Source organism: Callospermophilus lateralis, unplaced genomic scaffold, assembly GCF_048772815.1.
Source record: "Callospermophilus lateralis isolate mCalLat2 unplaced genomic scaffold, mCalLat2.hap1 Scaffold_84, whole genome shotgun sequence".
Lineage (NCBI taxonomy): Eukaryota > Metazoa > Chordata > Mammalia > Rodentia > Sciuridae > Callospermophilus > Callospermophilus lateralis.
The window spans coordinates 6,467,288-6,589,183 of record NW_027516477.1 but is presented as its reverse complement, the minus strand read 5'-3'; the positions used below and the strand labels follow the sequence as shown (position 1 = coordinate 6,589,183).

Below are 121,896 nucleotides of genomic sequence, written 5' to 3'. Positions count from 1 at the left end.
TATTTTATTTCACATTTTCCCCATCTACAGGGTTCTTTTGTATCATTTGCAGCCCTCTATAGACCCTCTCCAGAATTAGCTTGTGAGGGTTGATGTGGGAATTATAGCCCAAAAGTACCACATCTGGATTCATTAAAGGGTGGGCTTCCTCTCGTTAGCTTGTTCTGAAGAAAATTTCCATTTTGCAAGGGCAGTGTAAATTTTGCATATCATTTTAATAGCAAGGCAGGTCAATCAAATTATAATTGGCTCCAATTAGCACTCCCATGAGCTTTAAGATTCTTTCTTTCTCCTGGACTCTACTTAAAAAGAAAATGTTATTTACTGTCACTGAAGTTATAAAAAGTCATCCATTGTTCACTATAAGTACAGAAGAAAGTATAGGTGCCAGCCATACAGCGCTCTAGTGAATATGTGAGATGTGCATACCAACATGCATGTCAGATGGCGCATGCCAGGTGCACCATGTGCCACCGCAGAATGCTTCATTTGAGTGTTCAGGCAGCTATTGGCAACAAAACTTCTAGTCTCCTGCATTGTGTTGGTTTGGAGCTCCTCTCAGATTGATTTAACCCATTTTTCACTGAATCTGAATTCTTTGGAAAAGGTGCATTTTCATAACAAAGGTGAGGAAGCATAGGAAAAAATACAAAGTATATTCTATGTTAAATGCCTCTATTATCATTTGGGATTCTCTTCTGAAGTCCCCTCCCTCTACACCAAGTCCATCTATGTATAGCCTGGGGATTGCGGTAATTGTTGGGTCTGTGACCTGAGGGAATTGCCAGGTCTTTATAAAGCATCACAGTAACTCTGTGTTGATCTGGTCAGCTCTCATTTTTCCCTATGAACAATTAAAGTCTCTTCTTTGGCAATTGCTATATTTCTTTGGCAGCTTCTGGAAGGAACTAAATGCCTTGCAGTGGTTTTGCTTGTCTTCCTCATTTATTCCAAGCCGTTGTTGAACATCATGCTTTGAGAGTCACTGAGTATGGCCCAAACTTCCAACACCTCATCTTGAGATCTCCTTGGAGAAAGAGGGAAGGGCAGGCTCAATCCTACCCTGGTGATTAGAAAAGGAAAGTTAATTTAAAATAAATAAATCCTTTATGAGAAAAAGAATTCATATATGCACACAAATACATAAAATGGTTTTAGATGTGCTCTCTGTGATTCCACACTAACAAATATGGAGGAAAGAGCTTCACTTGATCATCCCAAAGATGCTGCTAGATCCTTATGGGACCAGGAAAGCGATGGGTCACTTGTTAAGAGAAAAGCCTCCTGCAGGAAGCATTTAAAAGAAAGACAAGGGATGGCAGTACCTTGGAGAGTCAGAGGAGGATGGATGAGGCTGGCATCCACAGAAAACACTACAATCCTAAAAGACAAGGGTGGGACTAAAAATGGTGGTGACAGAGTGTGTCAGAATACTGCGTCCTCTACTGGATGGGTCTGTGACCTTGTAAAATGGCCCACGTGTGCTCAGTAAGGCTGTCACTAAAAAAAGAGACAGAGACTGGAGTTGTGGAGTACTCCCATGTCAGGGGACCTGCAGGAGCTCCCTGAGGGAGTCAGGACAACATGATCACCAACAAAAAGAGCTGGTATGGTAACAGAGGACAGCAAGGACATTGCCAGGCTCTAACTTGGTCTTTAGATAACACTGACCTGGAGTGGGGTCAGAAAACGTTCTTGAAAGGTCAGATAAATATTGAAAGCTTTACCCACCATGTCGTCTGTGCCGCAGCTGCTCAATTCTGCAGTCACAGCATGCAAGGAGCCACAGGCAGACCAGAGTGATTGAACGCATGTGAGTTTGCTTCAAAATGCTTTGTTTACAAAGGAGCAAGAGTCTAGTCTTGACCCCTGGCCATACCAGTGCACACCTGCCATGAGGAAGAAGGAAGAAAGGAAATCCGGTTCCTTTCATGGTTCTCTTTATTGGACACATGTCCGACTTAGAGGCAGTCCAGTTCAGAATGGATTTGGTAGATGTTTATAGTCTGAACTAGCAACCCATTCTCTATGGTCATCTTGCCCCCAAAGTAACCATTTATGAAACAGGTTTTGAAAGGACCCCCTGGCATGTTAGCAGGCCAGCTACATTTCACCCTTCAGTATAGACGTCTTCCTGACCACTGGCCATTTGTCCTTCAAACCTTCAGTCATCTCCCATTTTCCATCATGGTGTTTTAGCTTGTTGAATATGTACTGCAACAGACCTTCTGCCCAGGAAGTGTCATCTGTAAGCACTGGAGCAGAATTCTCTTCCCAGACAAGAATCTTGACTGACATCAGGCAGACTTGCACACACTTTTAAATGTGTCTTGTTTTAAAGTAGGTCAGACTTCCCAGTTGGCACCACAGAAGATGGCCCAAGTGACTTTTACAATTTTGCCAAACTGCAATTTTGTTTGACAGAATTTCTTCTAGAAAATGCCTGGGCAAAAGATTAAATCTCCCTCATAATGGAATTTTATAATGGAACTAGAAATAAACCCTTAAGTGCCAGCAGCATGTGTATTAATATTTCTGCAGGTAAACACTAGAGTGACATATTTCATGTTAAACTGACTGGTTTTATATTTGAGTGACCTGGGTAGGAGTGTGGCCAGAGAACTGAAATCATTCATCACATATTACTTTTACAAAATAGATTGTCAGTACTTCATTTTCCTAATTTATGACTTTGATCGGTAAATCCTCTTAGCTAATAAAAAATATTTCAGATTACTAATATTCACATAGTATTGTTAATAGAGAGCCCACTGGCCATGTTGTTTTGGCATAATGTGTTTACGATTTACTCAAGAGGTTGTGAAAGGTTCTGTAAAGTCTAGCTCATTTGAGTATATAAAATTACCATTTTTATTACAGCTTTTTATTTATCATAGTACATAAAATGATTCTGAAAAACCTCCAAAGAATGCTGAAGTGATATATATTTTCCATTGCAGTATACAATTAACATTTATTGCAAATGCAGATTTTTATGATAAGTAAACTCTGATAGTATTATAACAGATACTTTTTACTTTATTCAGAATGCAATATATCACACAGTTCTCAACTGCTTTTAGAGTGAGGCCCTATATATTTTAACATTGTCATGCAGGCAATAAATGAAAAGTTATTGCAGATCTAAGACATAAAAGTTATGTTTCATTCCATCTCAAAGAGAAAGTCTATAAACAAAGGTAGGTGCTACAAATTTCTGCAGACCTCTCATGACACAAAACCATATTAAATGCAGATTTGATTCTCTTCCATGAGTCTTTAAGGGTCTGAAGTTCTGTAAAAAAATAATCACTAATTCATTTGGTTTGAGCTGCTGTAGTTTGACATCTATCTGCCTCTGCCTCTTTTTGAATACTCTGATACTCCCTCCCTGGATTACATTGATCTTGCCTGCTTCTGCGTTGGCTTTCCCAATACAGGCTTCCTCCAGTTTTTTGTCTCTGCTCATTTGTTTTCCTTTGTAACTTTTATCTAGAGCATTTAGCGTGGTATGTTGCACATTATAAATTTCCAATTGTTATTAGCTGGTCTTATTTATGTTAGTTTCCTGTCATTACTGTAACCAATTACTGTAAACTTAGTCACTTATAAAAACTCACATTTATTGTGTTACAGTTTTGGAGAACAGAGGTCCAACAGGGGTGAGTGGCCACTGACATCGAGGTGTCTCTCCTTTTGAAGATTCAGATCCTGGTCTTTTCTGGCTTCCATAGGCCACTTTCAGTTTTTCACTGGTGGCTTTTCCCATTGTCTTCAATCCCAGGTCACAACGTTTGAGATGCCTCTCTGACTCCCTTGCCTACTTCTTTCTGTACATCCTTTCTTCTTTGGCCTTAAACACCCTGCCTTTCTCTTTAAGGACCCTTAGTATCACATTTCACCTTCCCATGAAGTCCAAGACAATCTTCCCATCTCAACCTCTTTATTTTAATTTGATTTGCAATGTCCCTCTTGCCGTGCCAGGTTACAGGTTCCCCGGTTTCAGGGATAGGATGTGGACTTCTGGGGCAGTTACTGTGTTTGCCACACCAGCATTAGGCCCAAACTCTCTCTCAAACGTTTACCTCATTGTTCCCAGCACTCCAAGGACATTTACTTCTGCTTTCCTGCCTCCATCTCAGATTCGAATTTCAGCATGACTGCTTCTAGCCCCAGTGCTCCTCTCCTCTTCCTGTTTCTACTGTTTCTTCTCCTGATCTTTCCTGAAAATCACGTTAGTTTTTCATCATCCCAGCTGAGGATCTTTACTGCCTTGGTTTTCTGAGGCTGTTGCAGCGGAAGACCATTTTATTATTCAGCATCTCTTTCAAGATATGTCATAGGTTTGGGGCCTCACCATAGAGGTGAGGGCCCCATAAATGGAGAATTGTTTTCTTCTTCCTGTGGTGGAGCATCCGGACAGGGTCAGTGGATGCTACTGTGGACTGGGATGCCCATGACCCTCCCTTGTCGGGAGGGCAGGGTCTATCTGTCAGTCAGCTCAGGCTGTGCATATTTGGAGAGCCTAGGGTGTGCACAGGGGATCAATTTGGTGAAAGTGAAGAGAGGAGGTGATCCCTAGGAAAGAAAGTCATTGTAGATGGACGTTTTCTGCAGATTCAAAGGGAGGGACATTCCAAATACAGAAGAGTCTGTGACTCAATTTCAGCAACCTTTATATCCTCAGTTCCCTAAAATCAGAAGTCATAATGCAGTTAAAGGATCAGACTTGAAGAAAAAAAAATAAGATACTGGAGAAGTACCTGTGAAGGGTGAGGGGGACAGCACAGAAACAGGCTGAGTTCACAGATACTGGGTTCCCATATCTGTGTACAAAAAAAGAGGAGGAAAACCTTACAGGAAGAAAGAGTGCTGCCCAGCTCTGATAACACCATGGCCATGGTGATGGGGGTGCTCAAGCCACAGCTGCCAGTTGGAGAAAGCTCTGCGCTACCCTGGGGGGCGTAGCCAACCCACAAAGGACTGCAGGCAAAGGCTGGGGTCAACTGTGTTCTATGTGGTGGGTTCTACTAAAATGACACCTGAGTGGAACATCTCTGTCTGCCAGAGTCATCTCCTGGATTTTTTCCATATTTATGTATTCATGCACACTTAGGAAACAACTCAAAATGATTTTAATGTGATTTCTTCATTTTATTTTTCCTAACAACCATTCCTATGTCATATAGACAAAAATCATCATAATCTCTAGAATAATAGAACACTTTAACAACATTTAAATGTTACCAATATTAATTTTAGAATTAAAAGAAAGCTTATAAATATAGTCTTACATATATTGTTTTATGTTGAATATTTTCAGCTAAAATTACATTTGGGTTATTTGTTGCACAAAGCTATTGTCCCTGTATTCTCGTTGCTCTCTGATGTTCTCTTGTATGCATTTACCAGACTGTAGGTTTTTTGCTGCAGATTGTGAGTTCTCTCCATCATCTGTTCTCATTTTAACATAAATTAGTTTAATAAGTTGACTTCTTAATTCAAATGCCCAGTAAAAGTGTTGCATGTTGGGGAGCTGTAGAAGTTTCTGGCTGCCTCAGGAAAGAGAGAGGGCAGCCATATTGATTTCACATATAGAACACTTTGGAAAGAAGAGCAAAGTCCCTTGCCTCCCTTCAAGCATGGTAAGTCTGTGGGCATTGGGGATGTTACATAGGTCTGGATACTGAGAGCAGCAGAAAGACCCCAGAGGGCTATAGATAACAATAGCTGCTAGTTTTAACAGTTACAGAATAAATTCAGCCTACTCTATCAGCATTATTTGTCTTTATAGTTCATTCAGTACTGTTGTAATGGTGGTTAAATAGGAATCAGTTTAGGCATGAGAGTAACTGCTGAGACTCGCAACACATTTTATTTTCATACAACTCAGTAGACAGCTTCATATTTCACAACCTAGCGCCTGACTCATTAGACCTTCATGAAACATGCTCTACTAACATGACTGAAAAATCAGTTCAACCTTAAAACTAGATTTCTGAGCGTTCCTTTCGCGGTTCATTGGCTGATCTTGGGAGACACTGAGCATTTGTGTTTGCCTTGGGAGTGGAAGTCAGTCATCAGGCTTCATTTCCAAGTTCTTGGCAAGCTTTCTCCATTTTGGCCTTTCACATGCCCTAGGCTGTACCTGAAGTGCTTTTATTCCTTTTTTTTGCTGAGAGTTCTCTTGTCCTTCCATGTTTGTTCTTTAGTCATGCAAGACTGTCACCTGTCACTCTGCTTCGACCTATTCTAGTTCTCCTCCAATCACACACATTGGCCCAGTCTGATCTGTATGATGGTTTCCTGTCCCTAACCCTACCACATTCAAAGATCTTTAACCATCAAAATAATACATTAAATGCCTTTGAACTTGTCACCTAGTAGTTATTTTTATTTGTACCTATTTTCCAAAAGTTCTTTCAGGAAAACATTACATTATTTAACCAGTACGGTAAGGTCAATACAACTGTAAAAAAAAAAAAAAATGAGCAGAGAAGTAGGAGTCCAGGAGCCACCCACAGCCACTGTGCTTCAATACCCACTGGCATCTGAACCATCTCAGCCAACTAGAACCAAGCAGCATGGTATTATTTAGCCCCTGTTATTGCAGAGAACAAGAGCTCTTCTGCATAAAGTTGTTTTCCATAGGCCCTGAAGTTCATGGACACACTCATAGCAGACTTTACTTACATAGTCAGTAGCATGAATTCATTCTTAATTAACAAGTGTTGATCAAGGACTTATTAAATGGCTTTGGATGCTTCAAGAACTTGGAAATGAAGCCTGATGACTGACTTCCACTCCTAATTTGAGGAGAAAGAGGAACAGTTGGAGTAAAATTAGCATTACTTGTTTATCACATGATAGGAAGACAGATAAGTAAATAGATCATGACTTCTCCGGTGATAAATGCATTCCCTGAAAGATGCCTTGGGTTGCCCTATGTAGGGGCCCAACCGAGATAAAGACCTTTAAGGAAATCTTCCTTGAGGAGTTGATTCCTGATGTTGGAGAGAAATTTTTGCAGACTCTGTGGAAGTCAGCAGAATGTGGTTTGGTGTTTGTTAATCAGGTGTCTGTCACTGTGATCAAAATATCTGACAAGAACAACTTAGAGGAGGGAAAGTTAATTTTGACTCAAAGTTCTAGAGGCTGCTCTGATCCTGAGATTGGCAGAACTTGGTGGAGAGGTACTGCTCTTTTCATGGTAGCCAGGAAGCTGAGAGAAGGCAGGGGGAAGCTACTGCAAGAAGATATACTCTTCTACAACATACCCCCAGGGACTCACCTCCTCTAGCCCTCCCCTACCTGCCTAGTGACCACCCAGTCAGTCCATCAAAAGTAAGATGGATGGTTAAGGTTGCAGCTCGGACAATCTAGTCATTTTACCTCTGAATATTTCTGCATTAAGTTAGGAGCTTTGGGAGGGCACTGCACATCCAAACAATAACAATGTTGAAAGTGAAGGAAACAAAAAGAGAGGCTTTGAGAGACTTTGAGCAGGGACTTGGCCCTGAAGGGACTCCTACTGAGTTTAAGCAATTATGCATTATTCCTAAGAAGATAGAAAGTTGTGCAAAGATTGATGTCAGAATTGCCTTGATTCTGTTGGTAATTTTGAAATAGCATAGAATGCACAGTACAAAAGTACAGGCTAAAAGGGAGGAAGACCCAGGCCAGAGGCTGTTAGGAGGCCTGTGGAGTATAGGTGGTGCTGAGAGCAATATCATGGCTCCCAGAGGGTGCTGATCAACTGTTTCCATCATAGCAGAGAAGGAATGCAGAATCATTTCATCTCTTTCTCTTCTAGAACCACAGCAAAACCACCCAGCATGCCTTTGAAGCGAAGGTAATTTTGTATATTTCAGGTCTCCTGTGAGAAACTGACTTTAATCATGGAATTTATTTCTCTCTCCCCAACTTTTGTTAGAACTATCCTATGCTTGGATCTTCAATGAATATCCATCATTTGTTGAAGAAGATAGTCAGAGATTTGTCTCTCAAGAGACAGGGCACCTCTACATTGCCAAGGTGGAGCCATCTGATGTGGGGAATTACACCTGCATAGTGACAAATATGGTGACACATGCCAGAGTGCTGGGCTCCCCCACTCCCCTGATGCTGCACTCTGATGGTAGGAAATGTTTCGGTGTCCTCTGACTGCAAATAGGGTCCTGACTACAGGCAGAAGCGAGCTAGGAAAAGTGAGAAATATATCTGGAAAAATTATCACTCAGAGGGGCAAAGATTATTGATGAGTAGGTGACAGAATTAATTACATAAACCCTAGGTCCTTTACATAATCCTTACTCAGGACCTCCTCCATAGCTTTCATAGACCACTGTCAAATGGAACAGGGGTTCCTCATTTAAAGATCATGAAGAATTTCAAGATGGCAGCAGGGGAGCACTGAAGCAGGCCTGAGGACCCAGAGCTGGGACCCAGGTTTTGTTCCCATCAAGCCCAGGAAGTCACCTGCTCTGACTTGCCCGCTGGAGATTCCTAAAGTGCTGAGTATTTTGTTAGAGATTAAAAGGCATCACTGAAAAACAAAATTAAAAATCTGCTTCATCAACACCTCCATGGCTGCTGTTTTAAGAGTCTGTGAAGCAGCAGTGGGAACAGATTTGCTGCCCCTTAGCTAGGGACCCATTTTAACTAAGTCACATCTAATAGGGCACAATGCCAGAACACACAGTATGGAAACACCTTCCAGGCCCTTAAAATTGAGTTTGACCTCTCCTGTTTATTAAGTCACCATTTCTTGACTCCAGGGAGCCATTTAATAAGTTTAAGGTTGGTGTCTATGCTACTGGGGTATCATGAAGTAAATTTTCCACTATAATTTTGGTTCCTAAGGAAGTTTCAGTAAGTCTCAATGCATTCATTGTTTATTTCAGTTTGACTACAAATGTCCACATTGAATACAGAGTGACAGAAGCCTCCCATTTTCTACAGTATAAAATGTACGGTGTTCCCTGTAGTGGGACAACTTGTAAATACTTATGAATCTGAGAATTCCAAGTTCTTAAGTGCTTATTAATGTTGCATGTTTGAGCCAGGTTAGCACCAGTGAGTAACTTAAATCACTGCAAAAAGTTAGTTCCCCATGGAGCAAAATAAAGTTTTATTTAAGAAAACAAGGCAATTTCAAAGGCAGGACTATCAACTTAATATTCTGCATTCACAGGTGTGATGGGTGAATAGGAGCTCAAAATTGAAGTTCAGTTTCCGGAAACTCTCCCGGCAGCTAAAGGTTCAACTGTGAAATTGGAATGTTTTGCCCTTGGAAAGTAAATTTTGTTATGTTCATTCTGTGTGCTCTTCCACTGGGTTGCTGTAAGAGATTGGGGTGGATTGTGACAGGCTACCCTTTACTTCTAAAATTTACTTACATTTAGAAGGAAGGAAATAATGCAGGAGAAAAATATGCATATATAGTATACATATATAATGTAATTTGAAATTTTCAAGATGATTTGGAGAAAATTACTATGCCTGTCTAATTTCATGAACTAAAATGGTGTTCTTTCTCATGTCCGTTTGTTGTATTATATATTTTAGGCTTTATTTTTTTGTTTTTCCTGTAAATCATGAATTTAGTCAAGAAAACTGCAGTTTATTTTTGTTAAAATATCAACTTCAAGGGTTAAATCTTTTGGCCTCATGTGTGTAAGTGAAAACTGGAATGTTATACATTTGAAACCCACCACTTTGGATCTATCTTAACCAAAGCTTTCTTTTTTCAAGTCCAAAAGGCTTCCAGACAATAGCAAACCAATTGATGGTTTTCTTCTTAGCCCTGTACCCCAGATTAAGTGAAGAAGAAGTGATGGGATGCCTTTCCCCAGCAAAATCAAATTGAGGAAGTTCAATGGTGTGCTTGAAATCCCTACCTTCCAGCAGGAAGATGCAGGCTCCTATGAATGCATTGCTGAGAATTCACGAGGAAAGAATGTGGCCAGAGGGCGTCTCACCTACTATGGTGAGCATCCCTGGCTTGGGCAAATTGGATTTGCAAATTGTGGGGAGATTGCAGCAGAATCTCCTTTTTTAACTTGTTCTGCATTTTATTCTTTCTTATTCTGCTCAGTGAGGATGGACATCTGTCATAGCAGGAAGGAATTAAAAAGAAATAAAAATATGCAATAGGTTGGATATTTATTTCCTTTGCATTTTAAAATAAATCATATGGTAATGAAGTATTTTATACTTTTTTAAGAATGACCTTTTATACCCTTAATACATTAGAGAGAGATCTCCTTTCTGTCTGCTCTCTTCTCTATGAAAGGCGGTTTTATATCTTTCTTTCTTGTCTTTTTCTAAGCAGAAAAAATTGCCTACTGGGAAGAATTACAATTACTGTATCAAAGAATCCAAATAAACTCAGAATCTTGTTGAGTTTATCAGTATTATTTGGTCCTGTACAATAAAGTATTTGTACTCTATTTGCTGCCTTTAATTTGTAATCACATTTATTTGATGTACTGCTCAATTTGGATAAGGAAAGAATAATAATGTTACCCTTATTTAGAGTCTCTTTGGAGGAAAATTAGATTGTCTTTTTCTTTTCAAAATTCATTTCCAATTTCCTTTTGTTTTAAAAAAATTCAAGCCCCTTGGTTTTGATGAAAATATGATTTAGAAAGTATAAATACATGGTTTTACAAATTGCATCTGTAAAATACATATAAATGTAAGCTCATTGAATACAAATTTGCAATTTAATCATTAGAGACATTGTAAAAACTAGTGTGCATTCACCAATTTTGTGAAAGGCAAATTGGATAATGGTCTATTTGTTTTGGAAACTGAGAACTGAAGCAGTGTGCAGTGCCCACCTGGTTAGCACACGGGGATGTTACAGGGACAAGCGGGGTACACAGACAGTTACTGAAATGGTAGGACTTCTCAGGTCCCCATCAAAAATCTGAAGTCTGTGAAAGCAAAAGCTCTGACAAGATCCATACTTGTTATGTTACCTTGAGCTTTTATGATCTGTCAGAGATGAAACACAGACCTGAACTAGTAGCGCAAGTCCTTCTGTCTTCTGATTGTCTCTTCTTTGACATAAGGAGTTGGGTATGGAGGGAAGCATCTTGGGTGTCCAGGTCTCAGTTGGTGGGACAATGTGGAAATGGTGGAAGTGGTGAGAAGATGAGCACTTAACTTACATGGCTGTACAGCTCAAAGCCCCCACAAAGGAAGTCACCTTTGTTCCTACGTAGGCTAGTGTCTTTTTTTGCTCCCTCCCAGGAAAACAAGTGACCGTGGAGAGAGTGCACAGCAAAGTCCAGCTGTCTTCATGTTTCAGCAGTGTCTTTACCTCTCTGTAGCAGAATCCCTGCCTCAATCATAAAGCACTATATGTCTCAGATGATGGGAAACAGGAATTTGTTATCAGACTGTGGCTCAGTCTCTTATTTTTACTTTTCTTTCCTCATTTGTCCTTTTCCTTTTTCCACAAGTTGGCATCTGCTATAATCCAAAATGGCCACAAACAGTGAGGAGCAGACCAGGGGCAGGAGGGATGAGGTGTCTAGCCACCTGCTCCTCAGATCTCTTTGGCTGCATGTTTACCCATAAAACAACCACTGTAACGGAAACTGAATTAGACAATGTAAGATCCTCCTTCTGGAACACAGTGAAAGGTGAAGTTTCCTTGGGGTTTATGGGAAAGGTGAGCAGAGAGAGAATGAAAACACGAGGTTATTTTAGAAATAAGAAAAAGAAGAAAACAATTCACAATAGAAAACCAATATCATCTGCTGTACTTCATAAAGAAGGTAGACTCTTGCTTTAGTCTGTTTTATAGATAATATGATATGTACCTAAGAAATAAATCAGAAATTAAATACATAGAGTTTCACGGAAGTTTCCATTTTAGAAGACTAAGATTGTGCATTCAATAAATGCCATGTAGTTCTCTGTCTGTTCTAATATTTCATGTAAAACGTGGTCTGATAAAATATTTGGATCTCATGTGATGGATAAAGGAGGAAACTGTGATTAATGTGACAGTTATAATCCCAGGGTTGGCTTGGTCCAGCAAATGATCCTCCCATTTGGAGAAGAAGAATACTAATATGTACATTGCTTGGAAATTTTTGCTGGCAACTCAAATCTCCGTCAAAATCTTACCCATGAGTTTATTTGAGATCTCATTCCATTTCAGCATGGTAATTCCTGAAAAAGGAAAACGTGTTGTAATATAAAGTGGAGAGCAGTGATTTTGGACTGAACTATACTTCATATTGGGCAAGTAGTTTTATATAAAACAGATAAAAAACAAAAACAAAACAACAAAAAATAAACAAGAAAAAACTTAGGGTGGTACATTTTTGGTAAAAGCTAAATAGCCTGAGTTTCATTTCAATTTCATTTACAAAAAAGCAATTTTATGAGATAGAAATGGAGAGACAAATCTTCCCATGGTCGCAATTAAATAGAAATAGATAAACTGTTCCTCCATATGGGGAATGCAAATACGACTCCACAGTTCACATCGCATGCATAATGCAACGTGAAACCAGTAAGACATCTCACCTCCCAGTTTGGGATCTAGATTGCAAGCTGAGACTTGGCGGAATACACTGTGTATATTGAGTGGCTTCCATGGCAAGTGGCACATTGCTTTTATCTGTAAAAAGAATTTCCAAATACCTTGTAAAACATAAATGGAAATGATTAATCTACTCGATCCAACTGATTTGCATACATAATTTAAAGTTGCATCAGTTTCTTCTCTTTCCGGTAAAAATATCATATGATTCAAGTGAAACCAATTTATCCATCTTTTGCTGTTTCATTTTAATTCACTCAGAGGTTCCTGAGACGTTCACTGGTTTGTATTTAATTATGAGTTATTTGTAACTTGATGGAAATTGTTTTACTCAGTTATAGAAATTTCTTTCCTATGAAAATTAATATTTAGTTCCTAATGAAGACCAGCATTTTACCGTCAATCACTTATTAAGTTGTCATCACTTGTGATCTCATGATTCAGAAATACACTTGAAAAAAATCAACTTTGTGTACCTGCATTACTCTCTATTAATAGACACCTGAAGAATATCATACAGATCGCAGAGTTTGGAAAACTGAATTAGAAGCTTAATGAATTTGGCTTAGGGAATGAGAGATTGCAGCATCCATCTTCAAATTTTATACGTCCACTCAGTAGATACTTAGTGGATTAAATATGATTCTGTCTTCCTGGTCACTTTAATCTGTTACCTGGAGCCTAATATTCATTTGTATTTACCTGGATAAGGCTTTTACTTTTTATTTGCTGTTTGCTTTACAGCAAAGCCTCATTTGGTTCAGCTCATAAAAGATGTGGAAATGGTTGTGGAGGAGAGTCTTTACTGGGAATGTCGGGCAAGTGGAAAGCCCAAGCCCTCCTACCAGTGGTTGAAGAATGGAGATGCCCTGGTGCTTGAGGTAAGACAGCCTGCCTGTCATTCTGCCCTCAGCCTGCTCTGTGTTACCTGAATGCTTTCTCTAGTTCCCACTACCAAAAGTGACTCGTGGTTTTCACTCTTTTCCTTTATATCTCAGGAGTGGAATGAATGGAGAATAATAACCCAGTCAAGTACCCAGTCTGCCAATGAGAAGATATTTGCAACTTTTCATATTTTCATTGGCTAAGGGTGATTTGTGGTTTTGTGAACTTAGTCTATAAAATAATACACTATGCTTTTGGTATTGAAACCAGAGAAGGTATTCTTTTATCAAATATAGAAAGTTTTTCTGTTTTTCAACTTGTATGGCCTCTGGAGAATAATTGTATCTATTACTCGGTTGCCCTGTTACCTGAGCACTGATTTTCTGATTCACCTTCACTCTTTAGCTATGTAATCTTGGCTCTTTTTTTTTTACTAAGCCAATTATGTTCCTTTGCATTTCTAGACATAATTATCCATACTTCTTTAAAAAACCCTGGTAAATATGTGTGTTTTCAAGAACACTTTTTATACAATAAATTTATAATTTTCCAACTCACACGGTTTTTAAAAACTGTAGTGAAAGTCTTTTCAGTTGATACAATGGAACATCCTTTAAAGTATGAAACTTTAACATGGGTTAAAAATAAAAGGACTTCCATATTTTACTTCTGGATTTATTATTTATTTTACTAATGTACTTTGGGGCTGTATGATGCTTATTCATATTTCCAGTGTGTCTCTCATCTTTCAAAGAAGGAAAAGGTTCAATTTCAGGTGAGCCCGCTTAATACACTGAGGAAAAGGTAGACATGTTGTGTCTGATTGAAATGGTAGTGAGTAGTGCTCATTTTTTCTTCTAAAATTTTGCTCATGCGCAAGACATTTTTGTTATTGTCTAGGAGAGAATACAGATAGAAAACAGTGCCCTTACAATATCAAACTTATATGTGACTGATTCTGGCATGTTCCAGTGTATCGCAGAAAACAAACATGGACTCGTCTATTCCAGTGCTGAACTCAAGGTTGTCGGTAAGACCAATTTTCTCTGCTCTTCATTGTTCTTGAATCCTTCCTTCTTGCCAGAAACTGAAGTATGTGCTTTACATATTGGATTCCTGCATCTAGTAACACTTAGAGTGTCAAACATGATTATTCAGGGTTTCTAACCAAAGCATGCATTTGAATGATTTCTAAGGAAAAGTAGTGATGAGGGACAAAATTAGAAACCAAAAGTTGAAGTAAATCCACAGAAGGAAGAAAGTGTTGGCCTGACCCATCTCTGTCCAGCTCCAGGTTTGTGGTGAAGGAATGCTTCTTAACGCAAAAGTGATCTTGGCCTTTCCTGCTGATGGGCCATCAAAGCAAATACCAAAATTGAAATCAATACCATTTGATTGCAAAGGGGTTGCTTTTGTCTTTATTCTCGTCCAACACTGGACATACTGAAGCCTTAATTAGCCAAGGTTTCACTAACTGAATTATGAATTCTTTTCTTCTTGTTGCACCAGATGTAAGAGGAGAAATTATATGTTTTATCATGTTTAGGGCAATTTTCCCAAAGGATACTTACATTACAAATGATGGAAAAATCAACATTTTATCCTGTTTTGGCATAGCATAAAATAGGCAAAGAAAGAAGAAAGGGAGGTAGAGGGAGGGAATGAAAGGGGGAGGAAGGAAGGAGTTCATCAGTCTATGCAATTTAAATGGAGACTGCAGATTTCAGCCTAACTTGATCTAGGGTGCAAATACCATCATGGGTATTAGGTTCCATGTGAAGTTTCCCAAGAAATTGAGTTTATTATCATAGTCAATCCATGGGGAAAAAATGATGGCTTTCTTAATAGCTTAAGCTCAAGCCATAGCCCTGCGATCAGTGGCCTCAGGTAGCCTGATTTGAGTCATTATGCATCTATCTGCTTATCACTGACCAATCCTTATGGCCAGAGGGCAATAAGACCCTGATGGGGTAGCTCATCGGCTTTCAACAGAACACAGTCTTGCTTCAAAGTGTATTTGGAAATGCCTGCAGATAGTATTGGTGGTTGTAAGTAGGGGGAGGGATGGGGCCCTTGTGTGATATTAGCATTTGGTGGATGGAGGACAGAGAGGCTGCCAGCACTTGTACAGGGCACAAGACTGCCTCTGCACAAATGGTTATCCAAGTGCTGTGCTCTGGTAGTCAGCAGAGGTAAGTCCTAACCTGTCTTCATGGGATGAGCTTTTAAAAGTTTTCTGTACTAAGTGATCTCCTTTAGTTCAGTGAGCTATTTTAAAGCATTTACAGTCAACATTAAAAATTCCTACATAAAGTAATTGTTTCAAGATTTAGGGCCTGCCCCAAACACCATAGCACACATTTCTTTTTTAACAGTGAAACCCCATGAGTGGTGCACCATAAATCAAATAAATCTGGTGCCAACATCATGCCTGTCACCTTAAATCTAAACACGGCTGTACTGTCAACCTTTCAGATTTACAGGAAGTTAAAAACATGATCCAGTGCTCATTAAATCGATGATCTCTCATTCTCTCTCCTTTCATTCTTTTCAGCCTCTGCTCCGGATTTTTCAAAGAATCCCATGAAGAGGTTGATTCAGGCCCAGGTGTGCAGTCTGGTGAGCCTGGATTGTAAACCCAGGGCCTCCCCCAGGGCGCTGTCTTTCTGGAAGAAGGGGGACACAGTGGTGCAAGAGCGAGAAAGGTATTCTCTTGTCCACACAAGTGGCCGCCGACTTCCTTTTCATATTCCGTAAGGTCACAGCAGGTCTTCCACATGAGCCTCAGTACCGTAGCATCTCAGTGGGCCAGGAGGTGTTCAAGAATCAGCACAGTACTAGTTTTGTTCTCTGATACTCTCATGGTGACAGTCGCATGTTGGTGGAGTCTGAAAACAGACAACCCCTCATCGAATCTCTACCCATATAGAAGCCTGTCTTGTAGCAAGGGGTTTCTTCCCCAGTCCTCTGGGGAGAACCAACCAGAATGGTAAAGGAGTGCCAGCCCCAGAAGCAAGGCAGCATCATGCAGAACAAAGAGCAGATGAAAACACAACAGCCCATGCAGAGATCTATACACACACACGCACACACACGCTGCTGGCCCCTGTGCTGAATCATACACAACACGGATGTTTCCTTTCAGCCAAGGCTTACTGGTTTGTATAATAGCATTGAAATGAAGAGGTAGAATGACCTGAGTTAAAAGCACAATTCAAGAGCCCCTGGGCCTGGCCTCGCATTTTCCTTCTGCCTTTTACTAGCTCAGTGAAGTGACCCCATCTTTCTGGGCCTCATTTGTTAGTGGAAATGATGACAGTTTATGCCTCATGTTGAGAAGATTATATGGACAAACTGCATAAATATTCATAAAGCACTGAGATCAATCCCTGGCAGAGAATAAGCATATGTCCTAGCCGTTATTACTATTTATTAAGTACTTACTATCTGCCAGATACTGTGCTCCCAGCTTGCAATATCACAGTAACAACCCCGAAGGGCCCGTATCCATAGGTTGAAACCACGTGGCTATGTTACAGCAAGTGGTAAAAGGTAAGCTTTCAGATAGAAAGATTAACTTGAGTTAGTTGTATGGGTCCAAACTCACCTGAGTCCTTAAAGGAGGAAGAGGAGGACAGAAGGATGGCCAAGGAGATTTGATGTTCAAAGATGTGATGATCCCAGACAGATGGGAGGTACAAGAAGGATCATCGTGCGTGTGGCTGGATTGTAGGTTGTAGTAGGCACCACTGGCACAGGAACAGGGCCTTGGCTTCATGACCTCCAGGGAGTGAATTCTACTAACAGTCCCAAGGAGCACAGAAGGTTCTAGAGCCTTGGGAAGGAGCTAGGCTCTGCTAACGCCTTGATATTGGCCCACTGAAAACTAGACTGGACTTCTGACCTCCAGAACATTTGAGAATACATTTGCCTGAGTGTAGGCCCCAGAGTTTTGGGTAAATCATTACACCAGCAACAGGAAGCTGAGCACACAAATTATCTCCTTGAAACATCTCTGGAGCTAAGGAGAAAACCAGAACTTAGAGGGATTGTGTGATTTGCTAAAGTGATTCTTTAGTCTTCTCTGATTGACATCTGGGCCTTTTTGACTCTAGGGTGAAACCACTGAGCCTTTTCAGCCTCACTGTTTGTACAGGATTCCAGAATCTTATAGGTGATCTGAAGTGCTGAAGCAACTCCCAGTGATTACTTTTGAAAATGAGAAGAAAAAAAAAACATGCAGTAAAACCTCAGGACAACATACTCAGACCCCTTTTCTAAAATTGCAAAGTCCTTTTGCAGGCAACCCAGTTGAACTGCTTGTAGATTATGGGCCCAGAGAGATTTTCCTGAGTCAGTACCCCACAGCATGTGCAATGCCACCATTCCTTGACAGCAAACAGCGTCCTAAAAGGCAAGCACAGGGGGACCAGGCAAAACTGGGACCCAAGTGGGTAGACCCAGTCCAGCCCAGTGTGTGCCACACAGAAGAGATTGCTGGAACAGGAAGCTAATTAGTGATTTGGAGTTTGATTTTGTAAACTGGTTTTAATAGGACAGTATAAACCAGTTCCTTTGGACTGTGCTAGAAGCTAAGTCTTCTGAACAATTGCTAACTATGTTGTGGGAACATTTTAGTAGTTTGATTGCATACATGAATTAGAGAGCGATTATTTCCCCGGGACTCTGTGGGTTACACAACAATAAAGCCACTTGTCCTCACAGTAGTATACAGAGTAGGCAGAGGTTCTAATCTTAATTTTAAAAGGGGATTTTAAAAAGATTAAGAGATTTAGCTAAAGGCATAAAGGAGAGATTCACTCCCACAATGTACAGGGACGTTGTAAGTTCTGGAGTCTAAACTGGAATTTCTGACTTGGACATGTACAATCCTTAGTTTTTTTCATCTGTTAAATATAGACAATAATTCTGAGCCTCACCTAGTTGTATAATATAAACCTTTAGCATAATGACATTGGTAGAAACATTGATCATTAAGGATGAGGTTATGCTACAAATAAAGTGTTGAAAGTAACACTGGCTGAAAAAGGAGTTTCTTGAGTGTTGTTTAGGAGTTCAGTGGTTCCTTGGTCTCTCTGAAGGTAGACATCAGGTCTGCCTCGACTCAGGTACACACACATGCACCAGCCCTCATGCTCTGCCACCATCCTCACCTCATGAACCAAGAAGACTGCCTGAGCTCCAACCTCGCACTGACATCCCAGGCAAACACAAGGAGGATGGTAGAAATAGGTATACTTTCTCCATTATAAGAGACTTCTCTGAAATCCCATATAGCATTTTCCCTTGTACCTTATTGATCATCAATTAGTAAATTAGTTCCCTGCTATACTGAATAGCAAGAGAAGCTGGGAAGTTTGGGCTTTTTTTCCCCCTTGGAAGGAAATGGCCCAATGAAGAACTAGGAGTACATTTTCCAGGAGATGTGCTTGCCACTGCAGCAGAGTCCCTGCTAAAGACAGATAGTTCTCTGCCCCTTCAGGCCGACTGTCCCTCCACTTAGCATTCTGTATGTCTAGCATCTCTGCTGCACATAATAAGGAGATTTTTCAGACAGGAAGGTAAAGTGAGGAGTAAGAAATGTGTTTAAGGAGACGGTCCAAAGAGCTGCAGTCCTTCCCAGAACTATGGTTTGAATTCATTTCTGTCTCTTAGACAGCAAAAGTATTGACGAGCCAGGGCCTCGATGCTCAGGGAGAAGACTGCTAGAAGCAATTATAGAACAACGTGCAGATCTGACTCTTCTCCAAGTTCAGGGGCAAGCAGAGTGGGCTGCAGCCTTCCCTTGACTTGGAAGCCCCCTGTCTTTCCCTCTTGACTTGGACTGAGGCTCCAGCCAAATCAGGGGAGCTCATCAAATGCTAGATTTGCTGTGGTGGTTCAGTGTTGGGCTGCTCCAACTTATAAAGGCTGTTTCTATTCTCTTTCAGGGGACAAGTGAATTCATTGGGGGACATGTGAATTCGTGGATGCATTTGAGAATAGAAAGGAAGATAAAATTTTTGGTAAAATGTTTGAGTTATTTATAATAAGATTTGAAATTCATTTGATTTTTTTTCTCATTAGTTAATTATTTTGATAGGCAAACTTGGATTCTTCAATGAATAAGAGATATATAATCAGTGGGAAGCCATATAACTGAGTGGCTATTGAGAGAAAAATGCATTTTGAATAAGTAAACATTCTACTATCTATAGTATCATTCAAAGCCTAAGTCAGATTAAAAAAAACAAAGTTTGAATATGTCCTTTTTTTGGTGGGGGAAGTTCCTTGAAAATAGATGAGAGATAGTGGAACAGAGGTAAGGATTGAAGGAAAGGAAGGAAGGACAGGGAGGGGGGGAGAACTGCAGAAGGAATCTGATCAAACCTGGGTACACAGTGAACATACCACAGTGAGTGCTGCCTTTGTTTCTAACCATAAGGCACGAATTAAAAAAAAAAAAAAAACTCCAAGTAAATAGAAGAATGACCAGGATTGTAAAGGAAGGGGAACGGGGTGGGGAGGGAGGAGAGGGTAGGGAAAGGGAAGCATTGGGGTCCAATCAGAGCCACTTAATCCCATGCTTTATGATTGTGTCAGAATGAACCCCAATATTACGTAAAACTGTAATGAACTAATAAGAAAAAACCTTTAAAATTATGTCTTTTTTTAAAAAAATTTAAGCTATTTTATTTATAATCAATAAACTCTGCTTAAACATCTTTATATGCATAAACCCACCTCACAATTGTTCCATGTCATGAGATTGACAAGAAAGGACTTTTGCAATACTCTATAAAGTGACATGAATTACTTTTTTATGAGAAATGTCCACATATCACCTTAAAAGCTAAAAAAAATAGCCACATGCATTTAAAAAGTAGAATTAGAAAAATAATTTTCAATTTTAGTATAAAAATAGATTTGAGGAAAGGAATAAAATCCCATCTATGTAGCACCATTATCTAAAAATGAAAAAAATATATGATGTAAATTCATCTTTATACCTATTTGCTAAAAATAAGGAAGAGACAACATAGTTCTTTTTGTATGTGGGAAAAGCAATACAAGAAGTTCGAATTTTTTGCCTAAAAGGTAGTGATCAGCAGAGATGAGATCAAAATTCTACATGAGCTCAAAACACTAAACACTATTCTCTTAGAAGCATTCTCTATAATATTTAATCAACATAAACGAGGAAGACTACTTTCAATTTCTTTGAATGTTATAATCATTGACCAGAATCCTGGCTTTAATATCCATACTACTTATCAGTAATACATCACACCTTTATTTTAATTACTTATTTAACATGTCTTCCCTGCCAGATGACAGGTCCTGGAAGACAGGAAAAGTGTCTGTAGAAACTGATTTTTATTTATATATATATATATATATATATATATATATATATATATATATATATATATATATATATATATTCATTTAATACATAATATATAGTATATATTGACATATTTTTATGAATTATGTAATTATATATGTACTATATATAATTAATTGTTATATAAGTCACATAATACTCCTGAGTGACTATAATCCACCTGTTTTTAAAGTTTTTATATCAGCACAACAACAGCTTTGAAATTACAAATCAGCCATAGAAATTGGATCTAAGTCAGTGAGTCACTTACTTAGCAATTCCTGAATTGCTTTGGAGAAACAAGGGTTATTGCTCTCAAGTATGGACAGGATGTGAGTTCTGTTGCAACAAGTGTTCCTGTCCATCAGGTCCTGGAAATGCTGTTCTGAGTAGACACCAGGGCATATAGTGCAAACAGGGAGTCCTGAGCTCTTATAATTATGTTTCTGTGCATTCATTTGGAAATTCTTTGAGTACCTACTTCATGGACCAGGCACTAGGTATTTACTTTCTGTCAGAGAAAGCCACACCATCGTTTGCAGCTTTTCAATGTACAGCCAGGTAGCACAGGACGGTTACAGTAAAATTCAGTTTGCAAGGTTCTGGATATGCAAGGCGGAGATCTGCACAAGCATTCTGGAGAAGACTGGAAAGATCCTGGGGTTCTTGGAAGAAGAATTATCCAGGCCAAAGAAATAGCATGTGCAAAGCACAAAGGCCAGGCACAGGATAAAGTCAACAGAATAAAATAAAGGTAGCAGCAGGATTATCAAATCAAATTTATGTTGGAGAACGGGGACCAGGGCAGCAGTGGGTATATTGGAGTAGGTGGAACCCCAGTTAGCAGCCCTCCACCAGCCTGCACACGAGAGCAGAACAGACAGAGCTAACCAATGGAGGTGGGATTGGAAAGAAGTTTTTAGAAGTCTGAGAAGAGCTTAATGCTATAGGACCTACTCACTGATTAGACTTGAGAGACAGCTAGGCATGGGGGTGAATCCTGGATTTCTGACTTGGGCATCATACATTGTGGTGGACCCATTCATTGTGACAGGGAACCTCCCCAGAGATGAGGGAGTAGGGCTAAATATGCTGAGCTCCATTTGGGATTGGTTGATTTTTAAATTGCATGTTGAAAAGTGAACTGTGTGCGTCTCCATCCATCCATACACACACCTACCATATCATCACCTTTGTGCAGGGTGGGGGCTTAGTGAATGTGGAACTTGGGAGTTAGGGCTGCAGGCATCACAAACATGGAGATGGCAGTCAGTGCATGGTTGTGTTGGAAGGTAGATGTCACTAAGTGGCTTAAAGTATGCATTGTACCCCTGAAGCACTGCACACTCAGGTTTTAACTAGAGAGACCTGTTTTTTTGCAAGCTCAGTTAGTAATTGATTATTAAATAATCTGAAATTTCTAGCATTCAGGATTGAGCAAAGATCATTTTTGGATTTTTTTTTCCTTTGTGTTTGCATCTTCCATTATTGAGTTACATTGCTGCATTTTTTTCTTCCCTGCAGGAAGCATCTTTCTGAATAAACAAAAACTTCTGGCCTCCTGAACATCTGATAATATTTCACCAGGTGTTGCTGTTTTAATGCAACTCCATTCACTTATTCACTTGAATTCATGTGTTTCAAATAAAAAAAAGAGTCAAATTAAAATTGGATATTTTGTCTCCTTTAAGGAAACGAAAATTGAAAATGACTCTTGGGAATATGAATAGGCCTGGCTTGGGAGAAGAAATAGCCAGTTGGCATATTTTAGAGAATGATTAGCTTGTCTCTGTCATTCACTGGTACTTAAAACACATTAGCCAATTATTTTTAAAAATGAGGGCTTTCATTTCAATGTTATTGCTTATAATAGTAAATATTTTATTGCAATAGCCTCAGTTCAAATGAAAGTCAAAGAATGGCCCATTACATCTAATTAAACACATTAAAATTGTTTTAGATATTCTATGCAGCATTTAATACTATAGAAATTTATGTGCTTTTTAAAGAAGTAGGAAATATTTTTTCCCAAAAATTTGAGTAGCCATAATCTAGGTAGCATTTTCAAAACGCATTAATCAATTCTTGATGCATGAGTCTAGTTGGGAACTGGCTTTAAAATGCAGTTAGTATTTTATGCTGTTGATTCCATTTATATGAAGGTCCCAGAGAAAGCTCAGATTTCGTGACAGAGAAGAGTAATTACTGCTTGGTGGAGGCTGGGTGTGGGTGAGGAGGGAGAGTCGGGGGCAGGGGAAGCTTCCAGGGAGAGAAAGCTGTTCTAACCCTTGATTGTGATGGTATTTATGTTCGGGACTGCTTGTATTTGTAAGAACTCACAGAACTGTCCCTAAAGAGTGACTTGAACATTGTATATAAATTATGCTTAACATGCATGAAATTTTACATTCATTTCATCCTGCTTCCATGAGTAAGTCCATCTAGCAGTTTAGAAGATCAAGAGATGCTCTCCCAGATGGCCACTTGTTCATCCGAGATACCTTGAATGATTCACCAATGGAGAATCTAAACATTTTCCAGGAACCAGGATAATTGTGACAGAGCTGGGACCACTTGGCATCTCTGTCATGACCTTAAAGCTTTGGTGACGATGTGCCTGGGAGATCTGTGACTCTCCAGCAGGTAGTCAGCTGGTACCACCCCTCGACCACCATCTTGGCCAGATAGTTTCTGTATCCATCCTTCCTCTTCTTTCTGGCTCCCTGGCTCCTCTAATCACAATGGAGTCCCTTTTCCTTCCTGCTCTTCAATTTGCTGGTGCCTTCCCAGGAGACTTCCAGGGCCTCTTCATCCAAGAGCCTGACTCTGTCCCCTTCCCCTTCACCCATGTGTACCCATCAAGAGGGCAGCTCTCCAGCCCATGTGGGTGCTCAGTGAGCTTCAGTTTTTTCACTTGGCTACACCTGAGGTCCCTGTTAAGCCTGTACTCCTGAATGCTTGCCTCCAAGTTCATTTCTAACTCTTGAACTTTGAAGCACAGGGGAGGATTTTCTTTCATATGAACCATGCTGCTGCTTTAAGATACTGTACATTAGCTGATTAGTCATTGACGTTCCTGTCCTCTACTTGGAGGGAGAGTCCTCCATCTGTCCACTAGTTTGTGATATTATTATGCAGTGCTGGGGACTGTGGACCGACCCCACTGGTAATGTATAGATGAATGAGAAATACCAGGATCCCTCAAGGAGCCTACAGTGGGTGTGGAATGTGGAAAACTAAGCCAATGACCAGAATGGATAGATTTTATGATTAAGGTGACCATATAATTTGTTCTACAAATTGGGACATTTTCAAAGGGAAGATGGTACTGTTAGTACTGCCTTCAGGACAGCATGAATGAACTAGGACAGGTAGAGGACACTGGACACTGCTGTCTTGTCCATGAAGCAGCTGCTTATCCACCAGTAAGAAGCACAGAGAAGAGATTCTGTCTCAGCCCTGGGTCCTGGGAAAGCATTTCTCCAGGAGGGACCCCTCACAGGAAGTGACATGAAAGGTAGCACAGCAAAAGAGAAGGGGAAGTAGCATCTACACAGAAAGCATTGCTTAGTTAAGAAGCGAGGCCTCTTATCTATGCCCGTATTCCAGTTGTGTCAGTGGCCAAGATCATCTCTCCTGATCACAAAATCTGTAGAGCCTGACTTGAGATCTTTCCCCATAGACACCCATCCCTCTCCTTCCAAGGAGGTGAATGCTGGAGGAAGTTTAAAGGGACAATGGAGATTCCAGGGTAAATGTGTGCAAGAGTCTCAGAGTGGGGAGAAGAACCTCCTTCCCGATCTGGTTTCCCAACCTGCACCTCCACGTCACCAATGCTTTTTGTGGGGCTGCACATTAGCCTCATAACTCCCATTCCCCATGAGAAGACTAGGAGCATGTGCAAGTGAAGTCATTGCTATCCAAGGGTTTGGAAGTGGGCTGGGACTCACAGAAGGCATTCTGTGAAATCACGTTCTCTCCACTGTGCCCATCCACCACCCCAGCATGTTCCTACACAGCTTCTGCATTAACTGCAGGGTAGCTAAAGTTTCAGTGCATTTGAATCATTATTTACATGAATCAGTCATACCTAACTGGTATGCATTATACTTTGTGTTAATCATCTGTGTGACATGAAGTTAAATATTAAGTTTCAATGGTTTCTTTATTTAACTTTAACAGGTACAAGGAGCAATATATCAAATGGGTCATATCTTGGGTCTGTTGCCTATCAACCTGTGTGTTTTAGACAAGTTACATAGGCCCTGAGTTTTGGTTTCCTTATGTAAAAATCCTTGACTTACAGGGATAGTAAGCCTGTTGTACCAGTTGCTTAGTATATGCTCTTGGCAATAGGTGGGCAAATGAAATTGGTTGTATCCGACAAGCGGAGAAACACATGGGTTCCTTTGGACAAATTATTTAGTACTACCCCTGCCCCATTTCTTCCACTCAGTGGAAAGATAATAATAGTGTTTTTAAAGTCCCTAGCTTCTACATAGGTACTCAAAAATAAGTACCTGATGCCTTTGATACTATTTTTAACCTGACTTGATTTTTTTTTCGTAGTGTCAGACACCTTCAGAGTACCTGAATGGAAAGGAAAGCTTGTACCTTTCTTTATGGTGCAATAATCTCTTTTATATTATTCAAACTTTCTTCAGTAAATGAATTCCACATAAATATCATGGTAAAGACATCAGCGACAAATGGTCTCTGAAAGTGTATCAACTAAACTTTGCAGATGACCAAGTGTTTCTTAAATTGAGCTTCCAGATTTGTTTTTGATGGATTATGAAAGTTGGGAACTTTGTCAATGTTATAATTTCGGTGAGGGAAAGCTGATTAATGAATCTGAATGAGCCTGTCAGAATACACTTCAATCCAGTTTGTTGCAAGAACTGGGTAAATTAATTGATATCCATGCCCAACTCAAATGTTTTATTTGCCTGTCAGAATACACTTGAATCCAGTTTGTTGCAAGAACTGGGTAAATTAACTGGTATCCATGCCCAACTCAAATGTTTTATTTATTTGGAGGATCTTCCCATGCACATTCCTTTAGTCATACTGCATGTCTCACCCAAACCCTAAAGCCAGTGTACACTTGTCCACAGCCCAATCCATTTTCCTTATTTCTGCTCTCACTCAAAATTACATATATAATTATATGTGTGTGTATACAATTAATTAAAACAAACAAATATATTATGTTTTAATTAATTGTATAAAACCAAAATATCATTGCATACCACTTTTGCATATTTTTCTGCTAAAAAGTTTGCAATAGGAAGAAACAGGAGCTTTCCCTTAAACTAAGCATACTGACTCTTTGGTACCATCAGTATAGAAGTGGTAGAGCATACACCATTGCCTTTTCAATAACTCTTAAAGAACAAAGGAGGAGATTTCCCTTTACATTCTTCACGTATGCTCTTACAATTTCCTCTAGCTTGAGTTTATTTTCTTCTCAACCTAGGAAACTCCAACTCATGTCTCAAGGTCTGGCTTGGTCTTACCTGCCAATAGCACTCTTCCTGAAGCACAGTGGGCAGCCATAACTGCTCTTTCTGTTTTGCTATTGTGACTCCCTCATGTCTGTCATATCAGTTATCCCACCAGGGAATTGGCAGTTCCTGCAGAATGCAGCGCACTTGAATTCTGGCACAACCCTTGCCTTATCCATCCTGTGTTCCCAGCTTCTCCGACATACATCTTTGTTCATGTCAACCTTCATTCACTCCTCAAATATTCATTTAGCATCTACTGTTCCCACTAATGATTGCTGCATAACAAATAACCCCGAGGCTTAATGGTGTAATAGAACAGCCATTTTATCATCTCTCAGAGTTTCTATGGGTCACGAGTCCAGGAACACTGCAATTGGCTGGATGGTGCATGCTCAGGCTATCTCAGTCGGGGCTAGAGCAAGAGAAACCAGAATATGCTTCTCAGAGAGACCTTTCTCTCTCCTCCTGCTGTCCCAAGACCTCTCATTGTGGTCTCTATACACAGCTATTAGGGGTTTCCTCCCAAAGGGATGCCCTTTCAGGAGTCAGAATGATTCCTTGAGCATCCACAGGCATGAAAAGTGAGGATTCACAGTAGCAAGATGGAAGCCCAATCATCTAGGCCCCTGAGTTGATTTCCTGTTCTATAGCAAATGCCTGAGAGATCAACTTATAAAGAGAAAAGGTTCATTGTGTCCCACAATTTTAGAAGTTTCTGTCAATCATCACCCATTGTTTAGGGCCTTTGGTGAGGCAGAACTTTATAATGGCAGCATGTTTGAAGCAAAACCACTCTCCTTAGAGTTAGGAAGGCAAAGAGGGGAGGAAAGCTGGGTCCTCCTATCCCCTTTGAAGACCATCCTCATCTACCAAAAGACCTCCCCCAAGGCTCCCCATCCTACTGCTTCTACCAGCTCCCAATACCTGGGGACCAAGCTGATTCCACATGCCCTTTTGATAAACAATTACAATCCAAACTCCCAAGACCCAGTGCCATTTCTCTGCATTCCATTGGTTCCAAAGATCAAAGGAAGAGGAGCTGGACTCCCTTTTTTTATTCCTTCCCTGGACTTTCTTGAGTTATGCTTGACAAGTAAAGGTTGTGTATATTTAAAGAATACAAGATAATGTTTTGACACACAGTGGGAAATGACTGCTGCCATCAAGCTAATTAATATATCCATCACCCCACATAAGTACCATTTTAATGCATATGAAAGCAGTTAAGATCAACTCTCTTTCCAGATTTCAAGTGTACAGCAGAAAGTTATTAGCTGTAATCACCATGTTGCACATTAGACTTTCAGAATTTATTCATACTACATAACTGAGCCTTTATATTCTTCAACCAACATCTCCCCAGTTTTCTTACTCTCCAACCCCTGGCAAACACTGTCCTGCTCTCTGCTATTATGAGTCTGACTTTTTAAAATTCTACATGTAAGCAATGTCATGCGATATTTGTCTTTCTGTGTCAGGACTATTTCTTTCAGCAGGTCCTGCAGATTCATCCATGTTGTTGCAAATGAATGGATTTTCTTCTTTTGTAAGGCTAATGTGTTTATCTGCTGATGGACTTTCTTATGTACTAGAGATTTAACCCAGGGTCTCATGCATGCTAGGCAAGCATACCTCACTGAGTTATATCACCAGTAACCCATTTTTAAAAAATTCTGTTTTGAGACTGGGTCCCATTTATTTGCCGAGGCTGATCTAGAAATTGTGATTCTCCAGGTTTAGCCTCCCAAGTATCTGTGATTATAAGTGTGGGCTGCGGCACACAGCTACTAGTGGACTTCTTAGAGGAGCAAAAGCAAGATGGCTTGGATATGAGGTAACCCCCAAGGAATCATGGTGAAGGCTTTATCCCCAGTGCAGTGATGTTCAGAGTTGAGTGATTAGACCACAAGGATTCTGATTTTATCCATGGTTTAATCCATTAATAGCTACATGCACTATTGGAAAATGGTGGAAAGTGTAGTTAGGTGGGGCACGGTTGGAAGAAGTAGGTCACTGGGAATATGCCCATGGGAACTGTATCTTGTCCCGGGTCCCTTTTCTCTCACCTCTTTCTCTGTGCTTCCTGGCTTCAGTGTGCTAAGCAACTTTCCTCCAACATGACCAACTGCCATGATGATCTGTCCTATGAGGCCTGCCTACCATACGCAAAAATCTTTGGAAAATCATGAGCCAAAATAAACGTTTCCCCCCTTTTCCCCCCTTTTAAGTTGTTCTCAGGTATTTGTCAAATGATGAAAAGCTGACTAACACACCAGAAAATTCCATGGGTTGGAGATCATGGTATCCATGTTTGGGAAGTGCAGTCGGAAACACGGACCATGTGCTTTGCATTGTTCTGGGCTCTGAGGATAGAGGAGGAATTAGAAAGACATGCCCTCTTCTTCATGGGTTTTGCATAAGGAAGAGACCAAATATAAGTAAGCTAAAAGAGATCATTTCTTTAGACATAAAAGAAATGAAAAGAATGATTATATAGTGCATTTGAAAAAGGCCTTATTAATGAAGTAATTTTTTAATAGAAAACTAATCAGGAGGAAGGGCAGTGACACTGAAGTGTCATGGGATTGGGGGGAGTAAAAAACATTAAATCCCACAGATGAACGTCGTTGAAGGCTTGGCAAAAATGTTAGATTTTATTTTAAATGGAATGTGAAATCATTTAAGCTGTGAAAGCAAGAGTAACATAATCTGATTAAAAATAACTCTGTCTGCAGTGTGGAGAGTTGTTTGAATAGAAAAAGGAGAAAAGCAATGAATCTGATTAGGAGACAACTCAGGGTAACTGGAGAATATTTAGAGTTAGATAGTAGAAATGAAGAAGAGGATATATTAGGGAGGTAGAACTGGATGATTATGTTCCTCAGATGTAAATTTTTATATGTAATAATTACACTTAATTATGCATGAATTACATGGATCCCCTTGGTCATTAGAATAGAAGTCTCTAAAGAATAGGATCTATTTCTTACTCATAGTTTTCAAAAATTTGTAGTGCTTTATAAGTACTCAACAATACTTGTTGAAGGTTTTCATCCTCTCTTGAGCAATGTGCCATGTATTAAACATATCTATAATTTTTTAAATTTAATTTGTTCAACTGTTCCTGCAAAATATGTAAAATTGATTTTAAAATAGATTTCTATCCTTGAGATCTCCTATTTAAAATATGGACAGTTCAGTTATAGTATTTTCTCCCCTTATGGAAGCCTTTCACAGAAGAAGTGAATGGATATGTAGATGGATGATAGATGGATGGATGATGGGTGAATAAATGGTGAATGAATAGATGAGTGGATAGATGGGTGGGTGGATGAAAGTTTGGGTGTGTGGATGGATGGGTGGATAGATGGTGGACAGATGGATGGTAGATGAATGGATGAGTGGATGGGTGGGTAGGTGGATGGATGGATAGATGGATGCTCAGATGGTTGTATAAGATACAATTGCCATAGCATTTTTATACAAGGAAGTTATCAGGTAGAGTGGACATGATGATTGCTGCCTTCCATATTCTGATGCTTCCATATTCTGATTTTTCATCTGTTATGAAATTTCTATCAAGTTAGTATACTTAGGTCAACTTTTCACTGCCTACAAAACTTTAAAAAAAATCATTTTGCTCTGTGACCTGTTTTTTACTTTGTGATCTTATTTGTGGATTTTCTAATTCTGTCCTAATGCAGATTTCATTGCTAGAGCAGTTTCTGTGGGAAGATGAGAGTATATGACTCTTTTAAAATCTAAAATCCTGGGGAAAAGTCTATATATTAAGGTAGAATATATAAAAAATTCTGTTTCTAAAAAATGAAGAGCTGATTTTCTGACCTTTTACATTTAAGTGCCAGACAAATAAATACCTTTAATTTTAGTGTGAAGATATGGTTAGGCACTGAATTTTTCACAGTATTTATTAATTGACTTAGTTGGAAAAATCATAGTACTTTCAAGTTTGACTTAAATTTATGTTTTTCTAATTTAGATAATTGGAAATTCTTATACCTCAGTATATTTATTATTTCTTTATTACTTCCCCCTGGTTTTAATCACTCTGTGTCTTCTTATTTATGTGATTACTTGTATCATGTCTCTTTCCAAAGCATTTGAGACCGTTTGTGAAAGTACACACAGACCAAACATTGAGAGGAAAATTTGGAGAGAAATATATTCCAGATTTCTAATTGACTTAAATGTGAGTTACATTAGGGTAGCAAAAATCCTTACCAGGGAATATTTATTGCTTATAGCAGAGCATGTTTCATACCACAGGTTTAGAAATGTGCTACAGAATGAACGTGTGAGGTTCATTTATAGAATATGTGCCACCATTTGTACTCCTTAGTGGAGGTCCACAATTTGGACCCAGAACTTTGTGCCAACAAATGAATGGAGAAAAATACTGCTTATTAATAAACAGTATCCATAGAATGCAATAAAACCATTTGATGAGGAGATATACAACTCTCAATAGACCAAGAAATGCATACATGTGAATCCAAATCTAATGGATACTCATGAGAACCAAGAAAGGCAAAACATCCTTAAAACAAAATTTAACCAATTAATTTTCTTCTCCCAGTCCAGAGAGAACTATCAGTTTTAAAAAAACATTCTAGGGACTGGGGACATATCTTTGTGGCAGAGCATTTGCCTAGCTTATGCAAGCTACTGGGTTCAATCACTAATGCTGCAAGAGAAAAGGCAGCTGGGGGGGAAGACTCAAGCCTCTGGAAGAGTATATGAGTCATGTTTCTTTTAGCTACTTTTGTGTGATTTTTTTTAATGTGCATATTTTTAATAAGTTCAAGTGTATGTTCAGCATCAAGAATTTGGAGATCATAGGAAGTTCTGCTGTGAAGATATAAAGTCAAATGCTTAAAAGTCAATTAGGTTAGTATTGAAGTTTCTATCCTCTTACTAAGATTGTGGTGACTCCCCAGGACCTGTGACTGAATAGGCTGTTAGTGCTTCTCTGCATGGAAGAGGATCCAGAAAGTTCAGATTGTAATTTTTGAGATTTCTCTGGGAAAACAGATTGGAACCAACTCCATAGAGTGGACAGATGTATGATTCTAGACCTGTGTATTTGAGTTATGCAACATTAGCACTCTATTTTTGGGCAAGATGATTTATAAGGAACAAATTCTCAAATGTGCAACAGTCATCATAGGAAAAAAGTCTCTCTGTAAGGCACTTCTAGAAAGGCTAACACTGGAGGATCTAAGACAAAAATTCCAAACATACTTCTGAATCATTGGGTGAGTTGAATTGCCAGCAAAAGGTCCCAACCTGATGCCTGGAGAATTGTAGAAGATCTTCTCCATCGTCACTTGTATCAGAACTCTTGTCATGTGTGCATTTGTTCTACAGAGAGTGACCTCAAGAATCTTCAAGTGCTAAAACAAGTTTTATACCCTAGAATGGTTAGTAATGCTGAATGAATTTTCAAATGATGACTTGAATATTGATGAATATCTATAAAGGAGGATAACCTTGGAATTGGAGCATTGGGGCACAACTGTTCTGTCTTGCAAGAACTGAACAATAAGATAGGTGCTTGTTGGTTGTCCTTAATTTATAATTAAGCCTTGTCCTTCCTACATAGAAGATTGTTTCAGTACCATTTATTTTTGTTGAGAAAATAAATGTTTATGGAAAAAACAGTGTGTGCAAAATACCAATTCTTGGTAGCATGCTTCCTTTAGAAATTTATGAACTCTTTCAAAGAATTGACTGAAGGATTTTAAACAGAATGATTAGACAAGTTACAGAGCCTGACTTTGACACATAGTTTGAAGATGGATAGTCCAATGACCATAGTGCAGAATACTGCTTCTCAGAGTGTGGTCCCTACTTCAACTCCACCAGATACACTGGGGAATTATTAGAAAAGCAAATCCTTGGGTCATCTCCAGCCTAATCTGACAGTAGACCCAACAACTGCTAATTTAACAAATTGTCCAGGTAACTGGTGCGTAGTAAAGTAACTCACCAGACTTCCCTCAGCTAGGATAAGACAGGCTTCCATGATTTATAGCCCTACTAAGACTTCCCAAAGGAAGATCAGTGTTGCTTCCCCCCCAAAAAAATCAATTTGGGTCCACAAAAATAATTCAGCATCCTCTATAACCTTTGAGTTGATGAAATTCCTCCTATGCACATACCATAAGTTTTTTGCACTTCAGTGTTATTGTTGGAATTGACTTCCTTTCTAGGGTTTCTACTCTCTAAGGAGGAGGATACTCATTAGAGTATCATCTGGGTCTTTCTCAAACTTCTTCGTAGGGAATTGTCTGGCTCCTGAATTTCTGTGGAAGATCCTAGCATAATGGGTTTCCTCCCTATTCTCTATTTGGTATCTGCCAGTTGGGTGGGGGTGCATGTCCTGCTGTTCTGTTTATTACACAGTTGGGCCTACCTGTAAGGGTAGCACCACTGGTTTTTCACAAGTGCCAATGAAGTCCAGTCTACCACATTCTGAGATGAGGTATCAGGAGCCCATGGTTGCTCACTGAAGCAGTTTGCATCACTTTATCTGTAATATAAGCAATAAAGTGGATGGTTTTGGTTTTCATTGATTTGAATCAGGGATCAGAGAAGAAGAGAGCCCAGGGTGGGGACCTCTGAGTCTTAATTATTATACTCTTTGAAGTTTTCTTTCAATATATAAGCCATCAAACCATCATTTATCTTATTTGTCTGGGATTTTAATTTGTTTGTATTATCATTTAATATTTGAGTATTTGTGATATTTGTGGATATTCTTTTGTTTACAGATGCAAATATTTCAAATGAATTATTGCCTGGGCCTCATGAATGAATTAAGTGCACAGTTGAATATAATCATTTAGACTGGAAATCCTCTTTAAAGGTCCTTTTTTCCCTACAGATTTGAGTCCTCTAGAGAGAAAATTTTTGTCACTTTCATATAAATTCATTTAGCTCCAGATATATTTGACCTGATAATATACATTTAGAAAGACTGAATTGAAGTGAAGCAAATGACCTTTTATTGTTAGTTCCATCCTTATCAATATGAAGGCATGTCTGTTGGTCTCAATTCAGTGTTTCCCCAGCTGCAGAGTGAAGCCAATCTCCATCTACTCTAGGACTTCAGGTGCCTGCTCCATGGAACATGTGTGTCCGGCAAAACCACAGAGCCACTTCTGATTTCACTGCTACCTTCCTCAAAGATATGATCATTAATAGTTGACTCTTTCCCCTTCCGCTTCTCTTTTCCTAGTAGATTGTCTGACTAATGATCACTAAACAAACACTGTTGGGTTTATAAGATGAAAGACCAGAAAGAATGAAAGTCTAGTATTATTTTTCTAAACACTGTCTGCAGGTGATCTTTGAACTACAGGGGGGACAGTGCTTCTGCCAAACTTGTAGGTGTGAGAGTAGCTGTAGGTGAGAAGATACCCTGTCTTTTTCTCTGGTGTTTATTTTGTCTCCGTTTCATCAATACATAGTTCCTTTCCTTGACTGTCATTATCTAGCATATGCATGGTGAGTGCTTTTCTCTTGGAACTAATTGTATGCAAACAGCCCTTAGAATACATGCTCAGAAGGCACTACCCAAAATAGCATTGTCAATTTTCTGTACAGCAGTAATCAGTTCGACTTTATGCGGTCTCATCTCTGCAGAGGTGCACTTCCTGAGTAAAGGAGGAGTGGCAGTGTGTTTGTTAAATCCAAGTTGAATAAGTTGCCATCATATTCAGAACACAGGCAAAGGGAAAGCAGTATCTTCAACACCCTGCTTTATATATGGAGCACCCCACACTTTCCATGTTCTGGAAAACACTGTTATTACGGATGCTTAAATGCCATCCTAAAGCACAGGTCAGCGTTGCCTAGACAACATTATACTTTCTGAGCAAACAGTGTTTTTTAAAAGTCATAAATTCAATGCCATCACTGAATTATAGCATGGATCATTAGAGCAGCTCAGAGTAATTACGTTGACTTATCCCAAACCATCCGCAGACTGCATAAAGTTAAGGGAAATAATTAACCTCTTGCTACAACAGGAAAGGCCAATAAAAATTACACATAAAGGTATATTATGAAACTGATCAAGAAGTTAAAATGCCACAGTGATTTAAATTGCCCATTACTCAAAGCAAACTGGAATACCATGTTTCTGAATGTTAATCTCAGAAATCTTTATTTAACCTTCTGTGCCAAGACTAGAGTCTCTCATTGTTATCTATATTTTCAGCTCTGTTTGCAGAAAAACCTGTTCCCAGAAAGCTTAGAAAGCAATTTCATTTATAGTGAAGTGGTATAAAATTTTCACTTCAAATCTCTGTAGGGAAGCTTGGCTTATTGAAGGTTTTCTGTTGAGAAACAATTACTTCATCCATTTACTGAATATTGTTTATTTTTATGTTGTGCAAAATGCCATGTGGGCCTTTTAGAACTTACTGGAAGAACCAATTTAGGAAGAAAATAACCAATTAGCTCAATTTTATGATACACACAGAGTTTACATTCTTTGAGAGTCATTATGTTTGTTTTCAAGTCCTCCAGTGATTCCTAAGATGTTAGTCCTGGCCTGTGAAGTTGTGCCTCATGTCAACATGGCCATGAAGACAGATTTACCCAATTTTAACTTGAGTTAATACGATGAAGGACTTCTTGTTCTCCCAATATTCCAAATAATTTCTTATTTTTAGTGGAAATTTACTAATTCATAACATGAAGAGATAACTGGAATTACCTATCTTACTTTTGTGATATCAAGATCAGAAGCTATTAATGAAAGCTCAACATCTGATCAGTCAACAGGAGGCATTTTTTTTGTCTTTGTTTGAAAGCTTACTAATTCATCGAGTTTCCAGTTCTGTCCCCTTCCTGTCATTCAAACCAGATGAGTTTGCCTCTGCCATTTAAATGTCTTCCTAACCTTCTGATATCATTGGCCAGCTTCCTTTCTTTACATAGTTAAAGTCTCCAGCAAATCTTCATTTTCTTTTCATGGGTGACATTTGGAGAGCAGTGTTTTGGATCAAGTGATATTCTCTTTGTGTGTCATGGCCCCCAGATTTTACTGATGGGATCAGCAACTAGAATGTGCTGCAAGCAGTGTCCTTGATTACAGTTTCTCTTTCTTCCAAGGAGTTTCTCGATCGGATATCCCATCACTCTCTTTTCCTCAATTAGTTTCTCAATTTATCCTTTACCTCTCCCTCTATGTTGGCCTTTTCTTTAATAGTAATAGTAATTAGGAATTTTATCTTTGCTTTAGGTAAGTGATTTCTAGGTTTTCAGATTGAGGATATAGTCTTCTTCCTACAGTCAATGAGGTACTAGAGAGGAAAGTCTCAGCAAGGATTGGGCAGGTGGAGGGAGAGAGGCATGATTTATACTTAAGTTTACTCCCCACGGTTATCAAAATTCCTGATCTATACTTTCATTTCTTAAATTTTCATACATCTTTCTACTCTGCAAGGAATTCAGTTATTATTGCATACTAATTAAAAAAAGTCTTTGCTCTCTGGGAGACTAAGATATAAAGATATTTTTTGTAAAGTTCTTTGATTACCTTTTTGAGACAAAAATGGGCTTTTATTTTATACTAAACAAATAGTCACAGTTCATGAAGGAAATCAAATACAATGTGCTTTTCTATTGATTCCTAGAAAAATTCTTGGAATTTTTAATTTTTTTAATGAAATTTCCCCAATTTGAAATACAATATTCTTGTTCCTTGATTTTCTTAGTAGGCCAAATATCCCAAACTCTTGTTTTTAACCTACCTTGATATAGTTAAGAAAAATAACACATGACTAGCAAACATTCATGGATAGCTCTCCTCAGGATCCAGGATCATGAACAGCTCCTGTGTACTGGTGCTAATTTTCCCTGGACCTCTTTACTTGAGAAAAGGTAGGAGGATGCAAATGAAAGTAAATCACCAGGCTATTAAAAAACCATACAAAATCAATGCTGCCTATATTATTTGATACATAAACTCTACTCACAGTGACTTTTTTTGTGACTCTGTAGTTATAAAGATGTTACACATCTAAAAATCTTGCAACAAATAAGATAATATTTAAAGCCTGAGTTGATATCCTCCATTCTATTCTAATATCCTTGTCATCTTACCTAGCTCTTCTATGGGTGGCCCAAAAAGTGGAAACATGTATTAACCATTCTGACACTGGGGCTCCAAAGCTTTTAAGAAGTTTGCCATCCATTTGCATAAATGCAACACTCATGCATTAAGAATATGAATCACAAAAGATAAAAGCCCTTCTCAGTTGTCAGTAGATAGTATAGATATAATGATTTTAGGAATTCAAAGAGAGAGAATATGATCATGAGTAGACAACTTGGGCAACAAAGGTACAAGGATCAGACGGATGAGAGATGATAATCCTATCTTGTTCTTTCTTGGTGCAAGTGACTCCCCTTCTAAGAGGACTTCTGAAACCCCCTACCTTGGAAGTTCACATAAAGTAATTCTCCTTCACCCTCTCTCTCTCCTTCAGAATACTTCTCAAATCTCTGAACTTTTCACGTTTACTTAGTGGCTTAATGTCTGCGATTCTAGTAGACTGTTATTTCCACAAAGATGGAGACTTTTTATCTATAGGCAAAAAACCCCAGGGACTTTCCGAGTGCCTGTTGCATATAAGACACTTATAATATTTTCTTGATCAATTAGTAAGATGGTAAAGCTTTAAGTATTTCAAATGGATGCTCAAAAACTTAAAAGTAATATTAATCAAAGTTTTCAGAATCTTTACAATAGCTCATAGGTGACCACACAATTTTTATTTTTTACAAAACTTGAATTTTTATTAAGTCAACTGTGACTTTCCTAGTTCATAATGAAAGACAAGCAGGTTTCTTGGTTTCCATATATTTTTTTCAAATTTAAGGGAAATGATGACATGTCTGCTTTTTATTTTCTGAAAACTTACAAGGTTACCCCATGAGTAATCTACAACAATATATATTTTTGGAAAACATTTCACACTTATTTGATAAAGGCATTTACAAATTAGGTGCAATGTTAAGTAATGCTGTTTAGTAGTGCTGCATAAAAACATCATGCAAAGTTCAATTTGGTAGAGCATCTTTTCTTATTCAACTCTGTGTATCTATGCATGTTTTCTTTTCATTTTCTTTATTCCTAAAAGGCCATGGCTTAGTTTATCAGACCTTAGCAGTATTAGCATAAGATAATAAATTCTGAAAAAAAATTGCTATTTATTTTTTGAAAAAAAAAGTTACTATTACACATTTATTGATCAAATGTACTTTTCCTTTAGATTTTCTTTTTTAAAAGATGGAGGACTCAAAATAGACAATGTGACAAAGGCTGACTCAGGAACCTATACCTGCACAGCAGACAACCAGTTTGGGAAAGCCAATGGGACAACACACTTGGTAGTCACAGGTGCGTGTGTTTCGTTAAGATGGGTTTATCAGAGATGCGTTTCATGACCTATATTATTATTATGGTTAAAGAAACTGGGCATGTGTTTTCCACAAAATGTGGTACATTGTGAAGGTAAAAAATGTGTTTGCACTTGTGTTTCTAACAAGTGATGGTCAAGAACATGACACTGTATACTTCTATAGCACAGCACAGTGGACATGGTGGGGTACTTGGCTACTACTGTGCTGGGATGATGGGAAAATGGCATATGCTGATAATCTTTTATTTTATGTTCTCCTATTGGGTCAGATCTTCTAAGTGTGTTCTCTTTTTCATTAAAATTGGTCTTTTCTGGAGATTTTCAAGCTCATCAAATAACTGTTGATATCGATAAGATTTAAGTTTTGGGTTAATTTTGTTCATTTATCCATTCAGGGGAAAAAAAAAAACGAGCACCTATTATGTACCCATTGTTTGAGCTGGATCAGTGAAAACATTGAAACAGAATCTGTAGTCATTCTTCTTACATTCTGCCCAAGATAGAGAAATGAAAATTAGGAAGAAGAAATAAGGAGATCATTAGAAGGAAGTATATTGCAAACAATTGAGAAAGTAAAGAGACTATATGAAGAAATATGAGTTAGAGTATGAATCAAGATAAGTGAGATGGAAATTTTGGTACAAAGACTCCAGGGAGATAAAGGAGTTTACCAGGAGATCTCTAGGGTGCAGTTATGTGGACCAATTGTAGATCTTGCTAAGACTTCAGTTTTCACTTGAATTGAAAAGTGGAACTACTGCAAGGTTTTCAGCAGAGAAATAAGATGATGTGAAAGGGTGACTCTAGCTGTTTTTCAAAGTCTCAGGAGCCCATGACTTAACCAACAGGAAGTGATGATGATCCAAGTGAGATTGGCAGCTGAGGAGCTAATGGGATGGGATAAGATTCTGCATATATTCTGAAGGATAAGGTGTTTACAAATTGTATTTGAGGTCTCAGAAAGGAGTCAGGAGGGACTGCAGGGTGTGTGGTGAACAAATGAAAAAAATGGCAGAACAGCTGAGATTGCTCAGGCTGTGGGTTTCAAAGCTTTGGGGTGAAAGAAAAGCATGAGCATAGTTTGGATGTTTAGAATATCGTTAGGATCTTTCCCTGTAAAGCAGATCAGAGATTTGCCAAAATCTTAGTGGATTAAAATAGCCTGGCTTCACTTTTTATGCATACTGCAAGTCCTCAGTGAGTCAGCTTTGCTTCCTCATTCAGGAACAAAGACCCCCAGTGTCTCCACCATCTGGGACAGTGCACGTCACCACAGAACAGGAAGGAGACACTTCACATTACCTATTAGTTCCTGCAGAATTCTGCCTGTCGCTGCTACATGTAACTCTTACATACATTTCATCAGCCAAAGCATTGTACTCTGCTCTGACTTAATTCAAAAGAGTTAAGAATTTAATCCTACAATGTACTTTATGGGAACTAATGGTGACTAACACCTAAGTGGAGACAGTGAGTAGGTGGTTGGATAGATGACCTTGGACTTGTGTAAATCAAAGATGAAGAGATACCTTTCACAGTTGTTGGCATATAGATGAGGACTTGAAGCCAAGACACCATCTTAGATCACCTTAAAAAGAATTTTAAAAAGGACTGAGCTTGACACATTCATTGTACATTAAGAAATATAGTAGCAGAAGTGAGACCTTAAAGAGAGATACAGAAAAGGAATGACCAGGACAGTAAATAATACTGCAGGAGCATGATGTCCCAAAAACCAGTTGAGGAAAGAGTACGAGGGAGAACCAGTGATCAAGTGTGACAGAGCTTAGAGGCTCAAAGAATGAGACCAAGACTTTATCATTGGGTCTCATAGCAGGGGACCTTGATGACAACAGGTTAGTCAGGGAGACCTATGCCCAACTACTGGGTTAAAGAGGCTATTTAATCAAGAAAGTACAGACCACATATGCAAGTGACTTTTGAAGACATTTTCTGCCACATGGTGTAACATCAAGGGGAATGGCACTGGGAAAATTGGAGCAAGGAAATTTAATTCAGAAAAGATAGAAGGTTCATGGTAAGGGCAGGCAGAATGTGCCACAGACATTTCCACTAGGGAAAAAAACGACATCAGTTAACATTTTAGCAGAGTGCCCTCCCATTGCGCTTATTCTAAGCATCTCTAAGCTTATTCTGAGCTTTTCAAATCCACGTACACATCAAAGGTTTGAGTCTATTTGAATTTTGATGTTAATGTGTTTTTTAGTCATTGAAAGTTGATGAAAACACAGTAGTTTCTGTTTCTCCCACTATATTTCACAAAACCATAAAACTAAGTTGAAATGGATTTTTCAGTCTTATTATAACTCTTGCTTACTGGTGACTTTCATCTTAAACTTTTGTAACCTGTTGACTCAGATATGCTAATTATTTTCACAAAATTTGGTGGATCCCATGAAATGTATTATAGGACTGCATTAAAACATCTATTTTAACCATGGAGGCTTTTCATAGCATAGATGTGTGTGTATACCTAAGCATATAAAAGCTCACACACTATAGGGTGGATGAAGAATTTGCCTGTACAAATTGCTTTCATCACAACAGAAATGCTAAAGTTTTACTTATGAATTATCTCCCTAATAGAACCAACTAGGATAACGCTGGCGCCATCTAACATGGACGTTTCTGTGGGTGAAAGCGTCATTTTGCCCTGCCAGGCACAACACGATCCGCTGTTAGACATTATGTTCACTTGGTATTTCAATGATGCCCTCACGGATTTTAAGAAAGATGGATCTCACTTTGAGAAAGTCGGTGGGGTAAGTCATGATATTTTTGTCATCCTTTTTCCTATTGCTCAAGTCTGTAACACCTGGCCTTTAAAAAAAAAAATCAGGCCCATAGGTGATGCTCTAGAAATGCATATTAAATGAGTGAATCTGGTGTCTCAATTCTGTTTTGATCTAATTTTGTTTGTGTAATTACCAGAAATTGAGCACATTTACTTTAACCTGTAATTTTAATTAAAACTGATGCATGTCGCACTTATACTAAATGCTATTCTTCATGAGAGGTTGTGCTTAGTATCCCAGGACATGGAAATTACTCTCACACAGGTGTTTACTTTGAACAGGTCATATTATGATGAACTGGGGGTAAGTTACATTTGATAAGTATTTTATCTGAATGCCTCACCCCAGTGTTCCTGGTAGCTGTTCTGGACAACAGCATAAGACTCTTCATTGTACAGGTGTACAAATTGAGGACTTGAAAAGTACAAAAACTTTGTTAGAGTCCCTTATCTGGTTACTGGTGAAACTTCAAGCCCAAATCTGTGGGTCTTCTTCAGGGTTCCATTCCATTTTGCCTCCTCACTGGTGAGGGTTCCATGTTAAAAATAAATAAATGAATAAAAGTCACAGATCTCAAGGAAAAATTGACACTTGGATAATGGCTCAGTGTTGGTGAGCCTCCAAGGCTGACCATCGACTGGTTGCATGTGTGTAACTTTAGGATAGCAGGGCCAGCCAACCTGCCATCTTAGTGCCTTGACTCGGAAACTTCCTACTGTATGGAGATGTCAAGCCTGGGTTTGTCCTTATGCATTTACCGTGTAGGCATCCCCTGAAGCAGAAAGCCATATCAGGGTCAATTCAAATACATTCATGTGGCAACACCTTATTAAATATATGTATATGCCTATACAGGTATATTAACGTATCAGGATCTTACACAGTTTTAACGATGATGCTAGGAATTTGAGGGTGTCCTCTCTCATATGTTTTAAACTCCTAATGCCCAATGCCTCATAATATGACCCTTATTTGGAAATAAGAGATTATTGCAAAAATAATTTAGTAAAATCAATCTGAGGTCTTCCTGAGTAACTGGTGTCCTTATAAAAAGAAGGCTCTGTAGACAGAGGCACAGAGAGATGCAGACACACAGGGGAAAGAAGGTCATAAGAACATGGAGGAGTCAGAAGTGTAGTTATTCTGCACAGACCCAGAAGTACCTGGGGCACCAGAAGCCAGAACAGGCAAGGAAGAAATCAGAATTACAGGTTCTGGAGGGAGCAGGGCCATACCAGCACCCACATTTCAGACCTCTGGCTGCCACGACCATGAGACGACATAATCTGTTGCTTTAAGCCATCCACTTTGGGATTTTGCTAAGGCAATTCCTGGATATCAGTATTAAAAAGAGAAAATTTTTAAAAGAAAATGGAAAACTGAGATATTAGACATCTACCTAGAATTATGTACAATTGCAGTACCATTTTTGTTTTCTTTTTCTTTTTTTTTCTTTATTTGGTTTTATAAGTATTAGTTTTCTAATTGTTCTCACTGAATCAAAGCTTTGGAGAACATTCTTAATTGGTATAGTCCCTTAGCCCTTCTTTTACTATAAGTTTAAGTGCCTCCCACTTTTAAAAATTGTGACTGGTTTTTTTTTATCACAACAGGAAAAGGCTTGTGCCAATATTTTCAGCTGACTTGCTGCTCCATAGAGTCTTTTGCAATTTCTCCTTCTTGGATGGAAGGTGTGGGAGGGGTAAAAAGTTCACATGTCACTCCCCTGAGGGTCCTTTACTCAGGGTGGGAAAGACTTCTTCTCTAGCCCAGCTGTTCTCCTAACTTAATCTTAAATCAAGAATTCAGTTTGAGGGGCCAAGGGTGTGGCTCAGTGGTGGAGCCCTTGCCTGGCATATGTGAGGCCCTGGGTTTGATCCTCAGCACTGCATAAAAATAAATAAATAAAATAAAGGTATTGTGTCCATCAATAGCTAATTCTTTTTAAAAAATTCAGTTTGAAATATTAATTAATTTTGCCGTATAATGTAGATGATTATGCTTTAGATTTATCAGCTGGATTCTAAGCTGTTGGTAATATTCCAACCAATATGGCACTCTCTGTCTTATTTAATGCTGAATAAATGTGTATTGCAAGACTGAATATCCCAAGCAGTTTGTCTGTAACATGCACCCCACAGCCACAAAGAGAGGCTCAAAGGCTGAACTCGATAGTTGCTCTCTAGAAGAGGAACTTGTAGTTAAGAACATTGGGGTTGATAATGTAATTTAACTCTCCTGATTTACATGGCACTGATGGGCTTTGCAGAAAGCATAAAATCATCTCTGTGAAGAGTCAAGCATCCGAAACGTGGAATTTCATAAATTAGTGCCATTGCTTGCCAATTCTGTTCCTTCTATAACATGCTAGTTCATGGCCTATGATTTTTTTTTTATAGACTTGTGCCATTAGTAACTTAATATTCTCTCATCAGTATAAAACAGTAAGCCATGCAAGATGACATTGCCCTTAAGCACAAGCAATTAAGTAAATCTGTTTTCTATTGCATGAGAAGGGAATTATATAACAGCTCTCGCCCTCTGATTCTGTATTCATTGCAGCGTGCACATTAATCCCTAGATAGTCTGCTTGCCTTTATTTCCCAGTATGTTCATAGATATATTCCTTGTTTTCCAAAATAGTAAAATGTGATCAAAGAAGCTGTTGAGTGAAGAAGTTACCTAGACAGGTGGATAGTAAGAGCCAAGTTTTTGAAATGGAGGAGTGGTTTAGGTTATAGAAAATCCCCCACTTTGAACCAATTCAGTCAGTTGTCTTTGGGACTATACTAGGTATTCATTACTTATTCATTTTTGGAAGCACATATCTTTTAGGGAAAATAATTCATAAATTCATAAAGCTCCAATAATTTAGACCAGATATATTAGTTAGGCTTGTGCTTTGTGCCAAAGGAGTTTGACAATACTGGTCACAGGTTTCTGCAAGGTCAGAATTACATATTTAGAAAAGCTTATTAAACCAAGTATCTGTAGAAAATTGGCACAAAGGAGAAGTCTATGTCCAAAGAAGTGCTTCAGACTGTGCCCATGGGACATGCTGAAGTCCTTTAAATAAATCAGCAGCCAAAGGCTTCCACTTAAGGGGGACTGTGTGCTAAGCGTGTCTTTAAAGGTGTGGTGTGGGTGATTCAAGAAGTGGGATTCGTGTTCAGAGGCACCAGAGTTCTAGAGCACTGTTGCCTACTCAAAGATGCCTGTGGGTGAGCGGATCTCCTGAGTCTATGTTCCTTATTATCTGATCTCTCTTCACATTAGTGTTTGCATTTGCCTTGCTCTCTCCTTTCTGAGATCCGGTACACACTGGTCTCTGGAATGTAACTTTCTCTCCTGTTTGTCAATATCTACATATGTCCCTATAGCATTCTCTATGCAGAGAATGTATATATTAGCACATGTGCAGTTGGTCTGCCATTTGCAAAGTGGAATAAGAGACTCAGGTCAAGCAATACGGATTTGGTGATATCCTATACTTAACCAGCCATTGTATGCACTCAGTCTGCAGGGGGTGGGGGGAGAAAAAGAGATTCTGTTATTTACACCTATGTAACATCTTTCTTTTCCTACTTTAAATACAGCTTATTTTCCACAAGTAGGAAAAGGGAAATAATTGTCCAAAGTTTAAGAGAAATAGAAGAGCATCATTGGCTGGTATCTAAACACCTGGGACCTGGCAATTGAAGTCTGAATTCAGGGATATTCAAAGATATTTTTGATGTGCTTAATCAGCTAAATTCTAGGTATAAGATTCTTTTTGTGATAGGAGCTCACTGTGGGATAAAAGCATTCAAACCCAAACACACGAGGAGTTCACTGTGTATGCTCTGAGAATCCTTGGATTGTGTAGGTGCATCAGCAATGAAAAATGTCAGAATCCATGCTGTGTGCTTTTCCCAACACTTGTGGGATTGGTTCTGTGATGAATTAAAATGTGTGTGGAAAGAAGTCACTTGAAGTAGTAAGAATTTTAGCAGTGACAATCCGCCATTCACTTAACTGGCTCACTTCAATTTGATTGATTTCCACAGGCAACACAGTCTCACTCCAGTTATAGCAGCTACCCGCAAGCTTGATGCTTGAAGTATTTCCTAGCTCTCAGTTGTAGAGAAGAATATCTTTGAAGATGATAAATGGTGTGTGATAATACAATGTGGTCACTTTGGCTTGAACTGTTTGTGTGCAAGAACTTAAATTTTAAAACCAGCCATTCTTTACTATACAAAACCAGGTAAAAGATCACTTATAGATATTAAATATGCATCTGTGGCACTTTTGTGTCACTTTGAGTTTTTCAATATATCCCTTAGTCATACTGTAAGTTTTATATCTTGTCCAAGTTAAAGGTGTTAGCTGATCTAGAAAGATCGTTAAGAAAATGTTCCCAGTAATCAGCCCACAAAATTGGATTTACCAGAGATGCTGTTATTATTCATGTTACAGACACTTCCACAAAGCACATTACCTACCATACTGCTTCTCAGGTGAAGATCAGGGTTCCCCAATTCCAGGCAGAAACAGCAAATGTAAAAAAAAAAAACACTTCCCTATCTCAGCATTTTCTCAACCACATATGCAGAGACTCAGTCCCTGCTTTGAGTTGTTTTCCCAGGACTATGTTTCTCATGTATGGTATTTATTAACATGAATGGTCCATATCCACTCCCAGTGGAAACCCTGTAAAACAAATTTGAATTTACAACAAGATAAGCAAGAGACAAACCAAGCACTGTGTAATGTATTATACTAAGACCCATAAAAACAGCAGAGTTACAATAAAAATCAGACTATCAAGAAAAAACTGTAAATGAAGAGATGTGCAAATATTTATCAGGCAAATGCAACAAAAGAGAGAAACGAATGCTAATTTCAAACAAAGAATAAGGCATGGCAAACCTAAAGGGCAGAAAGAGAATAAATGTATTTTGAAAATATTTTTCCATACCATGAAGTTATAATAATCAGAAACCACAATGCCATAAATAATATACCATTAAAGTAGATAAGATCAAAGGGAAGAAATAATGAGAGACAATACTCTTGTGTATATTTTGAGAGCTTTTCTTTCAAACACCAGAAGATCAATTGGCCCAATGTTAAAAAAGGACAATTTGATGCTACCACTAATTGAAGCAACAGATACACATGAACAATTTTTCCTTCCAAAGGACAATGTACATTCATTTTCATTTTTTTACACCTTTGTAAAATTTAAGTAACAGAAATTAAGAAACAAATGCATGGAAAGAAGATGGAATTGATATGATCTCAAAAAGCACAAGATAACATCTTGGAAAATCAAAGAAAAATAGTAAAGTTAGGTGTGAGAAAGAGAATATAACAGACAAGAAAGAAACATTAGATCAGAGGATTTTCTGTTTTAAGTTTCATATGTGACAATCCAATTAGTTGGAGAATTTCTGGGAAAATATAAATTATCAAAATATAAATGTTTATTAAAAATTAAAATTATAATCTCCAAATTGCATTCCAGAGTAGCTGCACCAGTTTGCAATCCCACCAGCAGTGTATAAGTGTACATTTCCCCCCACGTCCTCACTAACACTTACTGTTCTTTGTGTTCTTAACAGCTGCCATTTTGACTGGAGTGAGATGAAACCTTAGAGTAGTTTTGATTTGTATTTCTCTAATTGCTAGAGATGATGAGCATTTTTTTTCATATATTTGTTGATTGATTGTATATCATCTTCTGAGAGTTGTATGTTTGGGTTCTTGGCCCATTCATTGATTGAATGATTTCGGGGTGTTTAGCTTTTTGAGTTCTTTATATACCCTAGAGATTAGTGCTCTGTCTGATGTGCAAGGGGTAAAGATTTGCTCCCAAGATGTAGGCTCTCTATTCACTTCACAAATTGTTTGTTTTGCTGAGAAGAAACTTTTTAGTTTGAATCCATCCCATTTATAAAAACTGGTAATGGAACCACCATTTGACCCAGTTATCCCTCTCCTCAGTCTATACCCAAAGGATTTAGAAACAGCATACTACAGGGACACAGCCACATCAATGTTTATAGCAACATGATTCACAATAGCTAAACTGTGGAACCAACTTATATGCCCTTCAGTAGACGAATGGATTTAAAAAAATGTGGCATATATACACTATGGAATATTACTCAGCAATAAAAGAGAATAAAATCATGGCATTTGCAGATAAATGGATGGACTTAGAGAAGATAATGCTAAGTTAGCTAATCCCCCCAAAATAAATGCTTAATGTTCTCTCTGATATAAAGAGACTGATTCATGGTGGGATAGGTAGGGGTAGCAGAGGAGGAATAGATGAACTCTAGATAGGGCAGAGGGATGAGAGGGGAAGGGAGGAGGCATAGGGTTAAAAATGATGGTGGAATGAGATGGACATCATTATCCAAAGTGCATTTATGAAGATGTGAATTGGTGTGAATATACTTTGTATACAGCCAGAGATATGAACAATTGTGCTCTATATGTGTAATATGAATTGTAATGCATTCCGCTGTCATATGTAAATAAAAAAAATAAAAAAATTAAAAATTAAAATTACATATTCACTAGAGCTAGATAATTTTACTGATTCTTTTTTTAACTTTTAAAGAAACAGACAAATGTTTATATTGTGTACTTTTTGACAACATAAAAAAGTTAAAGTTAATTTTTTTCCATGGACTTTGTAAGGCTAGCATATTCTTGAGAACATATCCTGGGAAGATAGTAAATAAATCAGTAAATGTAAAAAACTCCATGAATATATTATGAAAACCTAAGTGAAATTTTACCGGTTCAGAAAAACATTATATTAAAGGAACAGGGCCTTCATAAGCTACTAGTTGTCCCAGGAAATATACATATGTCTATATTGATATATCTCATAAAATAGTTCATGATTTTCTTATCAGATATTCAGTAAAATTAATAACAATTACTGAGCTTTAAGTTCATGTTAAAATAGGTATAAGGAGATTCTTTTCTCTCTATTTCAAAATTATCTTTAAAGGAAAATAGTAGAAATACTTTTACTTAACTCAGCAATAAAACAGGGATTTTTACAATGTCATGAATAAAGTCATTTAGAGATGTCTACATGAATTTAATAAGGTGTAAATATAAATAAAAGGTAGCCTTTGAAATAAGGAAACAAAATTACAATTATTTGAGGACATAATGATATTAGTATCATACCCAATAGTATCAAATATAACATTTAAAAAACTAATCAAAATTCAGTTATCTACCATGTTCAGTACAAAGTAACTATGCAAAATGTAATCGTTTATTTATTTATGTATCAACAGCAACCCATTAGAAAGCATAATAGGGAGGATAAAAACTTCCCTCAAAAGAGAAATAATATGACTGTTAATCATTTACACAAGAAGTTGATGAGGCCTAAATAAACTACAATACTTTCTTAATACAAGTAAATGATTAACGAGAAACAGGAAAGGAAGCATTAAAATTTCAAGATTCTTAGATTAAACAAAACAGGTATATATTGTCAGATTTCAATTTTTCTCTGATTTCTCTGTGGTTTTAAATCTGATCTCAGGTTAAGTAAATGAACCAATCTTATTTCAATTTAAATTATTCTGAGGATTTTTAGAATAAGAAATGAGGATAAAATAGTTAATAGTATTTGAAAGAAGGCTATTGACCCTTGTAGATAGTTCTGGGGTTCTGGAGGTGTCTACTCAGGGAGAGAATTGCAGGGCCAGATTAGAGTTACATGCGAATAGACTCCTTGTTAAAGACCAAAGTGGAGAGCCAGCTTTTGGAAGCTATTTCATTCTCATATATGCTATTGATCATCAATTCTGTTGGCTCAGATTTCTCATCTGTGAAACTGAGGAGATAATACTGTTTTATTCAGAGGTATATAGAAGGTTCTAAGAACAGTGCAGGTTAGCTCCTATTGTTAGGATGGTAGGACTGCTTTGAATTGTTCTCCAGAAAAGCTTCTGCAATTCCTGCTCCCATGAGTGGTGGCTCCCCAGTGTTCTTTTCTGCACAGGGGTTTTTCCTTGATTTTTCTTTTTAAAGTTTTACTAGACAGATGATTGAAAAACAACACCTTATCGCCAACTTCTCATTTCTCAGAGATCAAAAATCTCCCTAGTTGCTTTTTAGTGATTTGGATACTAGGGGAGTATTTAGCATTATAACCGAGTCCTCCAAATGCTACAGTTAATACTACCTCTAAAGAAATGCAAGATTGCTCTTTCAGACAGAAGAAAGAAAAAAATAGCTTTTTCTCCCCAAAGAGAGAGATTCACATATGTACTCTCATGTACACGCACGCACACGCACACACATACACACACAGAAAATTGCCTGATTGTATAGGTAGCTGATTTTTAAAAATCTAGAAATAGAGAATTACTTTCAAAAGTTACAAAAGCAAAATACCTATTGCATTAAAACAACCTTAGCTACACAGAAATTTATTTTGTTGGGTTTTTTTGGGGGGAGGATAAATTTTTTTGGTATGTTTTTGTTTTTCCTAAAGACCAAGTAATGAATTTTACATTTGCGTAGATCAGATTTCCATCTCATCTGTTTCAGATATCCATTGGACAGCTTTCTTTTCAGAGCACAGCAGAAAATCTTTTATTTACACACCAATTCCAATATGTACTGATCATTTCCTGGCTCACAAAATTGACTGTTCATCCCTCTAACCCCTGGCAACTACATCATGCAGTTGGAATCATGTACTATCTAGTCTTTTCAGATTGGCATCCTTCACTTAATTACAGGCATTTAAGATTCCTCCATGCCTTGTCCTTCATGGCTTGCCAGCTCATTTCTTCTTAGTGCAAAATAATTTCCCATTCTCCAGGTGTACCCCAGTTATTTATCCACTCATCTGCTGAAGAATATCTTCATTGCTTCTGAGTTTTGGCAAATCTGAATAAAGCAGCTATAAACATCTATGTGTGGGGTTTTTTAAAGATTTATTTTTGTTCTTTAATGTTTGGTAGTGATGCAAAACAGTTGGGTTCATTTGCCATATTCATAAATGTATATAACATAGTTTTCTCCATCTCCATCCCCTGTACTCTTCCTTTACCTTGCAAGGACATAAGTTTTTAATTTATTTGGGTAAATACCAAGACGTGCAAATGCTGGATCCTATGATAAGAATAGGTTTATAAGGAATAGGTAAAATGCCTTCCGAATGGCTGTTCCATTTTGCATTCCCATTATCAGTGATTGGGGATTCCTGCTACTGCGTGCCTTCTCCTGTATTTGGTGTTAATTTTCTGAATTGTAGTGATATTTTGCTGATGTTTCAATTCACAATTCCCTAGTGAGGAATGGATATTGCACATATGCTCATATATTTGCTTGCTATTTGCATATATTTAGTGGAATGTCTGTTTAGGTCTTTTGTCCACTTTTTAATTGCATTATTCATTTTCTTATTGTTGAGTTTTCAGGGTTCTTTGTACATTTTGTATAGAGGTCCTTCATTAGAAGTGTCTTTGGTGAGACCTTTTTCCCAGTCTGTGACTTGCCTTCTCATTTTTTGACATCATGCAGAGAGCAGAAGTTTTTTTCATTTTAATGAAGCCTAGCTTGTCGGTTACTTCTTTCATGGATTGGCCTTGTGGTATTGTGTCTATAAAACCTTTACCATACCCAGGGTCATCTAGGTTTCTCCCCTGTATGACAGTCTAGGACTTTTATAATAAGATTTTCATTTTACATTTAAGAGTGCAACTCCTGTTGATTTCATTTTTGTGCAGAGTACAGAGTCTGTGTCTGGATTCACTGTTTTCATGTGAACATCCAGTTTTTCTAGGACCATATTGTGAAGAGGCTGTCATTTGCTCCTTTGTCAAATATCAGTTGACTGAATTTGTGGGTTATTTCTGGGCTCTCTCATCTGTTGCACCAATTTGTCTGTCCTTTTCACCATGACCATCCTTTCTTGATTTCTGTAGCCTTAATATTAGTATTGAATTTAGGTGTTCCCATGTTCCAGCTTTGTTTCTCTTCAGTATTGACTGGGGTGTTCTGGGTTTTTGTCTTGACATAGGAATTTTAGAACCAGGATTTCAACTATCCACAAATGTGTATATTTTTCAAGTCTTCCTATCCATGAACATAGAATCTCTCTCAGCTTATTAGGTTCTTTTGTTTCTTCCATCAGACTTGCAGTTTCCCACCTAGATTTTGCACATATTTTGTTAGATTTTAACATAAGTATTTCAGTATTTTGGGTGCTGGTGTAAATGGTAGTATGTTTTCATTTCAAATCCCATTTGTACATTGCTGGTATTTGGGAAAACAACTGGACTTTGAATATCAACCTTACCTCCTATGTTACTTGTTAGTTCTGATTTCCTTTTGATTCTTTCAGATCTCATACAGAGATGATCACATAAACAAATTTGCATTTTCTACTTCTCTGTCTGTATATTTTTTAATTTCCATTTCTTCTCTTACTTTATTAGTTAGGGCTTTCAATATGATGTTGAAAAAGAGCCAGTCTTGCTTTGTTCCTGGTCTCAGAACTTGGAGTTTTTTGTCATAAAGCATTTTAAGTTGTGGGTTGTTTGTGGACATTCTTTATCAAGGTGTAGAGATTCTCCTGTATCCCTAATTTATTGATGACTATAATCATGAATAGGTGCCAGATTTTTGTCAAACGCTTTTTCTGTTTACATCTGTTGTTTTCCTCTTCATTTCACTACTGGATGGATTACCCATAAATAGATTTTTAAATGTTAAACCAGTCTTGTGTATTTGACACAAAGTCCACTTGGTTATGGTGTACAATCTTTAAATTCATTGTTTAATTCTATTTGCTGATACTAAGGGATTTTGTATCTAAGTTCATAAGGAATATTGGTGTTATGCAGTTTTATTTTAATATGTTTGTCTGGTTGTTATTAGGGTAATTCTGACCTCCTAGAATGTGTTAGGAAGTATGTCTTCTTCCTGGATATTTTGGAAGAGATTGTAGAGAATTGCTACACTTTCTTAATTAAATGTTTGTTAAAATTTGTCAATGAACCTATTTGCACCTGAAATTTTCAGTTTGGTAAGATTGTTAATTATTGATTTGATTTTGTAAATAGATGTAGACCTATTCAGATTGTATGTTTATTCCTGGGTAAATTTTGGCAGGTCACGTTTTTTAAAGAATTGGTCTATTTCATCTAAAGTATCAAATTGATAGACAAGAATTGTTTGTAATATTATTTTATTATCCTTTTATGTCCATGATGTTTTTAGTGATGGCCTCTCTTTCATACACGATAGTAATAATTTGTGTATTTCCTCTTTTCTTTTTTTTTCATAGTTAGGCTGACTAGAGGCTTATTGATTTTATTGATCTTTTCCAAGAACCAACTTTTGGTTTTGTTGATTTTCTCCACTGACTTCCTGTTTTCAATTTCACTGGTTTTTGCTCTTATGTTTGTTTCTTTTACTCTGCTTGCTTTGGATTTAATTTGCTCTTCATTTTCTAGTTTTCTAAGGTGGAAGCTTACATTATTGATCGTAGATCTTTCTTCTTTTCTGACATACGCAGTCAGTGCTATCAATTTCCCTCAAAGCAATGTACTCACTACATCCCACAAATTTTGATAAGTTCTATTTTCTTTTGCATTTAGTTCAGAATATTTTTTAATAATTTCTCTTGAGTTTTTTTTTTTTTTTACATTAACCCATTTGTTGAGTAGAAGTGTGTAATTTTATGTACAAGAATTGGGGGATCTTTCCATTATTGCTTTCTAGTTTAATTACATTATAGTCTGAAAGCAAATGTTTTCTGTTTTCTATGCTCTTAACATTAGTGGGGTATGTTTTAAGACCCAGATATAATCTTTCCTGGTGAATATTACATTTGAACTGGAGTAGAAGGTATTATCTGCTGTTGATGGGTGAGGTAGCATCTAGATGCCATTATATCCATTCAATTGGTACTACTTTGTAGTTCAACCACGACCTTCTGAACTTCTGCCTGCTGGATCCTGTCCATATTTATCTCTTTTGCCCAAATGTTCTCTCAGTTTTTGCTACATATTTTTTGTTAGGCACACATACATTGGGGGTTACTGTATCTGCTTACACTCTGGGCCCTTTATCATTAAGAAGTGGTCCATGTCAGCACTGATAACATTCCCTGGGCTGTCTCTTCTGCTCTGACTGAATTTACTGTAGTGACTATTTTATTCTTTCATCACCATTAACACAACATATATTTCATGATTTCCTTTTAATTTCTATGTATCTTTATATTGAAGGTATATTTCCTAGTAGAGAATATACAGTTGGGTCTAGCTTTTAGCTACTCTGAAAATCTCTGTCTTCTAATGAATGCATTTAGACTATGCTGTTCAAAGTCCTTACTCACATAGCTGAATTAATATCTACCATACTTCTCACTATTTTGTTAGTTGTTGTTCTTCTTCTTTTTTTTTTTTAGTTTTCTAGACATTATAAGAATTTCATGGTCTTAATTGAGCATTCTTTAGGATTCCACTTTCCTTATTTCTTAACATGTTGCTAAAGGGACAAATATTTGTTTTCTCCTCTGAAATTTTTGTGTTGAAACCTCTAACTCCTACAGTGGTGGTCTGGCAGGTGAGGAGGTGGTGAGATTACGGGAATAGAGCCCTCCTGAGTGGGATGAGGTTAATGCCCAAGAGACACCCCTGGTTTCTTCTACCACTGGAGGATATAGAGAGGCACCATCAAAGAATCTGAAAAAAAGCGCTCTCCAGACACCCTGTCCTTGAATTTCATAGTCTTCAGATCTTCAGAATTAAACCCAGGCAGACTAGGACCCATAACAACATATCAATTATGCTGCATCTTTTTTCTAAGTGGTAGATCTAAAGTTTGCAATGTACAGACATAACTAATCCAAGTCCATTTCCAGAGTGCTTTGAGATCATTTTCAAGTTCATTTCATAAGTAGTGCTTATAATAAAGGAACCTCATAATAAAATCTAAAAACACAAGTACCTTATGATTAAAACAAAAACTAGTATTTTCCCTTTCTTTTTCTGTGTCATTGCCATTCATTTTACTTACACAGGAGCACATATAAGCACCACTGTGTGCGTGCATGCGCGCACACACACACACACACACACACACACACACACACACACACACATAGACACACCGAATCTAATACATGGTCTCTGTCAGTTTGTGCAAAGTATTATTTGTTAATAAATTAATAATAAGAAGAAAATAAGGGTTTGTATCGCCTCCACTGACCCCTTCTCTGGCACTCTTCCTGTCTTTTTGTACATTCAGAATTCTGACTGATATACATTTCTCCTTCCCTGTCAATAACTTCTAGCCTTTGTTGCAAGGCCAGTCTCCTGAAGCCCTATTCTCCAATTTCTTTTCAGGGGTAGGGGGTACCAGGGATTGAACTGAGGGACACTCAACCACTGAGCCACATCCCTATTTTGTATTTTATTTAGAGACAGGGTATCACTGAGTCGCTTAGTGCCTCACTGAGTTGCTGAGGTTGGCTTTGAATTCTCAATCCTCCTGCCTCAGCTTCCTGAGCCACTGGGATTGCAGGTGTGCACCACCATGCCCAGGTCTCCTTTTTTTTCTGTCCCAAGAGTCTTTGCTCCTTCATTTCTGAAGAATAATTTCACTAGCTGCAGGAGTCCTTCTGAAGAGCAGTGCTTCTCTCTCAGTGCTTTAGATAACGAGCTCTTCTCCATTTGTGGTTTCTAACATTGGGATGGGATATGCCCAGTCATACTTTGGTGTGCTTGGGTTTTTGCATTTGTCCTGCTTGGGGCTGGCCTTTACAAAGCATCTGCGATTTGGTGTCTGAAATTTATTTGAGGAAATTCTCATATCAAACACATATTTTTTTTCTGTTCCTTCACACATTTTTCTCCTTCTGCTATTTCCATCCCACATACTCTGCACCTGTGGTAATTGTGCCACAGTCTTTGGAAATGGTTCTGTTTCCTTTCAGTCCATTTGTGATTTTAAACTCCTATTGTCATGTCCTCGGACTTAGAGGTTTTTGCTCAGCTTGGTTTCTCCTTTGATGAGCCCATTAAAAGGTTTCTCCACTTCTGTTACAGTGTTTTAGTCTCTGGAGATTCTTTTTTTACATAATATTTATATTAGTGCATTATAGTCGCACATAATATTGGGGACCATTTCCACATAAACATTCATGTATGGAATATAATTGGCTTCATTTCAGTGCCCAGGGCTTACTCTGCCCCTCTATTCCTGCCTCCCCATTTCCCTTGCTACACTCTACAGGTCCTTCTAGTTATTTATTTATGTTTCTTAATTGGTGCTTTATAGCTATACATAGAAGTAGAAATCACTGTGCTGTATTCGTACATGCACACATCATCATTTGGTCAGTTTCATTCCACATTTCCTCCCTTTCCTATCCCTCCTCCTTCTTCCCCCTCAATCTCCTTCCTCTACTCTGCTGATCTTCCCTCTGCTTTTATGAGATCCACCTTCATCTTTTTTTCCCCCTTTATTTTGCTCTTGCTTCCACACCTACAGAAAAGTATTCAAACTTTGACTTTCTGAATCTGGTTTATTTCACTTAGCATGATGTTTCTATTTTCATCCATTTACCAGGAAATGCCATAATTTCATTCTTCTTCAAGGCTAAATACAACTTCATTGTGTGTGTGTGTGTGTGTGTGTGTGTGTGTGTGTGTGTGTATTATATTTTCTTGACCCATTAATCTGGCTGATTCAATAACTCGGCTACTGTGAATTGTGCCACTGTGAACTTTGAAATGGCAGTATCACTGCAGTGTCTGGTTTGAGATCTTTTGGATAAACACCAAGGAGTGGAGCAGCTGGGTCACACAGTGGTTTCATTCCTCAGCAGTTGGGCCACATGGTGGTCCATTTCTAGTCTTTGGAGGAATCTCCATACTACTTTGCAAAGCGATGGCACTAACTTGCCGTCCCGCCAACAATCTGAGTGTGCTTTTCCCCTCATCCTCACCAGCTCTTGTCATTGTCTGTGTTCTCAATGATCTCATCTGGCATCTTATTCTTTCTAATTTTTTCCGGACATCTCCATTGGTTTGCTTGCAACATTCCTGTGTTCACCTGTGGTTACTTTTTCCCCACTGGAGCACTTAGTATTTATCATGTTTTTCAATTCCTAGTCTGATCATACCATCACTCCTACCCTGATTGTTTTGCCTGTTCAAACCTTATTTTGTTGTTTGGTTGGATTTTTGCCTTTTTATGTGCCTGTAACTTTGGGGAAAGGCACATATGATGTACTAGAAAATGGCAATGAGATCAATAGGCCTTGAATAAGAGACCGATGGACGAGGTATATGGGAGGGAGGGCTCCATCTTTTAAGTAAGCCCGCACCCCTAGACTCTAAACTTCTCTTGTTCTTTTCCATTTCCCCCCGCCCTCTTAACATGGGACAGGATGGCTGGAGGAGGTGGAGTTTGATATTTCCTCCCCCTAGTAGGTTAGGCTCTGATCAGACCAAGCTGGCTACTTGCTCCTGAAGGCAGACCTTTTAAGGGAGAGTAAAACAGTCTGGGATGTTCCTTTCCCCTGCTTCTGCCAGAACCATGTGGAATTTTTCTCCAGTATTTTCTACAAGGACTTAGTAGACTTGGAAGTAACGCTGAGGTTGTGGGGACCCCTCTATGACTGGGTCCCCAGAGCTATCCCCTCAGCCCATCCTGCAGGTTGTCAGTAACAGCCAGGGTTCCTACTCCAGCAGAGGTTTCCAGGGAGCCTTCTACATGTGGATCTCTGCATCTGCCCAGTTACATCTCCAGTGTTGAGGGACACAGTCTGCCCTGTGACCATATTTCCTTGCTGTAGCTAAGAAGAATTAATTTTTTAATTGTGTTTAGATTTTTACCTGTTGTTAAGACAGAGTGGCAACTTCTAAATTCCTTATGTGGTGACTGGATACCAGAAGTCAGAGCAACTGGCCAATTTTCTAATCATGCTGGCTTATATTTTATGTTCTAATTTAGAAAATCATTGTACTGTATAAGATGTGATATTTAATTATACCCATTTAATTGATTAGAACATAGACATGCAAGTAAAGAATGAATAGATCAGTTGGGGTGATTTAAAAATTTAGACTCCAACACCAGAAATTTTAAGTGGTTGGTTTTTAACAACAAAAAAATTATTATTATAGAAACACTCTGATTTTTCAATCCCTTTTTCTTATACCAACCTTAAAATTTTAGAACATGTTCTTTATCATAAAAAAAATCTATTGATAGTCACATTTAATATCAAACCTAGTCTTTCCTATTTTATCTTTTTCAATATGACTTGGAGATGAAAAATCTATACTTCTGAAATATCTGGAAAATGGCTGGAATATAATCGACTGCAATTGTAAGGAAAAAACTGTGATCTCTTTGGGAGCAACTCTCCTGGGATAGGGTATAATTTTATACTCTTTGAGCCCTTGGGAGTCCTTTATCTGGTCCATATACAGGCTTCTGACTTAAAAGAAAGGGTGTCTAGTCTAGGGTTTTGCTTTTATTTCTTTGTTGTTTTTTTCTTTTCTTTTTTTAACCTATTCTAGGTTCTTGGCACATTCAGTTCAGGCCAGCCCACAAGGGTGACTCTTGGCAAGTACATAGCCACAAGTTACAACTTTCTCTCCCTCAGATGTCCATGTGAGAGACCCCAAAGCTATAGTGGAAGGTATGGAAACCTGTTTCTGTGGTCCCTGTGGATCATCCGTCCCAAGCACTGGCTGTACGGCAGGTGTGGAAGGAACCTGTGGTGAGGCAGATTGTGTTTTCCAAAGATGGTGGCCACAGCCTGCTTTATACAATGAGTTCTCCTTATAGCATGACTTTGACAAACACCTGTCCACCTGCAATAAAGCCATTCCTCCCCTGTTGAAACCCAGAAGACCTTTGTGACTTCCCTGACTAATAAAGAACCCCAGGAACAGTGACATCGGATTCCTGAGGCTAACTCCCCAAAACACATGCTCTTCTACCTGGTTACATTAGTACAATGGCTCTGAAACTGAGCCACTAGACTATGAGGAAGCCAAAGTAGAGTGTGCAGGGATTCACTTTAAGAGGAACCAGGGTCCCCAGCCATCAGTCCCACTGAAGTCCCAGCCAACGACCAACTCCAAGTTGCCCGTCTTGTGGATGAGCTTGCCAGTCCCCAGGTACATCTCCCCAAGAAGCTATGCAGCACTAAGGAGCTGGCTCCACTCCTCTCTGCTGTTTCCTGAGCACAATAAGTTTTTTTTTTATTTAAGCTACTAAATTTGGGGGTGAACGATTACATAGCAAAATGAATTGGTGCCAGAAGTAAACCCAAGGAACTCAGCAGAATTTGTTTATGTGGCCATGAGAAAATAGCTTTTTATTCCTTTGCATCAGTGGACCCTTTCTTCCACACAGCCATACCATTCTACAAGGGACAGATCTGCTTTTAGTGCACTTTGTTCATTCACTATAGGGAAAAACAAAACAGTGAGGTTTGATCCCTGAGTTAATTTACTCTCCAGGATAAGCTCCTTGACTTGGAATATGCCAGAATCATCACATCCATCAACAGAAATCCTAGAGTGGTACAGGTTGAGTAATAGTAAGTTTCCATGTGCATTTATAGAAATTTATCACTGTTGAGTGACTTGGGTGACTATTTCTAAATTACAATGAGCACAGCAAACAAGGCAACATCAAGGGAGTTGGCCCCAACCTGACACACTCTGCCTGCTTCACGAACGCTAGTTTTCATGCCTCCCTCCCAGGAGGACCCTCTGTATAGGAGTGCTGTTGTCAGCCTGTGTCCAGCAATGTCCAGCCCAGCCTAATAATTATTTCATTAATTTATTTATTATAGCATTTCAGAGTTGGGGGACATCAGAGTGGTTATTGTAAGCCTTCTGTTTCCAAGAGGAATGAAGATTAGGAACGTCAAATTCCAGGAGGTTTAATGAGCTTTGCACCCTAATGGCTTATTAGAGTCACCTAGAGGGTCTCCTGTCTCCAGTTCATTCTGACTTCATTATCCTGGGATGTGGCCTAGGCTTTTCTGGTACTTTTTAAAGATTCCTCAGGTAAATTTATAGCACAACCAGCATTGAGAATGATAGGATTTAGGTCCTAGATATGCAGCTCTAAATAATAGGACATAGAAACCATCCATTTTCAATTTTTTTTCAATCATGAGTTTAAGTTCAGAATAGTGGCTAACTATAGTGTTGAATTTGTTGATAACAGTGTCTAACACTTGCCAATCTCCTTTTTTAATTAGCAGAGCAAAGGTCTCTGGCTCAGGGACTTTAACACCATTCAGCTGCTGTCCATATGCATTATCTTGGACAGTGTCCATTCATATTTTTTTCTACTCACTGTGTTCATTTCTGCCATTAACTTATTTTGGTGAGCAAACTCCCATTTAGGTCAAAAATATACATTTTCCCTATCTGTTTCCATATTAATTAAAGAAAGCTAACCAGTTTAAGAAAACATTAAGTGAATAACAGAACTTCCATTCATAGGATGTGTCATATAAAGCTGTAAATGTAATTGTAGTGACCAAAGTGTAGAAAACACTGAGTTGAAGTCTCTGGTAAAAGCATCTTGACATCACCAACTTCTAGTGAGGCACACTAGGACTAGGACATCCCCTCCCAAAGAAAGTTGAGCAAATTCTTAGCCCAGCTCAGTGGGGCACACCTATAATCCCAGCACTTTGGAGACCCAAGGATTGTGAGTTCAAAGCCAGCCTCAGCAAAATCCCAGGCGTTAAGCAAGTCAGAAAGACCCTGTCTGTAAATAAAATACAAAATAAAGCTGGGGATGTGGCTCAGTGGTCAAGTGCCCTTGAGTTCAATCCCCAGTACCTCCCCCTGCCAAAAAAAAAGAAAGTCAAGCAAATTCTGATATTAACAGATGACATTTACCTGCCTTAAATATCACCTGTTCAGACAACCAAGTGACTGTAACCACTGTTAGTAAGAAAAATTAGCACAATGTCCCAGCTTGGTCCTGTTTCCATCTTCAGTGGCTGCCTACGTTTTCTATTCCTTGCCTGAGCAGAGTATGTGTGTAAGGAAGGTGACCCTGAGGAGGCTGTCCAGGGAGAGTGGGGGCAAGGTTTAATTTGCTTGATCATAAATGCAGAGGCGAGTCATGTCACCATCAGTTCCTTTGGGGACCTTCACAAAGAAAAGCACCAACCAGATTCCAGGAGGAACCTATAGGTCGATTGCTTTCAAGGCACCTGGGTGTGATTTACATGCGGTGTCAGGGTTTGGAAAGCAGGCCTGTGAAGGGACCGATGATTAATTTGGGTGGCTCTGCAGTCACAGACTGCATAAAGTGATAAAAAGGAGGAGGCCCGCCTAGTCAACCTTGCCTTCCAAATAGCCATCAAAATGTATTTTTTTTCCCTTATACTGGGAAATTATGCTTCTTGGCAGTCCAGTGGCAGCATTTATATCGAGAGTGCTTACTAAGGAATTAGTATTTGTGATAATCTGTTTCACTCAAAGTTGAGGCTCTGTTGGCAACATGGAAGACGCTCCCCGATTCCGAAGTTTGCACTGCACCTCGGTTCTTAGCACATGGCAGACACCACAGTGTGCTTCGAGCCCGCCTGTAATTAGTGATGATCGGCTATTCATTTACTTTCTCCTGGCATGGGTTATCACATCACATACTGCTTGCCTTTCAGTGCAGAGTGGCTTTTAAATTGCATCCCAAATTTCATTAGTGTCATCACCTCAGAAAATACAGGGGAAAAGTTAATAAGATCCTCTTCTGTTTAATTCAGCACACGCTACATTTTCCCTTAACATTCATGTCAAAGATGATTTGGCTTATAAATCTGTTTGCTTCTTGTACCTGTAGCATGTTTCAAAAATGTGTATTTTTTTTCCTAAAAGAAATGTGTATGACTAGGTGAACAAATACTTCAATAAGAAAGTGATTCTAGGGCTTGGGCATGTGGCCCAGTGGTAGAGTGTGTGCTTAGTGTGTTTAAGGCTCTGGGTTCAATCCCCAGCATGAAAAAAGGGGTAAATGGTTCTAGCCAAACTTAGAAATTATAAAATTAGCCCAAAAAGGAAAAAAAAACATTACTGTCATTTTGATGTAACTATGCATTTGATGTTGACTATAGTGAACTTTTAATTTTGGGGGACAGATAAAGAGTTTGTAGATTAACTACATTCCTGACATCCCTATTCCTGAAACCCTTTTAGCAACCCCCCTGTTCCCCCTGGTAATGGGGATTGAACCCAGTGGTGCTGAACCACAGAATTTCATCTGCAATGCTCCACTCCACACACAAACACTTGTTAAATTTTGAGACAAAGTTTCACTAAGTTCCTTAGGTTCTCACTGAGTCACTGAGGCTGGCCTCCAATTTATGATCCTCCTGCCTCTGCCTCCTGGGCCGCTGGGATTACAGGTGTGTGCCACTACCCTACCCTTCTTGAGTCAAACTAATTGATTGTGTCCTCAAGTGCTTTGCATGTAGATATGTGCCCGTGTAGACCACTTCACCCTCTTTTTTCAAGACTTCTGATTACATCGCATGCCTGGGCCCGTCGGTTCATTCACTGAAACCCTCGAAAACCATAGACTCTTCTGTGTTCTCTGATCTTAAGTTACACTGTAATTTGACATTGTTTTATGTCATTGTTTGATGACTGCCTCTCTCAGCTGTCAGCTCAGTGAATATAAGGACTGTTTTTTTCTCCCCTCATCATTGTATACCCAGCAACTGAAGTGTAGTAGTTGCTTAATAAATAGTTTTTGAATGAATTATCTTATTTTTTAAAAGGTAGTGCTTTTAAGAAGGAACTCAAATTTGTATCACTTAGGGATTTTTCTCCTGCTGTAAAAGTTTCTGTATGAATTATTGGAATGGACCTTGTCCACGGCCCATATCTCCTATTTTGAGTAAACCTGTGGCCTGCAGCTTAGAAAAATGGCTTGCTTTCTAGAAAACTTAGAATTGCATGGCTTGGGGGAGGTTTTTAGAGGGAGGTTTTAATGAAAATCAGGATGAAAGAAAAAGTAAAAACTTGACCCCTTGCCCCCCATCTTGCCAATGTGGTCCAATCTATTTAAGGAGGGGGGGGAGGGGAAGAATACTTAGGAAAATACTACAGACTAATTTAACAGAGAGGAAACACCAAGCTGTTTTTCACTCAAACAATTATTAGTGTGCCTAACAATTTATTGAAAGTTATTAGTGTTATAATCTCCTTTATTTGAATTGCTGTATACTCTAAAGAAAAATGCTTCTAAATATATCTATTATGCTATCTCATTAATAAATATATCGAGAAACCTATTTAGAGGAGACCTAAATGGTTTACTACATTTTGACAAATTTTACTTAGATTTTCCCAGGCAGTCTTGTCCCACCCACTTTATCCCAGCTACCCAATAAACAACTACATTCTCCAAGAGTGACAAACTGATGTGGAAAAGAGTTGGGTTTGCTATCAGTGAATCTTCCTTTGGGAATTTTTTTTAATGTCTGGAAATAGTTGCATCCTGATAAGAAATGATGGGATAATGTGTGCCTGCCACGTAGCCCAGTGGATTTTCACAGGAGGAACACATGGAGCATGACCTGCACTTTAGAATCCCCCATGATGCTTCAATCCAGAGTACTTATTCCTTCCCAGGTCACCACAGCTCCCTTCTCTTGGGTGGTGAGATGAGACCAATATCCTCTTTTCTCTCTGGTTGTTTAGATGCAGTTACATAGATCTATGTACATAGTTTTGTCATTTTAATGTCCCAATAGTATTTCCGTAAATGATTATACCACTTATTTATTCATGAGTTTTACTGAGACAGACATTGAGTCCTCTGGTTTTCAGCTGTGTATATCTTGTGGTCGATGCACACACACATTTCTGCAGGATAAGTCCATTCCTAGGGGTGAAATAATGGGTGATAGATGATGCTTATTTTGTGCCTTAGTGGAGACTTCTGGACAGTTCTCCAGAGGGGTTGCACCCATTCACACTCCTCCTAGCAGCAGGTTCCACACTGTCAGCAGAACTTGAAAACATTCATCTCTGTTGCTTTACAGCTCTCCACACATGGTGTGCCATGTGATGTCCTTTGACCTGAGTTGAACTTCCCAGGTTTGCAGATGGAATCTGCCTCACATGTACATTCCTTATTACCCTGGGTTGGGTTTACATCCTGGAGAACAAAGGTCATGTGTCAGGCAGGTCTTAGCCCTTGAAGGCTTAAGCAGGATTGGGTAAACCTCTGTTAAGGTGAATCTTGCTTCTATGAAGCGATGCATTAAGACAATAGATGAGTTGGAGATAGAAAGGGCCAGAAAAGTACAATATAAATACATGTTACTGAACTGGCAAAAATTAAATTCTACTTTCCATTTACATATTTATCTACTTTAACAACATTTTGGTGCTTAAAAAAAATTGGTGGCTCCCATTTTCTACATAACTTAGTTTATTGCTTCTTTTTCCAACATTTTTTTAGATTTAATTTAATTTTATTATTGGTTCCTTTTTGTTATACATTACAGTAGAATCCATTTTGACATAATTATACAAGCATGGAATATATTTTGTTCTAATTGAGGCACCAGTATCTCTCCTTCCCCTTCCTTCTCCCCAGCCCCTTCTCTCTATTGATCTTTCTGTCATTTACCCATAGTTATTTTATCTTATTTTTAAAAATTAATTTCTTGTGGCATACATGATGGTGAGGTTCACTGTGGTACACTCGTATACTTAGAAATGGTGTGTCCTCTGAACATAAACCTACATTTCTTTAGGAAGACTGTTTGATTTCTGTGACCTGGCTGAGCATTTCTGTCTCTCCCACTATCAATACCTGAAGTCAATAGAAGCCACATCCTGATACCAAACTCTCCATTACTCCTTCAAGAGACAAGACCAGCAGTGTGCTGAAATGGTACATGCAGATATCTAAAAACTCAGGAGAGCCCTGTTATAATTCTCTTTTACCCAACTGTTTTCAAAGTAAGAAATAAAGGTAGGGAGAATAACAGCCTCATCCCCAATGTCTTGGTGGCATTTAACATCAACAGATTTTTGCTGAAAATTAAGATTTCTATAGAAATGATAATCACCCTCCTGTGACTATATGGAACTCAGAAAACCTGCAATGGTCAGCAAGCACTGAGGGTTTCATCCTGGGAATAAATTTCTAAATAACCCTGAGGAGAAAGAGGGAGGGAGGAAAAGAAGAAAGTTCAGAGTGTGGAAAGTAAAATCTGCAAACTTCACAGTTTCAGGATTATCTTTTAATTGTGGCCATCAATCAGCACACATCTGGTCTCTCCCAGTGCTCAAGAAGTTCCATCCAAAGCCATATGATCCAACCAACAGAGAATCTGTGGCCTATTAAGAATCCTCAGGGCAGGGAGCAATATGGAAGGAAGTACCCTGTAGGTAGTTTTAGGAAATTACCTAAAAATTGGATAACAGATCCCCTTTCAACATATTCTAGGAAAACCCAAGAGGAAAGCTACGCTTTTAATTAACAAGATAAATGCTGCTGTGTCCTGTACCAGGTCAGGCATCAACTGCTAATCTTTTTCAAAGGGCTTTGCTTTTCCAAATTATTTTATTTCAATCTATATTTTTACTAATGCATGAAACCGACCTGCAGTTAGTCATTTTATGAACATGATTTTATATTCTCTTTAAATGAAGACCGTTTAAAGTTGAGCATTTAGAAATATATTTGCTCCATTAATTGGTGCTGAGGGACACCCACAAATGTCTTTATGGATAGCTGATATTTTTAAGGTTTAAAATGTTTCCATTTCTTCTTATTGAGGGGGTTCATTCTGACTGTTCCTAAAGTTTTGCAGCTGAGGAATTAAATGGCATTAGTCTTTTTTGAGCTCCAATGTGTTTAGAACAGTGTTCAACTGTGGTAATCCCTGTGTCGCGCTGCATTTATTTCCCACTAGATACCTAAATGGTTTCTGCTTCTTCTCAGGCAGATAATTGCAGTGGGGTTGGAACCAGAGAAAACAGTTGAGCTGATGCTGAGCGGTGGATATAAAAAGAAGTGTCACCCTGGTGGAAGTAAATAGACTCTGAGACTATAATCTCTGCCCTCGTTTATTTTTGAAACCATAAATGCCCCTGGGGAAAGCTAGTCATTTATTTGTCTGCAGAAATATTTATCTGCAGTCATGTATGGTTTTTAACTTGGTGTTATTTCCGTTCATTCCCTTCTTGCAACCTCTGTCTAGTCCCACTTTAGTTTTTACTCTAAATACAGATTCCGTCGCCATGTGTTTCTGGGCCATAGTCTCCAAAATTCTTTGTGTTTTAAAAATAACGGTGTGTCCATCACCGGTTTTCCCAACAGAGTTCCTCAGGTGATCTAATGATCAGAAACATCCAGCTGACGCACAGCGGGAAGTACGTCTGCATGGTGCACACGGGAGTGGACAGTGTCTCCTCTGCCGCCGAGCTCATAGTGAGAGGTAAAAGGAACGCCTCCTGGATTTCCTACCTTCACATCTTAGCTGATCATTCCTTACTGGAGGGAGAGCCGTGATGAGAGGGAATGTGAACATGCAAATTATAGTGTTGATTTGAGTCCTCCTCTTGCCAGCAAATACGACAATTCAGATGAGTGTCAATTCAAAGAAACAAGATTCTTGACTCTGCCCTTCAAATAGCTCTGACTGTGACGGGGATGGCTGCCAAGCTGATATGTTCTTGAGCATGCCATCAATCATCAATCAGTATATGGATTAAATAGGAGAGAGAATATGGGGTGTGTGTGTGTGTGTGTGTGCGTGCGCGAGAGAGAATATGGTGTGTGTGCGCGTGCAAGTGTGTGTATGTCCTTCTAAAAGAATCAGGATTATTTATTCAGGATTCCTGAGAAAATTTGCCAACCTAAGCTACTGTCCAGAGTACTGTTGCTATTGGGATGGAAAATGACCAGAGTGAATCATGAATTAAAACATCACTAGATAACAAGCTGAGAACTACAGAGGTAAACCACTGGGTTTAAGGGAAAGTCAGTGTATCCAAAGCCAGGGGCACTGCATTTGGAAGGAACAGGAATCCTACATACAGTCACAAGGGAGCATGGGGGATTATGGCCTTCTATCCAGATTTAAGATCTAACAATGGAAATATGTGTCAGGGGATATTATTACTAGGTACCTGGCCTTTGTCACTAAGCACTTTCTAAACGGGGACCTCATGGAGGTACTGAAGTGGTCACGGGACATACTCTTCACTTTGGTGGAAGTGGGTGACAGTGGTATGCACACTCACCTTCTTTAGGTTCACCTGGACCACCAGGATATGTGAAGGTAGAAGAAATCACAGACACCACAGCCCAGCTGTCTTGGAAAGAAGGCACAGACAACCACAGTCCGGTTATCTCCTACTCTATCCAAGCAAGGACACCTTTCTCTGTGGGCTGGCATGTTGAGTGAATACATTTTTGTCATTTAAGGTTATAATTACTATCTGACATTGTTACCCTGTTAGTAGGGAAGAGCTGTTTTCATTTAAAACAAACATTGACAAATTGGCAAAACAATGGCATTTGGAATTTTTGCTGCTAGGAAATCTCATTCTGTCACCGAGCTCAGTGAACACACACGAGCTCAAACAATTGATGGGTATTATATTTTGGCTTCTCAACTGTTCAATTAAGTAAGAATTATTGTTATTAATTTCCATGTAAGGTAACTATTAATATAAATGGATTTATGATCCTAAAATTATCCTAATTTTAAGACTTAGAAGTGGAATGCATACCCAGCATCACATTATTGAGACAGCTGAGGGGACGTAAACTTTCCTTTTCATAATCTGCATATTAATTAATATTAACTAATAGAATATTTGAAACAGCAAGCATGTCACTTTAGGAGCTAACTAAGTCAAGATAAAGTCCAAGGATATGTCTCCACATTTTAGTGACGCCGTTTGATTGGCACAGTGCACGTGGTACATGTGGCAGGTACTAGGAGACATGGGGGCCGGTGCCTGCCTACAGCCTGCTCATTTGTTCACACCGCACGTATTCAGGAGTGTCTACTGTGTGCTCAGCACTTTGCAGACTTTGCAGATACAGCTATGGGCATGACAAAGACCCACCTTCAAAGAATTTATATGCTAGCTGTGTCGTTGAGTTTACTATAGGAAAGTTCTCAGCAGAAGTGTGAAAGTCGATGCCTGCCTGAGGTTTATAAATACCTCCTACCAGGATGGGAGGGTCCCAGTCTGCATCCTTCCTCCATAAAGCCACTGTTGTTCTGAAACTCATGTCTCTGCTTGGAATAGCCACAGTTCAGGGTTCCTGCTGGAGTGGTTTCCCAGCGTCCCTGGTGAATCCATTTTGCATATTTTATTAGCCTTCACACCAGTCACAATGTCCCTTTCAAATAAGTTTCATTTTTATTACCTCTTGAGAGGTTTTAAATGTTTTATAATTTCAGGTAAAATAAAATCATCTGATGATCTCACCCCAAATATTTCATAATTTCATGCAATATACATTACATTGTTACCTAAGGCATCTGTGAATGTATACATATGGGATATATACACGCACGTGTGTGTGTGTGTGTGTGTGTGTGTGTACATTAGGTCGTTACCTAAGGCATCTGTGAATGTGTGTGTGTGTGTGTGTGTGTGTGTGTAATGTGTCAATGATGAAGCTCCTTCATGTATTTTAAAAGCAACAATGAGTCTTCTTTTGGATAAATATTGCTACATGCAAAGAGGGTTTCATCTCTTTCTCTCTGACCCACGCAGTTCCAGAAGTGCCTCCCTCTGAAGTCAGTGGAGGAGGCGGAAGCCGGTCTGAACTGCTGATCACCTGGGATGTAAGTGTCCAGGCAGCACTTCCCTCATGAGAGTGCTCCTATTTTCATGATCCTTATGGCCTCCTGGGTGGTGTCCATGCTGTTAGTGATGCTGCAGGGCTGGTACTGATGGTGCTCCTTCTAAGGATGCTATAGTTGACGCTAGTGCTGGTAGCACTGGTGGTTCTGGTGGTAATGGTACTGGTGCTAGTCCTAGTAGTAATATTGGTGATGGTGCTGGCGATGTTGGCGATGCTGGTGATGCTGGTGACGCTGGTGATGGTGCTTATAGTGATGTTCCTGATTCGAACAGTGTACTGATACCGGTGGTGCAGATTCTGGTGCTGCTGATACTAGTAATGGTGTCAGCGCTATTGGTGGTACTGAACGTGATGTTGTTGCCATGGTAGTGCTGGTCCTTGAGCTGGTGGCACTAGTAGTGCTGGAGGAATGGTCCTGGTGGTGCTGGTGCTCACGGTGCTCTTGTAATAGTACTGATGGCACTAGGGCTGGTGGCGGTCATAGCGGTGGTGCTGGTGATGCTAATGGAGATGTTGCTGGGGGAATGAACTGGGTACTGCACATTGAGTCTGTGCAGTTGCTGGGGGTGCTGGTGGTTCTGGTACTGGTTCTAGTGCTGGTACTGGATCTACCAATAACACCTGTGTTGGAGGTGGCACAGGTGGTGTTGCTTCTGGTGCTGGTGCTATGGTGATGCTGATGCTGGTTGTCCTGCTATGAATGAGATAGCTTTGGCTGCTGCTGGCTCCTACCCTGCTGCTGCTGCTGGTGGGCCTGGCGCTTTTATTGGTGCTTATGGAGGCGGTGCTGCTAATGCTGCTGAGAGTCGTCGGGTTGGTGACAGTGGTGCTGGGGATGGACTGGTGATGTGGGGGCTGGTGGTGGTAGTGGTTGTAGTAGTGGTGCAATTTGTTACTGGTTTTTTTGGTGGTGGGTTTTGTGGCACAGGTGCTAGTAGTGGTGCTGGGAACACAGGTATTCATGGTGTCACTGGTGTGCAGATGTAGTTATTCTGGTGTTGGTGCTGATGGTGCTGATGGTGTGTGTGCTCATTTTCATGGTGCTGGTGATACAGCTGGTGGCACAGGTGCCGCTGCTGGAGGTGTTGGTACTGGTGGTGTAGGTCATTGTTTTGGTGGTGGTACTATTGATGGAACAGGTGCTACTGGTTCTCATGTCTCCAGTGCTGGTGACACTGGTGCTGGGAATTGTGGTGCCTGTGTTGGTGGTACTGGTGGTACTATCAGTGGTGCTTGTGATGTGGGTTCTGATGCTGGCGTTGCTATTGCTGCTGATAATTGTACCGCTGTTGCCACTGCTGGTAGCACCGGTAGCAAATATTTCAGTGCTAATCACTGTTCCTGTCATTTTGCAAAAGTTTTCTTATTTCATTCTTGGAACATTTATATATTAAAACACTGAGGCACAAAGATAGTAATTTGCACATGGACACCTGGCTGCTAAACAGAGGGTGAGAGTCAACTCCTGGCTGCTGACTCTTGAGGTTCCCTCACTGCTCTCCTTGCATTCCTGGAATGTCCTGCTGATAATGTCACACATCCCCACAGGTGCTTGAGTCTATATTTCTTTCCTGACCATCTTTTATCCTTTGCTTTTTTCAAGTTAGGGGGAAAATGTAATTAACATGTATGAAATAGGGGGGGCTAGCACTAAATTTATTTATATTAATTGAATATGTTAACAAACAAATAAAGCATCATGAGCTTGTGATAAATGCCAATAGAATTTTTGGCATGAGTCCATGCATCCTTGAGTTCAGTAAGCTGTATTTACTTTCTTTTTCTTTTCTTTTCTTTTTCTTTTTTTTTTTTTTTGCTCCTTTGTACTTAATCACTGTATCAAGGTATGATTTCTTTCCATAAAACCAACACTAGGGATTTGATAATTTTTATTTGACTTAAAATATCTAGTATGTTAGACTCAGAGTATGGGTTATTAGAAACCCAGACATGAACTTAAAGACACTCATATGTCAAATAATCACTGAGAAGTCTAGCTCAGTACCTCGGTGCCTCGTAAGAGTATTATATGTCTCTTAAAAATCAGCTGAATTAAATGTGCCCCTGTTGTTCCTCTTCTTTTTAAAATCTCCGACTTGATACGGTGAAGGTTATTATTTGATAATTCATAGGAAACACTAAGGATGAGGACTCATCACTTTGCTATGCCCTTGTCTTTAAGAGTGACAGAATGTGCCTTTTCTTTACAGCCAGTCCCTGAAGAGCTGCAGAATGGTGAAGGTTTTGGGTATGTGGTTGCTTTCAGCCCTCTTGGGGTTACCAACTGGATCCAGACAGTGGTGACATCCCCTGACACCCCAAGATACGTCTTCAGGAACGAAAGCATCATGCCATTTTCACCCTATGAAGTCAAAGTGGGTGTCTATAATAACAGAGGTGAAGGCCCATTTAGCCCAGTGACAACAGTGTTCTCTGCAGAAGAAGGTGCGGGAAACAAGTTTGTATATCGATAAGCTAGTTGTGCTCAAACCTGACTAGAAAATTCTCTGTGGCTTTAGGGGTATTTTTTTTCCTCAAGTCAACAGTAATCAAACTTGTGGTTATGTCCCCAGGGCAGGTCATAAAGATCAACCATAACTGACTTGAAGTGTAAGACTCGAGAGACAGAGAATCTAACAATTGGTTGCAACCCTGTTCTTCTTGGTTGAAGAATAAAATAGTCCCCGGAAGCTACCCTAGTTCAAAGTTCTGTTGTGGTTTCTGCAACTGAGAAACGGTCACTAGCAAGACAGAAAGCGAGGGCCAAGATGCCATCCAAGAGATGTACAATGTGAACCTTTGAGGGATATGAGTACCTGTCACTCTGGCCTCATTGCATCATTCTGCTGTGTACACACACACTTCACTAGAAAACCATTGAGTCATTCTATCCTTTTAAATCTGCTCCACATTCTGAGACATCTCAAGATCACTCTAGAAAATGATAGCAAATCACTATTTTATAGATGACAGCAACTGAATATTGGCCACCTCATGTGGTTCCACCTAACAAAGATGTTAGGGGCCAATCTGTATTGCATTGTTGCCATCTGCCAGGAGTTACCTAATTAGAATTTTCAAATGAAAAGTCTCCCATCTACAAATTACAAAATGAAAGCCTGATGAAAGAGATGAATAAATCTGCCAAAACTCCTGTAGTAAGAGCCAGGATTTTAACCCAGGGCCATTGGCCTTAAGCATTCTGAGCTCGTGCAGTATATCCCAGTGTCTCTCCTAACCTCAGAACTGGCAGTAAATTGAAAAAAAAAGGTCCACAGTTATCATTCCTAAAAATAGACTCCATATTTCTGAGGACGGAGGACGGCCACCCTTATTCTTGTCTTCTCATTTCCCATTGAGTTCTGAAAAGGATAAAAACAGGTATTATAGGCATCTTTGCAAAAGAAAGAGTCTTGCATTCATAACCAGACCCCATTTCCAAGAGTTTCCAGGAATTACAAGGGCAGGTTGTGAGTCTGGGAAGTGATGGAAATTAGCCAGCAGGAGGACATCAGACACTGTCTGCCCTCAGCATCTAGGGCCTGAGAACTGGCTGTGGGAAGTAGGGAACAGACTTAGCCTTTGGCATATTCCTGTGCCCCTCACCTCCCTTCTCCTGAATCATCCTTATCACTCTGAGGAGTTGGTCAAAGGGCTGTCTGTTCACACATAAGAAAGATATTTAGTTGCCTAAGAAAAAAATGAGGGCTTGTTGGAAATACACTCAGACATTTCAGTGAATCAGAGGAAGACTTTATCATTGAGCCTTATGAGATTCCCATGAATCCCCAAGAATGTTCATTATAAGGGGGTGTTCTTACTGGAGATCACATGGGCATGTCTACCTACTCCTTCAAAAGAGTCAGTATCCAAAGTCACACCGCCCCTTGTGTGAAATTAGGCACTCAGTGCTTGCTGAGTAAATGAACTTTACTTGAACTTGACTTTGACTTTGTTTGACCCAAATAAGAAAGTAGTATAGGAGTTCCCAAGCAGCTGGTGTGGGGTGAAAGAGAGGGGAAAAAGGGGTAGAGAGAACAGAGGGAAGAAGGAAATACTGAGAAAGAGGTGCAAGAGAGGAAGGCACAGGTTGCTGTGGGCGCTGAGCAAGGAAAACCCCTGTGGCACTGTGGCCACCTCGTCCTCAGCAATAGATCAATGTCTGTGTTTTCAAGACATGGTGCTTGTTTTCAAATATTTTTATGGGATGACTATAAAAGTTTCACTTATGTTAAAATGCTTTCTCAAAAATAAGGATGTCAAAGGATTGTTTTATTCAACTGCAGAAATGATCATTGGTTTTCAATTTCTATTCCTAAACAGAGCCTACAATGGCCCCAACTGAAGTCTCTGCCCATAGCCTGTCTTCTTCAGAAATTGAAGTTTTGTGGAACACCATTCCTTGGAAGTTGAGCAATGGATATTTGCTTGGCTATGAGGTAAACTAACTTGTGTTTGTATGTTACCACGCTACTTTGCTTCTTTCACTAAAACTTCTTCTGAACAATGACAACTTATATGAATTCTGTTCTGGGTTGCTCTTTTCTTACCCACACATTGTGCCATCTGATTATTAGTACATACCTAATTTAACCCTGCCAGGGGCATGAGTACCACCTTAGTTGGGGTGGAAAAGAAACAAAACAGTGAATATGAAAGGCAGTCATGGGCACTGTCAGCCAGATCTTATGATGGATTGACTGAAAACTGAGGGTGAGATTGAAAGGCTGTGGTCCTATCATTGGATGGCTATGTCAGTAGAAAGTCACCTTCCTGCAGCTATGGTCTTATGTCCTTGGTTGTGAGATTCTCTCCTGAATTCTAGAGAATTCAGCTGCCCGTAGTATAATTTGTGTTTCCAGAGACCTTGATGTATGGTGAAATAAGATGAAATATCCAAAAGAGAGGGCATCATAAGACCTAATATAATGAAGTAGGAATAGTTCACCTGAGCAAGAAGTGTTTGAGGAAGAAGGATGACCCAGATTTACAGACTTCCAGATGGTAGGAAGGTTTAACCAGGACTTTGGAGGGAAAGGAAATGAATGTAGAGGTACTGAGAACATTCCAGATTGAGCACAGCATTTTGGAGGAGTAAAGGAGTAGAGGCTGTGTACAAAACCAAGGTTACACTGAAGGTGATGCCCACCGAGGCATAGGAGAGCAGGTCACAGATGACTTTGAATGTAAGAGGAACTACATGAACTGTACCCCATATTTCATAGGGAACAGTGGAATTAGGAAGTGGTGAGATAAACACATTTTAAGATTTATCTAGCAATGCTGTTATAGAGGTCATGGTTGTGACTTCATCCCAACCACCCACTGCTGGCTTCTTAGGAAACTGCCCTCATGTGTAATTGCTGATTCAGTGGCAGACTAACATAGCCATATTAGCATGACACAGCCACGTACCCCTCCACTCCCCAATACAGTCTCCAGTGGTTGTATCCCAGTGACCATGTGACCAAAGTCAACTGGTCTGCACAGTGAGCTGACCCAGTCAGATTCTTGTGTGAGATATTTAAGTAAGGAATACAGAGGTTATAGTTAATGAGGGTCATGTGGTCATATGTCATATTTGTAGCCAAGTTCACACTTCTTAGGCCATTGGCATGTAGGAAAAAGTATGTCTGCAAAGATGAGATAGAGCAGATATCTCCCCACTTCACCCTCACAAGGAGAGAAACAAGGTCCCTACAACCTTACAAGAGTAAAATAGAAGAGCTCTTTGACAACTGCCCAATTCTCAAGTGGACTTCTTACATCCTTTTTCATAGTGCTTTGTCCTTCTTGACACTGAACCCCCTTTCTATCTGAGCAGCTTCAAGAGAGTTTCTGTTCCCTATAACCACATAGCATTGGCCTGAATAAATATTATCAAATGAAACAGAGACAGCACTGGAGCAGTGAGGCTCTGCATACAGGCCATTCAGGGGCAATACCTGAATTTGTAATTGAAATTGAGCTCCCAGTTGTTGGTTCTTGGCTTTGTTTCTTGAGCTTTGGGAATCTTATTAACAAAATGAATGCCTGTACACATATTGTAGAGTGTTGACGGTGTGTTTTCTTCTAGAAGTTGCAATGTTCCTGGTCTTATTCCTAAGTCTTTATTCCACTTTGAGTGGATTTTTGTGCAGGATGAGACATAGACTTCTGTATGGCAAAGGAAGTAACTAAAAACATGGAGAGGTGGGAGAAAGTCTTTGCCAGCTACTTCTCTAACATGGGATTAATAACAAGAATATATAAATAACTCAATAAACTTAACACCAGAAAAAAAAGGAATGACCCAATCAATAAATGGGAAAATTGACTAAATAGACATTTCTCAGAAGAAATGCAAATGGCTAACAATATGAAAAATATTAAGAATGTTCAACATCTTAAGAAGCAGAGAAATGAAAATCAAAACTACATTGAGATTTCATCTCACTCCAGTTAGAGTGGCAATCATCAAGAATACAATTAATAAATGCTGGCAAGGATGTGGGGAAAAGGTACACTCATATATCATCAGTAGCACTGCAAATTACTACTAACCAATTTGGAAAGCAGTATGGAGATTTCTCAATAAACTAGGAATAGATCCATCATGTGACCCAGATATCCCACTCCTTGGTATTTATCCAAAAGAACTAAAATCAGTATACTGTAGTGATACAGCCACATTAATGTTTATAGCAGTTTGATTCATAACAGACAAGAATGGCAGCAGCCCAGGTGTCCATCAGCAAATGAATGGATAAGGAAAATGTGGAATACATATTCAATGGAGTACTCGGCCTTAAAGAAGAATGAAATTATAGCATTTTGTGGTAGATGGATGGAACTGGAGAATATCGTGCGAAGTGAAATCAGCCAGACCTAGAAAGTCAAGGGTCCAATGTGATCTCTCATGTGAAAGAGAAAAGGGAATTTAAAGAAATGAACACATGTGACTCTCCTCAGTGAAGGAGTTGGACTGAGACACAGTCCCACTATGGATAATTGCCCTGTATGAGCCATAATGGCAGAATCATATCCCCAATCTGGTTGTACCTTGTGAAATACTGGAGACAAATGAAGGAGAGGTTACATAGAAGAGAACTGTGGGCTTATAAGCATTGTAGGGGTCTTGAAAGTTGATGGTAGTTAATGGAGAGCATGAGGACAAGGAGATGCTAATTTTTTTTTCCATATCAATTTAAACTGACAAGGACTCATCCAGGTAAAAATATTCTATATGAAAATGGAATGGTATCTCTTAGCCATGTCAGGAAAGAGTATTTGACTGAAGGACATCAAAGAATGCTAGTGGAAACTCATATTTTCTAGTTAAGGCTCTACCATTTTGGAATTAGACAGTTCTGCATTCAAAACTAGTAGGTTACTGTATAAGCTCCACAAGGGACAGGAACTCTGTGTGTTTGTTTAATGATATCTCCCAAGTTCACAGAACAATATCGGGCACATGGGTGACATGCACAAACTATGTGTTGATGGAAAAAATGCAGTTTGGGCTTTGCTATCTCACTGCTGCATGTTCTTAAGCAAGTAATTAAAGCTCTCCAAGGCTCAGTTAGAATAGAGTAACAGTCGTCCATAACTCATAGCATCATTTGAGAATTGCAAGAGATAAAGCAGCCATTGTTAAAACCACCCTGAGAGACTTGCTGCTTCTCCTTTTTTTCTGTTTATATATTGGGCTTCAGGGTGAGATTTCATTGAAAGAAAAGAAAACTGAAAAGCAGCAAAGAGTAGAAGAATACTTTCTACTTTTCACAAGGAAAATACACTCCCCGAGTGACTCTCATGCCTGTTGCCACTAGGGTCAGAGGCAAAAGATGAGAAGGATATGGAACTTTTCTTGGTATCAATTATGGGTTAAAATGCATTGCATCTTGGGGCTGGGATTGTGGCTCAGCAGTAGAGTGCTCGCCTTGCACATGGGAGACCCTGGGTTCGACCCTCAGCACCACATAAAAATATATAAGTGAAATAAAGTTATTAAGTCCAACTACAACTAAAAAATAAATGCTTTTTTTAAAAAAATGCATCATATCTTATCTATTTGTATAGAGAGTAGCAGACAAAATATTCAAATGTAACATGTATACTGTATTGAAAGGAAAAACAAGGATTAAAAATTTCTTCCCCAAGTGCTTGGTAGAATATATGAAGAGAAAGACAAGCTAAGAGAAAGATGTACTAATTAGAAAAAAATCTCAAATAATTTATGTAATTCCACCAAGTTAAAAATATGTCTTTTGTTCGTTTCAGTAATGATTTAAAAATTAACCTAGAAACATAAATGACTTAGCAGAGTATTTAATTATCAGTCCTGTGGCTAACTTTGTGGGTTGCAGTTTCCCCAGTTTGGCTTTAAAATCGTTAATATCTCCTACCTTTCTCTCATCTTGGCGTGAGTTGATCGTGTGCCTCGCAACATGCTGAGCACACATCATCATTAGCATCTAGACTAATTTTCTTTCTGATTTGACCAACCAGTAGTTGAGCTCATTTCCCTAGACTCCAATTTATTTCATCTGCTGTGCCTTTAAATTCAGGCTCAGATCTTTCCTGGTGCCCTTCTGGATAGGAATAAGAGAGGCAGACCCACAAAAGAGGATCCAGAGCCATTAAGTTCATGGAAAGTGGGCACCAAGAGGAGAGAGCGCTAGAGTTCCTGCCTGGAATATACCATGGCTTTAAAGTCCTTTTGTGCTTAGAAAAAATAAACTCTAGTTCACAATAATCTCTTCACTGTTTCTATGAAGAACTCCAAGGTTCCAAACAAAAAGAAATGATAACAAGATGGAAAAGATAATTACTCTGATTGACCTATGTGAGGTACACGCAGGCATTAGAGTATTACGCTGTACTCCCTAAATATGTACCATTACTACATGTTAATAAAAGTAAACATTAAGAAAGAATAAACCTTGGGAAGAACAAATTTAATAAGCAAATGAAACAAGTCAACATTTGCAAAATAATAAGAGCTGCATATTTGGGGTTAACCGCATAGGATTATTTTTTATGTGTGGCAGAGGAACTTAAGAAATGTAATATATCAGAATGCCAAACCAAACTTTCTAGATGCCTTCCTCCAGCCTCCTGTTCCCACAACTGTATGGAATGTGCACAGGGCCTGATTTTTAATCAGAATAGAAAAAGATGTTAAATATTTGAGTACCTTTTTTTTTTTTCTTTTGAGGATATGAAAATTCCACTTGAAGAAAAGCTATGTGCCCGGGGTCTCATCTCCTGCTGTCTTGCAGTGAATTCAATTCACTGTGGCATGAGTTGAATGTACATAGGAAAATTGGGTACAGACAGTTGAGATATTCTTACATCAATATCAAAAAAGTAAAATGTGTTTAGGTGAATAAAAGGCAGACTTTGGGAGGGACAGAGGCTCGGTGATACAGCAGGAGTGGTTTCCAATACCATGGAGACAAGCAGAGAGGAGAGGGTCCAGTGTGTAGCAGGCTTCACTCTGTGTGGGGGATTCTGGGAATGACCCTCACTGCCCATGTGCTGCTATGTTCTTTGTTAGAAGGTCCCTACTAAACCCTGGCACAGCACTATAAATGGTGGGGAGAAAACATCCCAGTCTCTCCTGAGTCCTGCTGATTAAACCCAAAGAGAAGTCAGAGGGCAAGGACGTACAAAATACCTCTCCCCGGGCTGAGAGCAGAGGAGGACAGACCTGGACTTATCTCCCTAAAAGACATTCAAATGCATTTCCCCCTCTGGCTTCTGCTGATTTAAATGTGCCCAATCTAATAGCTAAGTTAAAGTGTTCATCTCTCTAGAAATCTGTAAATACACATAAAATTATTTTAGTCTATTAAAAGAGTTTTTCCAACTTAACACCTGTTTCCTTCAAGCCTAAAAAAAGGTTCTACTTTTAAATACATTAGTTTTATAAGCTATATTTCATTATATGTTTAAATTAAATGAAAGATCTGATGCAGTGATATTAAGGAGTACTTGGAGCAGGAACATTAGTTTTGGGAATAACCAAATTACTCACAGAAACTGAAATTATATTTTTAGTTTTGACATTCTTCAAGTTTGTTTCTGTTTATTTATCCAGATAAAAATATATTGACTTGTGAACTGGTTTTATTTTTCTGAAGGAAAAAAATACCATATTATCTCATCAGAAAATTGAATTACCAGTGTTTATAGATGCAGAAAATTTGAGAACTTGAATACTGAGTTTGGTAGATCTCCATGGTCAGAGGAAGGAAACATTTTTAAACTGTTAAGAGTGAAGCCGTTTAAGTCATTTAGTAATTCCACAATATGGAGGGTTCTATCCCTAGCCACCACTCATCCATAGGAGACATGGTCCAGGAACTCCAGTGGTTGCCTGAAACCACAAACAGTAAAGTTCAACTTGTAAATTTGGCACAATAAAGAGATTAATGGCAATAATTAATAATAAAATAGAACAATTATAACAATATACCATAGTAAAGATTTTATGAAAGTAGTCTCTCAAAGTATCTTTTTGTATGTTGTTACCCTTATTGCCTGTTTTTGAAAGAGGGCAGCTGAGACCACAGAGGGAAAACCCATGGATCAGGGGGACAGCTGTGTGTACAGGTCTGCTGTCAGCAGTAATGACCAGAACCTAGAGGCCCCTGCCCATCATGACCTGCGTTATTGCTGTCTACTCTGTCAGGAAATGACGTCCTTCCCTCCAAGGCCCCAGCCTCACCTGTAAACCCCAACTCAGGGGCTCAGGAATGGCTCAGAGGAGCAGACTGGATCCCTTAGATTCTTAGGGATGAAGCATGGTTGAGAACCTAAGGCAGTCTTAACCAACGTCTCCTGTGCCTTTTATTGTTCCCTCACTAAATTCAGAGTTTGCACCATGAAAATGCTCATATCTTCAGCTCTGGAAAGATCTCAGCCATTTTTTCCTCTGAGCATTGCCTTTTCCTTTATCTCTCCTTTGGGAACTCTGTTTGAAACTTTGCATTCTGTTCTCAATGCCACAGCTTTGCTTTGGTAATTTTCATTTCTTTGTTCAGGCTATGTCCTGGGCTCATTAATTCACCCTTCCACTATTAGTCTATAGCTTTACTCTTATTACTGATTTCCTTAATTTTTTAATCATTGCATTTTTGCAGGTCTACAAGTCCTACTTATTGTTTTTCAAATTGGGCTGATCTTTTTTCTTTATCTCCTATTCTTACATAATAGATTCAATCTCTTGTCAAACAGACTTGGACATTTTAGGTATAGTTATTTTATAATCCATTACTCATCAGTGTATTTAGCTGCCCTGCCTCTAGTCGTATCTACACTGGCTTTTTTATTAACAGGGTGTGTCTTGTGTTTTATTAACAGGGTGTGTCTTGGTAATGTGTGTCTCTCTGATCATCCTTTGTAGATGCCACCTTCATATTCTGTCAACTTTATATTCACCCTTTTCTGCACAATTACATTTTCAAAGTTTGTTCCTCCAACATAGACATCTTTCCTTTCCCATTCCTGTATTGTGATTGTGCCCATAAAAATCCAAACTAGCATAGAAATATTCTCTTCTCTCAGTTGGAGTACTTTTATTATTTAAATCCAGAACACAACTGAGAGGAAAATGGGATATTTGTCTTTCTTATTTCTTTCTTAACTATTCCACCTTATTAAAAAAATGATCTAGCACTATAGAAGCATTTTTGAACAAAATTTCTTGGAACATAATGGAATTCTTTCAGAAAATTGGCAATATTAGTGGCACGTCTCAGTTTCCTTATGTTTTAGTTACATGAATATTTATTCAGCTCTTTAAGGAAAGCTGTTTAAAAAGATTATATAATCAGTCTTCACTAACTAGTATCATGTTCAACTTTGTCACAATTTTTCTCTGTGTCTAAATGTTTCTAATACCTCTCAGCAACTAAGATCTAAAAATAAAGCTCTCCTTCTGATGCGTGGAGATTGGTTAAAGTACTTTAAAACAGGCCGCTATCAAGAACTTTCAAGTACTTTCTATAAACGGATTTACAAAAAGAGATTCCACATTACCAATTATAAATTATTTTTATGTCTTCTTTAAATCAGCCTCCTAAGAACATTTTCTTAGGCAACTTGTGTTCAACCAGTTTGATATGTCAGAAAAGGAACAACCCTGACACTGGAACCTGACAGGGGAGGGAAGCTTGGGCGGTCCTGATTTTACCACCTGAATCCTCCCTGCTGCCGTCTTACAGTCATATTTATATGCTACCCCCGTCTATGCTGTATCCCAAGCTTCAGGTTTTGTGTCTGGTACATTTTATTATAATTATTGATCTGTATCATTCTTAGTTAATAACTAGACAATGCTCTTAGGAGCAGGGAAATCTTCTTATCATTTACGGCTCATCTAGACCTAACAACACACAGTGTTTTCTCTTGGTGAGTCTACCATATATAAAAGCTTTTAGTATCCATTAACAGGCTATTTGGCTATGGCATTAGAAAAGAAACCATGTATCCTTTTCAATGCTACTTGTTTGGGCTCACATCCTCCCTTTGAGATTCTTATTAAAACTAATAACCCTTCTCTGAGAGAAATTCACATAAAGGCATCCATAGATCAGCATTTTGTGTGAATATAAGGGTACATATCCTTCCATGTGCACATACATAGGGAGATTTTGATCTAGCACAATATATAATTTGCTTTCACTTATCATTTAGGGCCTTAACACTCACCCAGTGGTGTTTTAAGAGAGAATAAGTTGTAGTGTGTTTTGTACAGAGGATTGACACTTGTAATCAGCTGTGGCCCATAAGCACATTTTGTTTTATCAACACAGTATTGGTTTTGAGTCAACCCTAAATTTAGGACATTTTACATGAAAATTAGAACTCTGCTTTTTTAAAATTAATTAATTAATTAATTAATTAGAAAGTCTATCCTCCTCCAATCAGGCAAAGCTGAGTAGCTCCATTATTAAAAATCTGCTCTGTCCTATGTCCAGCTTCCCAGTCCCTTAAGCCTTCTTTCCTTTCCTTTTTCTTTCTTCTTTTTTTCCTTTTTGGCCACTGAGCTATGTACTTAGTCTTTAAGTTTTTGTTTTTGTTTCTTGTGGTCACAAGCCTTTACCGTTTCCAACATTCTGTGCACTCAGAAGCAATTATTGCCAGTTTCATTGAGCTCAAATTGCTTTTTAGTTGTATAAGTTATAATAATTATTTCCTATTTTTTATATTTTGCCTTCAACAGTAAAACACAAAGGCCAGAACAAGGTGGCCATATACTGCAATGAAGAGAGTAGAGCTGGGTGTGGTGGGCACACCTGTAGTCCCAGCAGCTCGGGAGGCTGAGGCAGGAGGATCGCCAGTTCAGAGCCAGACTTAGGGACCACAAGGCACGTGGCAACTTAGTGAGACCCGGTCTCTAAATAAAATACAAAATAGGGCTTGGGATGTGGCTCACTGGTTGAGTGTCCCTGAGTTCAATTCCCAACACCAAAAAGAAGAAGAAGAAGAAGAATAAGAAGAAGAAGAAGAAGAAGAAGAAGAAGAAGGAGGAGGAGGAGGAGGAGGAGGAGGAGGAGGAGGAGGAGGAGGAGGAGAAGGAGAAGAAGAAAGAACGAGCGAACAGAGATTGTCTATATTTATAAAAGTAAAAAATATGCTTAAGCCCTTGTGAGAACCTAGTAGATCTGCTGTTGTGTTTACTATGTGGCCCCTGCTTTAGATCAGCAGATAGTAATACCAGGTCTTATCTACACAAAGAATATGTAAACTTTCCTAAATCATTTATTTGCATAAATTTTTGTATTTACTTTGTTTACTTATAGACAATCTGTATGTTCAAAAAAAGAAAGCACACAAAATTTTATAGTAAAATACTTTATAATGTGAATTGTAAGTACTTAAGAATGTATTTTTATTTTATTCTCTACCTTTTTCCTCCCTTCAGCAAATATTCTCTTATATTCATATTTTTTCACCATATGTTTGTATATCTTTCTCTTAATTAATTAATTTATTTTAATCAGGTATAAATGACAGCAAAAGGCATTTTGATTCATTGTTCACAATTGCAGCACAACTTTTCATTTCTCTGGTTGTACACCATGTAGCATCACATCATATGTGCAGTCGTACATGTACCTAGGGTAATGATGTCCATCTCATTCCACCATCTTTCCTGCCCCCATGCACCATCCCTACTCTCTCTCCCCTTTGCAGGACCAAAGTTCCTCCATTTTTCCCATGCCTCTCCCTCCCTGTTATGGATCAGAATCCACTTATTAGAACATTTACCCTTAGCTTTTGGGGATTGGCTTACCTCACTTAGCATGATATTCTCCAACTCCATCCAGTTACCTGCAAATGCCACAATTTTATTCTCTGTTAATGTTGTGTAATATTCCATTGGATATATATACCAAGGTTTCTTTATTCATTCATATATTGAAGGGAATCTGGTTTGGTTTCACAATTTAGCTATTATGAATTGTGCTGCTATAAACATTGATATGGCTGTGTCCCTATAGTATGCTGTTTTTAAGTCCTTTGGGTATAAACCAAGGAGTGGGATAGTTGGGTCAAATGGTGGTTTCATTCCACATTTTCTAAGGAATCTCCATACTGCTTTCCAGATGGGTTGCACCAACTTGTAGTCCCACCAGCAATGTATGAGTGTGTTTTTTCCCCCACATCCTTGCCAACACTATTGTTTTCTGTATTCTTAATAGCTGCCATTCTGACTGGAGTAAGATGAAATCTTAGAGTAGTTTTGATTTGCATTTCTCTAATTACAAGACATGTTGAACATTTTTTCCTATATTTGTTGATTGAATGTATATCTTCTTCTGAGAAGTGTCTATTCAGGTCCTTAGCCCATTTATTGATTGGTTGGTTGGTTGGTGTTAAGTATTTTGAGTTCTTTATATGTCCTGGTATGTCTAAGGTCACTTTGCGTGGCCCAGGATAATGAAATATATGAAAAATATTTTAATGCCCATTCCTATTGAAAATAAGCCCTTTTAACTGCTTTTACTCCCTCTGGTGCAGCTCTGTGTGCACTGTTAGTCACCTGACAGTGGCTGGCACTGCAGGACATTCAATCTAATAATGTTTTCCTCTGACAGTTCACTTTCTTCCAGGAAGGAACCTCAGCTGTCCATAGAGTTCGTGCCTTTCTGCCAGTGTTCTGGACTTGACCTTGGGCTCAGTTGGTTAAGAGTTGAGAAGGCAGGCAGATTTCCCCTTCCTTCTCCCACTGTGATATCGTAGTCTGATCATGCTCAACACTCTAAATTTATCTGCTCTGTCTGTGTACATGTTTGTCCTCATTCTCCTCCTAGGGTTCCTTTCCTGTGTGTACACTGCTGTGCCACAGAGCCTAATGCAGCACCTGGCACACAGTAGATCCTCTGGAAGTATTTGTCAAATAAAGAAGAAAGTAAATCGCAGTCCTCATTTTAATGAAAACCACAGAATGAGGAAGGTGGTGCTGGGTCCAGCCTTCTCATCTGGTGCATCTTCCTCACCAGGTGCGGTACTGCGTCAGTGGGGAAGAGCAGGAATCCTCAAGCAAGGTGAGAGTGGCCGGAAACGAGACCTCAGCCAGGCTCCGGGGACTGAAGAGCAACCTTGCCTATTACGCGGCTGTCCGGGCATACAACAGTGCAGGCACCGGCCCCTTCAGTGCCACAGTTAACGCGACCACCAAGAAAACCCGTATGTATTTTCCCACCTTTTGAATATCTAGGAAAATAGTCTGTATTAAAAATCATGGCATCCTTCAACATTTTCAGTGGACTAGTCAGGTCATTAATCCCACTGAGTGATATAAACCTGGTCCAAACCCTTACTCAAGCCCCACATAGTCTAGTCTTCATGATAGCCCTAAATATTTAAATGGAGGCTCCATATGAAAATGAATAAGCACCTTTTGAAAAATCTTATGGTGCACTGTTCTTTTTAAATGGGATGCATTTCAATGGGTTCATTTCCATTAAATTTTAGTTCCCCCAAATCTTGGGTGTTATTGATAAGCAGAAATAAGTTTAATAGCAACGACTTGGAAGTGGTATTTTTTCGCTCTTTAATTTTCTTTCTCACATTATTCAAAAGATGGCAATATACTTTAACAGGTAATGCTCAGGAGATTCTGGTGCACACGTAAATATTGATACTTTGAAAACTGAAGCAGAGATAGCTGTGTCACCTTCAAAGCTGAGTTTCTGTTGACTGTGTGTTCACAGGTAAAACTCACCTGCAGTAAGGAGCAGTTATGATTTAAGTAGCCTATGAGAAATCATCAGTTTACATTTTGGAGTGTCCCACGGAAATTTCAGTTGAAATGTTCTCATGATGCCCAGCTGATCGTGGTGTCTCATTGCTGCTCTATCACAGCACACCCATCTGAGTTGTGCTGTTTATTCTTTTATAGCCAAAAATGACTGAGAGCATTCATGAGCCAAGCCATCCATGTTCAGTTCCTTCTTATTTTCATTCTACAGGTGATAAGAAAGGGAAGGGAAGAAATTAGGGGATTTTAGCACATTAATATTTTTGCTTGCAGAAAACCATTTCCTTAATTTAATTTTCAAAATTTACTCTAGTAAATTTATCTGCTTAACTGATTTTACAAAGGAGTGAGGCAGTGATTATGTTTTGTCACCAATTTCATTAGTCCACTCCTGCATTCATATGTTATTTCCAAATTTATTTGAAAGCATACATTTACTGGCTAAAATGTCTAACAACTTTAATTACATGAAGTTGGATATAATGGGCCAGCATTGTTATTGATAGTTTAAAATATATATAAACATAATCCTACTGCTTTAGATGTTAATTGATAAGCATCAATTTTATCAGGGAAGTTTGCACATTTATCTTTGCATTATGTATAAGGTGGGAAAGAGCATGGCTGGTAGCTTACCAGCATAATAAATATCACAGAGCAAAAGTTTAGCAACAAAACATTTTAGTACCTTCACAAGCAGCAGCTCCTATGGCAGTTGAACATTATCCTTGCCTGATCATGAGGGAAGACTAACCAATATCATGCATATCATGTGGCTGCTCTTAGAAAAAAGGAGAACATTGGCTTGGAAATACGTACACTGAAAACGTTCTGTATTTACAACTTTTTACTAAATATGTTTGTCTTTCCCAGTAACAGTTCTGAATTAGTAAAACATATAAATACACCATTATTTATATATTGAAATTCTGATTGTGAAGATGTATGCAGACAGCTTTGTTGAGCTCTTTCTTTAGACTTGATAATCGATGTGATTACTCATTGGGAAATATGGTCGCACAAGATGGTTTAATGTCATGATGGAATTGGTGAAAAACAGTGAATTGGGAAGACAGTTCACAAAGGAAGAGGCCGATTATAAGTTAGTGAGAATGTAACAATAACATACAATGAATGAAGTAAAATTGCAAGAAGAAGGAAAAAACCTTTTATAATTTAGATATACCATATAAATAACCAATTTAAAGTACAAATTTGTCCATAACAGTGATAATGATAATTATACTATGAATGACTAATACTTAGTGAGCAATTTCCAGTCACAGTTCCAAGTACTTTTCCTGTATTGATTCTTAATTCTCACAGCGACTGCATGGCCTGGAAGTGGTGAGGATCCTCACTCTAGAGATGAAAGGGCTGTGGCACATAGAGCTAGATGACTTTACAGAAAAAGCAGAGAACGTGGCAGGACAGCCATACAGACCCAGAAATGCTCTTAAGCACTCCTCTAACCATATAATTAAAATATTCATGACTCATGTGGTGCTAGTATCTATTTTGAGTTTGCTCTGTGCTTAGGAGCTGGGTAAGGTAATCACAGATAGACAGGGTTTCTGTGCTGATAGATCAGTCCTCTGATAGGAATTTCAACAACTGAATAAAATCTCTTCAAAATTATGCCCTCCTGGTGCTTCAATTTGCCTACACTCTACATGGTGACCTGCAGATGTTATTAAAAAAAAGTTTGCTACAATGTGTGGGAAATCCATAAAAGATCATTAAAACCCCTGGGCATATTAAATGGTACATTTAATTTTTAAATTTTATGTTAACAATTGTTCAAACATGTGCCAAAGTAGAAGTAAAACTGACTCTTTTAAAACTATTCCTACTAATCAACCTAACCTTTGACAGGGTCCAGCTCTGAATCCTGTTTAAGAATTATAGTAATGCGCTTGTGAATATTACTAGGAAGAAAATGATCTGTATCCCTGGTTCATAAAGAACTAAGATGGCATTTGTTTTTTACGTGCTCTCTTTCTCCCCCTTTGATATGTCACCCTTGAAGGGAAAGAGTCCTTCCAAACTCACTCACCAGTCCAAACCTAGCACTCATTATCTGTGGAAAGGCTGGCTGAGTGGATGAATCCTCAAAACCTAGGTCAACCTGGAAGTACTACCATTAATCGGATGAGCTTCTTCTTGTCAGCACATTGCAAATTCGGAACACACACTGCAGCCTTTTACCACCTTGCTTCCAAGGCGTGATTATCACCTACTCAGAATCCTGGAATTCTATATGCAAGGCTTATATCAGCACAGAGCATAGGTGATATTTCTGATTAACGTAAAATAACACAAGGATTCTCAAGGATAGTACTGTAGCTTCCATTAAACACTTAATTTTTTTGATATCCAAATACTTGGGCTTTTTAAAAGCATTTTAAGTTAACACTGATTAGCCTCTTGAAGTAATCTAAGTTGTGTTTCTGTCACATGCAACCCAGAGAGTGAGCTCTTGACAACATCATCGTCAGTGAGGCTGATGAGGAATAGTGGCAGATGGCTTCAAAATGGAGAAATGTCATTACTTTCTAATAGGAGACTTTGTCAGAGTTTTACATCCAGAATTCACAAGAAAGAATCTGTAGGACCAATATTTTGCTTTGCATAACCGAAAATTCAAGAGGTAACTGTGGTTGTCAATGTGGATGGATCCAGGCCCTCGACATCCTCAAGAATTATCTAATAAGAACTCAAATTAAACATTTCTTAAATTGAGCTCTCGATTTCACTCCCAGCCATTACAAACCTGTATCTTCTACAATTTCAGCAAAAGCAACTCCCATTATTTCAGTCCCTTGGGCCAGCGGATCCCAGTAGTCATTAACGCTCTTTCTCTCATACCCTACAATGGATGCAGTATCTGACTTTAAATTTGCTGAGAATCTACCAGAGATGTTCTGCCCTGGGTCAGAGTGATCCTAAAGGTGTCACACTGTTGCTCAGACCTCTCCAGTCCCTTTCCATCCACTCATTTATTTTTTTTTATTGGTTATTCAAAACATTACAAAGATTGCCACTCTTTATATAAATCCTTAAAATACCCAAAAAGGTCTTCTACAATCTATCCCCACTTCCTGTTCCTGCTCATTTTCTCCTGAGCTGACTTGCCATTTCACTTTTCCTGTGGGGCCTTGACCTTTGCTGTCCAGATGGCCAGGAGACACTCCTACCTCTCTTAGGCCCTCCCTGCAGTATGTCCTCAGTTCCCCCTGAGTCCATATTTAATTATCAGCCCTGCGTCTCCTGATATCCCCTTATCCTGCTATGTTCTGGGGCACCACTTAGAGCCACGTGCATACCACATCTTGCATGTGGTCATCTGATTGCTGCCCCCACTCCTTGCTGGAGTCTCATCTCTTTGAGGCATAGACATTGTCAGGTTTGATCATTATTTAACTCCTGAGTTCTCCCAAGTAATCAGAGCTGCTGCCCAATGAGTATCTGTTCAACAGTGACTCTCTCCAGGTCTGTTTCTCTTCCTGGTGGAATCGGTTTAGTTTAGTTCCCTCTTCAGGGTAGCAATATTCCTACCAGAATGTTAGGGACTGTTTTCTATCATCCGAACACTCTGGGGAGAGTGGGCATCTTAGTTTCTGAGTTTTGGATGAGTCATAAAGTAGATGTTTCTGATTCAAAACATGGTGTCCATTTCCTGTGATCCAAAGATTTAAGTCCATTTATAATACTTTAAGTGATTCTGAAATGAATCTTTCTCCCTGTTGGACAGAAAGTAGCTTTTGATTACTTGATTTCTGCCCAGTGCCACATTTTTGGGCAGCTTGCTTACTAATGTTGATGATCATCTCAAGGGAAGTCCGTGCCGAGTGTATTTTTCAGCTACTGCTGACAGCATTCCCTTTCATGAAAGTCATCTTATTGCCATCAGGTGTCCAAGAGAAGGAGCTGAGAAACATACTGAGTTTTGTATAATTAATCTCTGCAAGCATATGTTCTTGAAATCCCATATTTTTAAAGGAAATGCCAGGTACAGTCACCAGTATGGAGACATTATCCCTGAAAACTCCACACAACAATGTTCTTCAGATGAACAACCTCTATTTTTTATTATATGGAGGAAAACATATTTACTATAGAAAATTTGCGGGGGGGAGGGGGAGAAAATAAAATCACCCACAATACTATCCTGTGGTGCAGAAATAAGATTATTAAAATAATTTGTCTTTTCCTCCCAGACTTGTGTTCCATGGATTATTTCTCTTACATAAAACATCTCTTGAAGGTTATGCTGTGTATTTAGTTACCTCTGTATCATAGTACTATATCTTATTCTTTTGTGATAACACCCCACAAATTATTTAGTCATTTTCCTATTGTAGGAATGTCTTATATTCCTCACTTTATTCGGTCTTAGAAATATCATAGTGGCCACTTTTTGCATGCTGAGTTTACAGAATAAGTAAATTGATAGGGCTGATATTGAGGAGTGACAGTCAACCCAGAGGGCCTAAGAAAAACCCTCCAAGATAAAACTATTTTGTTATGTAACATTTAAAAGTATCCACATAATCTTATAGCCTGCCACTCAGTGTTATTCTACAAATCTTAGGAGATGCTGCCTTTATACAAAATAAATTCATTTGTTGCCACGTTTTCTGTCTTAGCATACTGCAATAATAGAAATTGAACTGACAGAGGAAAAAATCTATAGGATATGATTGTTGATAAATAATTTCCAAAAATATTCAAAATGCAGACCACACATCAAGTTAGGCCCCAAAACATTTGAAATTGAGTCAGCCTATTCTGGGTTGTGTTTCTGCACAGAACAGTAAAATGAGAAGTCCTAGGAGAGATGCGCTGTCGAGATCCCCTGCCCATTCCCACTTCACACCTGCTCTGTGCCTTTGAAGTTCACAGTGCGCCTTCAAAGCTCTATAGCCTACTGGCCGTATCAGTCACATAGGGTCAGTTCAGTGCAGTTCCACAGGTCCCCACTCCTCAATGGCTTACAACTAAAAGAGTGTCTCTTTCCTACTAGTCACCAAATGTTGATCATGAGTGAGATTCAGACCTGATCTGTTCCATCTTTACTCCATGGCCCAGACTTTAGGAACAGCCACTCTCACTGATGTGCTGGTCTCATGGCAGAAAGAAGAAAGGCCAGTTCAGTTCCCAGCACTAAAAAAAAAAAAAAAAAAAAAAAAAAAAACAGAAAGAAGAAAGGCCAGCCACGCCCTTCCATTTTTTCTTAAAACTCCCTCATTGAAACCACCTGTTTCTTATTTGCTCTTATTTCACTGGTGAAAGCATATCCAGTAATGAAGCCTGAAGTCCCCATGATGCCAAGGAGCAGAGTGGTGCGTCCTCTCCCCAGAGGGGGCAGCAGGAGCCTCACAGCCCCACCTAATGCCAGGTAGAAAAGTATAAGGTCATCAGGGTCCAGAATTAAACAGAGCTGTTTTGAATCCACATAACACCCCTTCCTAGTTAACTATCTTAGGATTGTGTTAAAATTTTTAATTGTACTGAATTATATTCATAAGTTGGAATTTACCATCTTGGCCATTTTTTAATGCACATTTGCAATAGGGTTAAAATAAGGTTAAGGGCACTGATGCAGCTGTGTGAGATGGTCAAGACCTTCTCCACTGCACAGAACTGAAGCTCTCCATCCATGAGACCAGGTCCCATTCCCCTCCCCAGCTCCAGGCAACTGCCATCCTACTTTCCATCTCTGAATTTTAGTATTCCATGTTATCACATATAAACAGAATCACACAGTATTTCTTTGTATGATTGGCTTATCTCTAGCATAATGTCTTCCAGGTTCATCCATGTAATAGAACATGTCATGATGTCATTCCTTTTGTTTTATTTTTGTTTTTTTGGTACCAGGGATTGAACCCTGGGGCATTTAACCACTGAGCAACATCCCCAACCCTTCCTACTTTTTGTTTGTTTGTTTGTTTTTTGAGACTGGTTCTCAATAGGTTGCTTATAGCCTTGTTGAGTTGCTGAGATTGACTTTGTATCTTCTGTCCTCCTTTCTCAGCCTCTAAAACCACTGGGATTACGGGCATGGGCCACCATGCCTAGATCTTCATTCTTTTTAAAGGCATATGCATATAGCCCCCTTTTGTTTATCCATTCATGTGCTGATAGATTGTGAAAATTATTGTGTTAATCTTTTCATTGTTGTAAATGAACATGAGTGACGAGTATGCATCTTTGTTTATTAACTCTGAGTTTTTCAAATAGGCACCGTGACAATGCAGGGAACCTTTAAAAAGAATATTCTGGAATTTCTCACACATTATGGACATTTACTATGCATTTGTTACTAGCAACAATAGAACCTTGAAAATGGAAGAAAGTTCATCTGGCCCAGAATCTCCCACATAGTGTCATTCTTCCCTGTCATAATAAGGCAGATGATTATTCATGTGATTGTAAAATTCTAAGTGAAAAATTAGTTTAATTTACTTTAAATACTATCAAACAATGTAATTAGCACATCCAGCTCATTATGATGTGAATGTTAATGTTTAGAATGTGGCTGAAATAAATGTTTATGCTTTTAAACAAGTGCGTTTTTCAAAAATAGCAAAATGATCAAAATGGAACATGTCTCTCTGGTGCTCAGGAAACACTGATATGATTTGAAAAGAGCTTTGAAACCCTCTGTTTTTCCTCTTTCATTTTTCAGATTTTTTTTCTTTTTGTCATTTCAAAGAGTATTCATTTCAGGCTGAACTCATTCAAGTCATCTATTTTGGGACTCACACAAGACAAATCCCAATTTTCAGTCCTATGTTCTGCCAGCCTGCTGTTGGGGGTCAGTGTATCAACTCAAAATTACTCAAACTTTCTATAACTTGTAAGCACCCATATTTTGGTAGGCCAAACCATGCTGAATGAAGGATGTTTTCTGAGCTCCATCAAATCAAGCTGTCCTTTTATGGCGCTGTCAGCCACAGGGAATCACAGGCGCTGGGAAAGTGTTCTAACGAGTGTGGGTTCATAGCATCTGGACTGGGCAACCAAATCTCTAGTATTTCAGTCCTAAGCAATTGCCCATATACATTCTTACAGATGTCTTATCACAGCATTGCAGTGTAGACAATCTGAGCTGATCTGTTAGTATCACATCACAAAAATTTAAAGGCAACAGAACAGTGTTAAAGAGGACACAATCAACCAAAGAACCCACCAGGATCACAGTCTTGAATCGTGTTATTAGCCACATAACTGCACATGAGAGCTTTTTCCATCTGTAAGTCCAGCTGTATTTCCATCCTGGCGTGAGTCAATGATGTTCAGAAATTCCTCTGGAGAGGTAATTGTTTATATCACTTTCCCATTACAAATTCAGTTAACCAAATCACATTCTGTGCTTAAATCCACAAGAATAAGATATTTCAGCATGTTTTGGGCAGTTGTGATGCTGTTGAAAAATGAGTAATATGTTTGCTGTTTTGCAATTGACAAGGAACTGAATCCCTAATGTCCCATCCATCCATATTAGGGAGTGCTTCTGACCACGTCCACCCGAGTCCCCCAGAACCAGTTTCCTCTCCAGGTTGCTAAGCTGTGGGTCCATGTTTATAAACCTATGAGAGTTTCATTAATCCTCTAATGGAATTCTCATTAAATTTTTAGTGTTTTGCCTTATTTTTCTCAAAAATTGATTTGAACTCAGAAAAAAGACTTTAAAATATGGATTCTCTGTGGCAATTTTTCACATGTGTATCTATTACTTCACGAGAATAAATCTAAGTAATTCTTATTTTTGATTGCCTCTCATTTTGCCCATCTCATCTTACAACACTGGCTTGAAAATCATCCACACTTCATTTCATGTGACTTTAATCTGCTCCTTTGGCAATTTCTCTCAGCCTCTCTGTGTGTCAAAACAAGTCCAAATGCCTGCCTTTCCTGGTTCACCCTCAAGCATCCCTCTAGTGGTGGATAAAGGAACTTGTGTCTCTGTATTGTCAGTTTGTCTTCTGGGAGACTTGAAGTGCATTAAATCCTTAAAGTATGTGTTGAGCCAAGTGTGGTGGCACAAGCCTGTAGTCCCAGCAGCTTTGGAGGCTGCAGCAGGGGGATTGCAAGTTCAAAGTCTGAGCAACTTAGAGAGGTTCTAAGCAACTAAATGAGACTTTGTCTCAAGATAAAACATAAAATCAAGAGATGGGGATATGGCTCATTGGTGAAGCGCCCCTGGGTTTAACCCCTGGCCCCCCAAAATTAAAGTAAAATAAATTATGTGTTGAATATGATAACATGCAATTTCTCACAGTTTAATTGAAATGCCCCTTTTAAAGGAAGTTTTTCTATTCTGTTAATTTTTCTTTTTCCTGATTCCATCTACATACCATGCCTTACCAGAGAGTCCCTGCAGTCGCCTCGGTGCTCAGCATGTATCTGCTCATGTAAAACAGTACTCCATGCTCAAATCAGTTTTAATTTCTCCTTTTTGCATTGCAAGCTCCCAGTCAGCCTCCTGGGAATGTGGTTTGGAATGCTACAGACACTAAAGTGTTACTTAATTGGGAACAAGTAAAAGCAATGGAGAATGAATCAGAAGTAACAGGCTATAAAGTAAGTTGAATCATTTGCAACACTGTATTTTCCCTTTTTCACTTATACTTTGCAAATCTTTAAAAATTTTGATGATATTATTTCAGTAATCCAATTTTGACATAAACATCAAGTTTTTCATAAAAGGGTATACTACCAAACTCTCTGAATTGTTAAATACAGATTTACATGAAATAATGCTGCTCACATGGGAATTGTGGACACGATGTTTGTGCATTGTGTTAATCAGCTTTCTATATTTCTAACAAGCTCCTCCAGGGGAGAAAGCTGCTCTTCCCCACCTCCTTGATTTTGAGAGCATAATGATCCTAGTGTCTGCTAATCCATAATCCAGGACCTATGCATGGAGCTGGGAATGTGTTTTTGTATTCTGATGTGGACAGAATGACAAAATAATTTCAGAGCAACGAGAGTATGTGAAGAAAGTAAAAGAAGGTAATGTAAGAATGAAGTGTATTTGTTCGTGCGTTTTAGGTATTCTATAGGACTAGCAGTCAAAATAGCGTGCAAGTGCTGAACACAAACAAAACTTCAGCTGAACTTGTGCTGCCCTTTCAAGAGGACTATATTACAGGATTCCAATAATAACCAGTAAGTTGGTTGGACTCAGCTTCCCCTTGACCTGCGTCAGTGTTGTTAGCCACCAGGAGTCCATCAGCCACTGCCCCTCCCTCCACCCACCCTTTCCTCCCAGCATGCCCTTCATGTGAACACAAGGTGATTTTGCAACATGAGCAAGTAAAACCAGGAAGAAAACCTCTACAGTGGTGCAGAACAGTGAAAAATATGAGCACAGAAAGAAAAGACATGAAAAAGTAGTTTAAAACTCCATTCATTTGAATTATTTCCCTTATTTATTGCACCTATAGATTGCCTAGAATAGAATTCCCAAAGCAGTTCTCATGGGCAAGCCTGAACCCATGCCCTGTTTTTAAGACCTCTGATATTCCAGTTGTATGCCTCCTAAAAACTATATATGGATCTTATCAATTCTTTCAGTAGGAAAATCAGCATTGGCAAAGTCATGAAACTTTTACACGTGGCACACAAAAAAAGATGACATTTTTAAAGAAATGTGTTCCAAGTTTCAGAGGAATTTCATGCTCTTTCCTCTTAAAATCCTAATGAAAGCTATTTCACCATTGAAAGTACACTTTTAGGGGGCTGGGGTTGTGGTTCAGTGGAAAAGAACTTGCCTGACATGTGTTGAGGCACCGGGTTCCATTCTCAGCACTGTAGATAGATAGATAGATAGATAGATGATAGATAGATAGATGATAGATAGATAGATAGATAGATAGATAGATAGATAGAATGAATGAATAAATGTTCATTGACTACTAAAAATATTTTTTAAAAAATAAAGAAAGTAGACTTTTAGAGTGAAGAGGAACAAACCCCAGCATACATATTTTTATCAGTGACCATGGAAGAGAACTTGTATCTTCACTTTGAAATCCTGTGTCTGGAGTTTTCAGGCCTCAATTTAAGTAACACGGAGCCTACTCTGTCTTCATAGTCTATTCTACAATCCTCAGTGATGTAAATAACTTTGTTCCCTGTTTTCATTTATCGACTGTGGTTTAGTCTATATAGTAGCAGGTGACCAAGACTGAAGCAAGTTTCTTTAATCTTGAAAAAGAAAATGACTGAAGAAAATGGGAGAGACCAACCCTTGCAGGAATTCTCTCTTTCTATGAAATCATAACCTGCCACACTTGAACTAAAAGTAATAAGAAAATGGGAGCTACCTGTCTGTAAATAAGTATGTAAACAACTATTTCAGACTGCAGAGATTTGTACATCTGTGTGTGCTTCAGGAGACCCAAACAGGATCAGGTTGCTAACTGTTATCTGCTGAGGCTTTACAGTAGGGAATGCTCCTTGCTTCTTGCATTGTGCAGGGTGTCAGAGTTAGCATAACAGCGTGGACAGAGGGGCACTGTTCAAAGAAGCAGCTTCTGTGCTTTTGCGGGGACAGACGCCACCGTGGCATTTTCAGGCTGCTGAGTCAAGAGCAGCCTTTTCGTCTGATGTCTGTGGACTTGCTGAGCTTGCACAGACCAGTGCCTGCACAAGGCCGTCTCTGAAAATGGAGCTTTCATCGATTGCATTTTAAAAGATGATGTCTTGTATTAAGTATGATAATTCATCTGCATAAAATAGAAACAAGTAGATTTTCCAGACATTCATCCAATGACGTTTTCTTTCATTAAACCATCAAGTTATCTGAAATTGTTTGTGACCAGGTATCATTAATGGCAAAATGACTGACTTGGATTTTTTTCAATTTCAATTAAAGTTAAATAATACTAGATAAACAAAGCTTAGATTCATTTAAGAAATCCTAAACACGTCGGTATTTTTATGGATACCCTTGGTAACACCTATGTGTTACACTGACCGATAAAATAAGGACTTGTAGTCCCAGGTTAGGTTCATGCCATGATTTGATTTTGACAGGAAACCCATCACTTTTGTCTGCGTCTTAGTCCTTCAGGATGCTGTAAGAATACACCCTGGACAGGGTGTCTTATAACTACAGAAATTTAACTTTTCACAGTTCTGGAGACTGGGAACTCTTATATTAAGATGCAGCTAGTTCTGTGTCAGTTGTCAAAAGCTCATTTCCTAATGTCACAACACTGGAGCTAGGATGTCAATGTGTGATTTTCGGGAGACATATGCATGCATTCTCTACCACTCTGACTACCTGTTAATACAGTCCTCCTTTATTTTTTTTATTTATTCTAATGAGGTCTATATGACAGCAGAATGCAATTTGATCCATTGTATACAATCGCAGCACAACTTTTCATTTCTCCAGTTGTACAGGATGTAGCATCTCACCATATGTGCAGTAATACATGTACCTAGGGTAATGATGTCCATCTCATTCTGCCATCTTTCCTGCCCCCATGCACCATCCCTCCCCTCCCTCCCCTTGGCCCAATCACAGTTCGACCATTTTCCCCATGCCCCCCCCCACTATGGATCAGCATCTACTTATCAGAGGTATAGTCCTTCTTAATGAGCTGTTTATCATCTTTGACAGATATGGATGCAAGAGGATCCACATCAGCCATCTCAAATGTTCACCCCGTGTCAAGTTATATACCTATGGTACTATTTTTCCTTGTAAATGCCCTATGGTGATATTTATTCTTTTTTATTATTTACTGGAAAGTTCATTGGTTAACATAATAAGTGCTTTCATGAAACACAGTGATTATGCATGTTTTTTTTTCCAACTTTGTGTTTTTAACTTTCTACTTCATTATAGGTAAAATAAGAGTATAATAAAACAACAGCAAATCCTTTTAGAGGAATCTGAAATGCCTTAATATTTACTTGATAAACCAAAGGAATTTACATGTTACATACTGCAAACTTTTGATACAAATGTTCTTAAGCTATGAGTTTAAGCACTGCCTATGGAGAAAAACCTCTGCCCCGATATACACACACATACACACACACACACACACACACACACACACACACACACAGAGTTTCTTATTTGCATTGGAAAACTCTTCATTTATTCCAAAAACTCTTTTCCAGTTATGAAAGCATTGTTTGAAGAGTTAATAAGTATCATTTTAAAGATTTAAATGATTTAAACCCCACGGGTTGAAAAATACATTTAAACACTTTCCCTGCTGGAAGCGGGTGGTGTTTGTGATTCAGGAGTGTTTTTGGAAAATGCTGCTCTGGAGCAGAGGAGGGTGACCTGGTTCAGTGTACTCACTACTAAATGGCTGTGAGACTCTAGAAATCACTCTGCTCTCTGTACCTCTCAATTATTCATCTACAAAATGTGGAGGTAATAATAACCATCTGATCTGCCTCTGCCCCATGAATTAATGGTTAAAAGATAAAGAAGGACCCACGAAAGGGCTTTGTCACCCCAAATGCCATGTCCCTTTGCGAAATACTGGCATGAATTTCCCTGAGCATTTGAAAGTCATTTTCTAAACTTGCATTCCAGTATGCTTTTTCCTTCAATGATAGAAAACGGAAATAAGCACATTTTATCCTTTCTCAAAATTTAAAACAAAACTAGAACAGGAATTGTTTTCTTCACACCTGAGAATAAACTTACAGGCTTTATTAAAATGCAGTTGAGAAAATAAGTAGCACCCTGAATGTCAACCCAAATGTTAAACAAAATCCACACAATTCTTCCTTTCCAATGTCTGATTCCATTAAAGGACCCTCTCTCTTTTGGATGGCGGAGATTTTTTTTTTTTTAATGTAATCTCACTGCCTATTGCAGTGAGTCAGGCAGGCATTTTAGTTCCTGAGTTAAATTGGTAATAGAACCACAGCGATGTTGCTGGCTTTGATGTGTATGACTCAGTCTTTCAATATGTGGTTTTCAAAGCATCGTTGGAGACACGGCTTCATAGCAATATGTAAAGAATATATGAAAATCAGCAGATGAGTGTTAGTCATTCAAAATCAGTTTTTTTACCTCTTTCCTACCAATTTCACATTTTGCTGTAACTTGTTCGTCTTTCCAGAGATATCAGAATTTGAAACCAACAAACAGTTCATCTCTCAAGAAAGATAACGAATTAGCAAAATTCTAATACAATTTTATATTTAGATTACATTTAAGATAAACTCATTATATACAAAGGAGAAAAGTATGACTTTCTCTGTAGTGTCTGTATATACTGTATATATCTAGAAAAAAATTTGAATGACAAGTAGATTTCATATGACCATTGTTATTTCCAGTCAAAAAGTGGGGAAACATTCTCCAATACTTGTATTTTATTCTACATGTAATGGAGTTGTACCTTTTTATTATCTAGTAATTCCTATAATATGCTCCTATACTTTTCATTTTCAAGATGATGACTCTTGTTCCATGTTATTTCTAGCAGTATATCTCCATGAGATTTGGACATTGTTTCATATTGAAAAGGATGAAATTGACTTTAAATTCCTGTGTGTGTATCCTATGGTTATCTGTATGTATTATTTTCTATTATTCTAATAAAATTTATAACCTTCAAGTGCTCCTGCATTATTCATTTTGGTAAAAGAAGAATAACTACCTGGAAAAGCATTTTGTTGCTGTGACCTAAAGATCTGGTAAGAACAACTTAGAGAAGGAAAAGTTTATTTTGGCTCAAGGTTTCAGAGATTTAGTCCAAGGTCGGTGGACTCCATAGGTGTTGACTGAAGTGAGGCAGAACATCATGGCAGAAGACAGTGGAAGAGGCAAGCAGCTCAGAACAAGCAGGAAGCTCTATTCAAAAGGGATAAAACATAAACCCTAAGGGCATGCCCCATGACCCATCTCCTCCAGCTGTATTCTACCTATCTACAGTCACCACGCAATTAATCCATTCAAGTGGATTGATGCACTGACAAGGTTACAGCTCTCATAATCTCATCATTTCACCTCTGAACATTCTTGAATTGTGTCACATATGAGTTTTGCGGGGGACATCTTGTATCTAAACCATAACAAACTGTAATAGCTGCACTGATGCTATCCTTTCTTGTATTTTCAACCAGCATTAACTTTTCATCTTTTAACAGGACATCATTTAATTATTTTATACCCTACTGATTCAGTAAAATGAGCTATTTGTAACAGTGATCTCTACATTAAAGCTATTTCAGCTGTAAGGTGAAGAGAAAGAAAGAATAAAATTTACTTTATATAGTTAAGATATCTAATTTCTTTTTTTTTTTAATGAACCAGTTTTTTCCTCAAATTGTTATCAATTCATGACACTGTTCACAGACTGTCTCTTTGGTATCAATGTTATAGTACTATAACATTGATATTAGTGCTATAAAAAATATTTTAGTTTTTAATTAGTAAGCATTCTAAATGTTATTGTTAATATAAGGAGAATGATAACTAAAATTCTAATTCAATCATTTTCTTTCTTGAGGATTGAATTTGTGTAAAATCCAGTGAGGAAACTGTAGGGGTATGTGTGTGTGTGTGTGTGTGTGTGTGTATGTGTGTTTAAATTTAAGGGGAGTTGCAATGGGTACATTTGTCTACCTGTTGAAGGGGAAATAATTAGAAAATATGCAGACAGGGTATCTCTAGCAGTCCTGTCCAGGGCTAATGGACATGCAGAATCAAGTTCAGCCTGAGTCATGCTTCCTGGATTGTGGTAACAACTTCACCAGTCCTGATTGTGCAACCTTATTCAAGTTTCCTTGCTTCTCTGAGCTTCACTTTCCCTACATGCAGAATGGGGACCATGGTAATGTTACACTCACGTGGTCATGAGATCTTTAGCCAATGAATTCAAAGATTCCTCTTACTGGAGCTGGGAGGTAGGAAATGGAATGAGATGAGCAAGTCTGTGCATTAGAGCTCAGCTTCATTCTTCCCACCAATAGAAAATGAGCAACAAGGATGGCAGAACTTGGTTTCTCTTTTGAGCTCTCCTTCAATGTCTGTTCACCGTGAAGAGAGCTGTGATTCCAAGAATTTCTAGAGGATGGAGTAAAGCGATTCTGGGATCAGATTATTTTTTTTTGTTAAGATGCAAGGTTGACAATGTTAAGTAACATAAATGTACTGTGTGTGCCAGACACAGAGCTAAGCCTTTACCTGTGCTAAGTTATCTGCCTCTGATCTCACTGGGGAGGTTCTCATAGCCCATTGTACAGAGTAAGAAACAGGCTGAGGAAGATTAAGTGAAGGTCATAGTAAAATGGGGTTCAGGGAAGATTTGGTGCAACCCATAAGCTCTTAACATGGGTAGGCTGTTAGTCCCTCTTGAAATCAAATCCATAAGCTATAGACTCTGAGTAAGAATCTTCAGGATGAATTTGTGGTGTACTTTATCTTCTATTATGGATCACAGTTCAAATTAGGAAACTTGGGTATCCTTAGTTTTCATTATACATTTAAAAAACATTTTGGAGATGGCTTCTGCTGTTTTTCAAAAATTTCTCCATTTCCAATGAAAACCAAACAGTATAACAAACATAAAGAAAATGCTAAAATGAGAGGACTGTATCAATTTTTTTTTAAATTTTAAATCCCCCCTGCCATTTTGTACTCTTATAATGCCAGCATTTTTATTAAAATGAATTCTAATTGGGTTCTTTTTTTCTAAAGCATTTTACCCTTTTAAAAACTGAAAATTGCCCTGTTATTATTCATTGTAATTTGGATACATTTCAGCAAATATTGGAGGTAAATCAACTCACAACAGCAATTACAAAATTAGCAATTAGTAAATTGTACCATTCTTTCGAAAGAAAATATGTAAACAGATTGGAACATCGCTCATTTAAACTGTTAGGTTTTTCTGCTGTTCAAATGTAAACCCAGTGCCCTAATTTAACATGTCTTGCTTACATGGAGGAAGTAATTACCTTGTGAACTTGCACAGAATTAATGCACTGATAAGAGAATTAAACTTGTAAGAGAAGAATGCTTCTCTTATTCGTCAGTGTTCATTCTTTACTCCCACTCTCTGCCTGTTGAAATTATCTTAGAGCCTTGATCATTAGTAAGTGGGAAAGGAAAAGAACTAGATACTGTATAATTGGGTATTACCTTGGAAATTTCAAAAGAAAAACAGGGAAATGATAAGGATGGCAAATTAGCAGATGTACTTTGGCATCATACAATAGAATGTGACAGATGCCAGCTAATAAGGAGTGCATCTCATGGAAACCCCATTGCGATGTCATCGCTGCATTGGCATTTCCAAAGTATCCAGGCAAAAAGGACTTTCCACCCAAGGCAACATTGGAGGATGACACCAAGATGCACTCACTAGGGTCTCTGTCTGAGGTACAGTACTCTCCTTGTACAAAGTTCATCTTCATGGGCTCAGTACCTACTTGTGGAATGAAACCAGTAAATTTCTCACCATTTCTTTTTACCCTCTCCTATTTTATTCACTTTTTTCTTGTCTCCCTTGCTGACCCTGGAGATTATAAATGTTGATCAATTGGAGAAGAAGACTTATTATATACCATATTGGAAACAGTGGCAAACAGACCATCTGTACTGAGGAAGTTAACAGATTTGTGAAGACAGTCGATCCCAGTGGTTAATAACAATTGTTTCTAGATGTCTAGTTAGAATCCTAATCATGTCCTTCCATTAGTGTGTGACCATAAGCAAGCAGGTGAATCCCTACAAGGAAAGAATCTTCATCTCTGAAATGGCACTAATGGACAGACCTGTCTTGTAGGACTCTCACCTAAGCTGATTCATCATTGTCTCATGGGTAATCAAGAACATACTCTAGTAAGTTAATAACATCATTGTCATTATTATTAAGGCTTAAGTTCTGGATGAGTCTTTAAAGACCAACCATTGCAGTATCTCCCTTAAAGCACCTTCCATTCCATCATTAGGAACTAATGATGGAGCTCCTCTCGGGGAGCTACCTTCAGTAATAAAAGTGAAGAAGGTACTGGTGTTTGGGAAGACTGAGGTGGTGTTTCCATAGCTTCTAACACAGGGGTGGGAGCATGCCCAGAACTCAGCCTCTCCAGCTGTTGTCCTTCATCCCTCAAGGCAGCTCCCAGATGGCCATAGCTCACGATGTGGCCACCGACAAGATTAGCAATGTGACTGACCCAGAAAAATGATGAATAGGAAACTAAAAGCTTTACTTGTGCTTTAAGAGTGCCTCTGCTTTTAAGTAAATAGAGCCAACATATAACTGAGCTAAACAAGTGCCACTCAACCTGGAAGGGCTGGTCTAGTCCACAGAGAAGTCCTGTACATTAGTCCTGAAAGCCTGATGACCTGGGAGCATTAACAGTCTTGGCACAGAGGAATGAGATTGAGGAAAAGGATCTAGTCGCCTGAAGCCATTGTAGAGCACCTCACAGAGGCCCCTTTTCAGAAGAGCTTGCTATTCTTGTGTTCTTACCTGGGACAGGCTCCCTCAAACTGCTGGGACCACCCCCACAAGGGACAGAGAAGCTCCCCCCAGGCATAGAAGCTGAAAAGGCCAATGTCTTTAGCCTCCCCCTTCAGCAATTCAACAGCTGCCTCTGTGCACCTCTGACTAGGCCCTTTTTGTGCAAAAGAAAGCCAGCCTCTCCTTGCAATTCTCCTCTTCTGTAAGGGAAAATGCTACAAAACGCATAAAGAATGGGGTTGGCGTGCAAAAATATAATTGCCTCATTCCATACTTTGAAAGATTCAATTCACTGTAATAAAGTAAATCTCAACAAGGAGAGAATAATGGGCATGAGTCAAGATTTGAACCTTCTCAAGTGAAGGATAAAGGGAGAATGAGTGGTAAGTCTACTTTCCGATGTACTAGTGACTGAAAATATGTCACTCATTTTCAACTGACATTTACCTTTTGCAGAAGTCAAAGAGAATTTTTTTAATGCACAGCCCCCTATGTCCACCCATGAGATTCATTAGGTACCACAGAAGGAATCCTGTTTGCAACCCCCGTGCTCTTTAAAAGCAGGTAACAGGCTACAGGTGTTGCTCAAGGTGGTGGAGTCTCCTGGGTAAGCATAGACACTGGAACTTACCATGCTCCCATGAAGCTGCCTGGGACACACCGCAGACAGGAACTTGCCAGGCAAAGATTTTCCAGATCTGAGCAACAGGGTTGGTAGGAAGGAAGTTATGCAGAGCTTTGAGGTCTGCAGTCTCCTCTTGGTATGTTATATATAAAGTGCCCTCTTGAAGTTATGATAGAAGAGAGTCTGAGAAATGATTCTGGGCTTTGGAATCAGCCAGCCAGCAAGTAAGTTCTGGAACTGTCACTCAACTGCCTGGAGCACTTAGAGTAAGTTGCCGAATTTCTTTCTTCCTTATTTCTTTCCCGTGATACAAATATTTTAGAGTGTTTTGGACTTGAATGCACAGGTAAGATAATTTGTTTTTAAAACCTACCAAGAGACTGGTGCTCCCTAACAACAAAAGTGTGGGTAATTTTAAAACCCTGTTTTTGGTAAATATATTTTTAACAGATAAAGCCATATATATGAATTGAATGTATTGATGAGGTAGTATGTAATGGTAACAGGTGAATATATTAGGTAGTGTTCAAATCAGGCTAAACATATCCAGCTCTTCAAGCATGCTACTCCGTCTTTCCCGTGAAGATCTTTGTCCAATGCTTCTATTCAGCAGCTTTGACACAAGTCAGCCCTCTGCGGATGTGTGGTTGACTTCTGCGCTATTCCATTGCTTCCCGTCTTTGTGTCGTTTGTGCCCGTCCCCCGCTGTTTGGATCACTACATATTTAGACTATGTTTTGAAGTCAGGTATTATGATACCTCCTGTTTCCTTCTTTGTGCTCAAAACAGCTTTGGCTATTTCACATTTTTTTTTTGTTTTTTGTTTTTTGTTTTTCATGCTTCCACATAAATTTAATCACTTTACGTTTCTTTTCCTGGCATATAAAATGGAGCTGAGATGCTCCTGCCTGGGTTTGTGTGATCATTAAAAATAATCTGAGGGCTGGGCTGGGAGGTAGCCCAGGCTGCAAGGTTGCACTCAGCTTGCGCCCAGCCTGGGCTTCAATCCCCCAGCGCACGAGCGCACGCATGCGCGCGTAGCCCCCACCCCACCCCCCACCGAGGGAGAAAGATGCTGGAGCAGCGGGAGGAAGCCGGCTAGGGCTCCTCAGCGGCCGCCGCTGGCTGAGGAGAAAACTGCACCTCAGCCAGGTGAGTAGCCAAGGAACCTGACAGAAACGTCCTAAATGGTAAAACAAACAAACAAAAAAAAACACCAACGGAGGGGCCGGGGCATGGCTCGTGGTGAGGGCTCAGTGAACGCTCGCCGGCACGTCCACCTCAGCCCCGAGAAAAATAAATAAGTAAAGGTATCGGGCCCTTTTACGACCAAAACATTAAAAATAATAATAATAAATAAATAAAAATAAGCAGAGAGGCCCAGGGGCCGGCGAGGGGCCCGGAGCCAGCAGAGGAGCCAGGGCGGGCAGCGAGAGGGCAGGGGACCAGAGGCCAGCGCCTCCGACACCTCCCTGGAGCAAGGCTGAGGCGGGCCCGGGGCCTCTGGGGATGGAGCTCAGGAAAGCAGGCCCCAGGGGTCCCAGGGGGTCCCCCGGGGTGGCCCGCGGGAGCCCTCCTCAGCCCGAAAATCCAAGCCCTTCCCAGAAATCTGAGCCCTTCGCAGGTGGGAAGACGCCCTGGGGCTTGGGAGGTAGAATTTACATCTTGAAAAGGCCTCCTCAGCAAAAGCACTAGGCAGATTCCATGCAGTCCCTCCAAATAAGTGACATTCTTCACAAAACTAGGAAAAATAAAAAATAAAAAATCCTTAAGTCCATGCAGAAGTGACCCAGAATAGCCAAAGGAATCCTAACAAGTACAGAGAAGCAGTACCTGGTCTGAAATTATATTACAGACCTGTGGTTGAATGAATGAATGAATCAATCAATCAAATTAAAAATTAAAAAAGCAGCATGGTATGGTCACCAAAACAGACATGAAGACCAATTTAACAGAATAGAACACAAAACTTACACCCATCTGATACTTGACAAAGGTGCCAAAAATCTATGTGGGAGAAAAGACCTCCTATTCATCAACTGGTGTTGAGAAAAAAATTGAATAGCTATATGTAGAAAAAAATGAGACTAGATCCCTATCTCTTACCCTGCACACAACTCAAAATGGAACAAAGTTGAGGAATTAGACCCAAAACCTTGCAACTGCTGGAAGAAAATATAGGGTTAACACTCCAACATATAGATGCAGGCACCACTTCCTTAACAAGACCCCCAGAGCACAAGAAATAAAACCAAGAATCAGTAAGTGGGATGCCATCAAACTAAAAACCTTCTGCACAGTGAAAGACCCACCGATTCCCTGTCCAGGAAAGACGCACGAGGCACTGGCTGCAAATGCATGAGGTTTATTCAGACACAGACGCCTGTGGGTGCTCAGCGAAACCTCAGCCAGAGCTCTGGTGAGCTGGCACACCGGGCTTTGGGGTACAGGTCTTTTATAGGGTAATAGGGCAGGTTTCACGCGCGCGGTAAGCAACAGGTTTCTTATTGGTTATTTTGAACCCAGCATACAGGTTACCTAAAGGGTAAAGTTATTTTTCATTTTATGTTCCTGGAATTACACCACATGACAGTTACATATGAGCACTCTGATTTTTCTGTTCCTGCTTATTAGCCCCTGTTTATTCAGGCATGCCCTGGAATCTGTTTTTCTGCTCTTTCCCAACCATCCTGTTTTTCCCTTTTCAATCGGTCACACTTAACTGATTATCTGAAAAACACATTATCTGCAGGTTTGTGACGTGCCCTAATAATTTTGTAACTAAGCCTAAGGTTGCTGGGCTGGGGTCTTTCAACAGAATGACTGAGAGTGTGAACAGAGCCTGCTGAACAGGAGAAAATCTGGGTCGGCTACTTCTCTGACAGGGGACTAATATCCAGAATATACAAAGAACTCAAAAAACTGAACACCAAAAAATACATAAGTAACCCAGTCAATAAATAGGCAAATGAACTAAATACAAATTTCTCAAAGATTAAACACAAATGGCCAATAAAATTTATGAAAAAAAAAAGTCAACATCTCTAGCCCTCAGGGGAATGCAAATCAAACTACACTAAGATTTCACCTCCATTCAGAATGGCAATGATCAAGAATGCAAACAATAGCACATTCTTGGGAGAATGTGGGGGAAAATGTACAATTGTACATTGTTGGTGAGACTGTAAACTAGTATAACCACTAGGAAAGAAGTAGGGAAATTCCTCAAAAAATCGGGGTGGAACTACCATATGACAGATACCCATTCGTTGGTATTTAAAAAGAAACGAAACCCTAAAATCAGTATACTAGAGCCATACAGCCACCTCACAATAGCTAAATTATGGAATCAACCCAGTTGATGTTCAATAGATGAATGGATTAAGCAAATGTGATCGAGATACACAATGGAGTTCTCATTTACCATAAAGAATGAATTTGTGGCATTTGCTTGTAAATGGATGGAAATGGAGACTACCTGGCTAGGTGAAATAACCAAACTCAGAAACTCAAAGGTCGAATGTTTTCTCTCATATAGGGAAGCTGGAGTAAAATGAAGGAAAGGAGGGGGAAGGACAGGATAGCATTAAGATACAGGGAAGATCAGTAATCTAGTAGGAGGCAGAAAGTCAGAGTGGAGGAATGGGAAAGGGGAGGCAACATGGAATGAATTCTTAAACAACCATTTTCTGTGCATATGTAAGTAAACTTCACGTTTATAAGTAAAATGTGCCAACCAAATATAAATAAGTGGAGGAAAAGGAAGTTAACAGAGTAAAGAAAACAGGGGAGGGGAAGAGGACAGGAGGGAGAACCATGAACTGAATTCAAATTCCAGGCAGGCATGATTTTGTTGGGATGAACCCAACTACTATTATGTAACTATAAAGCTGTGATTTAAAAAAAAAATTGTCAGTATAAAAATATCACTTAACTTGCAAGACAAATGACTGTCAAATATATTCTGTAGATACACTGGGCATTGGATAGCTGTCTAGTCTAGAATCTAATTTCATCCTTAAAAATTATTGAAAATCATAGATAGTTTAGATAGTTTTCTAGAAAAGGGTAAACGTTTTGGGAATGCAAACTTCAGAACAATCTGTCAGTGGTACTTAGAAATTGATTCTAGACAATCATGGGTGAGGTTTGAGATGACAAAAAAGGCATTAATATGAAAGCTTCGTGTCTAAAATAAATAAGAATATGATATGAATTGGGGAAGCGTGAGAGGTTTACATAATGAACCCTTAATAAGATATATTTTCTTCCTTCACAGTATTATGTATTTTCCTATTTCCAAGTTAAAAAAAAATCTTTTCTGTTACGTATCCATATCCAAAGATGGGTAGTGTTTATTTTTTCAATGAAATGTGCCTTTAACATTTTGCTACTGGCTTATAAAAGCATCTGACGCTGGCTTATTTCAAACTACTTTATTTTCTTAGAAATTGGGTATGTGTCTGAATCTTGAAAAGAGTTCCATAAATACCGTCACTTACAGGAGTTACGAGAGCTTGTTTATAATTGGTTTACTTGTCTACTCACATAACAGCCAGTGTCTCTAGGGCAGGGAATTCATTTGTTTGCTTTGGGCTTTGTGTTTTTGGCATATTATATGCAGCTTGATAATTGGTAGGCAATCAATAAATAAAAGCATTATTAAAATGAATCCGAGAATGGGAGTTCCGGATCATTTTCTTCCATCTTTCAATCAGAGGTAATCTCCTTATTCCTATTCCCTTCTAACTGACATCCATGCATGAATCATGGGAAAAGACATGAAATGTCTATTCTCTTAATTAACCAAACACTGCAGAGTTTCTATTTTCCTCCAGTGAAAGACAGATGCTGAACTCAGAATCACAAGTGATCAGGCACAGTGGGGGTGAAATGTGCCATGCCTTCTCTCATCAGCCCAGATGATTTGCTGAAGTGTTCTTGTGTCTGATGCCTATTGGGATAAAAGACACTAGATTCCCTAATATGTAAAAATGAGACTATAACCAACCATCACAGCCACTCAATAAGGTTGTTATGAGAATGAACGGCAGGACTGAGGTCACAAGCCAAGTGCAGTGTGCATACACAGGAGTTCAATAAACAGTCGTGATTCACAGTGACTTGACCTTGTGCTGCAGGGTGCTTCAGATCAGGCTCCTATTGAATTTGGGGACAGGAAATCAGTTGTGTAAACAAAATCATTCTGTTCTTCAACTCGCCTAGACTTTCTCAACATAAATAATAGTTGTTTTTTTTTTCCTTTCCTCTTGGATGATTGCCATATTTTCCTTACCTTGTCCATCTATATGTACTCTCCCACTAAAAATAGTATATTTAAAAGAAATGTTTAATGGGGACATGGGACGTAATGCAACATCTAGTGTTTGTGTGTGTGCAATTTATGTTATGGTCTTATTCCTCTTGAGTGTGCCTCCTGTGTCCATTATATGGCTCTTCATGCTGGGGCTGGAATGTAGCCCTTAGCCAGGGAAACTATAGCTATGTCCTCACAGAGCTTCTGTTCTGTGAGGAATAGGAGGCAGGAGGCCAGTGAGCCAAAGATGAATTGAAAACACCAGACAGGGAAGGAAACAAATGGATTTGTTGGCAATAGGAGGAAAGAAGGACTTATACCTAGCAACTTGAGAGGCTGAGGTAGGAGGATTGCAAGTTCAATGCCAGCTTCAGCAACTTAGTAGGCCCTAAGTAACTTAGCAAGACTTGGTCTCTAAATAAAATATAAAAGAGAGGTGGAGATGTGGCTTAGTATTTAAGCACTCCTGGGTTCAATCCCTAGTACCAAAAAAGAGAGAGAGAGAGAGAGAGAGAGAGAGAGAGAGAGAGAGAGAGAGAGAGTCTCTAAACAGAAGCTGGCTTATCAACACAAAGGCTTTGAGGCAAGAATAAAGATTGGATGGGGAAAATAGACCAGATTAAATAGATGAGAATCCAGAGAGTGTCTAGGGCCTTAAAGACTGTGAGAAGGAAGTTGGGTTTTATGGCCCAATAAAATAGGAAGCAATATAACATTTTATGCAGAATTTTTTTTTTGGCACCAGGGATTGAACCCAGGGCATTTAACCATTGAGATACACCCCCAGCCTTTTTAAAAAATGTTTTTATGTAGAGACAGGGTCTTGCTGTGTTGCTTAGGGCCTTGCTAAATTTGCTGATGCTAGCTTTGAACTCGAAATCCTCCAGTCACAACCTCCCAAGCTGCTGGGATTATAGGTGTGTGCCACTGTGCCTGACTTAATTGGCTTTTTAAAAACATTTTCCTGGCTGCCTGTCGGCACATGGATTGAGTTGGGGAGACCTGCCAGGGGTTTCTTGTGATAGTTCCAGGGGGAACCTGTTCTGGGCAGGGCTCAAGTGAAGGAACTGTGATGGACAGGAATGAAGTCACTTTCCAGAATGGGGGTTCAGTTTAGTGTTATATTGAAGAATTTGATGGAAGAAATGAGAAGATAGAAATAAAGAGTGACTGTTAAAATTGTTTTCCTCTTGTTTTTGCTTAATCATCCAAAGTAAAACTCAAAGGACAACACATTTTAGATCATTCCAAAAAATTCCCTATAGAATAACCCAATTTTTTCTTTCCTTGGGTCCTTGGTCTTATTATTTGTACCACAAGTGATTAGCATATTCTCTTCAGATAAAATTAAATTTTAAAATTTTTTTAAATTGAGTTTATCTTAAAAAGGCAGTATCAAATTATTTTCAAAATCATAGCACCTTAGGAAACCCAGATGAGTTTTTAACTGTATAGTGTTTCTAAGACTGGTAGTATTTTTCAGCATACCAGTGCTTTCTGGTTATATATAAAAGGTGCATGATCCTATTGAATTTTGTAGATTTTTCAAGTTCTTCTAATTTATTAGCAGACTTTTTTTTGTTGTTGTTTTGGGGGGAAAAAAAGGCTCAATAAATTTATCCTAATCTTTTTTTTTTTTTTTGGCAGGGGAGTTACTGGGGATTGAACTCAGGGGCACTAGACTACTGAGCCACAATCCCCAACCTTAGTTTGCACTTTATTTAGAGACAAGGTCTCACTGAGTTGCTTAGTGCTTCACTAAACGGTAAGGCTGGCTTTGAACTGGAGATCCTCCTGCCTCAGCCTGAGCTGCTGAGATTACAGGTGTGGGCCACTGTGCCTGGCTTGAAGATCCCACTCCATAGAGATAGGTTAGACATTTGCAGTCACAGAATGAGTAAAACCCAGAGGTGCTGGTTTCTGAAATTCCCTGTGTGTAGGTCCCCAATTTTCGACTAACCATCCATACCAGTTTATTTTGGCAAAGTATTGAACAGTCATTAATGTAGTGATTTAAACTAATCTTAACATTTTAGAAAGCTTGCTTGGTAAGATTTCTGTCTGCGACATTGATATTTTATCAAAAGTTTTATCTGATGGTGTCTGGCAAAGAGAAGGGCAGCATACTATTGAACCACATTCAGTTTTAATTTGACTAAATACCAAAAAAGTTTCACAAGTCAGCATTACATGTAGAAGTAATAGCTTACTGCCCTTTCACTTCTATATAACACTATGTCAAAAACATTATATCTGCCAATATGTGATTCCACAAGCGACCTTTGGCATTTGGAGCATGTATTCTCAAGCATCATTAGAGATTTCATGCCAAACCCAATAACATACTTCTGTGTTGTTTTCAAATGCCTCCCAAAGCAAAAGGTTAATGATCAATAAAACACACTGAAATGGTTCTTTTTGTTGCCATAGCTCATCTATTTCTCTTTTCACTCAATCTCCACGTGCTTTTAATATTTCCTAAGCAGCTTTTGTTTTTTCACTTAATGAAGAGTAACTAATGTAGCATTTCTCTTTTTATAAAATAATACTCTCTAATAGACCTCAGCCTATGGGGATCAGTTATATCCAAGATGCCTTTCATTTGCCCTACAACAGTGGGTTAACTCACCATTTGACAATTGTGTGCCTTTAAAAATTAAAGATCATGCATAAAATCTCCCATTTGCATGAGTTTGCACAAAATTGTAAAATTTATTTAAATACTATCTGGCTTTGAAAGCTATAGCTCTAGTTTTGGACGATAAAATGTAATATAAAGCAAAACTCAGAAAACTGTGGCCCTCACACAATGTGGCCCACCATTTACTTTTTGTAGATAAAGTTTTATTGGCACACATCCATGGCCATTTGTTTACATTTGTGCTTCAATGGCAGAACTAAATAGTTCCAACAGAGGGCTTTAAAGTTGAAAGTATTTATTTTTTTGTCCCTCACAGAAAGAAAAAAAATTGGACAGTTCCTGATCTAAGTAAAAACAGGGCCTCTGTCACTTCTGAGATTATACAGTCACAAAAATGTAGACTAGTTGACATCTATATTTCATGGAAACCAAAATGTTTGAATATAAAAGTCAATTTGCAAAGCAAGTTATGCATTTTCTTTTTTAAAATGTAAATCCCATTAGTCAATGGTTGCATATACCTCAGAAATACACCCAGTACAATACATGTTTTTAGTTGAGGAGAAAGGAAGAAATTTTAGCTTTTAATTAAATAACCTATTATAGTTCTGGAATTACACCACAGTAGGCATGTGATATGTTCTAGTGTATGTGGGTATATTTTTTTTAAAAAATAGATAGGTAGTTACTAACAACTCTGTCCTTTGGTAGCGCTATTACTATCTGCTGCAATATGACTAGTATTTAGTTCCATACTTCAATTAGGAATTTTCAGCATTAGTATTAAAATATTATAAAATAATTCTACTTTATAATGTGAAACATAAGACTATCACAGGCAATGTTACCTTGGGCATTGTTGCTACCCGACAAAATGAAGACAATAATTTATTCCAGACAAAATAATAATAATAATAATAATAATAATAATACTTGGAGTACACTACTTTGCAGGGATGTACAGATGAGGATGGCCATTCACCTCATCCCTGATGTTAGAACAATTGCATAAAATATCCATCTGAGTTTGGTGCTGTTATACCTGCTTTTTTTTTTTAAAGGGGGTGGGGGAGATTAGGTTGAGCTATTAGATCCTAGATAAGTAATCAGATATTTGACATTGAACACCAATGTCTGCTCTCCGCCATTACAGTGTGGTGATTCTTTATAGGTTGAGAGCTTACATTTGAGCTAGAATGGCTTGATCAGATGTATTTATTGATGTTGTGTGGATAAGGTGCTGTAACAGTTTCTGAGCCTTTGAAGAATTACACTAATCTTATTGGACACCATCCTAGATGCTATATAAGTTTTTTTAAATTCACAGGAAATTTAAAAACCATCACTTCTCTGTAATCCTAAACATCAAATAACTCTAATAATTTGTCTTGTTCCCCTCCCTATGAGAAGCATTACTTTTGTAAGTGTCCTAGTTAATTTCTGTGCATATCTATAGGCAAATGTTCCAGAATAATGAGATTGCAAGGTCAAAAGGCAGACATCTTTATTTTTATTTATTTATTTTTTGGCAGTGCTGGGGATCAAACTCAAGGCCTCACACATGCTAGGCAAGTGCTTTACAACTGAGCCACATCCCCAGCCCCAACATCTTTATTTTGATAGGAATTGCTACATAGCACTCCAAAATGGTTATAACAGTATATTCTCAGTAACGTTTTACCAGGATAACCATTTCCCCAAGGTGTAGTTTTTATTGCGATATGTCTTTAATGAGAAGCATTAGCATCATTGGTTATTAATGTTCTCTCAACAGCTGGGTATGGTGACACACTCCTGTAATCCCAGTGGCTCAGGAGGCTGAGGTAGAAGCATTGTGAGTTTGAATACAGCCTCGGGAACTTAGTGAGGGCCTAAGCAATTTAGCAAAACTCTGTCTCAAAAATAATAACAACAATAGAGGGCTGAGGATGTTGCTCAGTGGTTAAGCACCCATGGGTCCCATCCTTGGTACCAAAAAACAGAAATAAAAACAAAATTAGTACAGACTATGCCTACGTCTTGATTAGGAACTTAACAAAAAATTTTTCATTGTTAACTCTTAATTTTGATTTTTACAATTGTCCAATAATTTGTATTTAAACCTTTGAGAAGGCAACATACATCATAGACCTGATCTCTCTGTGGTCCCCTGCTTGAGGGAAAACTCCATTGCTATACATATGCTCGTCAACACGCTGATCAGAGCACATGCTTCATTTTTGATGGATGAAGGAAATACAGCATGTGACTCTCAGCTTTACTTTGTATGGATGAAAACATGCAAAACAGCAAACAAGGGTATTATTCAAGTTCTGATTTCTAACCTAAATGGAACATCACTGATGTTACAAATACAGAGCAGTTTCGCCAAGGTTCTTCATATTTTTCACCATACCCCAGGAAGAGTTAAAAAAATTGTTAAAAGTTCAGTTAAAAAATAGCTTCAGAGATTGCTGGATGTAGTCTTTAAGAATATATCCAAATTCTGAGTATACACAATAACTCCAGTATAAAATGTATATAACTTGACATTTTTAGAAGATATTGAATTTATATATTCTTCTCTAAGGTTATTAAGTGTTTATCATGATAGATGACTAAGTTGTTGAACTGTAACCAAGAAGTCTACCTCTCGAATTTTACTTTTTTACTTTTTTAATGTTTTCTGGACTTTAAAAAAAAGGCAATGTTCCTTTGAATTTTAGCTCATTCACACAACATAATTTGACCACCTTCTATATAGGAGGTACAACTCTGAGGAGAAATCTAGGAACTAGGAAAAACAGCTGGTAAGGGAGGCAGAAGAAAGTCTGTTTAGTACTTGGGGAGTTTTGTGAGGTTTTGTTATATTATAAAGTACAGCATTTGAGTATATTAGTACTTCTTTTGCTTTGAGATACTCATACTTGATACTGTCAGAATATCTTTTCTCTTATTGTTCTGGTTAGTAATACCATCACGTCCAGAGAAATACCTTGATCCAAAATAATAAATCCACTCTTGCTGAAGATGAGTGATATTTAATCTGCATTCATCTCAGACACTTTAAGGATCTCATGTAAGCAAAATTCCTTACCCAGGAGAGAAAAATACATTTAAGTCTTGTGCACATGGATTGCACCAGTCTAAAGGCTTTCACTGGAACCAGCATGCTTGATGACTCATTAGAATTAAGGATTATATGCTATTAGATATTTCTTAAGATATTTGAAAATTATCAATCCATTATACAGTATATTCATCCAGTGATTTATTGATTTATTCACCACATAGGTGATTGAATTTTAGTGTTGTTATATGATCAGTACTGTGTTGGACATTGCCATTACTCTAAAAATAATTTTATGTAATTATTTAATGTGAGTTTCATCTTAAACCAATCACTAGACCCTCTAAAATGAGGTTCAGTATTTCTGTGAAATTCAGCATCAAACATTTGTGCATTTGCCACATGTCAATCCCTTCTGGTCTTATCAGGACTTAACCAAATAAGAGAAAATTTGTTTCTTACTTTTATCAGGGCTGAAAGAACATTTGATTATGTAATTATTTAGAAACTATATTTCATACAAAGCAAGGAAAAGTCAAAATACACTGTGGAGTCACTCACGTTACCTGCCAATGTATTTTTTTTCAGTGAGTTGCAAGGTAATTACATAAAAGACTACAACGGAAGCTGTTTTCCACTCAGTGATTTTCTAAAACAAGTGACTCAATCCCTCTTACACCTGTCAAGTATCTGTGATAATCTGGAGCACCACATTAAATAAGGCATATTTAAATTAACAGTTTAATTTTTCCAAGTGGCATCCGTAATTTTTAACATAATAAGCATTACCAACTTTGGTTCAGGTCTTGCTGAGACCGAGTGACACCTGAATTACAAGTAGGAGAGGATCTGTTGTGGAACGAGGCACTGATTTAAAATCAGTACACTCAAGAGATGGTTACAAATGAGATTCCAGCCCCGAAACTGCCTTCTGTGTGACTTCATTGTCACATCCGTGGCCTGCTCCTGTGCATAATTAAGTAGTGATAAGAAACACAGAACTTTCTTTCTTCATGTCACAAATGGGTTGCAACTGTAATCCAGAGAGACTGCAACATCTCAGAAACTGTCAGTTTCAGAGTCTTTTAGTCTCTAAGCTAGCAGGAAATATATGTCTCCATCTGGACCTGTCAATAAATCATTAGTTCCTAAAAATATGAAAACAAAAGCATTGATCTTCATTCAATAAATAGGAAATATACATGAAGAAGGGGAGGCGCCTGTAAGCCTAAATTTCTTCTTCAAGGGTAAATTTTAGGATGATCCACATCATCTGTAATCCTTTTCCCTTAAATTAATTTTAGCAATGCCTGCTATCAACTTTAGATTTTAACTCAACAAACAAATAGGGTAAAACGGATCCTTCTGCGTTCAGTTTTGAGCAATGTGGAAGATAAGCTAGAACCAACCCTTCTGTTGAAAAGAATAAAAAATAAACAGAAGTAAAGAAATGCATATGTAGGCCACCAAGAAAACACCAAGCTGAGGCCAATAGTAGAGTCATCGCAAGAAACAGAATAGACTGAACAGGAAGCCAGCTTTTGCCTGAGGGCATATGCAAATCACAGTTGTCCCAACTATAATTTTTTGACATTTCTCCATATAGAGGCTAAGTATTGGGGCGGGGCAGGGGGAATTCTAAAACTGAGTCAAATTGGGAAAGTCAAATCAAAGATCCTCTCATTATTGGGACTCCAACATATTGTACTATCCATGTAAGGGTGAATTCAAAATAAGTATGACCCAGGGAAAACATGGAAATTCCTCCAAATTTGGTACTGCCCAAAGAAGGAAAATACTTCCCTTAAAATATGTTACCACAAGGTGACATATGAACAGGTTTCTAACATGAATTCCTACTACATGGTCAGTCTAGAAACTTCCACAGTGAGAAATGAAGATTTAAGTAGCCCTATGTTGAAGACTGCTGCTAGGACCAGTAGCAAATCTCCCTCAGACAATTCTTCCTCATCTGAAGCCTCAGAGGACTTCTGAAGGTAACTTTTACCAGTGAAATGGGAAACAGGTAGCCAAAGCTCAGTGGCCACCTGAGTAATTAAGACATCCCAAACTAAATCCAGAAAAAAATGACAGAACAATGTAAGTCACCTGACATATAAAATGCATGAATTTTCATCATTAGGAGGAAAGTAGTAGCCCACTCCCTAAGAAAATGCTTGGCTTCCTAAGATGGCACTTATAAATAAGTTTGAGAGTAGAACCATTATCAGAGAGGCTACTATCCTCAGGGGACTATTTTTATTTTATTTAGGTTTTGGGACTTGAAATTAGACAAAAATATGTAATCTTGCTATATACTTGCCCAAGGTTGCAATAAGTAACGTCTTTAAGCTTTGTATGTTTGTTTGGAATTGGTCTTATGATGTCTGTATATTGAGTTGCTATGTAATTGTAGACCAAAACATGTATTTGTCACAGCTTACCATATAGCTGGGTTCCTGTTGGCTGTAGCACCCATTCCTCCTTTTCCTGACCTAGCTCCACTAAATGGGGGTAATTTACTCCTCTGTGTTTTAAGGAGGATCCACTACCCCCATCATTGTAAGTTAGTCTGATTTATCTTGTGCATTCACCTTGTATAGGGTGATGAAGAGCCAATCTCCAGGTGGGTATGTTAGGCCTTAAACTTGGGCTTTTAAAACTGAGTGTCTACCAGGTGTGAGAGAAATCTAAGGACTCATTTGTCAGAAAACAGAAAACAGAAGACTACCACTAAATAGAGAAGAGAGGTGGGAGGGAAAAAGAGGGAGAAGGGGAGCTGCACAGAAGATGGAAGGGGAACCTCATTGTTATACAGAATACATATATGATGTTGTGATGAGAAAAAGAAAAAAAGTGTATAACATTAGATTGGATAGAGAGAAAGGATGGGAGAGGAAGGGAGAAGTAGAGAGGATAGGAAGGCCAGCAGAATAGAATAGACAATATGATCGATGTATGTACATTCCATGTATGTATCATATGTCAAAATTCATTCTACTGTCATGTATGACTAAATAAATAAATAAATAAATAAATAAAAATAAGTACAGAGATCCAGCAAAAAGAAACTAATCTATTTGGCCAATATTCCATGAGGAGACACCCTCAATGTTTCACTGCTAAATTTGTAACCTTTTATTGGTTAATTTAGTAATAAATATCAGATATACAAGGTAATAAAAGCAGGGGTGAAGATGTAGCTCAGTGGTGGAGTACTTGCCTAGCACACACAAGGCCAGGGTTTGATCCCCAGTATTGCATCTACTGATGACAATGAGTTTGTCCCCAAAAGAACATTTTTGTACATACTGTCACTGTTTCTTTAGAGTCATTCTTCTGGTTCATTACTCCACTGTTTCCCTTATTTCTTTTCTGAGTTTTAAAAAGCCTTCAACCCACTAACACTTTGCTTATTTAACACCACTTTATTTATAAATTAATTTACAGTAAAAACTCAATAAAAAAAGAAGAAGAAGACAGTAGAGTGAAGTAGTCACACAGTCCTGCATGTACCCTGCTTAAGCTCAGGTACCCTCAGATGGACTGTCCTCCACATGAATGACCTGCACACCCTGGTGGGCTCCAATGTGAGTCTTCCACAGTGTGCTTAACTCTGAGATTGCTAGCAGGCCACCCTCCACGCTAACCCAGACTCACTGATGGTCCCTCCTGTGCCCCTGGTCCTCACCTGGATCCCTACCATGCCCACTTGCACTTGAGGACTTTAGGCCTGAACTACTTCTGAAGGGGAGAGGGAGAGCTAGGCCAGGCCGTGTTAAGAGTCATGTAGGAGGTGCTGCCAATCAGTTCATTAATCTCCAGCCAAGTTGAAAGGACCTTAATGTTTGATTTAAACATTAAATTTAGAATTTAAAATTTAAAATCAGCATGCTATAGAGACACAACCACATCAATGTTCATAGCAGCACCATTCATAATAGCTAATCTATGGAACCAATGTAGATGACCTTCAATAGATGAATGGATAAAGAAAATGTGATATATATATATATATATATATATATATATATATATATATATATATATATATATATATAAATGTGAGATATATATATATATAAATCTGGTGGAGTATTACTAAGCCATAAAGAAGACTAAAATTATGACATTTTTTGATAAATGAATGGAACTGGACAACATAATACTAAGTGAAATAAGCCAGACTTAGAAAACCAAAGTTTGAATGAATTTCCTCTTATGCAGAAGGTAGAGAGAAATAAGAGAGAGAGAGAGAGAGAGAGAGAGAGAGAGAGAGAAAGAGAGAGCGAGGAGGAGGGACTGGAAAAGGGAGGGACAATGGAATTAAAGTGACCAAATTCTATATGTATACATGTGACTATATGTATACATGTGACATTCCAGAGTGAATTCCACCTTTATATCTATCTATAAAAGCAATGAAAAAAAAGAGCAATTAATATATAGGAGGACCAGTTGAGTAAAGAAAGGGGACTAGGGGGAGGGAGGGGGAGGGCAAGGAAAAATTCTGGGGACAGGAGTGGAGCCAATGATACATTTTAGTCGGCTTCTTTGCTGCTGTGACTAGAAGATCTGACCAGCACAATTTTAAAGGAGGAAAAGTGTACTGGGGTGCTCACAGTTTCAGAGATCTCAGTCCATAGAAGGCCGGCTCCATTCCTTGGGGCTCCAGGTGAGTCAGGACATCATGGCAGGAGAGAGTGGCAGAGGGAAGCATCTCACATGGTGATCAGGAGACAGAAAGAGGAAGAGTCTACCCTCCAGATACAAAATATACCCAAAGCCACACCCCAATGCCCACCTCCTCCAGCCACACCTACCACTTCAGTTACCACTCAGTTAATCCCTATCAGGGGATTAAATCACTGATTGGGTTAAGACTCTTCCAACCCAGTCATTTCTCCTCTGAACCTTCTTGCACTGTCTCACAGGTGAGCTTTGCGGGGACACCTTATCTCCAAACTGTAACATGATATTCTGTGCATGTATCCGTACATCAAAATGAACCCCACTATTATTTCAAGTATAATTCACTAATCAAAACATAAAAATAAAAGATTCCAACCATGTTAGCATGTCTGCATGTGTTTTTCTCCCAGCATCTTCTGCGAACAACATTTTAGACTCAGTGAAATTTTCATTCATAGCCAAGGCTCTTGGATCCTGATACAGGAGGTGTTAATATCCAGGTTTCTCACTAAGTTACACCCTTCACCCCTGGATAGATGGGAAACCTTATCCAAGCCCCCTTCATAGCATGACATAACTTCATATGAAATTTCCAGTATAATTCTCCTTTTATGACCCAGCAGTTATCAAGGAAGAGCTGTGCATTAAAATAATATGCACACAGTGAGTGGCAGGATTTCTACCTGGGAACAGGCTAGACTCACACTCTGAGGTCTGTCATGTGTGTGGATAGACTAGACGTTCCTATTGGCTTGCAAATGGAAGCTAGGCTGTTAATCAGCTTTGCGGATGTACAAAGAGACTGTATTTGAATATTTCTTGATTATTCTTGGAAACATAGCTCCAGTGCTTTAATACAAGTTTTCAGCAGCATTACTATATTTTATTTGGACTCAAAAGAGAGAGAAGGTGGTGATTTTTACATTCTCATATAAATACAGTGAGAAATAGTCTGTGGGGATTTATTAGAATTGCATGGGTGATGCTTTTCCTGAATAATTTACAGTTGGAAAATGAAGTGAAGATCTGGGAGAACAGATCATTTTTAAAGACAAGTATTTTACTGCAAGTAGCTGCTGCGGCTGCTGCTGAACACGTTGATGTATTTCTCAGTAGTTGCCGTCAGTCTGGGAAAATGATTCTATATTGGGAGACCAAGCTACCTAAGTTCCACATACCAAAGGCCAGGCACTAAAGCATTTTTGGAGGTGGCTTTCAGATTTTGATTTTGGATCTTAATTCAAATCTTCAGTTCCTTCAGGGCTAAACAATTGTCATGAATTCTGTGAAATCTTATGAGATTGTGAAATTTTTGTGAAGATAACAATGATTCTGAAAAATATCCACAGTTTTATTATGAGGGACTCTGGTTGGGGTTCATACCTCATATGCTTCAGGTATCTGAAATGATTCTCAGCAGCTGGATTAACCTTCACTTGACAATTTAAATATGCAACTATGTATTCTATATTTAATAAAACTTAGCTACTAAATGTATATTTGTTATAATTACATAATATGTATATATGTTATATTTATGAGTTTCTTTATACACACACACACACACACACACACACACACATATATATATATATATATAATGACTGACTCTGAAAATTATTAAGAATTAAATTATATTGCACTGCAAATAATTTATTATCATAGGTGGTGAATAGTATATCTCTAGTGTGTGTGTGTGTGTGTGTGTGTGTGTGTGTGTGTGTCCAAGCAAAATGAGTTCTTCCAATCAGAGGTTAAGGTATAAGGAAAATTATTTTCCATAGTGGAGAAACATGTTCTTTAGCTGTGGTCAGTTCAGCAATTTACATTAACATACTCTGTTCCTAACATGATTTTGCTATGAGATTGTCCTCACCCTGAGACAAAGTAGGATCCTTCGCAGACTAGGACATACAAGGGAAAATGAGGTCTGTGTACATATACAGTATATATATATATATATATATATATATATATATATATATATATATATATATAGATGGTATGTATATATATATACAGATGTAGAATGATTTCTTAGCATGAAATGGATTATTTCTGGTGTTGGGTTGATAGTCTGAGAATTTTGCTTATGGGCTTTGAATTACCATGAGGTTGCTGTTTCCATAGATTGAATTTATAGCTCTGCCAATGTGATCCTTGGAGCAAACTGATTAGGTTATGACATTGCTGTAATGCTGATTGTTGCTACAATCAGAGCCATTTTTATACAGATATGCTAAAAAATTATTCACTGGGATGCTTAGCAATTTGAGTAAAAAAAAATATATTCTCCAAAGCAAAATTGAGCTAGTGTTTGTTTTGATTATTGATCCTGTTGAGTTTACCCTCCTTATCTAGCCTGCTCTCAGTCATCTGGTCAGAGCTAAATGGAAATCCATTCTGTTTATTTCTCTTGGTTTCAAGGTATAGCCCAAGACAACCATAAAACTAAGCTTATTGTGTTGGTACTCATAGATGAGAACCAGAAAATCATTTTTTAAAAGGAAGTTTCAGGGCTGGACAGAAAAGTCTTTCCTCAGGGATTCCTATCTCTTTGGTCCTGTCCCCAGGCCTTTGACTTGAAAGTCTAGCTGCTCTGCTCTTTCCTCTGCAGACATCAATGACTACCATGGTTTGAAGTTCAGTCAACTTTTCTGAACCTCAGATGTAGAGAGAGAGAGGCTGCGTACTTCTGAGACCCGCTCTTGGCTGGTCCATGGGCATCTCCAACTGAAAACAACTTCTTGACTGTCCCTTCCCTGCTCTTGGAGTACATGATGCTCCCTTCCATACCCCTGATAGATCCCTCCATGTCAATATCCTGTGCTCATGTCACCACCAGGTTATCTTGAAATCATTGCCTTCTGGATGCCTGGCAATTCCTCCCCCCATATTTCCTCATTTACTCTCATTGTTTGAGTAAGAGTCTCCGTATGTCTGGCCTGAAATCTGGAAATGGTTCCTCATTTCCATGCCAGGTCTCTCTAATCCATTCTTCACTCTCCAACCAAAGAAAGCTTTTTGAAAACTGAACCTGTCCCTACCCCACCTAACTTGTAACTCCTTGGATCTCTTTTTTTTTTGTCCTGAATCTTCAATAAGGTCACCAGTGCTGCTCAGGGTCCTGTCCTCTTCCTGCCCACTTGGCTCCAGCCACACAGCCTCCTCTCTCTGCAATGCACTGCTCCAAATTGAAGGCTGTCTCTCAGACTTTTCTCCTCCCTGTGTTATTCCTGACCCACTCTTAAACCCTTTCCTGAGAACCTGGATTTCCCCTCAGAACATCTGTGTTGTGATAGCCAGAATGACACTGTGTTCATTCATAGCCCTGGAACCTAGCCCTATGCCTAGTATAGTATATGTGCTTAATGAGTTGAATACATGAGAGGCCAAGGAAAGGTGAGGGTATAGGGACTTTTAGATCACTCGCTTCCAATGGAGGGAGCTTCTTATAAGGTACACCAATTGTTTCACTAAGGTCCTAAGGAGGAAAAGTGATTAAATCTCAGGTAGAGGAATTCACACATGAAGAACTTAGCCAACAGGGACATGAGAAAAAAATCTGTCAAAGATCTAAGATATTCCCCCTGGCTATCTGTATTGGTGCTGCCTTCAAACATCTTGAGAGCTAATGACTATAGAAAAACATATGGTGATGATGGATACTTGTGCGTTCATCATGATGTCGTCTGTTTACATGTGAGACAACTTACAAACCATCACTGACATCTTCATCTAGCTGAGTCTTTTAACACTTCAAGGCTGCTTTGCAAATCCTTGCATCCTTACCTCTTCATCATTTCTGCTGGCTTGCACTAAGAGAGAATAACCTGGGGGCACTCCTGCAAAGGTTGAGTTTCTGTTGCAGATTCTTTGACCCAAGTCATTTGGGCTGGGTGATTTGCGAGCCTCAAGGATTCACAGCATCTAGATTTACAGCATAGTAGAAAGATGCCATTATTGAAAGGTGCATAAACAAGCTTGCCCACTCCTTTTTTTAAGCAAAATGGATTTTTATGCTCTCTGGCCATATGCCCAGCTGCCTCCTGATATGGTGGGGTGGGGCTGAGGAGGACCAATGTGTCTTGGGCAGAGGAGAGATTTGGTTCCTACTGTGGTTTGCTGTTGACAACCAAGGGAAAGCACCAATCAAAAAAGGTTCTGTAAAGTCTCCTTGCATTGGACATTTATTAATATCTGATTGTTGAATTTCTTGGTGGACTGATTGGTGCAAAGGGAATGAACTCACATGGTGCAACCACTGTTTAATAATATGCAGAAGTGTTTTTAAATAGCAACAACCAGCATAGATAAGCTTAT

At 38.7% G+C, this 121,896-nt stretch overlaps 1 pseudogene; it reads left to right on the top strand.

The window, feature by feature from the left end:
- The first annotated feature begins 1,732 nt into the window (after window positions 1–1,732).
- LOC143388158 (contactin-3-like) lies at window positions 1,733–95,523 on the top strand (annotated as a pseudogene).
- Window positions 95,524–121,896: the final 26,373 nt, after the last annotated feature.